Source organism: Salvia splendens, chromosome 19, assembly GCF_004379255.2.
Source record: "Salvia splendens isolate huo1 chromosome 19, SspV2, whole genome shotgun sequence".
Classification (NCBI taxonomy): Eukaryota; Viridiplantae; Streptophyta; class Magnoliopsida; order Lamiales; family Lamiaceae; genus Salvia; species Salvia splendens.
Genome location: NC_056050.1, coordinates 25,320,778 through 25,442,673, shown reverse-complemented (window position 1 = coordinate 25,442,673; position 121,896 = coordinate 25,320,778). Strand labels below are relative to the sequence as shown.

Genomic DNA, 121,896 nt, shown 5'->3' with positions numbered 1-121,896 from the left:
CCTATATGGTCTCACATTGACCGGCTTCGTGTTGGGCAGAAGATGAATCCGATGGTCAAAGACGCGCGGCGGGGGCATGCCGCGTGGCTGCTCAAAAACGGAACGGTGCTCATACAACACCTCCACGATATCCCCTGGGAGGTCCGCGGGGAACTCCTCCTGCGTGCTGGGGTCGGCAGGGCCCACGTCACTGTGGAGAGGTACAATCTCATATAACTCGTGGCCGGCCCCCTGTGCCGTCAACATAGATAAGGAGTGTAAGGAAATCTGCTTAGGACTTGGCACCATGCCACGTAGGAACACCGCCTTTCCCTCTTGGGTAAACTCTAACGTCTTCTTGACAAAATCCGCAGAAACTTTCCCCAATGATTCTAACCACTTCATTCCCAAAATAACGTCCGGCCCATGGTGGGCGAGGACATGAAGATCCACCAAAAATAAGGTACCCTGCAGAGTCAATTTTGTAGAGCGGGCAATGTGGGTACAGAGTAGTGAAGCGCCGTTGCCGACTAGGACCCGGAATGGGCGAATCGGTGTCAACTCCAATTGGAGTCTCTCCGCAATCCGCGGATGGAGGAAGTCGAGAGTCGCTCCTGTGTCAATCAAAACTCGTACTGTAGTATCCCCCAACGTCCCCTGGACCATAAACGGTTTGGAGCTGCCCCGGCCATCCAAGGCGTGAAGGTGCGATAGGTCTGCTGTAATTAATTCCTCCCCGGGTACTTGGTCACCCGCATCTGCCTCTTGCGGGTCGTCCCCCTCGTCATCCATATAACAAAGCAACTTGACCTTACAAACGTGGCCTGCAACCCACCTTTCGGGGCAATGATAACAGAGACCTCGGCGTGCGCGCTCCGATTTTTCAGCATTCGACACCCGAACCGGGTATACCCGTGTCTTGTCCCCTTCTCGAACTAGCGAGTCCTGTTGGTGGGACCCGGCTGCTTGGGTCGCAACAGGGGCCGGAACGGCCCGCTGCTCCTTGCCAGGCCACGGACGGCGCTGGTATGATTGCGGCGGTTGCTGGCGTTCCTTGTGTGTTGCGGCCAAACGCAAGGCTAAAGCCATTGCCTCTGCCAACGACTCCGGGTACTGCAATTCTACTTTTTCTTGCAGAGGTTGTTTTAGTCCTTGAATAAAAATTGGAATCAAGGCTGATTCCGATAAATCAGTAACCCGATTAAGATATCGTTCGAACGTCGCGTGATAGTCAGCAACGGTAGTCGTCTGAACTAGCTTCGCGATCAACCCCGTGTAGTTCCTGAAGCTTTGGGGGTCAAATCGATGCCTGACGTCGGCCAAAAATTCTGGCCCAGTAACAACGCCATTCGTCTCCCGGTAATTAAATATCCACTCTGAAGCGGGCGGGTCGAAAAGCATTACCACATAATGCAAGCGCTCCGCCTCCGGAACTCGCTTGTGATCAAAATAGTACTGCACGCGAGAGATCCAATTTGGCGCGTCTGCCCCATTAAAGTGGGGCGCATCCATCTTTATGCCGGAAGAATAATCCGACCCCTGTCGGTTAAAACGTTCTCGACTTTGGGGCGGATCCCAGCAGGTTACCCCGCGCTCCTCGAACGTCTCATCATCCCAATCCTCGTGGCGTTGCGGTAGGTCCCAATTATCCCGACGGCGACCCGTTCTATTCCCCGCGTCGCCACGGTGCTGACCAGGGCGGCTTCCCCGGCCCGGAAGTAAGCCCTCCCCAAAACGATCCCCACGGCCACCCCGATAAGGGCGACCACGGCCCCGACCCAGATGACCGCTCCGACCATTCCCGCGGTACTCCTCCCACGCGTGGTCGGCGTCGTCCCAATCGGCCTCATGGCCCTCTGCCCGCGGCGGCGGGCGTCGCTCCACGCTATCGATCCGTCGATCCATCTTATCAAATCGTGCGTTCAACTGTGCAAACCCTAACGTGACCGGGTCGACGTGCGGCTGTCTCCCGTCGACGTCGCCAGGAATCCTCTGCCGCGTCGGGCCCAATTGCAGCCCCGACGAGGACTCTGCATGCGGAAATTCCGCCGACATTGATTGCGTAACCAAGTAGATTTTGAGTTTTCGGGATGAAAGCACCAGATGTTACGGACGTTCTCCGTAACGGCTCCGAGATCTTCCTTCTCGATGGGTGACGAGCAATTCCCACGACAACCTCGCGGACTTGCTCGTGAATTTGGCTGGATTTGTGGACGTCTTCCACGCAGCAGCCAAGAGAACGAAATAAATTACTTGCGGCACAAGATTTGTGTAGGGAAAATATTTCATTCATAAAAATAATGTGTTGATGAAATACCCTATTTTATACTAAAAACCCTAGGGCGGTTCGACGTAACCTAATTCATCCGGGAAAGAACCGCAAAGAAAACCCGAACTGGGCTTATAAATCAGGCCCGACTCAACAGTAAGTAAACTAAAGTTTCCAAAAATAGTAAAACATAAAAGGAAGGAAATAATCAAAAAAGAACAAAGTGAATCGGCTAGTTCGTGAACTTGTTCGGCGCCTTGAGCTTGTCTCTCGGCCTCAAGGATCTTTTCGACACAACTAGTTCTTCACTTCGGTTACTCCCGCACTGCGGCGGGCTGCTCGGCTGCGTCGTGCTGCTCGGCTTCGGGAGCGCTGCGTCGTGATGCTCGGCTGTCGTTGCCTCCAGCTCTGCATGCTCCAGCTCGGCATGCTCCAGCTCGGCATGCTCCAGCTCGGCATGCTCCAGCTCGGCATGCTCCAGCTCGGCCTGCCGCTCTGCCGTTGGTGGGGGTCCCGTATCACATACATATTTCATTGTGACACACCACGCCACAAAATAAGAAAGCACACATACATACATATATATTTGATTGTGATTTCCTAGACTTTATTGAACTATTGAAGTACTCTGTAAACATTGTTGTGTTTGATGTCTCGGGCCAACGATAACCGCGACTCCGGGAGCACGTACTAAACATGTTTGTGCTTGAGGATAGCAACAATGAAAACAGTTCTGTCATTTAAAGGATTTGCAAAGGCGGGTGAAGACTGGAGTTTCTTCTTTAAAAGGTCGAACGTTTCATCAGCGGTTTCAGCTCCAAACTTAAGAGTAAACATATTTTGATGAACCGCTCTAAAACATGCCTAGCCATCAACATTGAGAAATGTCCCATTCTTCAGAATATCCACTCTTTCTATGTTGAAACTATTGCTCTTTTCCAATATGGCCATTACCTCCTTTGGGGTGGGAAAATGGTATGGAATGTTGAATGTCTCTAACTTTGCCTAACTTAGTCTTCCCTGCAAAAGTCAAAATAGTCAATGATGAGAAGTCAAGATTTTTGTCCCGTTATATTTCTAACCAATTCATAATATTTCCCCTCCCAAAACTCCAATGTCTTTACATAAAACACACAAATTGGAAAAAAATGAAAAAATTTGAAAAAGAGAGAAAAGAGAACCTAAGAAATTAACGGCTATAATATTCCGCTCAAGAAACAATTCATAATTTATCGAATTATACAAAGGTTGAATGGGAAAACTACATATTAATCGAAGTATCTGTCCCAATTATTTTATTTTATAAGTCTCTATATTAACCGTCCATTTTTACTATTTTTAATACTAATTCATTTTAAACACATTTTACTACTCCAATATTACTCAGTCCATTCCTTAAAATTAGAAATTTCCTATTTTATATAAAAAAAATTCTCTAAAGCAGTGGGGGATTTATTCTCAACTAATAATACTTTACTCACTTTTTCTTTCAATATCTCTCTTTTTTTGACCAATTGTGAATTAAAATTCGTACCGTTTTAAAAGTGTCTTTTCACAAGTGATGCAGGTAGTAATATATAAAAATAAGATTCACATGCCATTAACCTCTTCAATTCAATTTTTCTTCACAAAAGTTAAAGCTCGTGCCCGGTCAAAATGGAGTACATATCATGGGTCGGAGAGAGTACCTTTTTGGCCATGTCGAGGAGGGAAGATCTGATAAGTTCGACCATCGACCCAACGGTATACTCTTTTAGTGGGTCCCAAAATTCAGGCACTCCGGGAATGAGAAGAGCCATAATCCCACCTTCCACCATCTCTACAGCCCTACACTTCAAGAATGAATCCAAATCCTTCTCAAGCTGACTCAAATAAGCATCATAAGCCTCCTCTCTCTCGTCACCACAATGCCATACAGACTCGAGGCCCTCGGCCGCCTTGGGCACCTTCGTCAGCCAGTGGAGCGCCCAAGAAGAGTATGCAAAGTGTACGGATGATGGCGGGAGAAGGCGGCCGTGGAAGTCTCCTGCTATCGTGGCTGCCTTGTAGCTTCTGTCGGGTGGGAGGGAACTGAAGAGGGTATTGAAATCGTTGGAGACGACGTCGTTGAAGTACACATAGAATTCTGGGGTTTTGAGGTCTGAAGATTCGTATTTGTGTTTGATGGCTTCGATGATCGTGTGCATGGCCGGAAAAGAGTTGTTTCCGGTTGAGCACCCGAAATCGGCAATGCTATTAGTTGAAATATCTAATTTTGTGGCGATTTCTTCTTCGATGATTGCCTTTGCAGCTTCCAATATTCCTCGCTTAATTTGTGTATGAGCAAACATCAATTAGTTAGAGATCGCATCATAAAAATATGAATGCAATAACTAATTATGAATTTATGATAGTAATATATGTATAGAATTAAACCTGGTAGGATGAGTTTTTGACATAGCTGAGAGGTCCATCGCCACCATTCATTGAAAAATGTACATTATCTTTGGAAATGGAATCCATCACGTACGAAAATATAAAGAAATGTGAATCATATGCATGTATATATAGAGAGAGTTGGAACTAAATGAGGATCTAAAATGAGAATTACGACCAATTAATAATATTCATTTAATTTATTGTTCTATAATATCAAAGCATGCCAAGTGACAATTTTGAATGAGAATTACGACGAATTAATAATATTCATTTAATTTATTGTTCAATTAATTTATACAGAAAATGGCATAACTGTCTATTAAAGTTTAGATGGTTGTGAGATATCCTAAAATTTTGAATAGCATTCTCATGGACTAATATAGTTTCGTGTATATATGCAATATTGATGTTGCTAATTTGTGATCTTTTTATCGATATTGATATAGTATATTCATTATCAAATTGCACGTTTATTTGTCAAATAAAAAAAGTATTGCACATGTTATTAAATTACAATCGACGACGTCGTACAATACACCCTATAAAAGATAGTACAAAATTAATATTAAGTCCCCACCATTGTCATGTACAACATAGGAGATCAAGCATATGTGTTCGGTTTTGGATATCTTATCTTGATATTTAACTTTTAAATATCAGCCATATACACAATCCACACGTTATTTATTAATGCCTATTTCGAATCTCCCGAAAAAATTGAAGTATTTTTCACTATTTTTATATATTTCTTCATTTCATGAAATAAAAAATCACAACGACGTGCCTGTAATATTCAAAGCCATAAATTTTCGGTCATAAATGTAATCGACTTGTAATTACTACTCAAATCTTGATGTACGCTATAAATTTTAATGCTTTATTGAACTTGATTGTAATAAAAACAGGTTTTTACATTTTTTAATTAATTTATCAATCGGATGATTTAAAATTTTAATAGAAGTCACATGCATTATTACATTTCAAAACATAGACGCTGATGTCCTCTTGAGGATGATGCACAGACCACCCATTTAGGATGCAAATAGACACCGAATAATGGGAAATAGCACAACACTGCTATTATATGGCATTCCAATCGTACCCACATATCACACTCTTGGATCATTAATACCTATTTTCATATCAATTAATGTACGAGCATTTGAAATCATTCCACAAATATAATTTAATAGGATTATTTACAATTACAAACATATGCTCCCTCTGCCCCAGTACAAGTGATGGCTTTCTTTTAGACACGAGATTTAAGAAAATGATATATATTGAGTTAAAGAAGAGACCGGAGAGAGTAAATTATGAGAGAGGAAAAACTAAGAGTAGGTTGGGCCGAGTCTCTTTCTGTAAATTCGAACCCGGCTCGGCCAGACTGTTGACAAAGTGAGGGAGGCTGGGTTGGGCTGGGCAGAAATTTTTTTTTTCATATACTATTTCTTTTAATTTTTTGTATATTTATTATGTTTTTACTTCGTACTAAACATTGTTGTGCTCGAGGATAGCAACAGCCACAATAGTTTTATCATTCAATAAAGTGGTTAGATTTGTTTTTTATTTAAATAAGCATTGTTTTTTATACACATAATCAAGACGAAAAATTGAATTTGTATGACATTATCTATTACAGTACATGAATAGAGTGAGGACATGTTTATACATTTACCTTAAATAAACCTTAAATCCTAAATCTCTAATTTATTGTCATATCAATCATTATTGCAATATGGAGTAAGATGTTAAGTGTCACTGCAATAGAAAATGCTACAGTATAACTTATATAATTGCAAGTAATTTAGTGACAACATGCGAAATGAAGTGAAGCTTCGAAGATGTATTCATGTCAAATGCTTAAAGTTTGAATATATGCTAAAAACAAAAGCTTTTACATACATTTCACCCCACACCTCAAGCATAGATTACAGACAAATTCAAACAATTTTCGTACAAAAAGATTAACAAAACCTCATTAAGAGCTTAGTTCCACTGTTGTATACAAACATACTTCTGTTTCACACACATCACCTATAGCTCTATGTCGTACTCGTTGCCATTCATTACCCGAGTTATGTGCATCCGGATGCAAACACCGGAACCTTATCACGTCTTGTTCTGGGCGTAGATTGATGTTTGAACAGAATGCTGAGGCGGCAAGGCTTTTCCATTAACAAGCATTTGCTCCATGAAATCAACACGGACTGATCTGAACTGGTACGACTGGTGGTAAAAAACAGACGATAATGAATAGTTGGTCGTAGATAGAAAAGAGGCAATCTGGCATTGTTTGTGCCTCTCAGATATATGAATAGTGTCAGCATTCTATGCAACATTGCATTAGTAGTAAATAATTCCAGCATACCTTTCCCTTCCAAGAAAAATCAATATATTGGTAAGAATGTTCCAGAATAGTGACTTGATCTCCTTCTTTAATCTGAAAGAACCAGCAAAAATGTGACAAGGTGAAAACTGTTCTCACCGAGCACAATCTAGCACAGTTTTTCTCAATTAAACAACGCGATTTGGAACATCAAAATATACGAAGGTCGATTCTGCATACAAAAAGGACAGAATCGCAACATACCGCCTCGTTATGTACTCCATAGACGGACAGAACATAGCATTTCTGACTTGGATCACATAGCAGATAGTAACTGTAATTTTTGTAGCAAGATGATGGAAAAGTAAGGTTAGAAGGTCTTTCACAATATAACTAATGTGGAAATGAAAACATTCAAACACAGGGTGTTCGGAGCAGAGAGGAAGCCAACTTACAACGGTGCCACATTTTCATGCTTAATGAAGAATATGACTTTTCCTACGATGCCAACTGCTTTGTTCAGACCTTCTGATAGACAATCTACAGTCTCTTTTTTGTAAGATGGGTTCACTAGGAGAAAAGTAAAAACAGAATATAAATAAAATATTCCTACCGTCAAACCACGGTCCACTAATACAAGGTAGTTCATATTGCTTACAATTTACACTAGCGAGAGATGATGCCATGGATGCTAGTCGTTTGACCTTGGTCTGCCCCTGCACATCAATGCTATGTTAAGTAACTACAACATTCAATCATAAAAAGGATGACCTAATCCAAAGATCTGTTTTTCTCAAAAAAAAAACGAAAGACGATCTAAATTTTCACTTCGCAAAAAAAAAAACAGGGGCCATCTTACTCGAAGCGAACTATCTATTTTGTCAAGAAGGCGAATGATCTTCTGAACTTCCTCCGTAGCATTTAGACCAGGATCCCTCAATGCAGCAGCTTCAAATCCACTCAGAGCTCTCTCATAGTTCTCTAGATATTTGTTCACCTATCAGAATCAGAAGAAAATACTCAGAAGGCTGTTACCACAGGAGTTAACTTTTAAGTGTATTAGGAGGTCTAAGCCTAATAAACAAACAACAAAAAAGGGCATAAAAGTGATAAGTGTTTTGACACAACAAATATAAACTTGCCAGTGACTAAGCAGAAGTAGTGGTGCTAAAAGTGAAAAAATATGCATCATAGAGAAGACTTTACTGGTATATCTGCTCGTAAAACACTTGAAAAGGGAATTAAGCAAGAGTAAGATCCTTACAATGGCACAGTTGAAATAGAGGTCAGGATTCGACTTCATTCTTTCATCCTTTTCCTGACAAATATAAAAAGGTATTAAAATCCTCAAGAGACTACTTCAGAAATTGCAGCATAGAAGCCTTTTATTTAACACAACAACTCACAGCAAGTTGGTACGACTTTAAAGATTGGAGAAGCTTTCCATGGTCCCAAGCTCCGGTGACAAAAAATGACGTGAGACAAGCATTCCCTAGATTATCTGTGTGAATCGAAGAAAAAATGTGAAGATCCAAATTAAAAGAGAAGAGAAAACAAAGTGTTAGTGTTAGTTGGACATATGATATAGCACAACAATTGGGCAGCTTTTACGATATCCGTTTAAACATACACCAAGAGTTCCCATCCTTGACATCAAGAGAGATGGCTTCTTTGGGATGCTTTATGCTGTCATCGACAATCTTAACCTGGTCTTCAGATCCTGGAAGGCATACATACATGTCTAACTATCAGCAATGCTATAGTGAAACCTTAATAAAAGTAGCAACCAGAATCAACTCACAATCTTACCTTGAGCCATTCTTCTTTCAAGCATCGATAATTGACAAAGAAGCCCTTTATGGGGACCCTGAAAGTTCACCCATTTTCACAGAAATTTTAGAGAACTGTACAACACTACAACTTAACTCTTCTCTGTCAAAATTACAGGATCAAACAGAATGACCTTGCTTAATCCAAGTGTAAAACAATTCTTTGCTGAAACTAGATCACCTTTCTTCCATATGCAGTTACCTAAGCTCAACCAAGCATCTGCAAGTGAAGGATTCAGCTTCACCTATTGGAAAATTGTTGTGATTAAAAGAATCAGCACAGATTAAGAAACAAAATCCACAAACGGTAAAAACACTTCAATGGTATCAAATTCCAAGATGCAGTAGGGAAACCGAACAACCCGTCATATTCAACCACAGTTAGCATCCTTTTCTACTCATTACCACTACTCTATAGGCTAAACCCTTTTTTACTAAGATGCATATGAACTACTATGAGATATCCCAAGGCCCTTGATAATAACCATCAATTGAGCAAATTTAGTTGATTCATACCAACGATACGATTGTAGAAATTGTAATAAGAAGGATACAAATACTTAATTATGTATCTTATCAATCACGAAAACTAAATGCGCCAATGTGATAATCTTCATCTAGCTTCTCTTACCAATTTCCAAAAAATCCAGCTGCATCGGAAGTTTTGAAATAACACTTAGAAACTAAGTTACCCACCAAAAGATAACATTTAAGATTCCCAACACAGAAAATAAACAACAAATTTAATTGCTTAGACTACTCACAGCCTTGGAGAGATGATCCTCAGCTTCTTTCTTATACTCAGGGAAAACATCCAACACTTTCCCTCTCAAATACTCAAAAGTGGCTCTATGCCCCGGCATCTTCCGTTTCTCTGCACCAAACAGTCAGTGAATCATTTCAGGTCAGATTTAAACTCGAGGCACTAATGCGTCTGCCCAAAATTAAACCTTGGGGAATTCTATCGAGCACTTGGAGGGAAAGATTGGACTCTGTTGAGAGCTTCGAAGCCTTTTCATCTGGACTTTCCGGAAAATAGGTGTCTCGAATGTTGTAGAGCAAATCGACAGCCCTTGACGCCTCCGCAAACAGATCTTCTGCAGTTTCCTTTGCCTCAATGCTCATATTGATACTTCAATCAACTAATTACTCGTATAATTTTCAGACACAGTGAATTGCTCGTATCGTTGATGAAGAGTTCTTCAGTGAAGAAGAAATTGGGGAAAAACCGTCTGGGTTTTTTAGGTTTCTGTTTTTATTTAATTTTAATTTTAATTTTAATTTAATTTAATTTAATTTAATTTAATTTAATTTAGCAAAACCATCAATCATTTTATTCTATTTCCTATTGTATTACAATAATGAAATGTAATTTATAATAAAATATCATCAGGGATTCGCAAGTATGGACGAACTAAAATAATGATAAATGAGAAGTACATAATTGTAGAGATTGTCAAATAGTGGGATCTCCTCTCCTTTTCAATAAATTTGGAGGCATAAATGGTTTAGACTATAGAGTTTATTCAACGACTATTATTCAACTCTTTTGTGCTATTAAACAATGTATTTAACTCAACCTTACATTACTAACTTTACTCGCTCTCTCTCTCTCTATCTCTCAAAATTGAAGCTAGTTATTAATCTTATGCACAAGTTGGTGCTTAGGTGATAAGAAGGTATGGTATGTAAGCAATTGATCCTTTGATTTCATGACTTATCGAAATAAGATACGTATTTCTTTATGCTTTCTTCTTCACTAGTACTGATGCTCCTATTTCTAGAAATTTGCCAAATCTTTTCTCACTTAATAAGAACACAAACACTTGGATGAATTGCTGTCAATTTACAATATGCAGAAGAGAAAGAACGGGGTTACCTACCCTTATTACTTCGAGTCCTCTCCTTTCTTTGCTTTGCCATAACGGCAATTGTTGGAAGCCGACTCCAAGTATCTTTGTCGAGGTCGGGTTGTGAAGGAAAGTGCCACCATTCACTATCCTTTCGGAATCAGTAGCAAATGCAGTGCTAACTCCTCCTTCACCGTCATCTGTCAAAACTCAACATCACCTCCAAAGCCTTTTACTAAGTAGCGAAATAGTGAGTATCTCTGTCAAAACTGTCTCTCATCTTCCTAATGAGCTGAGAACAGAGCTTCTTCCTATATCAATCACTACAGGGAAGTCCATTTTCCATCTCACCGCAATACAATTCAATGCTTGTGATGGGCGCGTTGGAGTTGGAGGGTGCATGCCAATCACCACTTGCAATGGCGTTAACTGTGAAAGAGCTTCAGTATACTTATGAGAGTATTCATGCCAGAAACAGTAGCTTCTTACACACATGCAATGGTTGAGAAACGAGTAGTACACAAGGTATAAAGGCCTTGTGAGTGATCTGTCGAATCCGTTCGACTCAAGCTGTATCTGCAGCTAGAGTCGAGGAAGGGAGGGGTCTAGCCATGCACTTCTTGTATTCGATGGAGCAAAATCAGCTATTCGATATCGTTGATGCAAAGGTTGCTAGGAAATGTCTGCATTTGAATGGTAAGAGAAGGCCAACAATGAAGGAAGTTGCACCTGACTTGGAAGCAATTCGAGCAAACAAACCATAAACAGAGTTTTCACAACATGAAATGGAAAGCAGTGAGAGTGACAGTGGTTCCAATTCTGACTCTGTTGATGATGTTTGCTTTGATGGCTACTCTTCCATCTCCGAAATAGCTCAACTTGAAGCTTTTGATGATTCTTGACACTAAAACAAATGTTGAAGAAAATTACTAATACATGCTAATTTTTTTTTTTGCCAAGTCTACGTATTTTTTATTCAAAGTAAAAGATGTACACACCAGAGCTGCTATAACTCAAACCTTTCATTGCTATATCTACTCTCTTTCTCTCTATCGCTCTAAATTGGTGCCTTGGTAAACAATTGATACTTTGATTTCATTACTTATTGCAATAATATGTACTTATTTGTGAGTTTCTGTTCCTTGTTCTAAAACAGTTATTACTACTATGATCCAATACTCGATATCTTATGCTCATTTCCGTCCCAATATATATGGCTCATCATTTACTTGTATTTAAAAGGTTGGGTTTTTGTGTTTAAATTAGTATGATCCATTAGATTTAAGCCACCTTTTGGTAAATAAACTTCAGATTCCACTAATTCATTTCACTCGCACTTTATTATATTTTTTCGTTAGTCTTTCATTACATGTATTAATTTATTTATACTTTTAGCAATTGGACCTCACATTTCGCTAATTCATTTCCATCACACTTTATTAGTATAACACTAATACTCCATCCATCCCCCAAATAATACTCCTTCCGTCAGCCATTAAATGTCTCATTTTTCTTTTTTCGTCCGTCCGCTAATAAATATCACATTTCACTTTTACTACTTTTACTATATTTAGCCAGTGGATCTTACATTCTACTAACTCATTTCACTCACATGTTATTATAAACTAATATAAAAATATGACACATGTTCCACTAACAAATGATGTATTTGTGTTTGTGGACATTTAAGAAATAATATTCAACTAATTTTATTTATTAACTTTCTTTTACAAAATCAAACAATTTCTTAAAATTTGCGCCGATCCACGTTTATTCCCGAGCAGATGATGTATTTGTGTTTGTGGAAATTTCTAGTAATTTAAATTTTCAATTGCTTGAAAAGCTATTATAGCCAATAATTATTGGGCTATCAATATTTTGTTGAATTTGAATTTAGATTGAAGCATTGACTAGTAATTTTTAAGTCCTTAGAGCATTAGCAATGGGCGCCGATATCGGCCCTCCCAATGGGCTCTCAAAGGCCTCCGTTGTGGAGCAAGGGCCGATGGCCACTCACCATGGGCTCCTCCCCAAGGCCGCTGGATCGGCTCAGCCGATCTCTCATCTTCTTCTTTTTATTCATTTTTTATCTTCTATATATACCCCATTCCCCACTAATTATTCACATTCATCACATTTCATTTTATCTCACTCACTCTACATTTTACTTATCTCTAGTTACAATGTTTTCAATATTTTTATCAATGTTTTTTTGTTGTTTTTTTCTATATTTTTTTAAATGTAGGATGTTTCTTTTTAATGAAATTTTTTTTATTGAGTTTTCTTTATTTCTTGTTATTTTATACTCCCTCCGTCTCATAGTAGATGTCACACTTGGGAATTGGCACGAGATTTTAGGAGGTGTTGTTTTGTGTGTTAAGTAGAAAGAGAAAATAATATATTTATATTAATGTGAGAGAACTTTTTCCAAAAATGGAAATGTGACATCTTTTGTGGGACAAACTAAAAAAGAAAGTGTGACATCTATTATGGGACGGAGGGAGTCTCATTTTATTTCACACTAAATTAAAAGTGAAAAATATAAAATAGCGATGATTTGAAAAAAAGAGATGAGCTCTGAGATAGGATATAGAATGAGCTCTTATTGCATAGAGATGAGCTTTGGGATGGGGTCTATTGACGTCTGACGTAGCACGAGAAAATTGAGATAGGATGAACTTCTATCTCAATATGTTTTGTCTGAATATGCATAATCTGAATATGTTTTCGAAATTCTATTTTTTGAATTTCTGTATTTCATTTTCATAAATGTCATGCTGGCGTTTTGTAGTTTTGTGGCACTAACCTGACTTATTAATAGATTGGAAGTTCAGCCCTCTATCACACTAGAACACAAGGCGTGCACTAGCCTATTACAGTGACCCAATTGAGTTGGGGCAAAACTTTTAAACACCACATGACATGCAGATAGCCTATTACACTAACTCAATTGAGTTGGGGTAAAATTTTTAGATACAAACTACCAAGATTAAGAAATTATATTAAATAAATTAAATGAGAATAAATAAAATAGGAAAAATGAATAAAATAGAAGAAATAAGAGAGAGTGAAGTTATGACAGAATAAAATAAGAGTGATTAGATATGTTTTTTATTAAAAATATGATTCGACTTAGTTAGTACATTAAAAAGGAGGGGTGTGATAACGGCTAACCACCTTAATTGCTAACTACAACTAATTTGAGACATAGGATTTCAGAGATCTAGTAGTCTGTAAATTGTCATGCATAATTTCGTTTTATTATTATTTAAATTTAAAAAGATGAGAAGAATCACCAAATTTAAGGTTTTAGAAAAACTGTCAATATAATATATAAAAAATATCAATATGGTTCCTTGAATATGTCAACACAATTTAACATTAACATTATATATGCATTATATTGATATATTATGATTGTTATATTGACATTATCTGCTTGTCGAAAAATATGAAAATTATTTAAAAATTTTTTAAAATTTTGACATCAAAACATATGCAATTGAGATTTCGTTAGAATCCTATAAAATTATCTTTAATTTTTTATATGTTGTGTGAAAATGTAATTTACATTGAGATAGTTATAATCATTTAAAGTTTATAAATATTTTTCAAAAGTTAGTTATAACTATTTTTTTATTAATTAACATTAATATCCCACTTTTTACACTGCATTGATACTCGTGGCTAAATGATCTTATGTCTTGATTTAATAATTGAATATCTATCATTTAGTTGTAGTTAGTAATTTAAGGATAAGTTAACAATATGATCCATCATATAAAAAGGAATACGACTCAATTTAGTTGGAAATGAACGAATTAAATATAATAAAAAGGGAATTTGTCGTGACATACTAAATGGGAACTCGAGACATTACCATGTCTTTTCTAATTGACGTACTAAAGTTGTCTTCTCTCTTTACAAATCTTCATTCAAATGTAGGGACCCGTATAACCGTTGATGTCAAATAATTATGAGGGCTTTTCAAAGAGTTGATTGATATAATAGTATACCTAAGTTGAATTTCTTCCTTTATCTCTTAGTTTATGTATGGAAATCCAATTTAAATTCCAGCCCAACTAAACATGCATGATGCTTAAAAACGCTCATTTCTTATCTCACGTCGACTTCTAAAAATTGAAGCTTGTACAAGTTATCAAGCAGAGGTGCAACGTTCTTAAGCCCAACTCGGTGCCTTGGTAGAAGAAGGTATGCAAACAATTGATGATGCTTTATTTTCATTACTAATTGCAATTATACACTCTTATTTGTGTTGTTTCCTTTCCGTCTTCTAACTTAGTATTTTTGATCTTTGTGTTTTATCACTTTTATGTTTAAAGTAGAATAACCCGTTCAAGATGAGCTATTCTTTTGTGTTACAACTCAGAAGGGTGCAAATGCCCCCTTCAAAATATTTTTTTGTACTATTTTCTTCTTATTTTTAGCAAAATTTTCAATTTCCTTCATAAATGTCCTCGCTCAAACTCTAAATTTTTCTTTGTATACATATTTTTGCCCCTTCCGAATTGAATTCTTGGCTCCAATGCTTCCTTGAAACGGCCAACGGCGTTAATACTTGTCGAGATGCATCTTGATCGACACACGTCTCCCGGCCATGATGGAAAACGCCAATATCTCCCAATTATTACACCAACCATGATGGCCGGTTTGAATCTACATTGACTCTAACAAGCTTCACATGCATTGGGTCTGACCATCCTCAACTCGACTTGTTTATTACGACGTTGTTTTGATTCTGTGTAGTTTTTTCAGTTATGTTCTTTCCCAGTACTACGTCCGACAAGTTGTTTTTGACAGTTTAATGAAAAAAATTATAAAACCACAAAAAATATTTTACAAAATTTAGATCTAAAATCGTCCTTTCTATTGACTTTTCTCACCCTATCTTTCTGCCATTCTCTTCAAACTAGTTCTGTCTTTTGAAACCCTAGTTCTCCTTTTGCAAAAGGTTGAAACCCCAACCCCGAAGGCCCCCCACATCCCGGCCCAACAGTATTGTAAGGGGTGTTCAATCAAGTATGCAGTAGCCTGCTAAGGGGGAGGGCCGTAACCCACTATCCTGCCAGAAGCCCACCTCCCAAGGCCTCACACGAGGTGTTGCAACTACACGACAATTGTGGGATTCGATCCTTGGCCATTCTTGCAAATCTACCCCTCTAAAACCAATTGCGCTGCCCATGCAGCCTAGACCCTAATTCTCCTTAAAGCTAGGAATTGTAGCCTTCCTCTCAGCTTGAATTTCTTCTGCATTTATTTCACTTTTGACTATGGTAGTGAACTTTCACCGATGTTAGAGAAGCTCCTCAACCAAACAATATAGTACGCCCCCTCACCAATTCGTTTTCCACCTTCTCACTCAATACACGAATGCAATCACTAACTTCCTCATTCACCCACTCCAATCTATAAACAGCGTGCTTCGCCAACAACATGCTGTGAGCAAAGACCGGTTTTCCCACCACAACCACAGTCTAGAGTATAAAAAGAAGCATTCAAATTTTTTTTTTATTATTTTGTATATAAAAATAAGATAAGTAGCTAACAATTTTTGACGTCTACGTCAAAATCGGGCAAAAACAGACCAAGTTAAATGACACAAATGTATCAGAATTAATGTTCTAAACAAAATTAGTAAAACTAACATATTTTTAGGATAAAAATGGACTTTGTCCAAAATAAATTAGAGAGATGTAAATATGTATGCATCATAAAATACTACTATGGTTGGAACGGTACGGTATACCGCGCCGAAATGACCATACCGCATACCGTATCGTACCGTGCGGTATGACAAAAAATCATACCTTTACCGTACCGCTTTTGTAGGTATACCGCAATTGCGGTATACCGAAAAGTCGGTATAGCAAAATTTAGATATCGTTACCGTACCGCTTTTGTCGGTATACCGTACCGTGATTTCGGTATACCGCAATATGCGGTATACCATGATTTCCGGTATATACTGCAATTGCGGTATATACCGTATTTGCGGTATACCGTGTTATTTGCGGTATATACCGCAAGTTTACGGTATATACTTCAATTGAGGTATGATGCGGTATAACGCGGTATACCGCGGTATATACAAAATGCATACCTTTACCGTACCTAAAACTGTCGGTACGGTATGATACCGTACCGAAAAGTACGGTATACTGAAAATTCGGTATTTTTTCGGTACGGTAAGTGCGGTAATTCGGTATATTTTCCCAGGCCTAAATACTACTACTCCCTCTGTCCGCTATTAGGAACTAGGTTTATGATACGGTCCCAATCCAGCCGATTCCGCCCCCCGGTGTAGCCGAAGGAGCGGCGCCGGAAGCGGAGGAAGTCCAGGAGGTACAACGGCTTCAACAGCCGTCCATCGCGAAGTCGAAGCCGAAAAGGAACGCGCGTCAGCCTGAGAAGTATGGTGACTACGTCCCCAAATAGTATTAGTTAATTAGTTCTTTTTATTTATTATTTTACTATTTTTTGGACATTAGTAATTTTATTTTTATTTATTTTGCAATTAGAGTCGAGCGTAATTATAAGTTCCGTTTTGGGTTTTCTTTGTTGGTTCTTTCCCGAGATGAACTAGGATTAGGAATGGAACCAACCCTAGGGTCCTTATTCTATAAATAGGGCTATGTTCATAAACTTTATTATAAATAAAATATTATTTGCCTACAAAATTGTGAATTATTCTCTCAACCCTAGTTTAACCGCTACCCGACGGAGGAGTTCCGCGCACAGCAAGAAACTAGAACCACCGCCGATCCTATCTCAGGACGCCGGAAAATCTCTTGATCTCCGAGCAGACAGCCGCCGATCACCGTTAAGGAATTAAGTGCTTAACATCTGGTGCTTTCATCCAGTACTCATGAAGCGTTACAACAACAACAACGGAAAGTTTTGGGGGCAGAATCGCTAAGATTCTTACCCAGTTAACAGGTTTGGGGGTCGCCCACCAATCGGAGGCCACCGCGACGGTGGCGGGACCATCGTTCGTCAGGGGACGACAGTGACCTAGAGGGTCGCCCAACGGACGAACACCACCAGGACGATCACGTCAGCACCAAACTTGATCGTGTATTGGAGAAACTTGATAAGTTGGACGTATGGAGGGAGGAAGCCGATCGTAGGTTCGACAACCTCCTTCGCTAACGCGCGACTTGGAGATGCCAACCGGGTTCGACGACGGGGATGACCCACCGTGGGACGACAATAGGAGAAGGAGACCGGTGGAGAGATGGTTTCAGCTTAGAAACCTTACTTTTGGCTTCCGCGATGGGCCGCCGTAGGAGAGGGGCCGAACAGGCCCCGACTGGGATATTCAAGGGGACAAACATCAGAATTTCAACCGCCCCGCTTCGTGTTGGGACCCACCGCATCGTTACCAATCCCACGTTGCGGGCTATGAGAAACCGCAGCGGGTTAAGATGCACCCACCCTAATTCAACGGATCTGACGCAACTAATTGGGTGTCTAGGGTACAGTACTACTTCGACCACATTATGATGCCCGACGCTCAACGCTTGCACTACGCTGTAATGTTGTTTGATCCGCCGGTGGTGGAGTGGGTTTTCAATTATTGCGCAAACAACGATTTCGTCACGTGGCAGGATTTCTTGGAAGATGTACGACATCGTTTTGACAGGCATAGTTTTAAGAATTATTATGGCTTTCTCGCCAAGCTTACGCAGACAGGAACAGTGCTGGAATATCATGATACTTTCGAAAAGTACCTCAATAGGGTGCAAGGGGTCCCGGAATCGGACTTATTCACACTCTTTGTCGCAGGCCTTAAACCAGACATGCAGGAGCGTCTGCAGTTACATCCCCCCTCGTCGCTTGCAGTCGCGATGGCCTTGACGTTAGAGTTAGCAGACATTCAGGTAGATCGTGGCCAGCAATCGACAACGCCTACGAGTTCGCGTCGGCCTTGGTAGAATCGGGAGCCTCGAGGGCCGCCAGGGGTCTCCTCTTCGCAGCCCCCTTCTCAGCTAATACGGGTCTCCCAGGCGCAGAAGTCACAACGGTCCAAGTTGGGTCTCTGCTGGCACTGTCCCGAGAAATGGGTATGGGACATGTGTGTAAACAACGCATTCTCTGTTATGCGGATGATGGGGAGGAGTTTGAGGAGCCTTTGTTGGAGGAGCCCGTCGCGGCTGATGTTTCACACACATTCACGCCATGAATGGGGGTCGTAGATCTCGCCCCCTGCGAGTTTTGGGTTTGGTGCAGGATCAGGAAGTGAGCCTCCTCATCGACACAGGGAGTGACAGGGTTTTATGCACCCTAGGATTGAGGAAAAATTGCATCTCCCATTGTCTACAATTCCCCCTTCCGCGTCTACGTTGGGAATGGTGAGACATTGTTGTGCTCCCATATTTCACGACAAACGAGGCTGGAGGTCCAAGGCACGGTTATCACGATGGATTTGCACATCCTACCGGTACACGGACCAGATATTATATTGGGTATGGACTGGCTCGAGTCGTTAGGAAAAGTTACTGCAGACTTTGCGGGCAAGACTCTGGAATTTATTCAGGGGGATACCCCAATCACTTAGAAGGGAATTTTGCCCCCTCCGCAGCGTATCAGCTTGCAATCTTTGGCGGCATTGCTCCCTGCAAATGAGCTTCTGGAATGTTTTGAAATCATACTGCTAGACTCGGAATCGCCGTCGCCATAGCCGACCCTGGAAGAGTTTCCGCCGGGTCTGCCGCTGGATTTGTTGGCGGTTTTGGATAAGTTTCGGCCGATTTTCAGCTTACCCAGCGGGATGCCACCCGCGCGTGCTTATGATCATCGGGTTCACCTCTTGCCAGGTGCCGAGCCAGTTAATGTCAGGGCATTATTCGACGGAGCGGCGTAGCCCCCCCGGTGTAGCCGAATGAGCGGCGTCGGAAGCGGAGGAAGTCCAGGAGGTACAGCGGCTTCAACAGCCGTCCATCGCGAAGTCGAAGCCGGTAAGGAACGCACGCCAGCCTGAGAAGTATGGTGACTACGTCCCCAAATAGTATTAGTTAATTAGTTCTTTTTATTTATTATTTTACTATTTTTTGGACATTAGTAATTTTATTTTTATTTATTTTGCAATTAGAGTCGAGCGTAATTATAGGCTCCGTTTTGGGTTTTCTTTGTTGGTTCTTTCCCGAGATGAACTAGGTTAGGAGTCAAACCTAACCTAGTTTATCATATTAATCTGTTTGCAATTAGGAGTCATGGTTCTTGGTAAGTAGGTCTCACATTTCATTAACTCATTTTATTACAAAACTAATACTTCATCCGTCCCAAGATAGTTGAGTTATTTCCTCTTTTGGCAAACACTTTCTTCTCACTCAGATTTTACCCTCTCTTTCTCTCTCCTTTATTATTTTCTCTTATACTTGACTCTTTATTTTAACATTTAACACATCAATTTCATAAATCATGTACTAAAAAAGAAATGTCTCAATTATCTTACAATAAAGGAATATATAAAAAATGGACGTCACATTCTACTATCTATTTCCACCACTTTCCTTTATTTTTCACAAAACATGTGTCGAACTCGACCGGGACTCCTAATCCCGGACATGATGAGTATAACAAATCCAAACTAAAGTTAAGAACCAAAACAATGGATTCAACATAGAATTTAAACAAATAGTCTATCGCTTCATCCTACAACATGCTATGAGCAACGATGAAGAACTTGCCACACATTCAATTGTAACTTAAACCAAAAACACCCAAGTTGTAGTGATGCACTACTCGATCAAGTGGTGTGTCACCACATGTCATACAACCGAGTTGCGGGTAGGCAAAATCATCCAAAATACCACTTGATCGAGTGGTTTTGGTGGGCGAGTGAAGTGGGCGTGTCACACTCGGCCGAGTGTGTTTCTGTGACACACTACTCAGTCAAATGGAAGTCTTTGGAATACTTTCATGTTGATGTTACAACCGAGTGTGCTGCTGAAACTCACTATTCGATCGAGTGGTCTGCTCTGGATCATGAGAGAATACTGCACACGGGCCATATGTTTTGTCAACCCACCACATGGTCCATGCAAAATCTGTGTTAAGGAGAAACTCCCCAACAACGATTAATTCCTTCGAGAAGTCGCGTGAACTTTGCCCGACGATCGATCACGAGAAGAATAGGGTTGAACGTGAAACAAAAGATAGCGTAAAAAATATTTTATTCCTTGAGGATGAAATAAAATACACGCCTATTTATATCTAAGGACCCTAGGGTTGATTCGACCTACGATCCGGGAAAGAATCAACTAAGAAAACCCGGAAAGGGGCTTAAAGCCCGCTCAACTTGAAATATTAAATTAAGGAAATAAGTTTAATCAAAATAAAGCAACAAAAATAATAAAACTATTCTAGACACAAAAAAGACTCGATGGCTCTGCTTCACTTCCGACTAGTGGCGAAGTCGGCCAGGTGATCCGGCGGCTGGCGCTGGCGGCGCGGCCGATCCTTCCCGATCGTTCTCTCCGGCGCCTGGACGATCTTCGCTGATGTGTCGACGTCCAACTCTTCCATTGCGTGCTCTGTTCCCGTATCTTCCACCCTTGGCGCGGGATGCACGGGTTGCACCGTATCAACTCCTCCCCCCATAGAGACCTCCTTGTCCTCAAGGAGCAGCGTCGGGAACCTCCTTTTCACCATTTCCACCGGCTCCCACGTAGGCGAAGCCCCACCATCATCGTCCCATTCCAATAGCACCTCCTCTACGGTAGCTCCCTCACTCAACACTACCCGCCGATCCACTACCCTCCTTGGCTGGACCACCGGCTTTCCATGAGCGAACACAGGTGGAAAAGGTGCAGTACCGCTGGACTCACTCTCAACAAACGGTTTCAACAAGCTTACGTGGAATACGTTATGCACCCGGCTCCCTTCCGGCAGCTTCAAACGATATGCCACCTGCCCGATCCGCTCAAGCACTTCAAACGGACCATAGAAACGCCTCGCCAACTTAGTAGACAATGGCCGAGCGACAAAGTGTTGCCTGTATAATTGTAATTTCAACAGCACCTTGTCCCCAACCTCGAACTCCACGTCTCTGCGATGTTTATTCGCAGCCGTACGCATCCTCTGCTGAGCACGCTCCAAGTTCTTCCGTAACAGCACAATGAGCTCCCCCCGTTGTCTTATCATGACCGCAACATCCGGGGGTGTGGCAGCAGACGGAGGTGCCGCGATCAGCGACGGGGGCTCTCTGCCATAGAGGGCGGTGAATGGTGAGGTCCCCAGCCCTTCGTGAAAGAAGCAATTCAAGGCCAATTCCGCCCACGGGAGGAAATTCACCCACTTGGACGGTTTGTCCGCGACAAAGGCCCTTAAGTATTGCTCGAGGCCGCGATTACGCACCTCTGTTTGCCCGTCGGATTGCGGGTGGTAGGCGGTTGAAAAATGGAGCTTCGTGCCACTCAAACGTAGCATCTCCTCCCATATCGCATTCAAGAACACCGGGTCACGGTCCGATACCAAGGTTTTCGGAAAGCCGTGATGCTTAACCACCGTATCTATGAAGATGGATGCCACCTTTAATGCATTATAAGTGCTCGGCAGCGGAGCAAAGTGTGCTTACTTTGTGAGGCGATCTACCGCCACTAAAATAGCCGTGTACCCCCTAGATTGTGGCAGGCCCGTGATGAAATCCATCGACACATCTTCCCAAACGCGGGATGGGATCGGAAGGGGCTGCAATAAGCCCGCCGGCTTCTGTGTAGAATATTTCGTCGTTTGGCATTCATAGCAAGCATTCACGAAGTTCTTCACCTCCTTCCGCATGCCCTTCCAATAAAACCCTGTTGCGAGCCGTTTAAATGTGCGATCCACCCCTGGGTGGCCTGCGGTTGGCGACGCATGATACTCGTGCAACAGCAGCTCCTTCACCGTTGAATCCCGGCTCACATAGATGCGGCGCTTGAAATACAGCAACCCATCCGACATAGATACCCCCGGGTCAGCAGTCCCTAATTTCCACGCTTCCTGGAGCGCGATCAGATCTGCAGAGGACTGCACCTCGCTGCGCAACACCGCCAGCAGGTCGGGAACTGGGCTAGAGATCGCCATTAGTAGGCCCGCCGCATCACCTGGGTCGTCGGTCAGGGCCAAGTCGGCGGGCATCGCATGCGGCCCCGGCGTCTCCTCCACATCTCTTCTTGATAACGCATCAGCCACCCTGTTCGATACCCCCGTCTTATACTCAATTCGGAACTTATACCCCATCAATTTCCGGACATAGAACTGTTGATCCGGTGTCTGGATTATTTGTTGCAATAACTCCTTCAAACTCTTTTGGTCACTCCGAATCACAAATTCTCGACCCAGCAAATATTGACGCCATTTTTGAACCGCCTCGACAATGGCGTATAGCTCCTTATGGTACGTGGATGACACGCGTCGCTTCGGACCCAATTTCTTACTGAAAAAAGCCAAGGGGTGTCCGTCCTGAAGCAGCACCGCCCCTATCCCGAAATCCGACGCATCCGTTTCCAAGTAAAACGTCCTCGCGAAATCTGGGAGGCGAAGGACCGGGGCTGACGACATTGCTGCCTTTAACGCCTCAAAACTCGTCGCCGCTGTGGGGGACCACACAAAGGCGTCCTTCTTCAACAGGTCAGTAAGCGGACCAGCGATGGACACATAATGCTCCACAAAACGTCTGTAGTACCCCGTCAGACCCAAGAAACCCCGCAGTTGTTTGACAGTCGTGGGGACCGGGCACGACATCATCGCATCAATTTTAGTTGAATCCGCCTTTAGGTGACCATCCGCAATGATATGGCCCAAGTACTCGACCGTAGTACACGCGAAGGTGCACTTCGAAAGCTTCACAAAAAATTGATTCGCTCTAAGAATCGATAAAACCTCGTTCAGATGGCGCACATGAGCCGGCAACGTCGGGCTGTAAATCAAGATGTCATCGAAGAAAACGATAACAAACTGTCGCAAGAATGGCCGGAAGAGAGCGTTCATTGCCGCCTGGAATGTAGATGGAGCGTTCGTCAGCCCGAACGGCATAACCAAGAACTCAAAGTGCCCGTCATGGGTACGGAAAGCCGTTTTATATACATCACCTTCGCACATCCGTATCTGGTGATATCCCGATCTCAGATCCAATTTGGAGAAGAATCTCGCCGCCCCCAATTCATCGAATAACTCATCTGTGGTCGGAATCGGAAAGTTATCCGGCACAGTAGCTGCATTTAGTGCTCTGTAATCAAAACGGAACGACCCGTCCTTCTTCCGTATGAGCAAAACTGGCGAGGAGAAAGGGCTCTGGCTCGGGCGAATGATACCCGAATCAAGCATCTCCTTGACTTGGCGTTCGATCTCCGTTTTCTGGAAGTACGGATACCTGCATGGCCGGACGTTTACTGGCTTTGTCTGTGGAAGTAAATGAATCCGGTGATCAAAAATGCGCTTCGGAGGCATCCCCGATGGCACTCCAAACACCCCGATGTGCGACCTTAATATCGCCAAGATCTCCTCCGGGAGGTCCTCCGGGAAAGAGGGCGGGTCTGCTGCTGCCTCGTCATGCGGCTGCTGGTGCGGCAGATGAACCAACTCAAATACTTCTCCGACGCCCTGCAATGTAAGTAAGGTCGCAAACTGTCGCAGCGAAACGTGTTGGGCCATTGGTGGCACCAACTTCAGCCGAATGTGCTCGCCATTCCTCACAAACTCCAACGTATCCGTGTCGAAGTCGTTGGTCACCCGACGAAGGGATTTCAGCCATGCCCTCCCCAAGATAATGTCCGGCCCATGAACCGGCAGGATGTGCAGATCCACTAGAAACACATGCTTCTGAATGACGATTCTCGTTTGTTTGCTAACCCAGGAGCAGAGAAGGGACTCTCCATTGCCCACATACACCCTGAAGGGGCGAACTTTATGTAGGGGCAGGGCGAGATGCTCTGCCACGCGAGGATGGAGGAAATCGTGCGAGCTACATGTGTTCACCAATATCCGAACCTCCATCGACCCTACCGAACCGATCACATCGATCGCGTCCGCCTTCTGCCGACCTTCCAATGCGTAGATATGAGATATGTCCGCTGCGATAATCTGTGAATCCTGAGGGACCTCGTCCTCCTCACTCTCGTCCTCCGAGTCACCATCCGCGCCCATGTAAACCAAGAATCGCCCCCGACAATTGTGGCCCGCTACCCACTTCTCCGGGCACCACCAACATAACCCCAAACGCGATCTTTCTGCCTTCTCCGCCTGGGACAACCGAATGACCGGGAGTTTTGAAAACTCCAAGAACTTCTGCTGGGGGGGTCGTGTAACCTGGGGCTGCTGGTTGGATGGTAATGTCAACTGCTGTGGCTGGCCGGTCTGTCTGGGCTCATAACGGCCCCCAGAACGTCGCTGAGAGCCCCCTGCCGGGGGTGGTCGATCGATACAGCTGTCACACTCCACAGCTAAGGCCATGGCGGCTGCCACCGAGGCTGGGTGTTGAAGACGCACTTGATTCTTCACCGGTTGCGTCAAACCCTCCACATAAATAGGCAGGAGAATGTACTCCGGCACCCCTCTAACCCGATTAAGCATGGTCTCGAACGTTGCGTTATACTCCGCCAAGGAGCCCGTCTGACACAACTTCGCAATTAACCCAATAAAATTCTGAAAACACTGGGGGTCGAACCGCCGCCTCACGTCCTCCAAGAAGTCTGCCCAGTTTGCATTCGGATTATTATCCCGGTAGTTAAATATCCACTCCGATGCCGGGCCCTCAAACATCATGACCACGTAATGCAATCGGTGCTCCTCTGGTGTCCTCATATGGTTAAAGTAGTATTGTACCCTGGAAATCCAATTAACAGCCTCTGACCCATTAAAACGAGGTGGCTTCATCTTCTCATAACGCGGCCTCTCGTATCGCTGCTGATCGTGCCGCATAGGCTCCGAATACTGTCTCAATTCCCGTTCTCCTGACGGAAGGTCCCAAGCCGTGTGTTGCTCGCCGTGGCGGCTCTCTTGGCGATACGCCGGATAATCCCAAGCCGATGGCTGGCTGGATCGAATGGGTGGCCCCCCATACCCCGGCGGTGCCCACGGTGTCATCCCCAAGGGTGCTGACCTTTGCGGCCCCCGGTTCGTCGAAGGCCCCGCGAACCCTAACGGCGGCTGTGTAGATGTGGTCACCGTCGTTGTGTAGACAGGGCGCTGGTCCATGGCACCTCTCCTCCACCCTGCCGTCGCATCATAGGGAGGGTCGGGGTCAGGCCGCGATCTTGGCGGCGCTTGCAGGCTGCCGGCCCTCCGCATCCAGACGGGCCTCCACCCTCGCGATTGAAGCCAGTATGTGTTCAAACGCCAAGGCCTGAGCGTTCAACGGTGCGGCAGCCGACGGCAGTGGCTCCAAACCGGCGATGAACGGTGCTACCGAAACAGGAGCAGAAACTGGAGGAATTCCCTCTGAAATCGACATGCTTCGCTGAGTACGTAATGAAAGTACCACTTGTTAAGGAGAAACTCCCCAACAACGATTAATTCCTTCGAGAAGTCGCGGGAACTTTGCCCGACGATCGATCACGAGAAGAATAGGGTTGAACGTGAAACAAAAGATAGCGTAAAAAATATTTTATTCCTTGAGGATGAAATAAAATACACGCCTATTTATATCTAAGGACCCTAGGGTTGATTCGACCTACGATCCGGGAAAGAATCAACTAAGAAAACCCGGAAAGGAGCTTAAAGCCCGCTCAACTTGAAATATTAAATTAAGGAAATAAGTTTAATCAAAATAAAGCAACAAAAATAATAAAACTATTCTAGACACAAAAAAGACTCGATGGCTCTGCTTCACTTCCGACTAGTGGCGAAGTCGGCCAGGTGATCCGGCGGCCGGCGCTGGCGGCGCGGCCGATCCTTCCCGATCGTTCTCTCCGGCGCCTGGACGATCTTCGCTGATGTGTCGACGTCCAACTCTTCCATTGCGTGCTCTGTTCCCGTATCTTCCACCCTTGGCGCGGGATGCACGGGTTGCACCGTATCAATCTGCAACCTTCTTTTAACTCATTTCATGTATCCAACTTCATCTCAGCTTCATTTCTACCTCAAATCGCAACCTATGAAGGGAATTCACATCTATTATAAGTCTTAAACACATTAAAACTCATGAACCTAAGGAAGGAAATCGAACTACTTGATTTACATCATTTACTTCTTGTGAAAGGGCAAAAATGAAAGCGGGTGATGTTTATAGGGATAAAAGGAGTAATTTACTCGTTTCATTTCCATTAGCATGGTGTGTCCCAAGTTCTGGGGTTTAATGCTTTTCTTTCTCTTGAAATTCTGTTTTTGGTCATTTGCCTGTTAATTTGATTATGAAATAAACTTCACATTATTCATAACACCACGATTTCATATAAATGGCAGTTACCATTATGATTGAACATTCACCTCTTTTTTCAGCAAGCAATGGAGCTAGCATTGGTTATTCTGGTCTTCTACACCCTATGCTTTGCCATAAACCCAACTCTTGCAAGTTCAATGTCGAATCCCGGTTGTCCAGAAAAGTGTGGAGATGTCACCATTCCCTATCCTTTTGGAATTGGTTCCAAGTGCAGTGCAAACTCCTCATTCGTAGTTATATGCAAATATTCGACACGGAACTCCTCGAGAATGGTGCCATACTTGAGCAGCATAAACTTGGAAGTAGTGAATGTTTCTATCTACGGTGTGGTTATAGTGAATCTGCCCGTGTCGCCTATAAACTGCTCTGAAGGAAGGCAAACAAGAGAATCTCTACCAATATCACTCACGGGAAGTCCGTTCACACTCTCAGCTCACTACAATACATTTGTCGTACTAGGCTGCAAGACTGCAGTGGGGTTTCACAGTAACAGAACACAAGTTGGAGGATGTTTGGCTATGTGTGATGATGCTAATGCTACAGACGTGACCAGCTGCAACGGCATAAATTGCTGCCGAACATCAATTCCAAGACGAGTCCAAGTGTTTGAGTTTACTTACCAAAGTATTCAAGCCAGCAATAGCAGTTTCTGTGGGTATGTTTTTCCTGTTGACAAGAAATGGTTGCACAATAAGGATTACAAAAGGTATAAAGGCCTTGTGGGTGATCTCTCAAATCCATTTGATCGCTAGTTTGGATCTGTGCCTTTGGTACTTGAGTGGGAATTTGGTACGGAAAGATCTTTCTCTAGTGGTTATTGCAACTCTCCTTCTAAATATCCTTCCTTTAGTGAAAGTAATTGCAAGGCCAAAAACATTGATCCTTATGAAGACCACACTTACTCGGATTATTCTGGATGCGGATCGCTGGTAGATTATTACCAAGATCAGATCAGATATATATTATTATCGCGTACTTCAGTATGCATCTTCCAAAATGTTCTGCACATGCGCTGGAGGATATGAAGGAAATCCATATATAGTTAATGGATGTAGCAATACAAATAACTATTTTGATTCGTCCCCAAATGAATATTATAACTATCATAGTAGTAATGCTCAAGCTATTAAAACAACATTCACTGTTATTGGCAGTGTGGTTGGTGTGGTGATTTTCCTCATTGCAGCTTGGAAGTTTGGAAAAGCTATTATAGAGACATTTTTGGCTATCAAGGCTAGCCGGAAATACATGTTCTTTAAGAGAAATGGAGGCATTTTGTTGGAGCAACAGTTGGCTGCTGTTGAGAATGAGATTGAGAAAACCAGATTGTTTACTTCCGTTGAGTTGGCAAAGGCTACTGATGACTACAATGAGAATCGAGTACTTGGTCGTGGTGGTGAAGGAGTTGTGTATAAAGGGATGTTAGAAGATGGAAGAATCGTGGCAGTGAAGAAATCGGAGAAGGTGAACCAAGGTGACGTGGTAGACTTCATTAACGAGGTTGTCATTGTATCACAAATAAACCATAGGAATGTGGTCAAGTTGTTGGGGTGTTGTCTGGAAAGTGAAGTTCCTCGTCTTGTCTATGAGTTCATCCCCAATGGCACACTTTTCTCTCACATCCATCATCCGCACGAGGATTTCCCATTATTCTGGGAAATGCGGGTGAGAATTGCCAAGCAAGTGGCCGGAGCTCTCGCCTACTTGCACTCTGCTGCATCTGTTCCTATCTATCACCGTGATATCAAGTCAACCAACATACTCTTGGATGACAAATATCAAGCCAAAATATCAGATTTTGGGACATCAAGATCAATTTCTCTTGATCAAACTCACGTGACTACCCGAGTGGTAGGCACGTTCGGGTACTTGGATCCGGAGTACTTTCAGTCGAGCCATTTCACTGAAAAGAGCGACGTATACAGCTTTGGAGTGGTTCTGGTTGAGCTTCTGACGGGGGAGAAAGCTGTATCGGCTGTGAGAGTTGAGGAAGGGAGGGGTCTGGCCATGCATTTCCTGCATTCGATGGAGCAAGATCAGTTATTTGACATTGTTGATGCGAGGGTGCTCAAAGAGGGCAAAAAGGAGGAAATCGAGGCGATGGCTGAAATAGCTAAAAGATGTCTGCATTTGAATGGGAAGGGCCGGCCAACGATGAAAGAAGTTTCACACCACTTGGAAGGAATCAAAATAGAGATTCCTGAAAACCAGATACAAAGCAGTGGCTGTGATCCTATTGAAGATGTTGACTCTGATGGCCTCTCTTCCATCTCAGAAGCCGTTGAATCTTCATCGTCTGATGAGTCTTGAAGAATAATACTATGACATTTTGAGCAAGCAACCAATGATTTTCTTTATCTTGCAGCTATTTGGATTCTTATGCGTGTGTGTGTGTGTGTGTTTTACTTTTCTCTGTTTGTTTAATACACATTGTACTTATGTGTGTAACATCATATTATGTGTAGTGTTTATCAATAAAAACACTTCCTTATTTCTAAGGAAGTGATTTCCAAAGTTTTTGTTGATTATATATATGCACACAATATCCATGAGCGACGAAATGACCAAAGTCTCTAGTTGTGTTTTCTACAACATTCATAATCTGTTAAACAATAATAATATACTGACTAAAAATGAAATAGTTAGCTGCTAGAGTTCTTTAACTCAACTTCATAAAACTACCAAAAAGGTCCAACAATCCCAAAGTTCTGCGCAATCTACAAAAATGTTGAGGCCAAATGGAGAAGAGGGTCGAGACAGGGTGATATATAGGCCTAGGACATCTTCTGATCTGGGATAAGGAAGCCTTTTAAGTACAGTCTGGCTTGGCAGAAGGTGTGACACTGCGAGGAGAAGCGTGGGAGCGTGAGATGAGAGGCGTTTCAAAAGAATTGACCAAAGCCGTGGAGGTGAGCCAAGCACTAATTGAAGTCATCCAATAAGCCAGAAGGCAACAAAGCGTAAGTTAAAGAACAAGGCGACATCCACATCTTCGACTAAGCATCTAGAAATGGTGGAAAATTGGTTGTGGAATGAAACAAGCTGATAGACCCTTGATCTATCGAACTAGAGCACCAACAATTTGTAGTGAGACGAAGAACAAGATAAACCCTAGTTGAAGTGCTAGGGGGCGATTTCCGCCAGAACCGGAATGAGAATAAATCTTAACTTTATTTCTCAATGCATAAAAGAGTACATAGACCTCTAATTTATAGAATACTAACTAGACTCAATAAAGATAAAGATTGCATAAAAATAACTAACTAAAATAGAAGATATGCTAAATAAATAAAATCAAGAAGATATGTTGGAGATCTTGCGCGAGATATGCTTGACGAGATTCACAAGATTGAGGACCCTATCAACTCTCCCACCCTCGAAAATCGCCTTGCCCTCAAGGCGGAAAGTAAGGAAATGTTGTTGGAGGGCCTTTGGCGGTTCCCAAGGCGGCTGTGATGATGGGTTTGAAATCCAATACACGAGCTGAAAAAGATGCAGCTCAGAGTTTAGGTCCGAAAGGATTCTGCACCAGCATGATAACCAAATATGGATAACACCCTTATATTCTTTTCATCTAGAAGCCACTTCTGCAAACGTACTCCTTAAATCAGTTGAGGTAGAATGAGGCACACATAATGAAGGCCAAACTTGAAGAACTTGACTCCCATCAGCCAAAACATCCCAATACCACTCCTATAATTGTGGCAACACTGCTCTCTACACTTGAAAGATGCTTCACAGATGAATGCAACAACACATAAAAATAGAAATCGCCAACTGATAGTTTTAATCCCTCGTGCAGTGTAACGGGATTTGTAACAAATTCATCAATGAAGTAAAGAGCCTTAAGCTTCTCAGCAACAGTTGGATTCTTGAAGAAATGAGCAAAATCCATCGATCTCACAATCTTGATTTTCATGTGAAACAATTTCTCACTTGTTGACGAGCCCAACAGCTTCTCCAAGGGAACCTCATCTGCACCTTCAGTGATCATCGGGGAGTTGACGATAGTGGGAGTTAATTGAATGGGGTGATCGAGGCGGTTGTTTTGCTCTTCACTGTAACTGGCCATCAGAAAGAGATTAAGTTGTTCGTTCATACACACATTTACATAGGGTTGACAAGGAGTTTGATCCTCTTAGCTGGGGACTTTCACTTCTCCAAAATAGGCCTCCTTGTCCTCATCATCCACATCGAAGCTCTAAACGGTGTGCTATAACTGCCCGATACTGGGAACCACATGTTGGTTATTGATACTCTCGGGCATGGCTTTGTCCCCAACCAAACAAACATCCAATTCGCCTATGAAGTGCTCAGCCTTGGTAGTCTCTGCTAGTGTCTTATGAGTTCCCAAAGTCGCAATAAATGAGACAGTTTCAATGCTACAAAGCTCCATAGTCGCCTCGAGAATTGAAGAAGCAAACGTTGATGCCTTGTGTAGATCATTCTCAGATTATCAGTTGATATATTATATTTATTATACACTACATGAGTATTATCTTCAAAAACATACTGCACGTGTGGTGGTTATGAAGGAAATCCATATATACGTGATGGATGTCCTCGTGATACTTAAGGTTCTCCTTTTTACCATACTAGTAAAAGATCTCTATCCATCATTAAAATAATATACATTGTTATTGGCAGTGTGGTTGGTGGGCTGATTTTGCTCACTGCAGCTTGGAAATTTGGCAAAGCTATTACAGAGACAGTTAAGGCTATCAAGGCTAGCCGAAAACACATGTTTTTTAAGAGAAATGGAGGCATTTTGTTGGAGCAACAGTTGGCTGCTCTTGAGAATGACATTGAGAAAACCAGATTGTTTACTTCCGTTGAGTTGGCAAAGGCTACTAATGACTACAATGAGAATCGAGTACTTGGCCGTGGTGGTGAAGGCGTTGTGTATAAAGGGATGTTGGAGAATGGAAGAATCGTGGCTGTGAAGAAGTCGGAGAGGGTGAACCAAGGTGATGTGGTAGACTTCATTAATGAGGTTGTGATTGTATCACAGATAAACCATAGGAATGTGGTCAAGCTGTTGGGATGTTGTCTGGAAAGTGAAGTTCCACGTCTTGTCTATGAGTTCATCCCCAACGACACTCTATTCTCTCATATCCATCATCTGCACGAGGATTTCCCCTTATTCTGGGAAATGCGGGTGAGAATTGCCAAGCAAGTGGCCGGAGCTCTCGCCTACTTGCACTCTGCTGCATCTGTTCCTATCCATCACCGTGACATCAAGTCAACCAACATACTCTTGGATGACAAATATCAAGCCAAAATATCAGATTTTGGGACATCAAGATCAATTTCTCTTGATCAAACTCACGTGACTACACGAGTGGTAGGAACGTTTGGGTACTTGGATCCGGAGTACTTCCAATCGAGCCAGTTCACAGAAAAGAGCGATGTTTACAGCTTTGGAGTGGTGCTGGTTGAGCTTCTGACGGGGGAGAAAGCTGTATCGGCAGTTAGAGTTGAGGAAGGAAGGGGTCTGGCCATGCATTTCCTGCATTCCATGGAGCAAGGCCAGTTATTCGACATTGTTGATGCAAGAGTGTCACGACCACATCTCCCTAGTCAAAGAAAGTGTAGCTATTTCGCGACTAAACATACTGAACTGTCTTAACTCATCATAAAAGTTACTTAATTCAAGAAAAACATTGTCTGAATGTTATAAAGATAACAAAATACTGAATCAGAGTGAATTCTGGGACATTGTCTTTACTACAACAAGTCTAAGTCTACGCAACGGAAGAGTTCCAAGACAAGTATAATATGTATGAAGACATACTACACCAGCTATCCTTCTACTTATTTAGCCTTCTATCCCAACACCTCCTCTGCCTCGATCGATCAACCTGCACATTAAGGAAAACAATATGCAGGGCTGAGTACTTGATATACTCAGTGGCTTATGCCGAAAACTGTTTTCTTTTAATTGTCAGCCAAGCCGAGTGAACGCGGGGTTTTTCTGAAAACAAGTCCCGGTCACTAAAATCTGTTATTTCTTTCTGAAATAGACTGCAGTCTTTTAAACTTCTGATGATATGCCATATCAGCTGTGTGAATCGGGAATGTGGCCACATTCCACGACCACTGGGCCGGCCAACCTAGCGCTAGCTCACGACCCCTAGACCGGCCAACCTGGCGCTAGCTCACGGTCCGTACGTGTACACTAGTCCGAGTAGGATTTACTGACCTACTAGGACCCGAATTCGATTTAACAGATAGGCAATCACAAAACAAAACATGGCATGACAACTCACTGAAAATATTCATGCTTTTTCACATAAATTCTGAAAGGAAAGAAAGCCCACACATAATGTAGGATAGAAAAGCCCACCTCGTTTGCTTAACTCTTTCAAACGGGTACTGTCTGACTTTGAGATTTACTCGTCGAGCGACGACGTCCCTTTTCAAAAAATAAAGTACTTAAATTAGGCTTTAAATAATTATTCATCTTGCATGAATGCATGCCTAAGCGTGTTCTCCTTATTTTATTTCCTTTCTTCTAGTATTTTAGAAATCTAGATTCTTAAATTAAATCGGTGATTTAATTTCTCCAGAACTGGCCGACTGTTCGGGTTTTAGAATTTCCCACATTATCTTAAGTATTTTTAAAACACTTCTTGTGGCTATTAAAGTCGGCTTAATTATTTATTGGCTTTTATTTCAGTCACGGCTTATAAGTTCTTTTCTTCCGTGGCTTTAGGAATAAATTCCAGAAATAAAATCTTAGGCCCATAGAGATTAAATATTCTGGCCCAGACTATTTTAATTTCCTCAAGCCCATTTCCCTTCTCTTCTTTTTTTTTTAAACTGAGGCCCAAATTTCAGTGGCCCAAAAACCAAATGAGACCACTCTCTAGATCGGCCTCTCTCATTTCTTCTTCTCAACACAACTCCAAATCAACAAGATCGAATCCCTAGCTCAAACCCCTTCTCTGCCCCTTTCTTCTCGGCAAACCGGCGCCACGAGGTCACCGAAGACGGCGTGCTTCACCTCGACGCAGCATCTGGCTGCCAGCTCGGCGAATTTGCGCTGTTGGGACAGAGGGGCGTCGCCGTGGTCATCGCCATCACTGGGGCTCGGCGAATTCGAGCTATCGTCGGAACAGAGGTGGAGGCGTCGGCTCCGTGACCCCCTCTCATCTTTCTCGGCTGCACTGCAGGAACGGCTCATCATCACCACGACCCTGTTCGCGACGCCTCCGTCGCGTCGTGGCCGTCGTCGCCTGTAGGCCGTCGCCGCTGCACCCGGGGCTCTCCGCAGCTGTCTTCGCGGGCTTACTATCGCCAGTAGCCACCGGGGCAGTTTCTTGTCCCTAAAGCTAAGTCTTTCTTACTTAGCTAATTTATGACCTCTTTTAGACGATTTAGCATTAGGCAGGTTATGGTGATTCGATTCTTGTTCTAGAGCATCTACGTTCCTGAGCTTTTGTCCCTAAGTTCTCAAACTTGGCTATCTACTGTGTGTTACATGATGCTAGTATGGTTTGGAGGATTTACCTCTTGTGATTGCTGAGTGAGGCTGCTCTTACTCTTGCTCGATTCCCTCTTCTCTGTCTTGGTTCTTCCTCCCTCCCTTTAGCTTGTTATCCACCGAATGAGAAAGTTGAAGTATAGGGGAGTGGAACGAGGGGGAGAGCATGTATATATGCTTGGTTTGTAACTGAAAGCTGCACATAGCTGAGTGTTGGCTGGCAAAGGGCTCCACAGATTGTGCAGCTGGCTGCTCCCTCTGCAGCTCTGCAGTGCATACTCTGAGTCCCTGATTCCTCTTTTCTAACAGATTCTGATGGCGTTTCATGGTAGTGGCTGTACTCTGCAGGGATTTGCAGGGGTGTACTCGTGCATTTAATGGCATTGTGGGGGCTGATTCCCGGACTATAACAGGTTCGGGTGGGGGAAGCAAGGGCTGCTATCTGCAGCTTTGCAGAGTATTAGCTGGAGGGGAGCTTGCTGGCTGGAGTTTGCCTCTTTCGGGCCAACTCTCACTCACATTTCTGAAAGGTATTGTTTCCCCTTCCCTTTCCTAATACACCTCTTTTAGTTGTCTCTATTCATGCAACTAATTCTCTTTCGTGTGTGCTTTGGCAGGAACCGAGGCTGTTCTTCCTCGTGGTCTCGTCCTCTCGGCTCGTTCAAAAATCTGGGGCCGAGACGGCCCTTGACGAAGGCCGAAGTAGCCCTTAGGGATTTCTAAATGTAAAAGTGTAGCTCGACTTTTATTTTCGTCGTCAAAGATTGTAACTTTAGTTTGAGATTCTGAAAACTGTAATTTGTACCCTTTCTCAAGAAATAAAAATACTATTTCATTCGTTAAATAAAAGCTGGTTTTTATTTCTTAAAAATCCTCGAGAATCTAGGTCTCGGCTACATTCTACCCCCCTTAACAAAAATTTCGTCCCGAAATTTTGTCTCGGTTAGGCAAAAAGCTGTGGGTACTTCTCTTTCATCTGGTCCTCGAGCTCCCACGTCGCCTCCTCGCGACCGTGATGCTTCCATAGGACTTTCACTGTTACAATATTTTTATTTCTCAACTCTTTAACTTTTCTGTCCAGAATTGCTTCTGGCTTTTCTTCATAGCTCAAATCTGGTTCTAACACCATTTCTTCTTGGTGCACTATGTGTTTGGGGTCAAACACGTACTTTCTCAACTGTGATACATGAAACACATTGTGAACATCCCCGAAGCTTGGCGGGAGCGCTAATCTGTACGCTACAGGGCCGACTGTTTCTAGGATCTCGTAGGGTCCGATAAAACGCGGTTTCAACTTGCCCTTGACGCCGAATCTGGTTATCCCTTTCGATGGGGATACTTTCAGAAAGACCTTGTCTCCTGTTTTGAACTGTAAATCCGTTCTGCGAGCATCTGCATAGGATTTCTGTCTATCTTGAGCTTCTTTGATTCTCCTTCGGATTTGTCGGACAATTTCTATCATTTCCTCTACCGAGTCTGGTCCGAGAATCCTTCTCTCACCAACTTCATCCCAGTAAAGTGGTGATCTACACTTTTTCCCATAGAGTGCCTCGTATGGGGCCATATCAATAGTTGCCTGGTAACTGTTGTTGTAGGCGAACTCTATAAGTGGAAGTACTGGCTCCCAGCTTACTCCACGGTCGAGCACTACGGCTCTTAACATATCTTCTAATGTCTGAATCGTCCTTTCGGACTGTCCGTCTGTCTGTGGATGGAATGCTGTGCTGAAATTCAGCTGAGTGCCTAACTCTCGCTGTAGGCTTATCCAAAATCTAGAAGTAAATTTTGAATCTCGATCTGAGGTGATCGTTACTGGTACACCATGTAGGCGCACAATCTCTTGCACATAAATCTATGCCAACTTGTCAGATCCGTATGTGATACGAATTGGTATGACGTGAGCACTTTTGGTGAGTCGATCTATAATCACCCAGATGGCAGTGTTTCCTTGCTGTGATTTTGGCAATCCTGTCACAAAATCCATTGCTATATGCTCCCATTTCCATTCTGGAATCTCGAGAGGCTGTAACTTTCCATAGGGTCGTTGATGTAACGCCTTCACTTGCTGGCAAGCCAGGCATCTTTCTACAAACGATGCTATGCTTTTCTTCATGCCATCCCACCAAAATTGCTTCTTCAAGTCCTGATACATCTTTGTACTCCCAGGATGGGCAGTGTAGGGTGTCTCATGAGCTTCACTCATGACCTCGTTCCTAAGTGCCTCCTCTTTGGGTACGCATAGTCTCCCTTTGAAAGTGAGAGCATTATCCGCCTCTTCGCGGTAACAATCCCCTTTTCCGGTCCTCACTCTGAGACGAACCTTTTCTAGGGCTTCATCATATCTCTGGGCGTCAATGATTCTAGCTCTTAAATCTGGTTCTAAGACCAAGGTGGATATTCTGCTGTCCACTGTCTCCGTGGCTCTCACTATCTCCAGTCGCATCTTGGCGAATTCCCGGATAAGCTCTTCCTCTAGGGTGAGGAAAGTAGCCACTTGAGGCGCAGTCTTTCTGCTCAAGGCATCTGCTACCACATTGGCTTTGCCTGGGTGGTAATTTATACCACAGTCGTAGTCTTTGACTAGTTCCAGCCATCTGCGCTGTCTCATATTCAGGTCCTTCTGCTCGAGGAAGTATTTGAGACTCTTATGATCTGTGAAGATCTCACATCGAACTCCATAGAGGTGATGTCCCCAAATCTTCAAAGCGTGTACCACTTCTGCTAGTTCCAGGTCGTGCGTCGGGTAGTTCAACTCGTGCGGCCTCAACTGGCGTGACGCATATGCTATCACCTTGCCTTTCTGCATCAGCACGCACCCGAGTCCGACCTTCGATGCATCTGTATACACCACATAGTTGACTCCCGCTTCTGGCACAGCTAGAACTGGCGCTGTGGTCAACTTTTCCTTTAGCAACTGGAAGCTTGCTTCACATTCTGGGGTCCCATTGACTTTAACTTCTTTCTTGAGCTGTTGAGTCATCGGCCTCGCTATTTTAGAAAACCCCTCAATGAACCTTCGGTAGCATCATGCCAGTCCTAGGAAACTCCGAATTTCATTAGGCGTCGCTGGTGACTGCCAACGTTGCACGGCTTCAACTTTAGCAGGGTCTACTCGGATCCCTTCTGCTGTCACTAAGTGTCCAAGAAAGTTCACTTTGTTAAGCCAGAACTCACACTTGCTAAACTTAGCATAGAACTTCTCGGCTCTTAACGTCTCTAACGTAGTTCTCAAGCGCTCCTCGTGTTTCTTCTCGTTCTTTGAGTACATGAGCACGTCGTCTTTAAAAGCTAGGACGACCTTGTCCAAATATGGGCGGAACACGCGGTTCATTAGGTTCATGAACACGGCTGGGGCGTTTGTAAGCCCAAAAAGGCATTACAGTAAACTCGTAATGGTCATATCTGGTGCGAAGTGCAGTCTTAGGTATACCGCCTTGTCGAACTCTCAGCTAGTGATAACCCGATCTCAAGCCCATCTTCGAGAATACGCTGGCTCCTCGCAGCTGGTCGAAGAGGTCGTTGATTCTCGGTAGAGGTACTTGTTCTTGAGGGTTAACTTGTTTAGCTCTCGATAGTCGATACACATTCGCAAAGTCCCATCCTTCTTCTTCATGAAGGGTACTGATGCGCCCAAAAACGATACACTGGGTCTGATGAAACCCAGGTCTACTTATTCTTGTAACTGGATCTTAAGTTCTTCTTATTTCTTGAGCGCCATTCTATAAGGTGACTGAGATAATATGACTGATTCAAGTCATTCCTTTAGTAATTCATTTCGTCTGGGTAATGAAGCTATTTCTAATCTTAGATTTCATCGCCAGGTATTGAGTTCTCTAACGCTTGCATCGATCGTAAAGGTAGTCATTGAGCTGCCATAATGATCTCGTAACCTCTCGCTCAGTTGAGGTAGTCTACTTTTACCGCTTTCAAGGTGCTTTTGTGCTTACTGCGACTCTTTCGTCATGATTTAGTACAGACTTGTTCTACTCGCGTCAATCCTTGAATATTGGTTTAGTGCATGTGGAGGTGTTGGCTTCTTTCTCCCAACGCTACTGTCTCCATGCCCTTTTTGGTTCGACTGAGCGATTCATGGTGAAATAATCTAGCATGACTTTCCAAAGTGATCTAGATCTCGTGTCTAGATTAACACAAAACTCTATCGACAGCTCCTTTCTGAGCCGTTTAATTGAGACGTGGCATATCGTAGAATAATTCGTCGCATGTTATTGCCAACGTTTGCCCTTGCTCTATATTATAGGGCTCTAAATCCTGTTCTCTTGTGATAACTTCTTTTAAAAGGGAAAATTCGATTTCTCCCTTCATAGTAGGGACGGTGAGGGTAGCGGTGTTATCACGCGTTCCTCTTCCCGAATGTCTCTCCAGCTTTAGCCTTTTTCCTGGCCACCTCTTAGACGAATCCCTTTTGCTGATGGGATTTGTTCCGTCAAACATAAACTACGAATACACTCGTACTTTCTCCATGGCTTTCATTACATGCCCATGATTGAGTCTTTGTTCTTGTGGCTTACTTATCTTACTCGGAGTAAGCATTTTGATCGTTCAAACTACCATATAGGTCTTTTACGTCTTCGGACATCATTTAATCCACGAATATTCCTTGATATTTCTCTACTCAAGGCTAGTTGCTTCTCTATACAACAAAATATTCGATCTTCCACCTGCTGGTCACAAGCGGTACGTAGATTCGAAGTATTTAACGCTTTGCTGTCGGTTATGCGACGCTTCTGGTTGGTGCATCATTCCCTGCACGTGTCTCCATGGGGACGTATTTATTATGCGTATCTGAAAGAAACTGAGACCATGCCTTTTTCTGCTAGCCTCGTATCAATAACTCGATGATTAATCTAATAGTCTTAACTTGGATTATTATTCACACAAGAGAGTATGACTGAAAATTTGAAGGGCTACTGAATACCCAACTGGACTAGAATAACATCTCTTGTTCAACTTATATGAATTTTCGTCGATAATCGACCTTGAAGGTAAGTATTGAGTTCATTCAAAGAACTACGTAGTTCAACTGGTTCCAGGCAAACTCATAGAAGCTGAGGCTCACCCCTGGTGGGAGCTAGAAATAATCATGAGATAGGTCATGAAAACTGGATGGAAATGAATTAATTGTAAATTCCCATAGTAAGCTGCAAAATAGGACAATACAGTTGTCCAATTAAACTGAAAGGATCTGGGCATCAAGGACAGTGGTTCAAACATGTCATCGCCTAAGATGATCAACCACGAAAATTTATAAACGTAGGCGATTGCAATGAAGGAACATTGATCATGTTTCAAAGGCATCTTGATATGGAATAACAAAATCACATCAATGATTTCATAGGTTCATTAAGGCAATGCACTGAAATGAACTATTCAGAAAAAATCAGCTAGGGCAAGCTTGTTAGGGAAAGGTGCAATATGCTTGCCTTAACTTCGAGCTGCAGAAAAATTCCGAGACTAGGAATAATACATGTACTGGAATCGAGGTCGAAAAATTTCACCTTTGTAGGATTTCAAAATAGGGAGGTAAAAAGTTCCAGCACCACATGAAATTCCCTGAGGAAAATGTTTAACTGTCTTGATCACTCTGGGGATCACAACGTAAGCATCGTAAGAATGAAATTTCATTGCATTGGTCCACGAAATCGAGATATAAATCTCCAATATTGTGGCTCAAAGGAGGCAACAACAAATAACGATGCTTGGAACATAAGGGTATCCCAAATTTGGGAACTGAAACTGAGTCACCGCTTTCCTGAAGAGAATGAAAGTGGCGTACTACTTGCAGAACGTGAGTCAATCAAAGGTCTTAATAGCCGACAGGACATCGTTGTCCCGGAGGTTCAAAGAATGTCTGAGGAGTACGCTCATTCCGAAGATCATGGATATGAACAACTGTAGAATTTAGGGTTTACGACTGGAGCTTAAACAGTCAAAACTTTACTCTTTATGTACGATGAGTCAAAAGGGCTGCAGTCCATAAGCTGGAAATGAGTCAAACCTCGCACAGAAAAAGGAACACTGACGTGGTACTTGCGAGTCAAAACTAGAGTCTGAATAGACGAGGGTATCGTCCTTGGAAGGACTCTTAGAAGGGATTTCATTGGGAATCCAAGTAAGTACTATTGATTATAATCATCGGTTCTAGTTATGTGACACTCCCTTGTTTTTCTTGTGGAGCTCGCCCATGATAAACGCGTTCTGGGAAACCATACATTCCAAGATGGGGTTCCTCGTGCTGTTAAACTGATAACCGCAGCTGGAGGTCATACTTTCATATCGTTCTCGATAACTTAGAACGCTGATTCTGGTAAAACATTACATTCTCCATCGTGCTTCGTAGCACGCTATAAGTATCGCTTCTGGATCACGTAGCCACTTGGGCTTGTTACGCCACATTAGATCACTTTACTAGATCGCGGGTACGATCTCTTTCCGTGTAGGGATGTATCTCCCGAACAGGCTTGAAAGTAAACTATTTTCGTTAAAACTTGGTCTTTGTAAAGACATTGGGAACTTCTTGGTTCATCGTCTAGTATACATATGTATACTATCTGTGTGCTTAAAAGAATGGACTTCTTTTAATTGCTGTCTATAAGTAGTACAATAGTACTTTTTGGCTCGTCTTTCCTTTCTCATAATTCCTTGGAATTTGAAGCTTGCCCAAACTGATGGGTTTTAGTTGGTCTCGTCGCCCTGGAGGGCGGTAACAAATTCTCGTTCTGCTAGTACTTGATTCTGCATGTCTCACCTAAGGTACTTTTCTAAAGCACTCTAGGTTCACATACATAGTCCCCATGACATCTATACATTCATGTCAAGCTCTTTAAACATAAATCACAGATACATTAAGCATATCTCATGCAAAGTATCAGCTAGCACGTTGCGTCTTGCAAACTTTTCAAATAAACATTTTCGTTCCCATTTAGGGCTATTATTTTTTATTTTTTTTTTTTCTCTGAAAACTTAGAAAATTTCATTTTCCTTCTCAAAATGGAAAAATATTTTCTTTCTTTAAAATTCTCTTTTCTGGACGAGCGGGCGTCGACCCCTGTTTCTGGTGCAGTTGATCGTGTCGAGCTGAGGTGTTGGGATCTTGTACTGATCATTCTGTTCACTTCCTAGCCTAGTGCTACTGTTCTGGACTGAGGCTTAGAAGGAAGGTTCTTGGGTCAGAGCGAAAGAAAAGTGCTCTGATACCACTCTGTCACGACCACATCTCCCTAGTCAAAGAAAGTGTAGCTATTTCGCGACTAAACATACTGAACTGTCTTAACTCATCATAAAAGTTACTTAATTCAAGAAAAACATTGTCTGAATGTTATAAAGATAACAAAATACTGAATCAGAGTGAATTCTGGGACATTGTCTTTACTACAACAAGTCTAAGTCTACGCAACGGAAGAGTTCCAAGACAGGTATAATATGTATGAAGACATACTACACCAGCTATCCTTCTACTTATTTAGCCTTCTATCCCAACACCTCCTCTGCCTCGATCGATCAACCTGCACATTAAGGAAAACAATATGCAGGGCTGAGTACTTGATATACTCAGTGGCTTATGCCGAAAACTGTTTTCTTTTAATTGTCAGCCAAGCCGAGTGAACGCGGGGTTTTTCTGAAAACAAGTCCCGGTCACTAAAATCTGTTATTTCTTTCTGAAATAGACTGCAGTCTTTTAAACTTCTGATGATATGCCATATCAGCTGTGTGAATCGGGAATGTGGCCACATTCCACGACCACTGGGCCGGCCAACCTGGCGCTAGCTCACGACCCCTAGACCGGCCAACCTGGCGCTAGCTCACGGTCCGTACGTGTACACTAGTCCGAGTAGGATTTACTGACCTACTAGGACCCGAATTCGATTTAACAGATAGGCAATCACAAAACAAAACATGGCATGACAACTCACTGAAAATATTCATGCTTTTTCACATAAATTCTGAAAGGAAAGAAAGCCCACACATAATGTAGGATAGAAAAGCCCACCTCGTTTGCTTAACTCTTTCAAACGGGTACTGTCTGACTTTGAGATTTACTCGTCGAGCGACGACGTCCCTTTTCAAAAAAATAAAGTACTTAAATTAGGCTTTAAATAATTATTCATCTTGCATGAATGCATGCCTAAGCGTGTTCTCCTTATTTTATTTCCTTTCTTCTAGTATTTTAGAAATCTAGATTCTTAAATTAAATCGGTGATTTAATTTCTCCAGAACTGGCCGACTGTTCGGGTTTTAGAATTTCCCGCATTATCTTAAGTATTTTTAAAACACTTCTTGTGGCTATTAAAGTCGGCTTAATTATTTATTGGCTTTTATTTCAGTCACGGCTTATAAGTTCTTTTCTTCCGTGGCTTTAGGAATAAATTCCAGAAATAAAATCTTAGGCCCATAGAGATTAAATATTCTGGCCCAGACTATTTTAATTTCCTCAAGCCCATTTCCCTTCTCTTCTTTTTTTTTTAAACTGAGGCCCAAATTTCAGTGGCCCAAAAACCAAATGAGACCACTCTCTAGATCGGCCTCTCTCATTTCTTCTTCTCAACACAACTCCAAATCAACAAGATCGAATCCCTAGCTCAAACCCCTTCTCTGCCCCTTTCTTCTCGGCAAACCGGCGCCACGAGGTCACCGAAGACGGCGTGCTTCACCTCGACGCAGCATCTGGCTGCCAGCTCGGCGAATTTGCGCTGTTGGGACAGAGGGGCGTCGCCGTGGTCATCGCCATCACTGGGGCTCGGCGAATTCGAGCTATCGTCGGAACAGAGGTGGAGGCGTCGGCTCCGTGACCCCCTCTCATCTTTCTCGGCTGCACTGCAGGAACGGCTCATCATCACCACGACCCTGTTCGCGACGCCTCCGTCGCGTCGTGGCCGTCGTCGCCTGTAGGCCGTCGCCGCTGCACCCGGGGCTCTCCGCAGCTGTCTTCGCGGGCTTACTATCGCCAGTAGCCACCGGGGCAGTTTCTTGTCCCTAAAGCTAAGTCTTTCTTACTTAGCTAATTTATGACCTCTTTTAGACGATTTAGCATTAGGCAGGTTATGGTGATTCGATTCTTGTTCTAGAGCATCTACGTTCCTGAGCTTTTGTCCCTAAGTTCTCAAACTTGGCTATCTACTGTGTGTTACATGATGCTAGTATGGTTTGGAGGATTTACCTCTTGTGATTGCTGAGTGAGGCTGCTCTTACTCTTGCTCGATTCCCTCTTCTCTGTCTTGGTTCTTCCTCCCTCCCTTTAGCTTGTTATCCACTGAATGAGAAAGTTGAAGTATAGGGGAGTGGAACGAGGGGGAGAGCATGTATATATGCTTGGTTTGTAACTGAAAGCTGCACATAGCTGAGTGTTGGCTGGCAAAGGGCTCCACAGATTGTGCAGCTGGCTGCTCCCTCTGCAGCTCTGCAGTGCATACTCTGAGTCCCTGATTCCTCTTTTCTAACAGATTCTGATGGCGTTTCATGGTAGTGGCTGTACTCTGCAGGGATTTGCAGGGGTGTACTCGTGCATTTAATGGCATTGTGGGGGCTGATTCCCGGACTATAACAGGTTCGGGTGGGGGAAGCAAGGGCTGCTATCTGCAGCTTTGCAGAGTATTAGCTGGAGGGGAGCCTGCTGGCTGGAGTTTGCCTCTTTCGGGCCAACTCTCACTCACATTTCTGAAAGGTATTGTTTCCCCTTCCCTTTCCTAATACACCTCTTTTAGTTGTCTCTATTCATGCAACTAATTCTCTTTCGTGTGTGCTTTGGCAGGAACCGAGGCTGTTCTTCCTCGTGGTCTCGTCCTCTCGGCTCGTTCAAAAATCTGGGGCCGAGACGGCCCTTGACGAAGGCCGAAGTAGCCCTTAGGGATTTCTAAATGTAAAAGTGTAGCTCGACTTTTATTTTCGTCGTCAAAGATTGTAACTTTAGTTTGAGATTCTGAAAACTGTAATTTGTACCCTTTCTCAAGAAATAAAAATACTATTTCATTCGTTAAATAAAAGCTGGTTTTTATTTCTTAAAAATCCTCGAGAATCTAGGTCTCGGCTATTACAAAGAGTGCTCAAAGAGGGCAAAAAGGAGGAAATCGAGGCAATGGCTGAAATCGCTAAAAGATGTCTGATGAGTCTTGAAGAATATTACTATGACTTGTTGAAGCAAGCAACCTATAATTTTCTTTATCTTTCAGTTATTTGGATTCTTGTGTGTGTGTTCTACTATTTTGTGTTTTTCATTTTTGTAACTTTGAAAACCTTGGAGTGGTCAGTTTGTTTAATGCACAGTTTAACTTATGTATGTGCAGTGTTTATCAATAAAGACAATAATTTTTATAGCCATATTTTAATATTTTATAAGGAAGTGATTTCCAAAGTTTGTGTTGATTATATGCAGACAATAACGATACGAACAACATTCATAATCTGTTAAACATTATACGCACAAAAAATTAAATACTAGTTAGTTACTAGATTTTCTTGAACTCAAGTTCATAAAACTACCAAAAAAGGGAGCATGTGATATGTTTTGTAGAATTCTGTACTGTATTTTATTTCCAGATCATATTCCATAAATGTGTAATGAAATCTGGAGGAATGGAAGAAAAATAAACACTTGATAATTCCTAAAACTAAAATGAATCCTAATTTACAAAATTATCGGGTATTGGCGGGTGTATCAGGTATACCCGGTCGGGTATCGGTATACCCGATACCCACAATCCTAAGATTTATACTACCCGCACCCGCCCCGTTTTCCGCTTTTATCGGGTATCGGGTCGGGACTGGAATTATCCGCTACCCACTACTCGTTCCGACAGGCCTATAATGTATAACCAATATTTCTATAGGTGAATGTATACTTGAAGAAATAGGCATATTGCAAGAAGCGAACCAACTAGTACTTTTTAAAAAGTGCTCGTAAGTCATAAGTCAGAACCAACTAGTTTTATTCTAGTATTAAAGATTAGTGGATGCCTAAAGTTTAAAAAGGTATTGTATATAATAATTGGTCTAATCATACCCAATTATTCAATGATCAAGTGTAACTGTGTAATACAGCTTAAAGTTAGAGAGATAAATAGAGAGATTATAAATAAAAGGTTGAATTTCTCAAGTAGAAAGCTGACCTTTGTTTTTTTGGCACTAAACAGAATGTACGTTCAGGCCTTATATCGAGCATGTAGTGTGCGGCATAGCTGTTAAACCATCTCCAATAATATACAAAAACCTAAAATAAGATTGGTAATTAGCTTCAATAATATTCCGAAACCATTCTCTTTATTAGTTTTTGAGTAAAAAATAACTATATTTATATCAAAATAAAAAACTTTTTATTACCAAACGAATTTCAATCAAGAATGCGTAATGACATACAGAAAGAGAAAGCAAGACTTTACCAAGTCTTTCCAGTTGACTTCAGTCTCTCTTTCCAAAGTGTTCGATCATATAAAAATGGAGGGACCCGTGTAACGCGTTGATTTGATTTCAGTTTACCTCCATTATTCGATAGGTGAATCTAAACATCCATAGCATTTCTATTAAAAATTATTCTCGCATCAGAACTGCGCTTAAATTGTAGTACTATCAAATCCGTTTCTTTGCTAAATGGGAAATTATTCGAATATTCAAATTTTGACAAAATATAAATTCGAATAAAAAATTTAAAATTGCTGTAACTAAAACCAAAATAATCATAAATACTAAAACTAATTATTATATAGAGTAAAGGTCAAAATTGTTCCTGAACATATGCCCATTATATTTATGATGATAAATAACAATTTTTAAATAACAAAATTATTTATGATTTTATTTAAAAAAATAATTTTGATTATTAAATAATTAAAAATTATTTAAGTTGGTCAAAATTGTGTTTATCATAAAAAATCATAAATTATTTATTACAACTTAAACAATTTATAAATAATTAAATTATTTATGATTTTATTTAAAAATAATAATTTTGATGATTAAATAATTAAAAATCGTTTAAGTTGGTCAAAATTGTGTTTATCATAAAAAATCATAAATTATTTATTACAACTTAAACAATTTTTAAATAATCAAATTATTTATGATTTTATTTAAAAAAAATTTGTGATGATTAAATAATTACAAATTGTTTAAGTTGGTCAAAATTGTGATTAAAATCGTTGACCGTTAAATATTAACGGAATTGTTAACGAATGACCAATTGTGATCCGATTTGAAATGTCCAGGACCAAAAAATTCAAAAGATAATGTTTATGACCAAAATGATAAAATGAGCATATGTTCAGGACCAATTTTGGCATTTACTCTATTATATATTGGGCTATTAGTCATTCATATAAAAAATTATGGTCAAATTACATATTTTCCCATAAATTTAAAATTTGGGTTGTCAATATCTTGTAACATTGATTGGATTTGGGATTTTCCACAAATTATTTTATCGTCGAAATTGGATCATTCTTGGATTTTACCGATACTAACGTGTCTTACAATATTACTTTGTAATAAAACTTTAAAATACATAAATAAATAATTCAGAAAAATCCGAAATTCAAAGAAAGTCTTTGGAAAGATAAGATGACTCTTACGTCAATTGCCCACTAAATTGAGTCCTTGTAAATTTTGAGTTTAATGAAAAAGTATTTGTCTTTTGTGTGCTATTTTTCGGAGTCTTCTCTTTTTTAGTTAAAGTAATCGCAAGAGATACCTTAACTCATTCTTTCCTTAATAAAATACTACTCTCTCTCTCTCTAGAAATCGAAGCTTGTAAAAGAGGAGCAAGGACAAAGCTAGTGCTTAAGCGCAACTTGGTAGAAGAAGGTACAAAAACAATTGATCCTTTAATTTCATTACCATTTGCAATTATACTTATTTGTGTTGTTTCCCTTCCTTGTTCTAACTTATAGTGATTATGCCCCTTGTGTTTTAAGTTTAAATTAGAATGACACGTTCAATTTGAGTATTTTTTTGTGTTTAAAGAAGATTTCTGTTTGGAAATGAGTTATAGATGTTTAATTCAGAGTACTTTATATAATACTCCTTCCGTTCCACGTTATTTGAGTCATTTCTTTTCGACACAAAATTTTAAAAGTTGTGTTTAGTGAGTTAAACACAGTAAAATAAAGCAGATGAGAGAATAAAATAATAGAGAGAAGAGAGTAAAGTAAAATAAAGAAGAAAGTAGTAAAATAAAGTAGATAAGAGAATAGACAGTAAAGTAAAAGAAAGAAGAAAGTAAGTGTGATTAGATGTTTTGCTTTTACGCCAAAATGAGAAATGACTCAAGTAACTTAGGACATACCAAAATAGAATACGACTCAAGTAACTTGGGACAAGAGGGAGTACCAAATTATGCACAATAAGTTCAATTTATGCCCCTATATGTTGGAATCGTGCTTGGTCAAATGTTTTTTGACTAATAATAAATGGTGCAAGACATTTAATTTTGTGAAATTAAATGCAATAGGGTCGATTTACGTTCCGAGTAGATGACCATAGTATATTCATTTTCTCAAATTCGATTCCCGGTGAGTGAGAAATAATATATTAAAGTTGGTCACAATAAAACTAGAAATGAGCTATGTGAAAAAAAACTAAGGGATTAATTAACTAAGTGTTAATTATCCCACATCGGGGATGATAAACTTCTTTGATGAAGTATTTAATCAGATGAATTATTATGTGTAATAATTATCGTGGAATAAGACGGGTGAAAATGCCCACACGCGCGCACACGCGCGCGCCGCCCGCCCGCGAGCCGCGCACCGTGACCCGTGTCCCGTGCGCCGGGTGTCGGGTGTCGGGTGTTGGGTGCCTTGGATCTTGGCAATTGGTCTTTGGGTGGTCTTTGGGCTGTTCTTTGGAGCTGGTCGTTGAGCGTGGTTCGAGCCCCGCTTGTTCTTTTTAGACCACCCCAAACTCCACGCTATCCCCGACGGGTCCTGGTCCACGTCATGGTCCCGCTGGACCACGACGCATGACGGGAGACAAAACTTTCCCGCTAGACCCCGACGCACAACGGGAGACAAAATGTCCCCGCTGGACCCCGACGCACAACGGGAGACAAAAGTCCCCACTGGACCCCGGCGCACAACGGGAGTCAAAAGGTCCCCGCTGGACCCCGACGTATAAGGGGAGACGAAAGGTCCCCGATGGACCCCGACGGTCCATGGTGTATCCCGTCGTGTAGCATGTCCAGGTGCGTCGTGACTCTTCAGCTCCCACAGGCTAGTGCACCAGTCAGTAACCCCCGGCGGTTACAGTCAAGCCTTCATGACACACATGATGACTGTTGACTCCATCAATGCTCCTGCGGGTGGACTTGGCCTATAAATAGGCAGTCACTCCACGCATTGCATATGGTTTTGGAACACACAACACAAGCATGTCATTTGCATAGCTATCTCCCTCTTTCTGCATTGTCTTCCCGTCGAAGCTCTGCCCTCGCCATCATCTAGTTCGTCGGAGCTTGTTCCGTCTGCGGTGCTGCAACGAACAAGACGAAGCCGTTTTATCTTTGGGGACGACACGCCAAACCGAGAGCACTACCGGGGCGTATCTCGTCTTGCGGAAAGAGGACTCCTCGACTCGGCTTACATCTTTACGGTTTATTGTTTCGAATTCTTCTTTGTATTTCAATTCAGTTTATTTCCGTTTAATTTCTCCATTCTTCATTGGGTTGTATTGCCCGGTTAGTGTATCTTGTATCGCACTTAATTAACTTTCAAACCGACACTATAGTTATTAGTACTACTACAGCTTCGTTTATAATCCATGTGTCTTATTCAAAGTGGAGCAATTTTTTTTCGAAGCACGAGATTTTGTATAATGTTGTTTTGTGGATTAAGTAAAAGAGAGAGTGATGTTTCTATTATTTGAAATCTCACTTGGATTAGGATTGATATCCTGGAAAAGATGTTTTGAGCAAATTGCACGATTATAATTGCTTATATATAATAAAAATTCTACAATCTACTCTTACTCAAAGCGAAGAAGTAATTATATAGTATTGTGTTTGTTTGTGCAATTATACGATGTTTCTCAAACATTTAAATGTATAAGAAACAAACTAAGTCCAATTCTTTTGCTGGTCGTGGACATGTCATCACAAAAGGTGAAGCAGTAATTTCTTTGTAGAAATAAAACAATATTTCACAATCTAGATAAGTCTTGACTACCAAATCATAAAAGGTTGTAGTGTCAGTCTGCAAGTTCCTTTACCTTAGATTGTAGTGTCATGTTCGTATAGGAAATGGTGATTACATCACCAAAGGTCATTAGTTGAACCATGCACAAGAGAATAATAAAGTTACACCTGCTATTTCTGTAATTGTTTTAACACTGTGTGGTAGAAATGAGATACAAGTCTTGCCAGACGAAAATTACAATGGAAATAAAAACAAGGAAAATTACACTTAAATAGCTGAAACAATTACACGAAAAAAAAAATCGTGAAAAATGGTAAGCCGAGTCGAGGAGTCCTCTTTCCGCAAGACGAGATACGCCCCGGTAGTGCTCACGGTTTGGCGTGTCGTCCCCAAAGATAAAACGGCTTCGTCTCTGAAGTTGCAGCACCGCTAGCAACAGAGCTCCGGCGAACAGGAGTAAGGCGGGGGCAGAGCTTCGACGGGGAAGATTATGCAGAGAGCGAGAGAGCGTGTATGCAAGATGCTTGTGTATTCTATATCTAGAATGCAATGGATGCATGCCTATTTATAGGCCAAGTCCACCTGCGGGGCATTGATGGAGTCAACAGCCATTATGTGTGCCATGATGACTTGACTGTAACCGCCGGGCCAAGTCCACCTGCGGGGCATTGATGAAGTCAACAACCATTATGTTTGCCATGATGGCTTGACTGTAACCGCCGGGGGTTATTGACTGGTGCACTAGCCAGTGGGAGCTGAAGAGACACGACGCACCTGGACATGCTACACGACGGGATACACCATGGACCGTCGGAGTCCATCGGGGACCTCTTGTCTCCCGTTATGCGTCGGGATCCAACGGGGACCTTTTGACTCCCGTTGTAAGTCGGGGTGCAGCCGGGACCTTTTTTCTCTCGTCATGCGTCGGGGTCCAGCGGGAACCTTTTGTCTCCCATCATGCGTCGGGTTCCAGCGAGACCATGACGTGGACCATGACCCGTCAGGGATAGCGTGGAGTTTGGGGTGATCTAAAAAGAACAAGTGGGGCACAAACCACGCTCAACGACCAGCTCCAAAGAACAGCCCAAAGATCACCCAAAGACCAATTGTCAAGATCCAAGGCACCAGGCACCCGGTACCCGGTGCACGGATCACGGTGCACGGTGTGCGGATCGCGGGCGGCGGCGGCTCGCGCGTATGAGCGAGCGTGGGTTCTGTCACCCGTCTTATTCCACGATAATTCTTACACATGATAATTCATCTGATTAAATACTTCATCAAAGAAGTTTATCATCCTCGATGTGGGATAATTAACACCTAGTTAATTAATCCCTTAGTCTTTTCACATTGCTCATTTCTAGCTTTATTGTGACCCACTTTAATATATTATTTCTCACTCACCGGGAATCGGATTTGAGAAAATGAATATACTACGGTCATCTACTCGGAACGTAGATCAATGCTATTGCATTTAATTTCACAAAATTAAATGTCTTGTAACATTTATTATTAGTCATAAATAATTTGACTAAGCACGATTCCAACAATCCCCCACATGAGTGGAAATTGCCAAATGCATATGTATGCAGATACAAGCTCAACCCTCAAGAGGTATGTAAGCATAAGGATAGGTAGTTTTTAGCTTTGAACCATCCATAGTCAACACCATCGGATACACAGGTGGACTAGTAGCGCGATGCTTTGAACTATTCCTCCACGGCGTGCACCGAGACAATGATGTTAACACTTAAACACCTCAACCTCATCCGTTCTCACGTTTTGTGTCCATCATAAGTGTATTGTTTGAAGCGGCCCCACTTCACACTTACATAGGTGATTCCTCGTTAAGTATCTTGCCATACTTTGTCTCCTTGAGAACTTCATCTCAACGAGATCCTTTAGGGATCATTAAAAGTCATACACTTAACCTCACCACTAGGCAAGTTTTTCAACACTCTATTGCTCTCTAGGGAAGAGATATAGATAAATGTTTCACACGAACTCTCGTAGCTTAGTTTTCCCATTGAACCAAGTTCTTGGGATCTCCAGTCATCATGGTTGGGTTACCACTATGACAATCCTTTAGTTTGTGGATTTCAAACTCATTCCCTCTAGCAATTTATTCATTTGATCACGATTTAACCCTTTGGTTAGCGGATCCGCTAGATTATCCAATGACTTCACGTAGTCAATTGTAATCACCCCTATTGTGATCAAATGTCTCACGGTATTATGTCGTCGACGAATGTGTCGAGACTTACCATTGTACAAGCCATTGTTTGCCCTCCCAATAGCGGCTTGGCTATCACAGTGAATTAACACTGGAGGCACGGGCTTTGACCAACATGGAATATCTTCAATAAAGTTTTTAAGCCATTCGGCTTCTTCCGCGGCTTTATCTAAATCTATGAATTCAGATTCTATGGTGGATCGGGCTATACATGTCTGTTTCGTGGATTTCCACAAGACAGCACCACTCCCGATAGTAAAGACATATCCACTTGTTGAAAGTGAGTCTTTGTTATCGGATATCCAATTTGCATCACAGTACCCTTCAAGTACCGGGGGTATCTCGAAAAGTGTAGCTCATGATTTTGAGTATACTTGAGATATCTCAAAACTCTTACAAGAGCTTTCCAATGCTCTTTGTTTGGATTGCTCGTATAACGACTCAACTTGTTAACGGCGCAAGCAATATCAGGTCGAGTGCAATTAGTAAGATATATAATGCATCCAATGACCCGTGCATAATCTTCTTGTGCAACGGGCGCACCCCGGTTCTTGCTCAAGTGAACATTGAGCTCTATAGGCGTCTTAGCCGGGATGTCATCATAGGCGTTGAACCTCTTTAATACTTTCTCAACATAATGAGATTGTGTTAATGTGATTCCTTCGGATGTTCTTAGTTTCATTCCGAGAATTACATCGGCTAGACCCATATCCTTCATATCGAAGTTTCTCGTCAACATGGCTTTCGTGTAGTTAATCACTTGGGTGTTACTACCCATGATTAACATATCATCAACGTAGAGACACACTATAACGTATCTGTTATCAGTGTTATTAATATAGACACATTTGTCACATTCGCTGATTTTAAATCCATTTGATAACATCACGTTATCAAATTTTAAGTGCTACTGCAATGGCGCTTGTTTCAATCCATAGAGGGATTTAACCAGTTTGCATACCTTTTTCTGTTGTCCAAGTACTACAAAACCTTCAGGTTGTTCCATATAGATTTCATCTTCAAGGTCACCATTTAGAAACGCAGTCTTAACATCCATTTGATGAATCTCAAGATTGTGCACAACAGCAATCGCGAGAAGCACTCGAATTGATGTAATCCTCGTTACAGGTGAGTAGGTATCGAAGAAATCGTACCCTTCCTTTTGTTTAAAGCCTTTGACTACCAGTCGAGCTTTATACTTATCCACTGTTCCATCGGCCTTAAACTTTCTTTTATGGACCCATTTGCATCCTAAAGGTTTAGCGCCTTCAGGTAGATCAACCAGCACCCACGTGTGGTTTAGCAAAATTGACTCAATTTCGCTTTGAACAGCTTCTTTCCAATGCAACCCGTCTGGGCCAGCAAAGGCTACTTTTATCGATGTTGGTTCTTCATCCAACATGAATGCAATATAGTCAGGACCAAATGTCTTTGGTGTTCTGACCCTGCTACCACGTCTTAGTACCGCATCGTTTGGATCATGCCTTGTTCGCTTGCGCGATTCAGGCTCTTCATCCACTGATTTAGAATTAGTTGGTTCATCCTCAATTCTCGTCTCAGAATTGGGTCCAATATTTTCCTTGTCTTTGCGAGGAAATATATTTTCAAGAAATACAGCATTTCTTGACTCGATTGTTGTTCCCACGGTCACAGCCGGTATTTCAGAGTTGTAGACAACGAATCGATATGCACTACTATTAAGTGCATACCCAATAAAGATACAATCAACTGTTTTAGGACCGATTGTAACTTTTTTGGGTGGAGGAACCATTACCTTAGCCAAACACCCCACACTTTGAGGTATTTGTAGGATGGCGTACAACTACACTAAGCTTGAAAAGTCTGTCGGTTACAAAACCTTTTCCGAGTGACTTTCCAAACTTGTACAAAGAAAACTTATCAGATTCAAATACAAGTTTAAACCACTTATTCACTAGTATTGATCCTGACACTAGGTTCTTAGAGATGTCTGGGACGTGCAGCACATCCTTCAAAGTGATGGTGACGTCGGACGTCATCATGAGAATCACGTATCCAATGCCGATGACTTGAGACGAGGCTTGTTCCCCATATTGATCTTTCTCCCTTCAACAGCGGTGTAGGAGGCAAACTTGCTCTTATCGGCACAAACGTGGGCAGTAGCTCCAGTGTCGATATACCAGTCACCTTTGTTATCAACAAGGTTGACTTCTTCCGTGACCACAGCAACAAGGTCACTTTCATCCCAGTCCTTGAACTCTTTTTCAACAACGTGGGCAGCCGGCTTCTTTTTCGGCTTGCGGCAATCCTTGTAAAAGTGGTCAGGTTTGCCACAGTTGTAGTAGTTGCCTTCAACCTTCCTCGCAGGCTGCTTCTTCTTGCCCTTGTCCTTTGCAATTGGACAGGAGCGTTTGTTGGAGAGACCGCCCCGCTCCAACAGATTGGCCTTTGCAACAGGTGGGCCATCGCCCTTAGCCAAACCATCGCATTTGAGCACGTCTAACTCGATGCGCAACTTCACGATCAAGTCTTCAAGATTCATCTCATTTCGCTTGTGCTTAAGGTAGCTCTTGAGTCCTTCCAGCCGGGTGGAAGTTTTTCAATGACCGTGTCCGCCGTGAAAGCTTCAGGCAGGGCCATTCCCTCGGCGGCGAGGTCGTGGATGATGAGCTGGAACTCTTGCACTTGGTCCATGATTGGTCGGGAATCGACCATTTTGTAGTCCAAGTACTTAGCTATTACAATTTTTTTAGTACCCGCATCATCACTACGATACTTCTTATCTAGCATTTCCCACACTTGTTTTGATGTGGGAATAGTACAATACACGTTGTAGAGACTATCATCTAGAGCACTTAAAATAAAGTTTTTACAAAGATAGTCTCCTTTGCGCCAAGCGTCATACTCGACGTACATCTCAACGCGTGCCTCGTCTTCACTTGGCGGGGTTGGCTCGTTCTCCTTAAGGAAGTTCATGACACCCAACGTTGTTAGGTAGAACAATATTTTCTGTTGCCATCTCTTGAAGTCCGTTCCAGTGAACTTCGACGGCTTCTCGGCGGGTGGCATCATCCTTGGTGCTATTGGTACCGAGCTTGTCCCATGGAAGGGACCAAATCCGTTGCCCCGTAGGAGCTAACAATTGGTTGGGGCACAGTACCCCCCACAGTTGCGTGGAGCATGGAGACCCCCGCATTTGTGCCGACCCGAAAGGATCCAGCTCCCGTGCCGACCCCGATGGATCCAGCACCCGTGCTGACCCCGAAGGATCTGACACCCGTGCTGTCCCCGAAGGAGCTAGCACCCGTGTTGACCCAAAGGATCCAACACCCGTGCTGTGCCCAAAGGCCCCGACACTTGACCCAATGAAGGATCCAATGGAACTACTGAAAGTGGAACCGACCGACCCACTCGAGGTGAATCCAGAAACCGTCCCAAATAGGTTGTCAAACACCCAAGGGGCTGTTGATGAAGAGGTTGAGAAGTCAGGAGTCGGAATCATCGTTATGTCCGACGACGTGTTGACGGGAGCGACGGGGGACACAGTGGATGGAACGTCGGCAGCGGCTGTAGACGGGTCAGTCGGCATCTCCAAGCAAAGGTGTTGATTTCAGTTCAGTTGGTGTGTAAACTCCTTTAGTGGCAAGAATATCTCGTCTTGCGATTGTTGTAGAAATGAGATACAAGTCTTGCTGGGCAAAAATTACAATGGAAATAAAAACAAGAAAAATTACACTTAAACAACTGAAACAATTACACGAAAAAAAATTGTGGAAAGAGGTAAACCGAGTCGAGGAGTCCTCTTTCCACCTCTTTCCACAAGACGAGATACGTCCCAGTAGTGCTCACGGTTTGGCGTGTCGTCCCCAAAGATAAAACGGTTTCGTCTCTGAAGTAGCAGCACCGCTAGCAACAGAGCTCCGGCGAACGGGAGTAAGGCGGGGGCAGAGCTTCGACGGGGAAGATTATGCAGAGAGGGAGGGAGCGTGTATGCAAGATGCTTGTGTATTCTATATCTAGAATGCAATGGATGCATGCCTTTTTATAGGCCAAGTCCACCTGCGGGGCATTGATGGAGTCAACAACCATTATGTGTGTCATGATAGCTTGACTGTAACCGCTGGGCCAAGTCCACCTGCGGGGCATTGATGGAGTCAACAGACATTATGTGTGCCATGATGGCTTGACTGTAACCGCCAGGGGTTATTGACTGGTGCACTAGCCAGTGGGAGCTGAAGAGACACGACGCACCTGGACATGCTACACGACGGGATACACCATGGACCGTCGGGGTCCATCGGGGACCTCTTGTCTCCTGTTATGCGTCGGGGTCCAGCGGGGACCTTTTGTCTCCCGTCATGCGTCGGGGTCCAGCGGGAACCTTTTGTCTCCCGTCATGCGTCGGGGTCCAGCGGGACCATGACGTGGACCAGGATCCGTCGGAGATAGCGTGGAGTTTGGGGTGGTATAAAAAGAACAAGCGGGGCACGAACCACGCTCAACGACCAGCTCCAAAGAACAGCCCAAAGACCAATTGTCAAGATCCAAGACCAATTGCCAAGATCCAAGGCACCAGGCACCCGGTGCACGGGTCACGGGCGGCAGCTGCGGCGGCGCGCGCGTGTGTTCGCGTGAGGGCTCTGTCACCCGTCTTATTCCACGATAATTATTACACATGATAATTCATCTGATTAAATACTTCATCAAAGAAGTTTATCATCCCGATGTGGGATAATTAACATCTAGTTAATTAATCCCTTAGTCTTTTCATATTGCTCATTTCTAACTTTATTGTGACCCACTTTAATATATTATTTCTCACTCACCGGGAATCGGATTTGAGAAAATGAATATACTACGGTCATCTACTCGGAACGTAGATCGACGCTATTGCATTTAATTTCACAAAATTAAATGTCTTGTAACATTTATTATTAGTCAAAAATCATTTGACTAAGCACAATTCCAACCCTATGATTGAACATTCACCTCTTTTTCCAGCAAGCAATGGAGCTAGCATTGGTTATCCTGGTCTTCTACACCCTATGCTTTGCCATAACCCCAACTCTTGCAAGTTCCATGTCGAAGCCCGGTTGTCCAGAAATGTGTGGAAATGTCACCATTCCATATCCTTTTGGAATTGGTTCCAAGTGCAGTGCAAACTCCTCATTCACAGTCATTTGCAAAAATTCGACACGGAACTCCTCAAGAACGGTGCCATACTTGAGCAGCATAAACTTGGAAGTAGTGGATGTTTATATCTACGGTGTGGTTATAGTGAATCTGCCCGTGTCGCCTATAAACTGCTCTGAAGGAAGGCAAACAAGAGAATCTCTACCAATATCACTCCCTGGAAGTCCGTTCACACTCTCAGCTTACTACAACATATTTGTCGTACTAGGCTGCAAGACTGCAGTGTGGTTTCACAGTAATGGAACACGAGTTGGAGGATGCTTGGCTATGTGTGATGATGCTAATGCTACAGACGTGGCCAGCTGCAACGGCATAAATTGCTGCCAAACATCAATTCCAAGACGAGTCCAAGAGTTTGAGTTTACTTACCAAAGTATTCAAGCCAGCAATAGCAGTTTCTGTGGGTATGTTTTTCCTGTTGACAAGAAATGGTTGCAAAATGAGGATTACAAAAGGTATAAAGGGCTTGTGGATGATCTGTCGAATCCATTTGATCATGAGTTTGGATTTGTGCCGTTGGTACTTGAGTGGGAATTTGGTAATCAGAATGGTGTTTGCTTATCTCCTTCTGATTTATGCTCATCTCCTTCTTATTTTATCTATGGAAGAAGTTGGAGTCCATACTACTATTCAGACCACAGTTCATATTACAGTCCTAATTTCAAATTAGTGTTCGATCATTATAAGAATGAGATCAGATCTTTCTTATATTATCAGGAATTAGAGTACGCATCTTCAATAAAATACTGCACATGTGGAGGACAAGGAGGAAATCCATATATTGTTGATGGATGCGGAAATCCATATATTGATGATGGAAGACATGAAGGAAATCCATCCTCCCCAAATAAAATCTCTAACCACTCTCAACTCATCATTAAAATAGCCTCCATTGTTATCGGCAGCATGGTTGGTGTGCTGATTTTGGTCACTGCAACTTGGAAATATGGCAAAGCTATTTCTGAGACTGTTAAGGCTAATGAGGCTAGCCGAAACCACATGTTTTTTAAGAGAAATGGAGGCATTTTGCTGGAGCAACAATTGGCTGCTGTTGAGAATGACATTGAGAAAACCAGATTGTTTACTTCCGTTGAGTTGGCAAAGGCTACTGATGACTACAACGAGAATCGAGTACTTGGCCGTGGTGGTGAAGGTGTTGTGTATAAAGGGATGTTGGAGGATGGAAGAATCGTAGCAGTGAAGAAGTCAGATAGGGTGAACCAAGGTGATGTAGTAGACTTCATTAATGAGGTAGTTATTGTATCACAGATAAACCATAGGAATGTGGTCAAGCTGTTGGGATGTTGTCTGGAAAGTGAAGTTCCTCGTCTTGTCTACGAGTTCATCCCCAATGGCACTCTATTCTCTCACATCCATCATCCGCACGAGGATTTCCCCTTATTCTGGAAAATGCGGGTGGGAATTGCCAAGCAAGTGGCTGGAGCACTCGCCTACTTGCACTCTGCTGCATCTGTTCCTATCTATCACCGTGACATCAAGTCAACCAACATACTCTTGGATGAGAAGTATCGTGCCAAAATATCAGATTTTGGGACGTCAAGATCTATTTCTCTTGATCAAACTCACGTGACTACCCGAGTGGTAGGAACGTTTGGGTACTTGGATCCGGAGTACTTCCAATCGAGCCAGTTCACAGAAAAGAGCGATGTTTACAGCTTTGGAGTGGTGCTGGTTGAGCTTCTGACAGGGGAGAAAGCTGTATCGGCTGTTAGAGTTGAAGAAGGAAGGGGTCTGGCCATGCATTTCCTGCTTTCCATGGAGCAAGATCAGTTATTCGACATTGTTGATGCAAGAGTTCTAAATGAAGGCAAAAAGGAGGAAATTGAGGCGATGGCCGAAATCGCTAAAAGATGTCTACATTTGAATGGGAAGGGCAGGCCAACGATGAAGGAAGTTGCACACCACTTGGAAGGAATCAAAGTAGAGATTCCTGAAAACCAGATACAGAGTAGTGGCTGTGATCCTATTGAAGATGTTGATTCTGAAGGCTTCTCTTCCATCTCAGAAATCATTGAATGTCCGTCGTCTGATGAGTCATGAAGAATACTACAATGGAATGTTGAAGTAGCAACTCCATCCTGATCAGTAAGCAATCTATAATTTTCTTTATCTTCAGCTATTCGGATTCTGTGAGTATGTGTAGTGTATGTTCAATACAATTTAACTTATGTGTGTAACATAATATGTGCAATGTTTATCATTAAAGACGATCAATTTTATTGCCTAGACCTAGACTTGATATTTCTAAGGAAGTGATTTCCAAAACTTGTGTTGATTACTAAGTCGCTTTTAGTCTTTTCTACAACAAGCCTAATTTGGTAAACAATTACATATCTAATTATATATGTACCAAAAAATAACCACTTTAGCAGCTACACTTCTTCAACTTAACTAAGTATGTGAATTAACTTATCTTCATATTCCTTAAATTTCTTTCAATTTTATATCCACGGCTAATCGTTAACCTGAATATGTTTTTGAAATTCTGTTTTCTAAATGTGTAGTGTTCCGAGGAAATCCAACTTTAGAGTTGCGTTGTATAATTAGAACTATTGATAGTATAAAATGTGTGAAGTCACATAAATAACACTTAATACAAGATGCATAGCAACGGCCAGAAATCTGTGCTGTGTGTTGGTCTAGTAGTTTATGTCCGACACTAAAGATCTCAGATCAGAGTCCAATATTGGTGCGATTTTCAAATTTAATATTGCAGTCACAAATAAATGGCAAAACAGAGTTGCAATCAATCCAAAAAAATGATACGCATTCTATCCAGGAAAAGTATAGAATAAGCTAAGCATATCAAACTATTATAGACGGAGGTTGTAAAATTAAAATAGTAGTAATAGTAATTTTTTTTAAGTCTGCGCCATAATTGAAAACGCCTAATTCAACTTTCAAATTACTCCAATCGTTCCATGCTAATAGAGTCGTATTCCTTTTTTAGACGTTCCAACTTAATAGACTCATTTTTATATTTGGTAAAAAGCAATACATATTTTTTCTCTCATACTTTATCATCTGTTATTATATTCACTCTTCTTCTCTCTTATTTTATTTTCTACATTTTATATATTCCTATTAAATATCTATTTTTTTAATAGTAAATAAGAAATGTAAGGTAGTACAATTTAAACATTACTTTAATGTAGGCTTTAAAATAAAATAAAAATTGAGGTTTATAATAATATTTTTGAAATTTCAGTATGTAACAAACTTTATCGAAAACTAGTGCAAGCATCGACTTTATGTTTTTTTAATCCAAATTTACAAATACCAGAGAATTGCAAAGTTAGTTTTAGTATTTTGCAGCTTATATACTCCATTTACTAATATATAGTCCTTAGACTTTAAAAATATTGCATGTCACTCAATTTTTTGACATAATATCGATCAAAAGACTTTTATACTTATTTCTTTATCCTTTTTGTATTTTTTTTCTCTAGTATTGAATTTAGATTAAATGAGTCAACATGACTTCACATTACTCGTTCTTTCACTATGAAATTTAATTTAGATTAGATGAGTCAACATGACTTCACATTACTCGTTCTTTCTCTATCATCCCTTCTTTCCTCTCGTCAACTCTATCCTGTTTTGAGCTACTTAAAGTCTCATTCAATAATGATAGAATAGCTTGCGCACTTGAGAGCATCCACAACCGTGCTCTTGCCAGCGGCACGGTTGTGGGCCCGGGCGGTACTATTCATGCCTGCTCTCTGGCAAGAGCACAACACCCACAACTGTGCTCTTCCGCAAGGACGAGCACAATTAATATAAAATTCAATTACACAAAAACATTTCCATAATATTAAAATTCATTTAAAACCCACAATAAATATTACAAATGACAAATAAAATTAAACATTGCATAATTAAAATCCTAAAAATTAAAAATTACATAATTAAAATCCTAAAAATTAAAAATTACATAATTAAAATCCTAAAAATTAAAAATGACACTACTCGTTGCCGAATTTCGCCCACATGTGGTTGATTAGGTCTTCTTGTAGTTGATTGTGGATTCGAGTATCGCGCATTGTGTGTCTTGTCTCGATCCTCTGGCCAACCGTCGTATGCTCGCCTCGGCGTAGGGGAGACCTCGCTGTTGAGCTTCCGGCTTCGTCCTCGTCGTAGAAGCTAGCCGCCCTCGGCCCTTCGTCGGCTATAATCATGTTGTGTAATATAATACACGTGAACATGATGTCGGCGATATTATTCACGTACCACAGCCGAGCCGGGGCCTTCACAATGTTGAATCGAGCTTGAAGGACCCCGAAGGCTCTTTCGACATCTTTCCGCGCTGACTCTTGACGCTGCGCAAAAAGAACCCGTCTCGGGTCGTGCGGGTTGTGGAGCGTCTTCACGAACGTCGACCACCTTGGGTAGATACCATCGGCGAGATAGTAACCCATGCGGTATATATTTCCGTTGATGGCACCGATATGCAAATACTCGTCGAACATGTCGGCCGTTTGCCCAGTAGCGAGTTGTCGGATGGCACACGTACACTTCTGCAACGCCGTGATACTTTGCCGGCCGGCTGCATCTACACCTGTTTGAAAGTATTCAACACGTGCGGACAATGTGTTGACAATTCGCATGAACAAGCGCTTTGACATGCGAAAACGGCGCCTGAAGTAATCTGCCGGAAACCGCGGCTGGTCGGCAAAGTAGTCGGCAACGAGCCTTTCGTGGGCTCCCTCCCGGTCACGATGGATGTACCGTCGATTTGATCTGGTTCGTTGAGGAGGAGGAGCAGGGGTATTCGCCGCGACATATGCTTCGTAAGCGGCACGATGTTGTTCGTAGTATTCTTGTTCTTCGCGTTCCGCTTCCGCCATAATATGGGTGAAATCCATTTGAGATTTTGAGTGGGTGATGAATGTGTTGATAGTTTGTATGAGAATTATGAATGAGAGATGAATGAGAGATGATTTGATGTGATAAATGGATGATGAATGTGTGTATTTATAGATGATTTTGGGGAAAAAAAAATCAAAAAAATTCAGAAAAAATGGGAAAAAAACCGCCATATTTTTGGGATTTGGAAATTTTTTTTTTTTTATTTTTTAGCATTATTTATAATTAAATACCGATTTTTAAAAAAAAAATAAAAAAAAGTTTAAACACAACGGCTATGCCGTTGACGAATGGGAGCGCGCCACGTGTGCGTCCGCTGGCACGGACGTGCTCGATACATCGAGCAGCGCCGTGCCAGCGGCGCGGCTGCAGCGGCGGCGGTCCTGCGCCTTGCCAACGGCGCGGACGGCGGTGGCGTCTTTCGCCACCGCTGCGGATGCTCTGAAAATCAGACGCCACCGCTGCGGATGCTCTGAAAATCAAAATAAATAGTCAACCATTCTTTGATTACTGCTTTGAATATCTACATTCACAAAAATTCATCATTCCTCCTATCAGAAGTGAGTCCAATTGTAACAAAAACTGCAGCTAAAAGGTATGTTTTTTTCTACAGAATCATCTTACTATAGTACAATTATTGTTGAAATGTTGAGCATGAATGGGCTTAGGATTGGGGCTTGATTGTTGCCTATTTAAATAGTTGTTTCTCCTTGTATTTTGTACTGGTATTCAACAATCATATAGTGAAAATCTCTGAGCTCAATCACCATTATTCCTCTCATAAGACTTGGAAGAAAACATGTATTTACTGGGAACTATTTGGTCAAATTACATAGACTAAGGGTACATTGCATATTATCATTGCATGAGGTTGATGTATGGATTTTGCATTTCTGTTGAATTGGGGAGCCTGAATGGGCTTAGGATTAGGGCTTGGTTGTTGTCTATTTAGATAGTTGTTTCTCATTGTGTTTTGTATTCGAAAACCATATCTTGGCATAGCCTATGCGCGTAGATTTGTAGAGACGAACTCGTGTTCTTTATTGTGTTTCGTGATGTGCGTAATTTCCGAATAATAAGAAGAAGAATTACTGTAGTTGAAACTGGACTTTTATTGAAACTCTGCAGGCTACAGGCAAAGAATGAGGTTTCCCTTTATTACAGTATCTGTCTTTTCCTGGCTAAGCCTCACCATAACTGCCTTATCTTTGTCGAAGCCTGGTTGTCCCGAAAAGTGTGGGAATGTAATCATCCCATATCCTTTTGGGGTTGGTTCCAATTGCAGTGCAAAATGCGTTGATGATACTCTCAACTGCGAAAAATCCCAAAAAGAGTATCCCTATGCAATTATCTGCCAAAATTCATCCACTCCATTCTTGAGCATCATCAAAATGGAAGTGGTGAAGATTTCGCTGTATGGAACGTTGATTGTAAAGCTGCCCGTGTCACCTATGAATTGCTCGGATATGCAGACAACTGTCCCTGTGCCTATTTCACTTCGGGGCAGCCCTTTTACAATCCCAGCACACTACAATTCATTTGTTGTGTTAGGCTGCGAGAATTCAGTCTGGCTGCGTTCTGATACGATGCAGACAGTTGGAGGATGCACAGCTATCTGTGATGCAAATTCCACGGACACAAGCTGCAGTGGTGTTAACTGCTGCCAGACGACAATGCCAGAACGACCACAAGAGTTTCAGTATACTTATCGAAGCATTGAAGCAAGCAATAAAAGTAGATATTGTGGCTATGCTTTTCCTGCTGACAAGAAATGGATACAGAGTGCTTACACGTTGCATAGTGGCCTAAATCAAGATCCGTTGAATCCATATGATGCGGGGTTCAGATTTGCACAACTGGTGATTGATTGGGAACACGTTGGCTTTGAAGACTTCCATGACAATACTATTTGCAAAGTGCTGCCTCAAGGTCGCACTGATCAATACATTGATGATTACTATACACCGCGTTATGATGCTACTGGAAACAACTATGTATCATCGACTAGGTACTGCTCTTGCCGTGATGGTTTTGAAGGGAATCCGTATTTAGGCCGTGAAGAAGGATGCATTGATGTAAATGAATGCAGCAACTCAACATTGAACATATGTGGTGGTAATGGGACTTGCATCAATACAATCGGAGGCTTCACTTGTCGGAAAAGATCTGTCACCAAAATAGTGATTATCAGTGTTGGCAGCGCGGCTGGAGGGCTGGCTTTGTTACTCGGGGTGTTTTTTGCCACTAGAACTATGAGGAAAAGAATGAAGGATAAACACAAACTCAAGTGTTTAGCCTTACTGTTGGAACAGCAGTTGTCGTCCGTGGATAATGGCCTTGAGAAAACTAGGTTGTTCAGTTCGAAAGAGCTATCAAGAGCTACTGATTTTTATAACGAGAATCGGATACTTGGCCGTGGAGGTCAAGGCACTGTCTACAAAGGAATGCTGACTAGTGGAAGGATTGTAGCAGTCAAGAAGTCGAAGAAGGTGGAAGAAGTAGATCTTGAGGCCTTCATCAACGAGGTTGTCATTCTCTCACAGATCAATCACAGGAATGTGGTCAAATTATTGGGATGTTGTGTTGAGACTGAAGTTCCTCTTCTCGTCTACGAGTTCATCCAAAATGGTACTCTCCACCAACACATCCATGATCCTAATGAGGAATTCCCATTATCATGGGAGTTGAGAGTGAGGATTGCAAGAGAAATAGCTGGAGCACTTGCTTACTTGCACTCTTCTTCATCTGCACCTATCTATCACCGTGATATCAAATCATCGAACATACTTTTAGATGACAAATACCGCGCCAAAGTCTCGGATTTTGGGATATCAAGATCAATTTCTGTTGATCAAACTCACCTGACCACGCGTGTGCAAGGAACCTTTGGCTATTTGGATCCGGAGTATTTCCAGTCGAGTCAGTTCACAGAAAAGAGCGATGTCTATAGCTTTGGTGTGGTTGTGGTTGAGCTTTTAACCGGTGAGAAAGCAGTGTCAGCAATCAGAGCTGCAGAGGGGAGGGGTTTGGCTGCACACTTCTTGCATTCCATGGAGGAAAATCAGCTGTTTAATATTCTCGATGCAAGGGTGATCAAAGAGGGCACACAGGAAGAGATTCTTGCTATAGCTGAACTTTCTCGAAGATGTCTGCATCCGAACGGTAAGAGAAGGCCAACGATGAAGGAAGTTGCAGTCGAGTTGGAAGGCATACGATTGCTCGACGAAGGAAACTTTCAACAAGAAGAAGGTGAAGAACACAATATTGTTGAAGTTGACGAGTCTGATGAATTCTCCTTCACCTCGGAAAGCAGAGGTGGTGATACACTCACTCAATAGTTAGAAAACTCATCTGTATGAATATAACTATATACATGAGTGCTAGATTACTACCATTTCTGTAACAGGTCAGAATAAAATTCAAACAAAATTCCATAGTTGGATTGGGGAACCCGAATGGACTTATGATAAGGGCTTGGTTGTTGTCTATTTGAATAGTTGTTTCTAATTTGTATTCGAAAATCATATATAGTGAAAAATTATGCCTTGAAATTGCCTCCACTCGTAGTTTTGTTGAGATGAACTCGTGTTCTTTATTGTTTTTGTGATGTGTGTTGTTTTCATTGTAATTCTGCAGGCTAAAAGCATAGAATGAGGTTTCCCTTTATTACACTCTCTGTCTTTCCCAAACTGCCATATCTTTGTCGAAGCCTGGTTGCCCCGAAAAATGTGGGAATGCTGACTAATGGAAGGATTGTAGCAATCAAGAAGTATAAGAAGGTGGAAGAAGTAGATCTTGAAGCCTTCATCAATGAGGTTGTTATTCTCTCGCTGATAAATCATAGGAATGTGGTTAAATAATTGGGATGTAGTCTTTAGACTGAAGTTCCTCTCCTCGTTTACGAGTTCATCCAAAACGGCACTCTCTACCAGCACATCCATGATCCTAATGATGAATTCCCATTAGCATGGGAGTTAAGAGTGAGGATTGCAAGAGAAGTAGCTGGAGCACTCGCTTACTTGCATTCTTCTTAGTGTGCACCTATCTATCACCGCGATATCAAGTCTTCGAACATACTTTTGGATGACAAATACCGCGCCAAAGTCTCTGATTTCGGGATATCAAGATCAATTTCTGTTGATCAAATTCACCTGACCACGCGTGTGCTAGGGACCTTTGGCTATTTGGATCCGGAGTATTTCCAGTCTAGTCAGTTCACAGAAAAGAGAGACATGTACAGCTTTTGGCGTGATTGTTGGTTGCGGTTGAGCTTTTGACCAGAGAGAAAGCATTGTGAGCTGATGAGGAGAGGGGTTTAGCTGCACATTTTTTTTTGTTAAAAAGGAAATGACCCAACTTAGTTAATACATACTACGAAAAAGAAATACGACTCAATTTAGTTGAGATGGGATGAATTAAGTACAATCAAGAATTCAGCCAGGGGCTCTGCCCCTTGGACCCCGCTACTCGGGGGCGCTGCCCTGAATTCCCGTCTAATCATAATGAATTCGAATAAGTGTGCACTCCGCACTTCCAACTTATTTGATGTCTCATTATGACAATATTGATCAATCAAGTTAATCCAATTACACTAAAATAACCAACACATGATTATATATAAATGATTATGATTGAACATTCACCTCTTTTTCCTGGTCTTCTACACCCTATGCTTTGCCATAACCCCAACTCTTGCAAGTTCCATGTCGAAGCCCGGTTGTCCAGAAATGTGTGGAAATGTCACCATTCCATATCCTTTTGGAATTGGTTCCAAGTGCAGTGCAAACTCCTCATTCACAGTCATTTGCAAAAATTCGACACGGAACTCCTCAAGAACGGTGCCATACTTGAGCAGCATAAACTTGGAAGTAGTGAATGTTTCTATCTACGGTGAGGTTATAGTGAATCTGCCCGTGTCTCCTATAAACTGCTCTGAAGGGAAAACTGTCCCTGTGCCTATTTCACTTCGTGGCAGACCTTTTACGATCTTAGTTAAATTGATAAAGAGTCATTTAAGCCTTACTGCATCAGAAGCTCATTTATTACCCCTTTTTTTCTGTGGTGGAAAATTAGACAGCCAAGTTATTGAAGACTTGAAACACTTGACAGTTGACTTAGACTTTGGAAGATAGCCAGCATGCTATTTACTAGGAAACAACACAACTTCCTTCATCACTCCATCATCCTTGTTTAGAAAACTAAACTGATCAAATCATATACACCGTTCTATTCGATTACTTAGCTCTTGAAACATGTTAATATGTAAAGGTACGTTGCATATTATTGGTGGGAATTAAATTTATATGCTTCCTTTTCAGACTATGAGGTTGATGCAGGGATTTAATTAGATATAGCTAGATTTTATATAAATTGAAGATTCTTGAATATAGTTATATTCTGCTTCATGGTTTTTTGTTACTGACTTTTCATGCCCAATTATATAAAGTAGAATTTTACTGACTTCTCATCTTCTTCCTTCTTCCTCTAATCGATTCATGGATTGATGAACCAAATTAGCTATTCACAACCAACAAATCTCCACCTTGAATACTAATTGGTAGCACCCTTCTCTCTGCTCGCACAGACCAACTAGTTTTAGGCACAATTCAAACTTCTCCCTCAGCAATGCCTTTGTGAGCATGTCAGTCGGATTTTCAGATGTATCAACCTTGAAAATTCTCAAATTCCCTTTTTCCCACACAAAGTGCAACCTCACATCTATGTGCTTGCTCCTTTCGTGAAAGACTAGGTGCTTTGCCAGGCTAATAGCACCATTGTTGTCACAGCCTATAGAAACTCAACATTCCAACTGTTTTACTCCCTCCGTTCCATAGTAGTAGAGTCATTTTATTTTGCTCAATCGTTTTGAAAAAATAACTATAAATAGTTAAAGTGGAGAAAAAGTAAAGTAAGAGAGAGAATATTGTAGATAAGACTCTTCTCTACATTATTCTCTCTCTTACTTACTCCCTCTTCACTTTAACTATTTATTATCATTTTTTCAAAACGAGTGCAGAAAATGAAACGACTCTATTTACCGATATTTTTCTTTCCTTTTTTCCGTGGTGAAAAATTAGACATTCAAAGTCTTTGAAAGAGTTGACAGTTGACTTGGAAAACTTTTAAAGATAGCCAGCATGTTATTTACTAGGAATTAACACAACTTCCTTTGTCTCTCCATCATCCCACTTAGAAAACTAAGCTGATCAAATAATATACACAACACTATTCGATTACCTAGCTCTAGAAACTTTCTGATTCAGTAAAGGTACGTTGTAAATGGGAACTAAATTTATGTGCTTCCTTTTCAGAATATGAGGTTGATGCATGAATTTTAATTAGATATAGCTAGATTCAATATAAATTGAAGATTCTTAATATAGTTATATTCTGCTTCATGTTTTTACCTTGTTGACTTTACATGCCCAATTATATGAAGTAGCATGTAAAATATTTGTATTATATGAACTCTTGAACTCTATAGCACATGTTTTGACTGTTATCTTGATGTTAAATATTTTCACTCTATGAACTATTAAATTTTATAGCATATGTTTAGACTGACATTCTGTTGTTGAAGGAAGAATGAAGTCCTTCATATTAGTCCATCTGTTAATCCTGCTGAGCTATAGCATAACTTTGAGTCTGGCCATATCTCTGTCGAAGCCTAATTGTCCAGAAAAGTGTGGAAATGTCACCATTCCCTTTCCATTTGGGATTGGTTCCAACTGTAGTGCAAATTCATCATTCGTTGTTATTTGCCAAAATTCCACAACACCATTCTTGAGCAGCATCAGCATGGAAGCAGTTAAGATTTCCACCAGAGGTACAGTAGTAGTAAAGCAGCCGGTGTTGTCGCCTATGAATTGCTCTACTGATCTGAGTACAGGCCATCTCTTGACATCCCTCAACGGAAGTCCGTTTACAATCTCAGCACTCTACAACACGTTAGCTGTGTTAGGCTGCAAGAATTCGGTCTGGTTGCAGGCTAATGAAACGACTACTATAGGAGGATGTACATCAATGTGTGCTGCTAACTCCAAAGAAACTAGCTGCAACGGCGTTAACTGCTGCCAAACAACACTTCCTCCACGACTCAAGGAGCTCGAGTACAAGTACAGAACAACTCAAGTTATAAGTGATGATAGCTCTTGTGGATTTGTTCTTCCTGTTGAGAAGATATGGTTAACAAATCATTACAAAAGTTTCAAAGCATTAAACCAAGGATTGGGATTCGCTCCTCTGGTACTTGAGTGGGAATTCGGTGAACTGAAAGGTTATACTAACCCAATTTGCACATATTCAGATGATTATTGTCTCTCATATCCTGATGATTTTGGACGCAGACATACAAAAAATGCTTCTTCCTATTGTAGGAACAAACATTATAACGATATTTGTAGCATATATCCTTCTCGTTATGGCTGCCAATCGTACTCTGATCGTTCTACATATTTATTTGATTCATATTATGAGGAATCATCGTTAATTTATTATGATGGAGCTGGTTATGCATCTTCAACCAAATACTGCCTTTGCCCTGATGGGTATGAAGGTAACCCATATCTACCAGAGAAATGCATTGATGTAAATGAATGCGGGAATGCAACGCATAATCCCTGTAAACCATATTTTTGTACCAATGTATTTGGGGATTTTACATGTATTGATCACACTACCAAATATAAAGCTCATCTGAGAACAGCTTTTATCAGCGTCGGCAGTAGTCTCGGCGCTCTGATACTACTCCTTGTAGCGTGGAGGTCGACCAAAGCCATCAGAAAAAGAATCAAGGCGAACCGGAGACACAAGTTTTTCAAGCGAAACGGGGGGCTGTTGCTGGAACAACAGCTTTCAGCAACTGATAATGGCCTTGACAAGACCAGGCTGTATAGTTCTAAAGAGTTGACATTGGCAACTGACCACTACAATGAGAACCGCGTACTCGGTCGTGGTGGGCAAGGCACTGTCTACAAAGGAATGTTGAAGGATGGTAAGATTGTGGCAGTCAAGAAATCGCAGAAGTTAGAGGAAGGTGACCCTGAAGTCTTCATAAATGAAGTGGTTATACTGTCACAAGTCAACCACAGGAATGTGGTTAAGCTACTAGGATGTTGTCTCGAGACTGAAGTTCCTCTTCTCGTCTACGAGTTCATCCCAAATGGAACCCTTTTCCAACAAATTCACGAGCCAAGTGAAGAATTCCCGTTGACATGGGAAATGAGAATGAGAATTGCAAGAGAAGTAGCAGGTTCACTTGCTTACTTGCACTCTTCAGCATCTGCGCCTATCTATCACCGCGATATCAAGTCAACAAACATACTCTTGGATGACAAATACCGCGCCAAGATCTCAGATTTTGGGACATCAAGGTCAGTAGCTCTTGACCAGACTCACTGCACCACCCGAGTTCTAGGAACCTTCGGCTACTTGGATCCAGAGTACTTCCAGTCAAACCAATTCACAGAGAAGAGCGACGTCTACAGCTTTGGTGTGGTTATGGTTGAGCTTCTGACCGGTGAGAAAGCAATATCATCCATCAGAGCTGAAGCAGGGAGGAGTTTAGCCACACATTTCTTGCACTCGATGGAGGAAAACGTATTATTTGAAATACTTGATGCAAGGGTCCTCAGAGAAGGCAAGAGGGATGAAGTCATGGCTGTAGCTCAGCTTGCTAGAAGATGTCTGCATTTGAATGGGAAGAGAAGGCCAACAATGAAGGAAGTTTCAGTGGAGTTGGAAGCTATCAAAAAGGTCGAAGAATGCTCGTATGTCGAAGATAGAGATGGTGGCAGCACAGGGTTTCATTCTCTTTCTATAGAGGTTGCTGATTCTATCAGCTTCACTTCCATCCCCCCGTTTCCGCCAGAAGCTGAGTATCCATTGCTTGGTGAGTAAATAGATGGTCTACTTTCTTTATTTGCTTTGCTTGCAATAAGTTTCTTATAACATCATTTTCTGTTGTCATTCAAGAGTTTGTATTGATCTTAGATTGTTGCTAAACATTATGTTATGTATTCAGTATGTGTGCTACAATGCTTTGATTGTTTGTTGATGACATGTGTAGATAATAAGTGTTTGGTAAGTTTATCCCACAAGTGCATTTCTAGGGTGGCCTGATAGTATACAGAAATACATTGCTTCAAATTCCACAAAATATTCAATTAAGTGAAAATTAATTATGACAAATTTTGGGATTCATATGATAAAATCTGTACATGTTATGAAGTAAGCAATAGTGTGCTATTTCCATACAAGATTTTCGCACGTGTGACAGTTTGGATCCCGAGTATTTCCAGTCAAGTTAGTTCACAGAAAAGAGCGAGTCTCATCGTCTATAGCTTTTGCGCGGTTATGGTTGAGATCTTAACTAGAGAGAGTATGCTGTTGCATTACATGGAGAAAAAAACATGTGTTTGATATTATCAATGCAAGCATCTATCGCTAGAAGATGAACGCAAAGGCCAACAATTAACGAAGAATGACACTGTGAAGATGAAGACAGAGCACCAAGTTGTTGAGGTTGATGACTTCTCCTCCATCTCAACATACCACACTCAATAATTTTCAATCACTAAACAATTTTTTACTTTGTTGTTCTGCACAATGCATTCTTAGCTACTAAACAAAATTATTTCCCACTTAGTTGATGGATGTAGCTATCCAGATTGAATAAGCCAGGTATGTTAAAGAATATGCACTTGATGTTTTTAGAAACACGAGTTTTGCTCATTTACAGGTAATGAAACATGTACATATGCTTTATTTGCAATTATTAGTGTATTTCTCTAGCTATATATCAATCTTAGTTAATATATTCTTTCTTCTGGTTCATGTCTGTACAGGATAATTTGTAGCTCTTTTTCTCTTATTCCGTTCGGTTAATTCATCCTAAAACATCAAAATTCCTTTTTGCTGTACTAAATTTGTATGCTTCCTGTTGGCAATCGAAACTCGTATTAGAAAAACAAGAACAATAGAATGTAAGCCAGAAAAGAAAACAAACTCTATTGAGATTGATGATTCGATCAGAGAGATTGATGGAAGGCATACATTTGCTCGAGGAAGGAAACTTTCAACCACACAAAGGCGAAGAACGCAATATTGTTGAAGTTGATGAGTCTGATGAATTATCCTTCACCTCATGAAGCAGAGGTGGTGATACAATCACAAAGTAGTTATAAGCAGATGAAGAAAACTCATCTCTATGAATATAACTATATACAAGACTACTGCATTACTACCATTTCTGTAACATGTCAGAATAAAAATAGTGTTACTGATGTTTTCTTGTATTCAAACAAATTTTCCGATTTAAATTATTGAGTCACTCTTTATTTTGCCAATGTCATTTGAAGGTTTCTATGTATCCACTTGTCACTCATGATTAAATGTTAAATTGATCAAGAGTTATTTAAGCCTTACTACATCTGAAGCTCATTATGCTGTTGGAATTTCATTTTAAACCCAGATTTTCAATCCAAAATAATAGCCGAGTTAATCAAACCAAACCCGTTTTTGGTAAGATATGCTCACTGACTAGTCACTCCTAACTCCAAGGTATGTGAACTGCTTATCTTCATAATTCTTATAATTTTACTTTAGATCAATAGCCACTGTTTATAGCAACTGAAACTGACATTTTGTGCAAACTGACATCTTACTTCCTAGGATGTATAGATATTTTTCTTCAAGTGTTTTGTCCTTACTGGATTTATAGATACTTTTCTTTCTTATTTTCTGTGGTGAAAAATTAGCAGCCTTAAAGAAGACTTAAACATGTTGATATTAGTCTTGGAAGACTTTTAAAGATAAGCCAGTTAAAGAACACAACTTCATTCATCACTCCATCATCCCATTTAGAAAACTAAGCTTATCAAATCATATACGCAACGCTATTCAGTAAAGGTACGTCGCATATTATTGATGGGAACTAAATTTATATGCTTCCTTCTTGAGAATATGAGGTTCATGCATGGATTTTAGTTTAAGCTAGATTCTTGAATATAGTAATATTTTGCTTCATATTATTTCTTACTGATTTTCATCCCCAATTCTATAAAGTAGCATGTTAAATATTTGTGTTTATGAACTCTTGAAGTTTAGAGCAAATGTTTAAACTGAAATTGAAATTTTGTTGTTGAAGGAAGAATGAAGTCACTCATATTAGGCCATGTCATCATCTTGCTGAGCTATAGCATAACTTTGAGTCTGGCGATATCTCTGTCGATGCCTAATTGTCAAGAAAAGTGTGGAAATGTCACCATTCCCTTTCCATTTGGGATTGGTTCGGACTGTAGTGCGAATTCCTAATTCACTGTTAATTGTCAGAATTCCACAACACCATTCTTGAGCAGCATCAACATGGAACTACTTAATATCTCTATCAGAGGTACAGTAGTAGTAAAGCAGCCAGTGTCTCTGCCTATCAATTGCTCTACTGATCTGAGTCCCGGTCATCTCCTCGTATCCCTCAAAGGAAGTCCTTTTACTATCTCAGCAAGCTACAACACGTTGGCAGTGTCAGGCTGCAATAATTCGATCTTGTTGCAAATTAATGAGACGAATATTAGAGAAGGATGTACATCCTTTTGTGCTGCCAACTCCGCGGAAACTAGCTGTGATGGGATTAACTTCTGCCAAACAACACTCCCACCACGGCTCAAGGAGCTCGAGTACAAGTACAGAACAACTCAAGCTAGCAATAATGGTAGCTCTTGTGGATTTATCCAGCCAGTTGAGAAGACATGGTTAACAAATGATTACGAAAGGTTCAAAGCATTGGATCGAGGATCGGGATTCACTCCTCTGGTACTTGAGTGGGAAATTGGTGAGCTGAAAGGCTATACAGACAGAATTTGCACATATTCTGATGATTATTGCCTCACAGTTCCTGATGATGTTGGCCGTAGATATGTGGAATTTGCAGACATCTTGATGATGAATGCAGCGTATATCCTTCTCGTTCATACTGCAAATCATCATTCGATAATTATCTGTTTACATACTATTACGAGGAACTGCATTTAGTTTATTATGACGGATATTTTAATGAGAATGATTATGCATCGTCAACCAAATACTGCTCTTGCCCTCGCAGGTATGAAGGTAACCTTTATCTACCAGAGCAATGCATTGATATAAACGAATGCAATAATGCAACACACAATCCCTGTGCAACATTATCTTGCAACAATGTAAGAGGGTATTTTGAATGTATTGATGAAAAGGCAATATATAACGCTCGTCTGAGAACAACGTTCATCATCATTGGCAGTAGTCTTGGCGCTCTGATTCTACTCCTCGTAGCCTGGTGGTCGACAAAGGCCATCAGAAAAAGAATCAAGGCCAACCGGAGACACAAGTTTTACAAGCGAAATGGGGGGCTTCTGATGGAACAACAGCTATCTGCTACTGATAATAGCCACACCAATAGGTTGTATACTTCCAAAGAGTTGATACTGGCTACTGACCACTTTAACGAAAACCGCATAGTTGGACGTGGTGGCCAAGGCACGGTCTACAAAGGAATGTTGAAGAATGGTAAGATTGTGGCAGTGAAGAAATCGCAAAAGGTAGAGGAAGTTGACCTTCAAGTCTTCATCAATGAAGTGGTTATACTGTCACAAATCAACCACAGGAATGTGGTTAAGCTACTAGGATTTTGTCTGGAGACTGAAGTTCCCCTTCTCGTCTACGAGTTCATCCCAAATGAAACCCTTTTTCATCACATTCATGAGCCGAGTGAGGATTTCCCGTTGACATGGGAAATTAGATTGAGAATCGCTAGAGAAGTAGCGGGTGCACTTGCTTACTTGCACTCTTCAGCATATTCACCTATCTATCACCGTGATATCAAGTCAACAAACATACTATTGGATGACAAATACCGCGCTAAGGTGGCGGATTTCGGGACATCAAGGTCAGTAGCTCCTGATAAGACTCACTGCACCACCTTGGTTGTAGGCACCTTCGGCTACTTGGATCCAGAGTATTTACAGACAAATCAATTCACAGAGAAGAGCGATGTATATAGTTTTGGTGTGGTTATGGTTGAGCTTTTAACTGGACAGAAAGCCTTGACATCAATTAGAGCTAGCGAATGAAGGGGTTTAGTCACACATTTCTTGCACTCAATGGAGGAACACGTGTTGTTCGAAATTCTTGATGCAAGGGTCCTCAGAGAAGGCAAGAGGGATGAAATTGCGGCTGTAGCTCAACTTGCTAGAAGATATCTACATTTGAATGGAAAGAGAAGGCCAACAATGAAAGAAGTTTCAGCGGAGTTGGAAGCTATCAAAAAGGTGGAAGAATGCTCGTATGCTGAAGATAGAGATGGTGGCAGCAGAGAGTTTCATTCTCTTTCTATAGAGGCTGATGATTCTACCAGCTTCACTTCTACCACGCCGTTGAGTATCCATTGCTTGGTTAGTGAACCAGATAGATGAAGGACTAGTTTCTTTCACATGCTTTGCTTGCAATATGTTTTTTATAGCATCATTTTCTTTTTTGTCATTCAAGAGTTTGTATTGATCTTAGATTGTTGCTAAAAGTTATGTTATGTATTCAGTATTTGGTTTAGGTGAAATGCATTTGCTTTAAATTCCACAAATATTCACATTAAGTGATATCAATTATGACAAATTTTGAGATTCATATGATAAAATCTGTACATGTTATGAAGTAAGCAATAGTGTGCTATTTCCATACATGATTTTAGCATATCAAGATCAGTAGCTGCTGGTCAGGCTTGACCGTTTGGATCCCGAGTATTTCTAATCAAGTTAGTTCACAGAAAAGTGTGACGTCTAATCGTCTATAGCTTTGGCGTTGTTATGGTTGAGATTTTAACTAGAGAGAAAGTGTTGTTGCATTCCATGGAGAAAAATCATTTGTTTGTTATTGTTGATTCAATGGTGATCAAAGGGAAGAGACTCTTGCTGTAGCAGAACATTCTAGAAGATGAAGGCAAAGAGCACAAAGTTATTCAGGTTGATGACTTCTCCTCCATCTCAACATACCACACTCAATAATATTCAATCACTAAACAATTTTTTACTTACAAAATGCTCTCGACTGCAGATCTAGATCCAGTTCAATATCCAATATTGACCATTGTCATTCATAAGTAGATCTAAACTAGATCTATTATAAAAAAATAGTTCCACACGTTTTTCAGCATGAAAAATTGTCTTCACCGTCCACGTCAGGATATTCTTTTTCCAATTTTTTAACTAAAAAGGGTGGTCATATGACAGGCATGTCCCATAAAAAAATACTCACATTTTTGTCAAAGTAGGATAGCCCATCACCAATTACCATGAAAGAATAAATAGATAAATAATCTTATCTCAATATAAAGTAATAGTAGTTCTGCAAAAAGCATTCTTAGCTACTAAACATAATCATTTACCACTAAGTTGATGGATGTAGCTATCTAAATCATATCCAGATTGAATAAACCAGGTATGATCAAGAATATGCACTTGATGTTTTTATAAACACGAGAAATATCATACATTTTTGCTCATTTACAGTTAAAGATACATGTATATATATATATATATAGGGTTTTGATCTATGCAAAACTAGATTTAAATACAGAAACGCAGAACAATATCATAATTAGGGCACCTTTAGGTCATAATTAGGTAATTTTTAGGTCATGCTAACAAAGCATGACCTAAAACGATCTTAGCATGACATTAAACCCAAATATTATAATATGACCTAAAATTGCTTAATTATGACCTTCCGTGTTTTTGGTTAATTATTGACCATTAGATCATCTAATCCTAGGGCCAAGATTTGGTCTGCATTTCTGGATTTAAACAGATACTTATTTTGATCATCTCCCTATATATATATATATATATATATATATATATATAGGATTTTGATCCAAACAAGAATCCATTTAAACAAAGAAATACAGGCCAATTTTCAGCCGTAGGATTAGGCGAGATGATCTTGAGATTAAAAGATCTAATGGCCCATTTAATTCCCTAAATATTATTATTTTATTCACTAAATATTCATTAAGGTTAATAAAGTCATTAGCTATTTCTCTATTGTTATGCCATCTCCTATAATCTTGCCTACATTTATTTCGGCCAACAAATCACACGCATGAGTTAACAGTTTATTTTCCTCAACTTCTTCTTCTTCCTATCTTCATCTTCTTCAACCGATCTACCATCAAACTTCCATCATACTTTTTTCCATGAAGATTTATTATTTGTGATTTAATATTCGTCGATGTCGTGTTCCAGATTAATCCGTTCCATTCTCAATTTTATATATCATCGTCGTTAGCAGATTCCAACTCCAATCGTGTTCCAGATTAATCAGTTCCATTTCCAATTCTGTATCATCGTCATTAAGTTGTTGGCATACAAAACAGTAGTTTTATGGCATGACTTGAATATTGGATTATTATGACCCAATATACCCACATATTTTCATGACTCAAAACGTCGTTTAGCATGACCCAAAAGCATAACTATTGTTTTTAGTTATTGTGTTTGCATTCTTCTGTCTTGCTAGCTTTTTTAATATGTTTAAAACATGATTACAATCGCGTATTTGGTTTTTTAATATGTTCAGAACACGAGAATATTCTTCGGTCGTACTTCCAATAAGTTTGTTTCATGCGAACATTTCGATCAAATTGTATGAGGCATGCTGGTACTGAGTAGTTTTACGTCATGCCTCGAATGTTGGTATATTATGACACAAATTAACCTAACAATTCTATAACTCAAATATTGATTTATTGTGACCCAATGTATCGAGTAATATTCATCGCATGGGCTATCGTCTACAAAAAACAAGAGGAAAGCATTCAAAAGTCATTGACCCTCTCTTTCACCCATGTAGACTTCAAGGTGTCTAAGCAAATAAACCCTGTTGTCATCAACATTGTCTGTCGTTGTCCAACTCATTTTCAACCTCTGAATAGGTGCGTTGATCACTGATTTGCATTGATTGTGACAACCAATCATTGTTAAATACTTACAAAAGAACGTCCTCTGCAAAACATGGGTTGCAAATATTAGTACGACCAAACAATACATTAACAATAACCAAAAACATCAACTATGCTATTGGGTCATACTAATAATATATTTTAGTCATGGAAACATATGGTTAAATTGGGTCATAATAAGCTGGAACTAGGTTATACGACCAAAGTATACGCTACCAATAACCAAAAACATTAGATATATTTTTGGGTCATACTAAACGGGGATTTCAGTCATAGAAACATTTGGTTAAATTGGGGCATAATAAGCTGGCACTGGGTCATACGACCGACGAATACACTAATAATAACCAAAATCGTCAACTACGATTTTTGGGTCATACTAAACGAAAACTTGAGCCATTGAAGAGGTTTGACCTTTTGCTTATGGAACAAAAAACCACAATTAAATACCAAAGTTCCAAAATCGAAACAAAACTACATGCATTCAAATCCCAGAAAATGAAATCGACATACATTTCGGTGCTTTAGGGATCCGCAAAATCTTCTTCTTCACGTTCGTTCTCTGATACACTACGTGCCGAACAACCAATTAAAGTGACAATTTTGCCTGATTTAGTCAAATTTAAGTCAAGCGTTGAACAAAATCTTACTAACTTTTTCCGTCATGACTAGCAGATCCACATGCTCGAGTGTCCACCATTGTTGAAGTAGGCTTTTGGTTCACCGTCTTCCAAAATCGTGGAGGATTCGATTTTCTGGTGGAGACAACGATTTTGTGGAGGAGACGACGGTTTTGAGGTGGAGACGCTTTGATTTGGAGAAGGGTTTTTGTTGATTTGGAGAAGGGTTTTTGTTGATTTGGTGGTAGAAGTAGGTTTTGGTTCCCCTTCTCCGTCGATTTTCTGGAGTAGGAATAGGGTTTTTGAGGAGGCGACATTTTTGTGGAGGAGAAGACGAATCTGTGGAGGAGACGACGATTTTGAGGGTCCGAGACGATTTTTTGTTGAATGATTTTTTGTTGATTTGGTGGTAGAAGAAGAAGATTTGAGGGAGATTGGAGAGTTTTTGTTGAAAGAGAGTGAAATAGAATGGAACGTGTGCAGTAATTACTCCCAATCCCAATTAATCAGGGCCTAAAAATGGAACGACAGTTATTAATATTTTTGTTTCCTAAATTACCCCTAACATGACATAGATCGGCCTTATTATGACCCATATAAAACGAGGAGTCACTCCAGATCTTAGCCATTAATCTCCAGATCTGACGGTCTAGATATGGTCTGTATTTCTATACTTAAGGACTGATTTTGGTAGAGGAAGACCCTATATATATATATATATATATATATATATATATATATATATATATATATATATATGCTTCATTTGTATTAGTAGTGTACCTCTCTAGCTATGTACTATCAAACTTTGTGTAAATAATCTTTCTTCTGTTATTTTTATGGTGTAAAATAAGACAGTCAAAGTTCAACCCATTGATGAAAACCAAAGCAATAGATTAAATCCATTAATACCTCAAAACTGCACCTGGTTGAACTAACTTTGTGTGCTTCCTTTTGAGATATGTGACTATTATCCATCTTGATTTTTCATATGTTCATCTTGCTTGCCATTGGATATGATTTCCTTGTAGTGTCATCAATATTCATGTATTTAGTCCCTTTTGTAGTTCATCTCCAATCATTGTAGCATGTTAAGGTATTTATAGACTCTTGAATTATTGAACTTTATAGCAGCTGTTTTGACTGTCATTTTTTTCTACAAGAAAAAGGAAAGCATAATGAAGTCACCCATAACAGTCCTTGTATTATCCCTGTTAAGCTTTGCCTTAAGTTTAACTATGTCGTCGCCAGTACCTTTGTCGATGCCTAATTGTGATCAAAAGTGTGGAAATGTCATCATTCCCTTTCCGTTTGGGATTGGTTCCAACTGTAGTGCAAATTCCTCCTTCACTGTCATCTGCCGGAATTCCACAACACCATTCTTGAGTAGCATCAGCATGGAAGTTCTTAATATTTCCATCAGAGGTACAGTCATAGTAAAGCAGCCGGCGGCGTCAACTATGAATTGCTCTACTAGTCTGACCACAGCTCGTCTTCCAATATCTCTCAAAGGAAGTCCGTTTACAATCTCAGCACGCTACAACTCGTTGGTTGTGTCAAGCTGCAAGAATTCAGTCTGGTTGCAAGCTAATGAGACGACTATTCTAGGAGGATGTACATCCATGTGTGATGCCAACACCACAGAAACTAACTGCAACGGCGTTAACTGCTGCCAAGCAACACTTCCACCGCAACTCAAGGAGCTCGAGTACAAGTACAAAACAACTCAAGCTAGCAATGATGATAATAGCTCTTGCGGATATGTTCTCCTAGTCGAGAAGACATGGTTAACAAATCATTACGAAAGCTTCAAAGCATTAGAGCAAGGACTGGGATTTGCTCCTTTGGTACTTGAGTGGGAATTCGGTGAACTGAAAGGTTGTACTAACAGAACTTGCACATATTCTAATGATTATTGCCTCTCATATCCTGATGAATTTGGCCGCAGATATGTAGATGTTACTACCGATTGTTTGCGCATACATCTTGATGATGAATGCAACACATATCCGGCTCGTTATGGATGTGAATCATCATCTCTTTCTAATCAAATTTCATATAATAATGAATATGAAAATTTCCATTCATCCTATTATGATGGATATGGTTATGCATCTTCAACCAAATACTGTTCTTGCCCTAACGGATATGAAGGTAACCCGTATCTACCAGAGAAATGCATTGATATAAACGACTGCGATGATGCTTATTCTTGTCAAGAACCATATTCTTGTCACAATGTTAAAGGGGGTTTTCAATGTATTGATGAAAATGCCAAATATAAAGCTCGACTGAGAACAGCGTTCATCAGTGTTGGCTGTAGTCTCGGTGCTCTGATTCTACTCCTTGTAGCTATGGGGGTGAAAAAAGTCATCAGAAAAAGAATCAAGGCCAACCAGAGACACAAATTTTTCAAGCGAAACGGGGGGCTATTGCTGGAACAACAGCTTTCTGCAACTGATAATGGGCTTGACAAGACCAGATTGTATAGCTCCAAAGAGTTGGCACTGGCTACTGATCACTATAACCAGAACCGCATACTTGGCCGTGGTGGCCAAGGCACGGTCTACAAAGGAATGTTGAAGGATGGTAAGATTGTGGCAGTCAAGAAATCACAAAAGTTAGAGGAATGTGACATTCAAGTCTTCATAAATGAAGTGGTTATTCTATCACAAGTGAACCACAGGAATGTGGTTAAGTTACTAGGATGCTGTCTCGAGACTGAAGTTCCTCTTCTCGTCTACGAGTTCATTCCAAATGGAACTCTCTTCCAACTCATTCATGAGCCAAGTGAAGAGTTCCCCTTGACATGGGAAATGAGAGTGAGAATTGCAAGAGAAGTAGCGGGTTCGCTTTCTTACTTACACTCTTCAGCATCTGTGCCTATCTATCACCGCGATATCAAGTCCACAAACATACTATTGGATGAAAAATACCGCTCTAAGGTCTCAGATTTTGGCACGTCAAGGTCAATAGCTCTTGATCAGACACACTGCACCACCCGAGTTCTAGGCACCTTTGGCTACTTGGATCCGGAGTATTTCCAGTCGAGTCAGTTCACAGAAAAGAGCGACGTCTATAGTTTTGGCGTGGTTATGGTTGAGCTTTTAACCGGAGAGAAAGCTGTGACAGCAATTAGAGCTGAGGAGGGAAGGGGTTTAGCCACACATTTCTTGCACTCAATGGATGAAAACATGTTGTTCGAAATTCTTGACGCAAGGGTCCTCAGAGAAGGCAAGAGGGATGAAATCATGGTTGTAGCTCAACTTGCTAGAAGATGTCTGAATTTGAACGGGAAGAGAAGGCCAACAATGAAGGAAGTTTCAATGGAATTGGAAGGATTAAAAAAGGTGGAAGAATGCTCAAATGTTAAAGATAGAGATGGTGGCAGCAGAGAGTTTCATCCTCTTTCTATTGAGCTTCCTGAGTCTATCAGCTTCTCTTCCATCACTCCGTTTTCGCCAGAAGCTGAGTATCCATTTCTTGGTTAGTGAACCCTGTATAGATGAAGGACTACTTTCTTCATCGGCTTTGCTTGGACAATTGTTTTTCTAACATCATTTTTGTTTTGTCATTCAAGAATTTGTATTGATCTTAGATTGTTGAAAATTTATGTTATGTATTCGGTTTGTATGTGTTACATGTTCGTTGAAAAAATTATGTTATAGATTCGGTGTGGATATGTTACATGCTTCGATTGTTCGTAAGTGACATGAGTACAAAATAACTATTAGTTGAGTTAAGACAAGTGCATCAGTAAGTAATAGTATCATAGGATGGCCTAATGCAGAAAATATATTGCTTCAAATTACAACAAAATATTCATATTATGAGAAAACAAATTCTGCAAGTTAAAAACCAGACTCACCTACCTCCTGACCACGCGTATGTTAGTTCAAATAAAAGAGCGACGTCTATAGCTTTGGCTTCCATGTTGTTATGGTTGCATTTTCACCAGATCTAAATTAAAGTACTTTCTGAGTAAAATACAGTTTTACACGTTTTTCAGCATGAAAAATTGTCTTTGCCATATGATATGCATGTCCCTAAAACAAATACATTTGTGTGAAAGTAGGACAGCCCAATATCACCAATTACCAGGAAAGCACACAAAAAAGTAAAAAGAGAGAAATATATAATCTTATCTCAAGATATATTAAAAGTATTTCCTACACAAGCATTATTAGCTACTCAACAAGATTATTCCCACTTAGTTAATGGATGTATATATGTATCTCAATCATTCTCACTTAGAACTTATCCAGATTGCCATAAAAGCACAAGAAGAATAAGCCAGGTAACTGAAAACCTTCTTGTGGATACTTGATGCATTTTTGCTCATTTAGTTGATATATGTACTTGGTTTCGATATAGATAGATATGTAACTATTATCCTATTCTATATAAATTCGAGATTCTTGAATATCGTTACATGTGCTTCATTTTTCCTTCCTGATTTTTCATATGTTCATCTTGATATGCTTAGTCCTTTTACTTTAGATCATCTTCAATCATAAAAGGTTATAGCTTTACATCTCCTATTTTGGCTAACATCTTTGTTCTACTAGAAATAGGAGGGAAGAATGAAGTCATCCATAATAGTCCATGTGTTGTCTTTGCTTTGCTGTGGCGTAACTTTGACTATGTCGTCTGTATCTATGTCGAGGACTAAGTGTGATCCGAAGTGTGGAAATGACACCATTCCCTTTCCATTTGGGATTGGTTCCAAGTGTAGTGAGAATTCCTCCTTCACTATTATCTGCCGGAATTCCAAAACACCATTCTTGAGTAGCATCAGCATGGAAGTACTTAACATTTCCATCAAAGGTACAGTCATAGTAAAGCAGCCAGTGTCGTCGCATATGAATTTCTCTACTGATCTGACTACAGGCCATCTCTTAACATCCCTCAAAGGAAGTCCGTTTACAATCTCAGCACGCTACAACACATTGGCTGTATCAGGCTGCAAGAATTCGATCTGGTTGCAGGCTGACGAGACGACGACTGTAGGAGAATGTAAATCCTTGTGTGCTTCCAACGCTGTTGAAACTAGCTGCAACGGTGTTAACTGATGCCAAACAACACATCCACCACGACTCAAGGAGCTCGAGTACAAGTACAAAACAACTCAAGCTAGCAATAATGACAGTAGCTCTTGTGGATATGTTGTCCTAGTCGAGAAGGCATGTTTAACAAATCATTACAAAAGCTTCAAAACATTAGGACGTGTTGGTAACCCGTATCTACCGGAGCAATGCATTGATATAGACGAATGCACGAGGAATTCAACAGAGAATCTATGTGGACCATATTCTTGTAACAATGTAAGAGGGGATTATGAATGTATTGATGAAAAGACCAAATATAGAGCTCGGCTGAGAAAAGCGTTCATCGGCAGTTGTCTCGGTGCTGTGATTCTACTCCTCATAGTGTGGATGTGTTACATGCTTTGACTATTTTAGAGAATAAGTATTCAGCTTGTCTTCCATAACTCCATTTTCACCCGAGTACCCATTGTTTGGTGAGTAAATTTTCACCGGAGTAAAAATTATGTTATGTATACAGTGTGGATGTGTTGCATGCTTTGACTATTTTAGAGAATAAGTATTCAGCTTCTCTTCCATCACTCCATTTTCACCCGAGTATCTATTGCTTGGTGAGTGAATTTTCACCCTTGTATCCATTGCTTGATGAGTGAATTTTCACCCGAATAAAAATTATGTTATGTATACAGTGTGACGGGTGAGTATCCATTGCTTGTGAGTGAGAGAATTTTCACCCGAGTATCCGAGTAAAAATTATGTTATGTATACAGTGTGGCGGGTGAGTATCCATTGCTTGGTGAGTGAGTGAATTTTCACCCGAGTATCCATTGCTTGGTGAGTGAATTATGCTATGTATAGAGTGTGGCGGGTGAGTACTTGGTGAGTGAATTTTCACACGAGTATCCATTGCTTGGTTAGAGAATAATGTTATGTATACAGTGTGGCGAGTGAGTACTTGGTGAGTGAATTTTCACCCGAGTATCAATTGCTTGGTGAGTGAATTATGTTATGCATACAGTGTGGCGGGTGAGTACATTTTCATCCGAGTAAAAATTATGTTATTTGCTCACGATTGAATTATGTTAGGTATACAGTGTGGCGGGTGTGTACATTTTCACCCGAGTAAATATTATGTTATTTGCTCACGATTGAATTACACTATGTATACAGTGTGGCGGGACGATTGACTTAAGTTATGTATACAATGTGGTGGGTGAGTACATTTTCACCCGAGTAAAAATTATGTTATTTTCTCATGATTGAATTATGTTTTGCTCACGATTTCACCCAAGTATCGTTGCTTCGTTGCTTGGTGAGTGAACCATAAGGTAACAATTTCACCCGAGTATCGCTGCTTATACAGTGTGGCGGGTGAGTACTTGGTGAGTGAATTTTCACCCGAGTATCCATTGCTTGGTAAGTGAATTATGTTATGTATACAATGTGGCGGGTGAGTACATTTTCACCCTAGTAAAAATTATGGGTGAGTACTTGGTGAGTGAATTTTTACCCGAGTATTCATTGCTTGGTGAGTGAATTAGGTTATGTATACAGTGTGGCGGGTGAGTACATTTTCACCCGAGTAAAAATTATGTTATTTGCTCACGATTGAATTATGTTATGTTTACAGTGTGGCGGGTGAGTACATGTATACAGTGTGACGGGTGAGTACATTTTCATGTTATTTGCTCACGATTGAATTATGTTATGTTTACAGTGTGGCGGGTGAGTACATGTATGCAGTGTGTTCATTGCTTGGTGAGTGAATTATGTTATGAATAAAGTGTGGCGAGTGAGTACATTTTCACCCGAGCGGGTGAGTACATTTTCACTTTGAAAAAAGCGGGTGGCGGGTGAGTTACATTTTCACTTTGAAAAAAGTAAGGATGCCACTGCGTATTTATCATAAGGAGGTCACTGCGTATTAGAAATGGGTCACTCACCCCTTAAAGGGAGAGAGTTATCCATACTTATAAAGAGGAGCTAGGATCGTCAACAAGTCGACGTTGGATAAGATTCAAGAGTTTTACGGTAATCTTAGATTGTTCTAAAAGTTTTTTTTTTTGTATTCAGCGTGGATGTTGTTATATGGTGCATGAAAAATCGTCTTCGGCGTCTATGAGAGAATTTTCTTTTCCTAGAAAAATCGAGAATACTTTTTTGTCAAAGTAGGACAGCCGACAAACTCCCCATCACCAATTACTAGGAAAGAACAAAAAACAACTAAAATGAATAGTAATGTTATATCAAGACAAATTACAAGTAGTTCTGCACTAGCGTTCTTGGCTACTAAACAATATTGATTCCCTATTAGTAGATGGATGTTCATATCTCAATCATTTTCAATTAGAGCTTACCCAGATTGGCACAACTGCACAAGAATTAGCCAGGTTTGTGAAAACATTCTTTTTTATAATTAAGACTTGCACTTGATGTTTTCAATTATATGATCATGTGCCATAGCTTTAATTTACTACAATCTCTCTCTCTCTCTCTCTCTCTCTCTCTCTGCTTGTGCAAATCTATTTTTCTGTTATTTTTGGGGTGAAATTTAAGATATCTAATGTTCTTAAAAGACTTGATACTATTAACAGTTGACTTCAACATTGGACTGCTGAACTAAATTTGTTTGTTTCCTTTTGAGGATATGAGGTTTGACCTTTCATATATTTTAATCTTGCTAAGCATTTGATCAATATTCATATATTTCTAGTCCCTTTTTTAGATCAATAGCATGTTGAGTATTTTTATGAACTATTCTTGACTGACATTTTTGTTCAACAAGAAATAGGAAGGAAGAATGAAGTCATTCATAATAGTCCATGTGTTATCTTTGCTAAGTTGTGGCATAACTTTGAGTCTGGCGATACTCTGTCGATGCCTAATTGTCAAGAAAAGTGTGGAAATGTCACCATTCCCTTTCCATTTGGGATTGGTTCCAACTGTAGTGCAAATTCATTATTCGTTGTTATTTGTCAGAATTCCACAACACCATTGTTGAGCAGCATCAACATGGAACTACTTAATATCTCTATCAGAGGTACAGTAGTAGTAAAGCAGCCGGTGTCGCCGCCTATGAATTGCTCTACTGATCTGAGTCCCGGTCATCTCCTCGTATCCCTCAAAGCAAGTCCTTTTACTATCTCAGCAAGCTACAACACGTTGGCGGTGTCAGGCTGCAATAATTCAATCTTGTTGCAAGTTAATGGGACGACTATTAGAGGAGGGTGTACATCCTTGTGTGCTGCCAATTCCGAAGAAACTAGCTGTGATGGCATCAACTGCTGCCAAACAACACTCCCACCGCGACTCAAGGAGCTCGAGTACAAGTACAGTACAGGTCAATCTATATGTCCAGCCAGTTGAGAAGACATGGTTAACAAATGATTACGAAAGGTTCAAAGCGTTGGAACGAGGATCGGGATTTACTCCTTTGGTACTTGAGTGGGAATTTGGTGAACTGAAAGGCTATACTAACAGAATTTGCACATATTCTGATGATTATTGCCTCACAGTTCCTGATGATGTTGGCCGTAGGTACGCGGAATCAGGTGCTCACGCTTGTTGGCGCAGACATCTTGATGATGAATGCCGCGTGTATCCTTCTCGTTCATACTGCAAATCGTCGTCTGATAGTTATCTGTTTTCATACTACTACGAGGAACTGCATTCGGTTTATTATGACGGATATTTTAATGGATATGATTATGCATCGTCGACCAAATACTGCTCCTGCCCTCGCGGGTATGAAGGTAACCCGTATCTACCAGAGCAATGCAATGATATAAACGAATGCGATAATGCAACACACAATCCCTGTGCAACATTATCTTGCAACAATGTAAGAGGGTATTTTGAATGTATTGATGAAAAGGCAATATATAACGCTCGTCTGAGAACAACGTTCATCATCATTGGCAGTAGTCTCGGCGCTCTGATTCTACTCCTCGTAGCCTGGTGGTCGACAAAGGCCATCAGGAAAAGAATCAAGGCCAACCGGAGACACAAGTTTTTCAAGCGAAATGGGGGGCTTCTGCTGGAACAACAGCTTTCTGCCACTGATAACGGCCTTAACAACGTTAGGCTGTATAGCTCCAAAGAGTTGACATTGGCTACTGATCACTTTAACGAGGACCGCATACTTGGCCGTGGCGGACAAGGCACGGTCTTCAAAGGAATGCTGAAGGATGGTAATATTGTTGCAGTCAAGAAATCACAGAAGGTGGAGGAAGGAGACCTTCAAGTCTTCATTAATGAAATGGTTATACTGCCGCAAGTGAACCACAGGAATGTAGTTAAGCTACTAGGATGTTGTCTGGAGACTGAAGTTCCTCTTCTCGTCTACAAGTTCATCCCAAATGGGACCCTTTTCCAACACATTCATGAGCCGAGTGAGGAATTCCCGTTGACATGGGAAATGAGAATGACAATCGCAAGAGAAGTAGCGGGTGCACTTGCTTACTTGCACTCTTCAGCATATTCGCCTATCTATCACCGTGATATCAAGTCAACAAACATACTATTGGATGACAAATACCGCGCTAAGGTGTCGGATTTTGGGACATCAAGGTCAATAGCACGTGATCAGACTCACTTCACCACCCGCGTTGTAGGCACCTTCGGCTACTTGGATCCAGAGTATTTACAGACACATCAATTCACGGATAAGAGCGATGTCTACAGTTTTGGTGTGGTTATGGTTGAGCTTTTGACCGGTGAGAAAGCAATATCATCCATCAGAGCTGAAGCAGGAAGGAGCTTAGCCACACATTTCTTGCTTTCAATGGAGGGAAACACGTTGTTCGAAATTCTTGACGCAAGGGTCCTCAGAGAAGGCAAGAGGGATGAAATCATGGTTGTAGCTCAACTTGCTAGAAGATGTCTGCATTTGAATGGGAAGAGAAGGCCAACAATGAAGGAAGTTTCAATGGAATTGGAAGGATTAAAAAAGGTGGTAGAATGCTCACATGTTAAAGATAGAGATGGTGGCAGCAGAGAGCTTCATTCTCTTTCTCTAGAGGTTGCTGAGTCTATCAGCTTCTCTTCCATCACCCCGTTTTCGCCCAAGTATCCATTGCTTGGTGAGTGAACAATATGCAAAACTATAGTTGAAGGACTCTTTATTCAACAGCTTTGCTTTGAATAAGTTTTCATAACATCACTTTCTGTTTTAACATTTAAAGAGTGTGTAGTTATGTTTTGTAATCAGTATGTATTTGCCAAATGCTTTAATTGTTTGTTTCTGATCATGGGTAATTAACAATACATTGTTTCAAAACTTAGCAAAATGCACATTAAGCAACAACAAAAGGGCAAATATTGGGATTTATATGACAACAAGCAACAATCTGCAAGTTACAAACAAGATACAGGAAGCAGTGGGGCATCTGCATCCTCTTACAGTGCAACTGGTATTCACATACGAGAAACGGCGTAAAGCACTACTAGAAACAAAAGAATACACACCCTACATACTGCCCAGCCTACATACACATCAACAGTTTTGATTTTGATACAAGATTTTTTCCAAGATTTATACAGTCACATGATTATAGAGATTGCTTCATCATATGTCCATGTCATCAAATATTTCTCCGTCTTCCACTAGACTCGGCTCATCAAGATGAAAGCCTTCACTAACCAAGGAGCTGCCAAGGATACTGGTTGATTACCCTGGGTGGGCTATATAACATAATAGTTCTGAGTGATGGATGGATGAATGAACCTTAAATTACCTTAAACAGCTGAAACGAAAGCTAACAACGCGCTTGAGCTTTCTATTGTAGAAGAAGAAATGGTATGACCATCTAGAAAGTACAAGGGTGAAAGATGGAAAAAAGTTACACATCGACTAAAGAAAAAGGAGCTGTTATTTTAGATGTAGTAGGGCCTACATGGCTCCTTTCTCCAGGAATGGATCTGCATCAGAATCGGGGTTGTAGCTGTAGATTTCACATTCTGACACTTTTAAGACCTGAAACAACAATAACGTAGATGAGTTGCTCAACTTTGAAGCTCTTATCCTTGGCAAGTTGTATTATATCCAACTACTTTAGGTTTTTCCTTGGTACAGTTGAGGATACCTCATCTAAAGCCTTGTGTAAGGTCGCAAGCAAGGAATCTCCTTCGAACTCCTCAGACCACTCCTACATAGATTGTGGACTCAAAACTGAGCACACACGTGGAATTACAAGAGAAGCAAAGAAAACCCCAAAAAGTGAGGAGCTTTGAATCCATGACTTGCAAAGGAGGAATCCACAGATAAACTGATCAATTAACCATTTAATCGAGAGTTCCATGTGGACATACAATCCTTCAAACGAAATAGACAAACTGAATTTGCTAACATATAAATTGCCCAGCTAAATCATCAAGACGGAGGGATGGTCTTGAGAGTCTCAAACTACAATTTCAACATAGTAAGTCTAAGATTTATCCAGCAGTTGATATACTTTTGGATGGTGTTTTAAACTATCTAACAATCTCAGGAACGTGCTTCTCAGTCTCACGATAATATTAGATGTTACAATGGGGTGGTTCTCTTGCCAGATGTATACAAAGTAACAACCAAGAGCTAGCTATCACAGACGAAATAATACTCTCAGCAGATTTGACCAAAATTCAGTTTTTGATAGGTGATATTGGACGCACAGAATTATAGGCAAACCATACAACATTATAAATGCATGTTTGTTTTGAGATAAACACTTTTTTGAGGTTGTGAACACATCACTACAATGTGCAATTATTCGATTTGTGGAGATACCTTTGAAGCTTCGAGCATGTAAACATTAAATATCTGCTTAAAACTGTCCCAGCTTTCTTCAGTGAAAAATTCGTGAACTCTGGCTGCACTGTTGGACCAAAATTTTTGCAGATTGTAGCATAAAAAATAAATAACAAAATACATATTTTGAAGCGGAACCAGATCAGACTTGGATGATGCAAACAAAGAGGCAATCGAGTAACATATAACTGACAATTAGTGTTGGGAAATGGAGAGACTTGAACTCTCAGCTCCTTATGAGCAACAGTAATTTAAACTGTCTGTCAAACCTTCTGACAACACTCCCAAAGCCGTTAAGAAGGATTATATAGCGGGATGCCACGTCGCAAAGAAAGCTGACAGTGGCATTACCCATAACCCTCCTTGTTGAGTACACAGCAATAACAAAAACATTATCAAGCGTAAGATACAGAGTTACCTGAAAGCGAAGTCAGGATACATGCGATGAAGAATAAGAAGAAGATAAATCAATGTCTTCCGGCTGCCAGGTTCACAAGGTGTGAGTCAAATACATAGAATATATAAAGACCAACAGGCTTTTGAGATTGATTTGCCAACCTAGAGCTACTAAGAAGATATTCATCAGGTGAAGAAGAGTCGGTATCCAAAGACTTTCCAAGATGATCAAGAATCTGGATTTGAAAAGTAACGGGTGTTATTATTAAGACCAGTCGGTTTCAGAATGTGTGAGATAAGACATACGATTCAGGTTGAATTGGCTACTGAATAACGAGTAAAGTTTGCAAGATATGAAATAAAGACACAAAGCCATCATTGCAGAGATCAAACGTACCAGATAGTAAAAGATAATTTGTGAGAACTAGAATAAATCAGACATTACCAAGAAGAAAATAGGCAAAGATCCGTGAAGGAAAAATTTAACAACCAAAACTATATTCAACTACATAAATTGCACTCGCCTCATTCTCCAAGCTGAGAGAGAGCTTCTTATCTGTTCCGGTATGTTTGCCTAGAAATAAAACATCCAAGAAATCTCACATTATCTTTACCACCAACAAAACTTAGTGTTTACTCTCATATTGGTTATCACTTATCACACTTACAAGAGTAAGCTTCCAAGCATCCTTCAATTGTACGTTGTCCAAGAGTTACATGACTCAAGAAATCATTAATTCTAAGGGGGAAAAAAATCAAACTGATTAGCTGACAAATTCACGGATGGAACCAACTTTGTGTGTCACAAACAAGCTGCAGAGAAACATGGGAAAAATATTTCAACACAAAATGTAAAAGCATACTTGTCAAGAGGAGTGTATTCCATGTACTTCATGATGTATTTCTATCAAAATCCAGGCTTCAATCACAATCTCAATGTCTGCACACAGATAATATAGCAAAAATCCAGTTGATTATCCTAAAAAATAAGCAAAGTGACATTTGAATCGCTACAGTATCAATTTAAACTTCTCAGTAACATCGAATACCAAAGTAATTTAGCAACTAATGTGTCTGATTGAGTATCCAATAGATCAACTCTTATCATTTCTCGTGTTAGGAAGCAAATCACAGTTTATGCATTTTCCCCTAAACTATATTACGCCGCGGAAATGTATATAGCTCGAGTCAAATTCTCAGCCAAAAGCAACACAAGCATATGAAACAGCTCCCAACCGAACAAATTCAACGGACTCAAATGAGATTGAAGGAAGATCGCCTAAAACAAGTTCTAAATTAAGCAGATCTACAAATATATACAGATCAAATATCAGCTAAAGCTGGATCCAACAAATTAAACAGAAGGAAGCAGAAACACACCTGATTCGACGAAAACTCCAGAAATTGAAGATATGACTTGCGGCTTTAAGAGAAACTTGTGTGAATTTGCAGATGCAACCGATATCTCTTGGCGGAGGAATCGAAAGTTGGAATATGTCGGAATTCCTAATATGATTGGATGGAAATGTATTTGAAAAAAAATGTCTGTAATTTTGAGTTTTGGTCTTTTGGATGAGGTTTGTTGTTTTGGTAGTTGGATTAATATTGTTATGATTTGTCGTCTTGCTAGTCAATATTACATAAATTAATACTACTAGCTATTAAAAGTATATTGTCATGAAATATAATTTCTCTTTTTTAATGCTTTACATGTTTTCTTTTTTTTTCTTCACGTATTTTCTACTACATTGATGCATTTTTTTGGCATAGATTTAATAAATTGATGTTTAAAATTGATGAAGGGGGAATAAAATAGTATGAAAAAAAATCAAGTAAAAAATAAAATAAAAATCTAATTTGAGTAGCACGAGGGAGTATTGAGCTACATTTTCTATTTTCGAAAATACATATGTCACGCAGTTGAAAATTGTTACAAAAATTGTGTCTGAAACATAAATAGTAGTATTACATAAACAATGAAACATTCTTTGCAAACATCATGGCAGTATGTAATCTTTCCCTAGAAATCTCTCTATATCGATCCATAAAAGCAAAATCTGTACACTCCACAGCCTGGGAAGAAAGGCAAGCTCTCTCTCTTCATCGGGGCGCCTCGATAATCATGTATAAACTGTATATGTTTCTCATCGGTGTATAGACTCAGTTAGGTGCATCAGTTCCAGCTTTTTCTTGGCGGCCTGAAACAGTTGTGTAAAGGAATAGGTGAGAACAACAAACTCCCCACAGTTATGTAGTACTACTATTCTTTAAAGAGAGTGGGTGTTTATACTTCCGGCTCTTCTGATGTTGGCGCCAGTAACAGGCAAGTGCTCCGAATGCACAGCTAGCAACAGCGATGGCCAATGCAGCTCCGAGAGGAACAACGAGGGCGTTCACTGAGGTCAAAGCTGTCAAATCCTCGGCTGTCAACCCAGCTGACCGCCTCTCTGCAAGAAGTTCCTTTTCCTTGTATAAAGTTACAAGTTCCTTCCCGTAATAGTCCTTCAAAAACGTGTACACCTTGTCATGATCCCACTCGATTTCATTGCTTTCTTTTCCAGTCGTACTCGCATAGCAAGAAGGGCAGAGCTGTCTTGGAGGCCATATGATTTTTGGAAATTCAGGATCATTGGTTCCAAGAGAGGGCTCTTCCTTCATGAGTCGCTCGTTAACTTTGTTGTGTGCGCTCCATAGCCAGAGGGCGAAATCACGGGATTTCTTGAAAGGGCTAGAAACACTACAGATTTGATACTTTCGGTTAGTTGACATTTTGAAAAAATAAAATTGATAGTAAGGTAATCACATTAGATTACCTTGAACACATGCTGTAAAAATGTTGCCTACACTCCTCACAGACGAAGAAATTATGTACGAAATCACAAATGGTAGAGAATGCCAACTCGCTTTCTCCATCATCAGCTCTTACAGAGAGTGAATGCAATAGAACCCACAAACCACAACTGCAACAAAAACAATGAATTGGTATATTATCATACGTTCGATATTGTATCAAAAGTGGGATAGAGATTTTAACTTTTTTGAACAAATATGGCCCAATAAATTAAAGAATGTAGTTAACATCCAGTTGCTCGATGTATTGCAGCTTATAAATCTCTCTTCCGGTCATATTTAGCAGATGAAATGATAGATTTGTCACCATCTCCGGTCATCAAATAATGTAGAAATACCGGTACCACTATTGGGATCTTAAATACATGGATATACAATTAGCTGTATACACAATAGAAATAGATGACAATTGTGCATACCTAAAACCTCTGGTCTTATTCGTGCTTCCCCGACAAAACATCTACAGAGAATAAATTGCCACATTCAGAAAATTACTAAATGATGATATCACATAAAAAGATGGCAAGGAATTTTATGTTTTATAGAGAACTAAACAGAGTTCTGTACTAATATCTCATAATATGGCATCCTTCATATGTATAGGATCATCGCTTTAAAGCATGGGTGAAAATGTTAGAAATCTATAGTCAGCTTTAAGGCCAGATAACTACCACAATAGCTAATGAAAAACAAATTATTAAGTTTAAACAAAACCTACCCAGTACCCACGAGGTACACCTTTTCCACAAATGTCATAATGCCTGGGTTCTCCCGCCCCAAAACCACTCTCCGTTTCTTTCTTGTCGACTGAAATGTTATCAAAATCAACAAGTATTTCGGCAGTTCCCTTCCGGCATCTAACAAGAATATCCAAAACCAAGTTAAAAACAGAAGCACATCATCAACAAAAGCATATGAAAACAAACGAATAGATGCTGACCTTCTAGATGGGTGATGGACCACCAAAAGTTGCAGGAACTTCACAAGCGACAATTGAGTCTCTGATTTGATCATCTAATAGATCATTTTTGTTCAATACTAGCAGTAAAAAGCAAAAATAAAATGATAAAATAATAAATGCACGCCATATATGCTCACTTTATGGTCTAATATGATGTCAAAAGCAGTGGATGTTGCCTCCTCAATATCATAAATAGCTTGTGCAATCTTTCCAAAGAAACATAAGAGTAAGTCAAAAACAAACAAAAAGTTGGAGAATAATTTTTATCAGTTTAGTTAAGCAATTAGTAGGGGTTGTAAAAGCACCTGTCCAATATCGGAAGAATTTTTCAGAAGTTGATCGTTCTCAAATTTCTGGTCATCCAAGAGATATGAGCTGTAAATGTAAAAATAAAGATCCAAACATATATTAGGCTCAAATACATCACTTATTGTCAAGTACAGGAAAGTTCATACAAGTCTTATAGCAGTGAAAAAAGAATCAGATTCTGGATTGTTTAACTACCCAACCAATTTAGGCTCCAAAGGTTCAGACACCAGTACTCACATTAAAAAATTCATGGGTACAACTCGATTCGACGAAGTTACTTGCCAACATGAAGATAGGTTTTGTACCTGCTCAATTGCTTATTAATCCAATTTAGCAGGCGCTCAGCTGTTCGCCCGTCATCAATAGAGAGAATTCCACCTTTTCCTTGGTTTGGGTCAAAACTTCCATGTACAAACTTAGAAGGTGGCCCCCACAGAAGTGTAGGGTAGTGCCCAACAGAGAACTTATCACAAAGATTAGTATTTATCTGTACTGCCAAGCAAGTAAGTTGGAGACACAATCAAGAACATATTATGACAAATATCTGCTCAACGTGAATGTTATCAACCAAACAAAATCACAAGTTAAACCTATCTTTATCCCTCATCTGTTTCAAAAACATTAGCAGCCTTAAATTCACAAAAACATAGAGAAGCATCGCATTAGAACCTTTAGGGCACAATCTACTCTGGTCATCAATATGATTCCTGGATGGGCAGCATCTGCTCCATTAAAAATCTTTGCAACCTTCTCATACTGGGGCTGCACAAATTCTAAATGTCACCAACCACTATTGGCATTCGAAAGAACAAGAAGTTCAAAACCCAACATACCTTGTAATTTCTACAAGCTGGGCACCTGCAAAATAGATAGGTAGTAAGTACATTATGAGTGTAAACGTATGCAACTCTTCTTCCCAATGTATGTGATTTAAATAAACATCTACATAAACTTGTACCGTACACACCATGCAGCAGATACATGTGTTCAGAGAAACAAAATAAACACACCATCCTTCTTTATTATACGCAGTAGGAATTTCTGATTTCATGAATTCAAATTTTGGTAACCATTATTCTCAGTAAAGCAGAGCTTCACAAATGGAAGAACAAGAACGGCAGCCATATGTTTTTTCCTTTCTTATAAACTTAACATATTGATGAATATTACAACTTACAAGCTCCATCAGACAAATACAGCAAAAACTAGACTTCCATACTAAACTTTTAAATGCCTCTTTCACAACTTGAAAACAGGCTTTCCAAGAAACTAGGAGAATATTAGTACATTAAATGAGGCATAAATTCCGCTTTCCATACTACTCCTAAAATACTTTCTGAGAACTGCCAGTACTATTTTCTTAATTCAGTAGCAGGTTGGAAATAGAGTTTTCAGAATAACTGTAACTTAATTATCATAGGAAGCATTAGATCACCTGGAAGCAATATAAAAGAGACACAACTCCGTAATCCATACAAAAATAGCATTCTATCAACTTCCCACGAAGCTTACTTGCTACCGATAACTGAGCAAAACCCAACTTCCTAAAACAGTTTCGTATGCATAGCTATTACTCCCTCATCAAAAAATAGACTAGTTTTACCATTTTGGACCGTCCCCCAAAATTAGACCAAGTCTAAATACGGAAAGTTTTAAACCAATTACACACCACTTATAATGTGGACTTCCACTATCTTTTCTCCTCTCTCTTACCTTTTTCCATCTCTCTCTTACTTTACTAATTGCACGTTAAAACCCGTGTCATTTACAAGTTAGTCTATTTTTTAGGACGGAGGGAGTATAGTGTAAAGCAGAGGAAAGCAAATCGAATCTTTTCAGATATGTTAAGCATATGATGGCTGAATTTCTAGCTATATCCATGGATCCGGTATTCCCTGGTTTCTTAATTGTATTTATAATCATTAATTCATGTGATCCAACCTTGTCATTGACTATTTAGCTGGAAAACTAACATTTTCATCTCCACATAAACCTTCAAAACTCTTTCAGTACAGTGTAATGCCACTTCAAAAACAAATTTATTTCCCTCCACAAATCACATCTCGCGATCATCCGCTTTAACAGTCAACTCCAATATACACCAACAGAAATTGACACACTTCAAAAATAATATTGCGAAAATTAAATAGATGAAAAGGAAGACCGAGTAGAAAATAAAACGAATTGAGCAAACGAACCAGTGAGCGAAAAATTCCACAATAGCATGAGTAGCGGGGGTTTCACTGAGCACGGAATCGAAGTTCGTGGCATTCAATTCCACAGCGTAATCAGGTTTTTCAGATTTACCGCCGTTGATAGATCGCAGCAGGGAACGAGATCCAGCTGCAAACGGCGCTGAAATCGATACCGCCGCCGCCGGCAAAGCTCCGTCGGTATATAAAAACAGCGTTTGGATTAACAGAGTGATAATGGCTACTGAAGACATGGAATATACGCCGACGTCTATAGATACAAAAAAATGTGTGTTTATATATTTCGCAGAGATTTGAGCGATTGGAGGCGCTACGGTGCCGTTTCGATGTCGGCGATCGCCGCTTTGGCGATGGCACGGCGACGGCGAAAGGTTGAAAATTTTGAGACCTCAAACTTCAGAGAGACATTTCATCACTCCATTGGTACACCTTATCAAGCTTTTTGTGGCACCCTGCGCTTTAATAGTTGTACGTCCAATTAAATGTATTGAAATTATTATTTCAAGTTATTAATAATGGGATACTTAGCGAACTTTTTTTATTTAATAGTGTTAATAAAGATCCGTACGCGTGCGACCAATATTTATTACTCCTTTTTAAGGGCTAATTGACAAAAGAATTTATAAAGCTTAATCAAATTCGTTAATTTGATTACTTTTAAACTTAGTTAATTTTGATATTTGTCTTAAAACACATTCATTCTTAATATCACGAACTTTGGTATAATTCTATTATTTCTAAACAAAATATTCCACTTACATTTTTTTTTATTGGATCTCATTTTCGTATCATTTCTACTTTACCAATTGTATAGTACTATTCGTATTATTATAAAAGTATCTATTTTATGAAATGAATAGAGTATATTAATTTATTTTTATGAAATGAGTAGAGAATATTGATTTGATTGAACTAATAAGATATGATATGATAGTGAGAGTGATACAACATCTATCAGCACATAACCTGAAATGGTGCTTCGCCCCATTCCAAATTCGGCCTAACACAAGACTAGCCTAAGCTCCGTGCCGCGGCGTCGCTCCGGCGGAAAGTACGCCATCCCCGCTTCCGCAGCCGCGGCGTATCCGCGAAGAGAGCTTTGCAAACACCTCCTCCCTTTGGGGGCGGTTCGCGTAGAGTATCCACAGGGCGAGGCTGAGCATCACGCCGACCGAGATCAGCCCTAGCCCGGCGTTCACGACACGGAGGTAGCGGTCGAGAGGGGGGCAGTAGCTCGAGGTGATGTTGCGGAAGGTGTCCCGCACAAAGTTGCAGTTTTGGAGATTCAGCAGCAGCGGAGCATAGTGCTCAAGGGCGTAGCTCACGTTCACTGCGGTCAATAGCTCCGTGTACATGGCCGGAGTCAGCCTCCCGACGCTGGTGCAGAGGCCGAACGAGGATACGTTGCACGTATAAGTCTGCCACACCTACAAACATAGAAAAGCGGTATATAATTAAACGACTTGAAGTAGGGGAACCATTATTGATCCTCTTTATAATTAAAAGGTTATAAATGTTGAAAACCGACGAAAAATCTCGAAAATTGTGACTCGGGATATTAATTACCGTGGAAGCATTTTCCATGGAGAGTTCCCCGTCCGAACATATCCGTTCCTGCAGCTGGGCGTCGTAGGGGTAGCAGAGAGGCGGTATGACCGGGCCGGATTGGTTGTAGTAACTCGAACCAGCTTGGGGAGGAGGGTTCGAGTTGGCAACCGAGCCCACGAAGCCATTGACCATATTTGAGATATCATTGATAACTTGTTTGCTCTTGTAAAGTGTTTGATTCGTAGTCCTCTGGTCGACGCAAGGCAAGATGTTGCTGAGAGCCGTTTCTGCGTGAGGATTCTCGACCCACTCTCCCATGGCCAAACACGTGTCAGCAATCGCGCTGAAGAGTATAGAAGCATATTTAGGGCAACGGTCACTATGCAACGAAGAAAGGAATACGAGCTAGGTGTTCGTTCTTACTTGTCGAGAATAATGAAAACACCACAAAGGATGAATGTAACAGCAACAAGTAGCCATCCACTGATAATGAATCTGCAAAAATATAGTTGTAACGAAACGATCATCAACTGCAGAATGAAGACGAAGATGAAGAAGAACAAGACACGAGGCTCACATGTGTATCACATGCTGATGGCCGAAGATAGACAACGCTGCAGCACAAGAATTTGGAAATTAGCAAGATTATAAAGGCAAGAATCGCACAAAATGTTCGGTTCCACCAATACATACCGAGACCTAAAAGTGATACAACGAGCATCACTGCAGCAATGGTGATCAGTGCAGACTTCCTACGAAAGCAAAAGGCGAATCAGTATCAAAGTATGCAAATGCAGCAAAATATGTAACTATTGTGGCGGAAAACATACACTTTGCTGAAGACTATGCGTATTTTGCTTGAGTTTTCGTTAGTCTTCAGCTCCAATGTGTCTGCTGCAGAGTTCAGTTTTACATTTAACTGATCAATGTCATTCCCGATGTCTGATGGAAGAAAAATCTGGGCCACGTTGACAGTTTTCGCTAGTGATAAGTATTCTGTGACGTTTCTAAGCGTCTCTACTGTGAACTCTGATTGATTCACGACGTAATTCAGAGTATCCATTGCTTCCCCATGAAAGTCGACTTGCCCCACCGAAAGCAGAATGCACCCAATGCTGGTGAGAGAGAATGTAGATCGAGTGAGCAAAGGAACCAACCATTTTATCCAAGTTGTTAGAGAAAAACATCGATAGCTAATGGATATCGAAAGCTGATCAATAAATGAAGGAGCGAGTTGAGCCTATTACGCTGCAGCAGAGGTAAAGAGAATGAGAAGCAAAAGGCATATCCAGAGAGACCAGCTTGCTTCATTTCCGGTGATTTTTATCTTCCATCCGCACGAGTAGTGCACCAGAAGAGCCACACCGAAAGAAACGAACCATAAAATGGCAAGACTAAAAGCTGCAGCACCTGTAAATCCAATGGACTAAAGAAGCAATGATTAAAAACACGGTACACTAAAACTCACATCCTCAAATATACTCATCAAACGAACTTAAAACATGTGCAAGATTAATTAGATAACAAGAAACAAGTTAAACCAAACAAAAACCATCACATTTGCTGCAATTATTCAATTTGTGATACAAAAAACGCATATCAGTTCGACACTATTAGAGTGACAGATACTTTAGGCTCGACGTTTGCAGCAATGATCGTCTCAAGTTTATCAAGATCACATCTAACCATACTTCAAGATCATGTGGAATTCATTAACATACACCAAGTTCAAGCAAAGATTGCCATTACACGAATCTCACCATATCATCAACATCAACATCAACATAAAATCCAAGCAACACAAAACTCAGCAAATAGTCAGAGAAGAACTCACAGTCCAGTAATGTTTGTTGGCAATATCCCATCCACCTCTATATCTATGAAACCTAGCAAGAATGTCGGGCCGCTTCGTCCTGTTCGCCGCCAGCACAAGCGTGCTCACATCACTGGCCGGCCCCGGAGCTTCTCCATTAGAGCTCAACATCTGATCCTTCCATGACCCCATATTTTCTTCCCCTACACACACAACCAGCACTTGGATTCGATTCATACTAAACAAAGATCAAATCTTTAAATATGGCTAAAACCAGAAACCAACAAGATCATCTAGTAGCATCATAATCAACAGTTAAATTACATAATCAAGTAGTGAGAAATCTGTTACATTATCCCCTTTTCAAGATACCTGACTACCCAAAAAGGGAACAATCAACAAGAATAACAGAAACAATCCTATCAAAAATCCAATATTTTTCAACTAAAACAGAAGGGCAATTTAATCAAATCACCAAGAACAAGAAATGAAGCAAAGAATCAAGAATCCCAGCTGCAAAAACACTGAAATTCTCAAAGGGGGTGCATCAAAAACCAACCTAAGATGGACTTGAAAGGATCTCTGGGGTGGCAAAGCACGAAGCTTGAGTTCAAGAAGATGGAGACAGCAAGGAGAGAAACAACAAAACAGAGGGAAGCCCTCTTCCCCATAGCAAATCTCACTGCAAGAAATGCAGATGAAGCCACTGCAGATCATATCATTCGTGTAGTCACTTATTCTCTCTCATAACAAACAAATGAAGAGGCCAATTTCTCTGAATTTCTTCTTCTCTTTTTCCTTTTTTTCCCTCTTGTTTAGCTGTTTCTTGTTTAATAGCAAATGAGGAAATCTTAGTCTGATTTTCTGAGATCTCTCACTCTCTCTCTCTCTCTCAGAAAGAGCTTTATATATATATAGTACAAATGAATGAATGAATGACTGCACACTCCAGTTGCTTTTGGATGCATGTCATCTTCAGTTTTTTATTATTATTAAAAGCGTTATTTCCTCGAAAATTTGGTATCTTTACTTAGAGCATCTCCAATGGTCGGCGTCACCACCGGAGCGCCGATTTTTCGCCCACGCCGGTTTGACGCCGAACCATTGGAACCGGCGTGGGCGAAATCGGCGTCAAAATCGGCGTCGCCATGCCGATTCCCGCGCTGACGCCGGTTCCCACGCCGATCCTCACGGGCGCCATTGTGGCTCCCGGATCGGCGCCAAACCGGCGTCGGATTTAAATATTTTTTTTTTTTTTTTCGCAAAACACAATATATACGCGCGTTGAACCTCATTTTCATTCGCACCACTTGTTTTAACGAGTACTCTCTCTCTACCTTACTTTCTGTACAAGATCAATAACGAGCAATGGAGAACAACTACGAAGGTACTCCAGTTAATCCCGGGGGATGGTCTCAGACTCCCCCGGCTCCCGGTGTAGGGTCTCAGACGCCCCCGACTCCCGGGGCAGGGTCCCATACTTCCCCGGCTCCTGGGGGAGGTGGTTGGCCTCCAATGAGCGGGTACTACAACGTGTACCCGTGGCAGCAGATGATTCCGGGGTGGGCACCCGGCATGCAGCCCCCTATGCAGATGATGCCAGGGTGGGCACCCGGCATGCAGCCACCGGCGCAGCAGATGATGCCACCGGCGCAACATATGATTCCACAGTCGCAGGCGACGCACGGGGGGGACAACGCCTATCGGCCGACTTTTGATTTTTCCACCGGTTCTTCGCACACATCGACCCCAACGGATGCACAGTATTCGGAGACCTTCTCCTTAGCGGACTTGGGTTTTGATATTAACGACGTTTCTGAAACTCTCATTCAAAGCCAGGGAGTAGGGCGGGGTAAGAAGAAGGGCAAGGCGAAGAAGGTCGGCGAGTCGTCGCAGCCCCGCGCCGAAATCCGGGGCCGGAGGAAGTGGACGGACGCGGAGAACGTTGCGGTTGCCAAGGCGTGGGTGAGTGTTTGCGACGATCCTCTCGTTTCAAACAACCAGAGGATCGTCAACTTGTGGGCGAAGATAGCTGCAGCCTACAGGGCATTTTGCCCTGAAGGGAGACCGTGCACCGGGGAGGAGGTCCGGAAGTGCTGGGACCGAATCAGGGCTGGCGTCTCTCGATTTTCGGGTTTGTACGCCAACGCCCTCCGCATGCAGACCAGTGGCCAAACAGAGGAAGACTGCAGGAGGATTGCGGAAAGAGCCTACCCCGATCCGGATAAGAAGTACTATGAGTTCACCTACTGGAACTGCTACGTTGTGCTCAACGAGTCGGAGAAATTCCGGGCAGGCGTCGACGCTGGCTGGCAGAAGAGGCAGAGACTGAACTATACCGGAGATTATAGCGGCAGCAGCGGTGGTTCGTCAGACCTCCCCGAGACGGCCCAGGAGGTCCCGACTCCTCGGTCGTTCGGTCGCCGACCTCGCCCGGTTGGGCAAAGGCGGGCGCAGCAGGTTGCGAGGGGGGGCACACCGAGTTCCCAGGATGTCCATTCGGCATCCCCCCTCGGCAGGTCTACCGAGGAGCTCAAATTCTTCGCGCGCCAACAAACGCGCGCTCAAATGGTGAAGACCTTAGCCGACTTCCAAGCGGCGGTGGACCCCGAGGTGAAGGATTTTCTTCGCGTATTGCTCCAGAGCCAGCGTGAAGAACTGGAGGCGATGAGGAGGGACACCGGCGGGAATAGCCGCGGCGTAGGTGGCGACGGAGGCGGCGGCGACGGCAGTGAAGAAGCGTTGGGCGACGACGGAGACGAGGACGGCGGCGATGAGTGATTTTGTTTTACTTTTTTAAATTAATGTACTTTTTACTTTTTGTAATTTTTTTAAATTGTTGTACTTTTTTTTAAAAGTAATGTACTTTTTAAATTTTAATATTATTATTCGAATTTTCCGTATTTGTCTCGTAAATTAAATTATGTATGTTGATACAATTGTAAATTAAATTATATAATTGTTATTAGTGATGTGGATAGGTAGTGTGAAGGCTATTTGATGGCTATTTGATGTCCAGTTGATGTGGCAAGCTGATGTGGCAGGAGAATTGTAGTGCTGATGATGTGGCAGTGTGAAGGCTATTTGACGGCTATTTGACGTCCGCCAGCATTGGAGATGCTCTTATTTCTCTTTACTTTCCCATTGAAATAGGAAACTATACTGTTTTAGGTCACTGAAGTCTGAAACCATTCATTCCACTTGAGGAATAAAATAAAGGTTTTTAATTTTATGTTTAAATACACAAACTTTTACCACTCCATGGACTAAATTTTTATTTTAAATATATAGATTTTTTCAATTTTTTTATTTTCTTATATATAATTGTTAATTGTCTCTAATTTAATGATAAGCTAAGAGCTTGAAATATTTATCTAGATTACATAATTGACGTACTCAAACAACAGTATTTGTATATATTTACGAGGTACTGAGAGTATAAAAGTTGGATGTATGTATTCTATTAATCGATTTGATCTTGAAGAGCTGCTTTTGCTAGAATTTGAGTAGTTTTTCACTTTAGCTAATCTCGATAATACTATTATGTTGTTTCAATTTAATTTTCCTTATAATTTGAGTAGATATAAATTAAATGGAAGTATATAATGGTGCAATTCCCCCAATCCCCCTAGTAAAAAGCATAAATACCTACTCTTGATCATTTTTTGCGATGTCACAATATTTAGTAGGATAAAAATCTCTCTCTTTTACTAGCACATCGAATTTATTAGGTCTTATCTAGCCATGTTAACTAGTATGAACTAGTTTTGATGATTTAATAGTTGTTACCTTTATAGCATAATAAATAAATTCCATTGGTTGCTTTTACTATTTCTCACTTTTTCAAGGTCCCCCACTAAGAGATAAGAACTCTTCTTTAATCACATTAATTTTGGGGGAAAAGATAAGCATGTTTTAGTGGTTCTTATAAAGGAGTATCACAATGCTAAATTATATAATTATTATATTAAGTTTTCATTCAATTAATTAGCAAGAGTAATGAATCAAGTGAGATTAGGTGCACAATAACGATCAAAGATGATTTGTTGATATTTTTAACGGTTTTGATGGGATCTGATCGTAATTAATGAGTCTTAATTACAGTTGTTAATGTTGTATTAAACTCTACATATTAAAAAAATATGAAATGGTGAGATACAACACTCAATAATTTTATTCTACATTTATTTGCTAGGGATCAATATTTTAAATTTCTAAATAGTTACAAGCCTAACCCTTATGTTGCTGTCATGTTATTCATGTGCCATGTTTGTAGAAGAAGAAAAAAAATTGTATGATCATAAAATATAATTATAGTAGAAAAAAATTTCTAAATAGTTACAAGCCTAACCCTTATATGAGTGTAGTGGTTACCTCTCATTGAGCCACATTTACTTTAGCTAATATAATTATATAATGCCAATTATCAATTTATCATCTATAGCATATCGTGTCATATATGCATTGTCACATGTGATTAGGTAACGAACTTGTTTGTTTTTTTTTTTAATCTACATAAGTGTATTTAGGTGGTATTAAGATTCTTGAATATAATAATAATGAGATGTAACAGTGAAATAAGTTAAAGTTTGGATCATATAAGGAGTAATTGACAGCATTTTGATTTGTAATATTATACTCTATTAATTTCTCATAAATCTAGTTGTAATTTTTTCCTCTCGTTCACTTTATTACTATCTCTCTTACTTTATTTTTCACTTTATTTGATTTACTAAATACTATTTATTTGTTTAATTAAATATGCTAAAAAATCGCATCATCTATAATGGTATGGGGAGGAGTAAAATATTCATAAATTTTATTTGGCATGATATAATCCATTTGTTATACTATTTGTTAGTAGCCAAAAACAGAGAATAATAGGGTCCTACTAAGATAATAACATCATTAGTAGTACTTAATACTTTCCCATGATGCAACTAGCAAATAAATTTTAAGAATAATTATTAAATTAATAAATTACTTATATCCTTCAAAAATACTATGTAACACCATCAAAATGGGCCTAGACGGAATTCGCTATTTCAGTTAGAAAATCGGTGAATAGAGTTTCCAACGAATATATTGATCTTCCAAATAATAATAATGATTGATAGAATAAAACTAAAAATTTTAGTCCTTTTTTACACCAAAAAAAAATAGCAGTATCTCTTTCTATATATAGATATTGCCCCATACTATATTCTAAATATGTTGATATTTTTCAAACCAATTCATGAATATAGCCTAAATGATTTAAATCGTCGGCAATAATGTTCACACTTGATTTCTTGGCTTCCATGTCGCATATCAATTTTACGAAAAAAAAATTACACATGATAATTGAGAATAAGTCCAAAATTTATAATTATTCCGATTGAATTACAAAAACACGAACCAAAATTTGACCAGATTTCATAATTTTCCCACCAATTTATAGTACTTTTGAGATATTATATCACATAATTTATCAGTTTTTCCAATCAAATATAGGAGTATTGATCAACCATACCACTTTAAATTAAAGACTATTTTCTTGGGCTGTCAAAATTAGAGCCGTAAATGTCGACCTTTTATTCATCAAACTAAATAATGTAAAATAAAATGAATATATATTCTTACTTTCAATCAACTTTCGTGTAGATGTACCAATCAAACAAATAGTAGAGAAATGTTGATAATGAAATGACGAATAAAGATAATACGAAAAAGAAATAGTTATGGTCGATGTCATATTAGTTTATGGTGTCATCATCACCGTATCGTATGGTGGCATTATATTCACTCAATTTGGACTTTATCATTTTATAAAATAAAAAATAAATCGGACTTTATCACATTACAGTAAAAGCCAAAATCTATGTGGGGGGGGGGCTATTTTATGATGAAATCATACTATATTATTGCTCCCAAAAGATCCCTTCTTGAATTGCTCAATTATTCTTGAATACAGCCTTATTATATTTCCCTTTCCCATCAAGATTCATGACTTCCACAAAATAAGTTAGTATTACTATATCTTAAATTTCAAAAATTTCAAATTTCTATTAATTAAATCTATAAATTATTGTAGTATGTACAATAGTTCCCATCAAGATTCAACTTGCACAAAATAAGTTTAGTACCATATCTTAAATTTCACAATTCTTAAAATTTCTATTAATTAAATTCATAAATTATTGTAGTTGTACATGTTAATTGTATAATTCTTAAAATTCTTATTAATTAAACCTATAAATTATTAGTATGTACAACTATACAAGTGACTAAAGACGTCTATAATAGGACTCAAACAATCACCTAAAAATCAGCTACAGCGTCTTTAATAAGACAATCTCAAAATCAGCCACAACTCATTTTACAATTATTTTATAGTAGTATTTTAATTTTTTATTTTTCAATTTAGAAAATAAATAATATAGATTAAAATACCGATCTGATTTAAAAAACACTACTACAATTATAGAAGAAGAATGAAAATATGTAGAATTTGGCAGACTGAAACGGTGCGCCATAGCGCCGGAAATCCCACCACCCGCAAGACGGTTTCTGCTCGGTGCTCCACCTTTCCCTGATTGCAATAGAGCTCCAAAAATTGCCGCACTCAACTGGCTAGTTTTGGGCTCTATTTTTGACGCCCTAAGGCCATTCGCAACGATGTCTCGTCTCTTAACCGTCTCATCTCTTAACTATTCATGGGCCCCACTTTACTTTTTACTCCATCTCTTAACTAAGAGACAACATCTGCAACCATTCATCTCTTATCCGTCTCTTAACCATCTCATTCCTTAACTATTCATTCAATTTCATTTTTTTATTTTTATTTCCAACAAATTCAATTAATAAAAACACACTTCATTAAATAAAATAAAATTACAACTTAAAATTCTAAAAAAAATAAAAACCTCATTAATAAAATCCTAAAAAAATTAAAAATGCATAATTTAAATAAAAAAACATATTTTTTATGGTGGATTAGTTTGTGGGAATGATTTGATATTTATAGAAGTGATTGGAGGTTTAAAAAAATTTTAAAAATTAAAAATTTGCAAAAAAAGCCTATAAACGGGTAGTATATTTTTTGGGATTTTTTTTTTAATTTTTGAATTTTTCCTGAGTTTTAAAAAAAACAAAAAAAACATTTTTTGGATAAAAACGGCGCCCACTCATGGGCCGGCGAGTGGGCGTCACGGACGAACCGGAGCTCGCCACGTTGCCAACGCGTGTGGCGAGACGTCTCGCGAGCTGTCCCTCAGGGACGGGCGTCTCTCCGAGACGGGATGGAGACGGAAGGCTGCAACGCCGTCTCTTATCAGTCTCGTCTCTCCGGGACGAGATAAGAGACGGCTAAGGGATGCATTGCGGATGGCCTTATAATAAAAATAAATAAATAAATAAATTAAAATTATGGATTGAAGCCGCTTTCAATGCCTTTGTGTCATCTAGCGCACTTTTTTTCACTTTACTTTCCCTTTAATTTCGGCATTGTCACTTTTTATATTTGTTTCCAATGAAAAATGTATGTTTATTAATGATTAAGCAAAGTAAATATATCAAAAGCATAATGTTCGTTGCTTCCATATCACCTAAGGCATATATTAGAGGTTTATATGATTGACTAACACACACCTTTTTCTTGATAAAATCCAATATTTGGATAACGGAGGTAGGACTAAAGGTAGGACTAGCGGTTAGGGCGTGGGGATGTTCGTCCGCAATAGCGGACTAAAGGTAGGACGAAAGGTGAGACTAACCGAAGTAGTACGAGCGCTAGTCTACGCCCAAAATCATTAGTCCTACCTTTAGTTCTACCTTTAGTCCGCTATTGCGCGGACAGAGCACTGGCTAACCGATTTTTTTTATACTCAATATTTTACAGCTCATTGCATTTCATTTTTTAATATTTGATAAACACCAACAATTAAAATGAATTAATCGTATTTTTCAATTTAGTTTATTGGTTAGAGCGTCGGTTAGTCCTAGTGCTAGGCTATTATTGTGCAGTAAATCCTAGTGATGTGGCAGTACAGTAGTTAGTCCTAGTGACATGGCATAAGGTGTTTTTGGTTAGTTCTAGTGATAGGCTATTGATTAGTCCGCTTACTATGGATGCTCTTATAAGTGTTTTAGTGTTTTTAAAGTTGAAAATGTAGGCATTAGATTAGTAGATGAAAACAAATATTGACTCATAATTATTGATCCCTATAGATTACGCAAGCATTTATTGAACATGCCTAATAAGTTGGATTGCTTCTACGTTTTCAATTTTGTCAAATTAAGTTGTTAGCATTAAAGTTGGTCGGCTACATTTTATTCAACTTTTACACGGATTTAGAAGAGCTTTTTTTTGTATGTTCACTAATTGAATTTTTTTAATATATTTTTTAATCAGAATAATAATAGTTTCTTATTTATTTTGTGGTAACTCAAATATTGGAAATACTAATTTGAAGAGAAAATATCTTATCAACAAGTTGTGTTTTATTGTAGCACAAAGTGGTGTTGCATGACAAAACCTCATCCTTTTCCCATTTCTTTTTCTCTCTTTCTTTTAATCTTCCTTTTTCTTTATTCTTTTCCTTTTTTTCTTCAACCGTGAAGAAGATATGTCTAACTTATTTGGCGAAAGTTTGAGGGAAATTTTGGGCTCGTGAAAGGCGTGAACTTTAGGGTTGGAAGAGAATTGACGGATGAATTTTGCAATATCGAGTAATTTATAATGTTAAATAAAAACAATTTTTTTACATGGTTACCTTATTTTAATTATAACTTTTTATTTTTAATTATGTAGTTTTTATAATTATAATAAAAGTGTTATTTTCAATTTAAACTTTAACTATATATTTTTATTTGAAGTGTGTATTTTTGAATTATAATAATTTATTACTAATTTTATAAATTTCACAATTTAAATAGTATATAAAATTGTAGACTAAGAGTACTTATGAATCAAATAGGTAGATGATGTGACCAACGTGTGGTTGAATATTTAATTTTGCGTTGGTGTTTATGTTGTAAAATCATCTTTAATCATCTTTAACAATACTAAATATGGACGTAGGGATGTATTCATTTCCTTTTCCTATATTTCATCCTATTTCCTTCTTAATATCAGCCATTAGATTAGAGAAATGGACGGTCAAGATCAACATTGGGTAATTAATCCCGTGTTGCATTATTGGTCCTATTTTGTGCATTATGAGGGTACAATAGTAATCTAATAATGGCTGTAACATTAATAATGAATTGTAAACCGCTACGAATAATGCACCACATAGTAACGAGTAATGCATATAATTGACTATGTAATGCACAATCTGTGAACTGCAATGCATACGAACAAGATGTGCTGTGTTATGATGTTTGACACACGTTTCTTGTTTCCCATAAGGGTTTAATAAGCTTAGGGGCTAGGGTATAGTACGTACGCATTAATAACAAATTATAAAACGATACGAATAATTCACCAAATTGTCACGAGTAATGGATGTTATTAACTATATAATGCACAATATGTTAACTGCAATGCATACGAATAAGATGTACCATGTTATGATGTTTGGCACACGTTTCTTGTTTCCCCTAAGGGTTTAATAAGCTTAGGGGCTAGGGTATAGTACGTAGACACGTATGTAATCTTCACATGGTAACGAGTAATGGATATAATTGACTATATAATGCACAATTTGTGAACTGCAATGCATACGAACAAGATGTGTTGTGTTATGAAGTTTGACACACGTTTCTTGTTTCCCCTAAGGGTTTAATAAGCTTAGGGGCTAGGGTATAGTACGTAGACACGTATGTAATCTTCACATGGTAACGAGTAATGGATATAATTGACTATATAATGCACAATTTGTGAACTGCAATGCATACGAACTAGATGTGTTGTGTTATGAAGTTTGACACACGTTTCTTGTTTCCCCTAAGGGTTTAATAAGCTTAGGGGCTAGGGTATAGTATGTACGCATTAATAACAAATTATAAAACGATACGAATAATTCACCAAATTGTCACGAGTAATGGATGTTATTAACTATATAATGCACAATATGTTAACTGCAATGCATATGAATAAGATGTACCATGTTATGATGTTTGACACACGTTTCTTGTTTCCCCTAAGGGTTTAATAAGCTTAGGGGCTAGGGTATAGTACGTAGACATTACTAAATGCACGTATGTAATCTTCACTGCGTTGATTAACCCATATACACAATACCTCTAATAATGCATAATATACTCAGATAATGACAATTAACAGCTACATAATGCACTACCTAAACCAAATAATGCACATACGTATATTCCAATAACAACAATTTGTTAGTAATGTCTACGTACTATACCCTAGCCCCTAAACTTATTAAACTCTTAGGGGAAACAAGAAACGTGTGTCAAACATCATAACATGGTACATCTTATTCGTATGCATTGCAGTTCACATATTGTGCATTATATAGTTAATAACATCCATTACTCGTGACAATTTGGTGAATTATTCGTATCATTTTATAATTTGTTATTAATGCGTACGTACTATACCCTAGCCCCTAAGCTTATTAAACCCTTAGGGGAAACAAGAAACGTGTGTCAAACATCATAACACAGCACATCTTGTTCGTATGCATTGCAGTTCACAAATTGTGCATTATATAGTCAATTATATCCATTACTCGTTACCATGTGGTGCAGTATTCGTAGCGGTTTACAATTCATTATTAATGTGTACGTACTAAACCCTAGCTCCTAAACTATTAAACCCTTAGGAGAAATAAGGACCGTGTGCCAAATAACGAAACATTGTAGTTCACATATTGTGCATTATATAGTCAATTATATCCATTACTCGTTACCATGTGGTGCATTATTCGCAGATACCAAAATGTGGCAGTTCCTTTTCCGTCAAATGTCAATAATAACACTGTAATGCATACAACCACCTTCTATAATGCAACACGGAACCAGATTTATAGAATCAATCTAATCCGTTGATGCCTTAGATCTAACGCGTAATATTAAGAAGGAAAAAGGATCTAAGAGGTGAAAAGGAGAATAAGGCTCCCCGATGGATGTATATTGTATCTACTGCAAAAAAAATTGTATGACATACTAAAAATAATGTAAATTTTAAATTTAGTGTAATAATTGAAATAAAATTACTTCTTCAAGTAGAATTTTGACTCCGCTCCTATGTCCCCTATATAAGATACTGATTAGTAACATGAATACAAAATAATAGTCTACCTACAAAGTTTTCTTTACGTTGTGGATAGCATACCAAGTCATTTTTTTTTGTCATTGTAACATTAAATTTTTAAGATCATGTCACATTGAATTGAATCCGAAACTATTGACCTCGAATATGAAGTAATTAGTAATCTAAACGTAGGTCGACACACATAATAAGTCAATCCTTTTTTAGTATACTATCTTTGAATTCTTTTTTACAACATACTCCTATTAAATCCCACATCTTTGATTTTATTGGGGTTTGGCGGTGGAGGGTTCTTAAACCCCAATACCAACCCGAAAATTTTCTTGAAAAAAATAAATGTGTGATATTGCAGTGGGCTTGTGTCTGTGTAGTCCAATAATATTCTATTAACTGTGTAGTCCATAATATTTTAGAAAAAAATGTGTTTTTTAAATTACAATTTTTAATTAATTAACTATCTAACTAAAACTCCATGCAATTAAATTTTATTCTATGCAATTAAAAGTTTTATACATTTCTTAAAATTTTAATTAAATTTATTGTGATTTTTATATTTTTATGTCATTACATCTCTATCAATTAAATAATAATCATTTAAAATCAACCATTATAATATAGAGCAATGCTCAATTCATTTAAAAGATAACCATAAATTATTATTTAAAAAACAAATTTAATCAAACTTTAATTGTTTAAAAAATTGAGAGAAATTAAAAATTGTGATTTAATTAGCTATTTTTATAAGTTATAGGATTGCTTAAAAGTGAACTAAAAAGTTGTAAATGAAATGACAACTTTTCCATTTCTTTAACATTAGTTTAAAGTGTGAAACTTCTTTTTCATATGCGTGACTACAACATTTTGGCTATAAACAAATAAACAAAAATATGGACCGAGGAAGTAAATATATTAGGACAAAACATATACCAAAAGATTTGGCTCGAATCTTTTAACTTCTCGTAAACAATAGTAAAAAACAATGAAACCAGTAGTAACAAGTATTTTAATTTTTAATCACAAAGTAAAACAAAACAATGAAACCAACAACAAATTGATCGAAAAAGGAGCACCTCGGTAAATCAAGAATCCCAGAATAACAATTTGCTCAATAAATTTGAAACTTTACAACAAAAATTCAAGAACTTTATCAATATAAAATAAAATAATCTGGATCATGTAAATTGCATCATGCCTTGTTATAAATACCAGAAAAATCCCTCCTTTTTCAGAGTTTAACGACAAAAGTTAAATAAATAAGCTTCCTACCAAAATTTCATCCAAAGAAATAGGAGCGTAAATAACAAATCCCCAAATCAATAACCCTAATTTATAACCCTTTCCTCAAATCACTGTAGCAAAAGTAATCCAGCTCAATCTCATTCCCTTTCTTCGTCTTGATCGTGACGCCGTCAACTCCGGCGATAATCACAGACGTTGCTAATCCGATAAACATTCCGTGATCGACGATTCCAGGGAGCCTCAACACCGCATCGCTTGCCCTATTCAAATCCCCAATTTCCTTCTCGAAATACAAATCGATAATGTAATTGTTGTTGTCAGTCACATAGGGCTTTTTCCCGCCGCCCTCCGCCGCCGCCTTCCGCAGCTGCGCTACACAGCCGGCGTGTGCGAATAGCGCCTCCAGCCTCTTCAGCGAATGGCTCCAGCAAAACTGCACGACCTCAACCGGCATTGCGAGCCTGCTTCCGCCGACGTGTTTCACAAATTTCGATTCGTCAACAATCACGATGAATTTCTTCGCGACCGATTCCACCATTTTCTCCCTCAATAGGCTCCCTCCGCGCCCCTTCACCAAATTGAGCGACGGATCGACCTCATCCGCGCCGTCGATCGCCAAATCGACGACGGGGTGGGAGCCGAGATCCGAGAGGGGGATGCCGAGCGAGACCGCCTGCTCGTGCGTCTGCGTCGACGTCGGCACGCCGACGATGTTTTTCAGCTTCCCCTGGCGGAGGAGCTGCGCGATTCGGTCGACGGCGTGCTTGGCCGTGGATCCGGTGCCGAGCCCCACCACCATGCCGGATTTCACGTGCTCGACAGCCTTGTAAGCGGCGATCTTCTTCAAATCGTCCTGCGTGAGGGCGACGGCCTGCAGCGACGGCGGCGCGGCGGGGCCAACTAGCTTCGGCTGCTCCACCACGGCGCGGGCGATCCGTTGAGCAATGGCCATGGCGGCAAATTGGGATTGAGAAATTGAAGTTTCGATTAATTTGAGGAGAGGGGGAATTTTGGATTTGTGTGGTGGAGGGAGAAGATATGGTGTTTGTGGAAATGTTTGTGTGAGGAGAGGGATTAGGGTTGGGGTATGATTTATAGGGGGGAAAGGGGGGGCGGCGGCGATTGGGGGAATGCGGAGGAGAGGGGAAAACAAGTGGAGGCGTGATTTTGGATAGGGGTGTGGAGATCTCGAATCTATTAGGATATGACAATTATCGGCGCAATCTATTTATTTTTTTAAATATTATTATGATGTCTCTAGTTTCAAAAATAAAATTATACTAATATCTTTAAAATATTTTACTAGGGTAAAGAATAAGAATTTTATGATGTCTCTAGTTTCAAGAAGAAAATTATATTATCCCTAAAATATTTTACTCTAATAAGATTTTATTACGATGTCTCTAGTTTCAAAAACAAAATTATAATATATCTAAAATACTTTATAAGGCTAAAGAAAAAGATAACCTTATATTGAAGTGTACAATATGTAAAGACAAATTCTCTTATGCGCCCGCTCACTGTGCACATTGGTCGTAGTCTGACTCGAACCTGATTTGAGCTCGATTCGAACCCATCTCGTATATCAAACAAGATTGTTATATGAGTAATTTTAAGTATATATAAAAATTATTGTTATTGCAAACAAAGTGATTATGTTAATACTATTTCCTTATTTGGACGGTTCCCAATAAATGTTCCAGTTTATATTATACTAAATCGTTTTACTTACAATTATTATAAAACTAATATATTCACTAACTTTTTCCACACACTTTCATTCACAAAACCAAACAATTTTTTAAAACTCACCCCAGTCAAATATGAGCCATTTAATTAGAATAGTAGCGAGTACATGTTAGGACTAGTTAAGGATTTAATCTAAAAACATGTTTGAAATGTGATAAATCAGGTAATTTCACTTCAACATACGATGATACAAATGCTACTTTTCAAACGGTGAAACTTCATTCTTGGGGGAAGTAGTGAAGAAGGGGAAGGATTCCAATTAATTAGCAAAATGTTTATGATATTCAAAAACTAAATTATATTTTGCATACTAATTAGTGGATTGACATCCGAATTTTGGAGGTGAATGAGAACCATCCAATAAGCATCAAAAAAACAAGATTTGATACTTCGATGGGCCACTTGTGTTTCCTTGTTCTAACTTAGTTTTATGCCTCGTATTAATACTAACGTATGCTTAGTCAAGACATCAATTTGTGGGGTGTTTGTTAAAAGGGGTCCCAAAAAAACCAAACACTACACATTTTTTGTCATTAAATGTGTTGCATCTACTATTTAATTACAAAATTTGACGTATTTTTAATTAATTGATCGACAAAGGATGTCGCCTCGTCTCACCGACAAACGTGTATGCTTGTGGTTTACTTTATTGACCAGAAATATATGGGGATCATTGTTTTAATTTTATTTTATTTTTATTGTACAAAGAATTTTGGATTTTTGAACAATTCGAATCCAATTTTTCCCCATAAAGTTTAGGAATTTTGGATTGAATTTGGCAAAAGTTTAATCGAATGCTCACTCCTCAATCCTCATGGAATGTTAAGTATATTTACTAAATATACTAAAGATAGAAAGTGAATAACTGAGTAGATAAAACATTTAACTGCGGATGAATAAAATATTTAATTATTTATTCTTCTATGGATTTTTTCAGTATAAGATCCTTTTTTCCTCAGCCTAATGCATGAACATGAAAAAGATGGCCAATTTGACTACTCAATTTTGACCAAGATGCTAATGAGGCTAAACCCACGTGTGCCAAATCTAATTCCAATTGCTTTGGTCCTAATCTTTAATATTATGGACTTTCAATATCAAACGTCAAATAAAATAATTATGTCAATTTTGAAGTCCAAACAACTTATTTTTCAACCTAGTATCTTGATATATTGGCTGTAGAATATTAATTTGTAACATTTGTTGGTTGGGTCACAAACTTATATAGAGCATTCGATTCAATCAGACCATTAGATCAGTTGATTTATTGTTTTCATATATTTTTATATATTTTTTTTGTTTGAGAAAGGGTTCAAAGGGGGTTTTTGAGTAAGGGTTGTGGTTAATTATAGTGTAAAATAGAAATGTAAATATTCTTTTAATCATAGGTAATGGTGGTTGTGGCTAAAGAGATTAAAGCCAAGTATGTGAAAGAGTAAACATTTTCATTATTTAGAAGTTGTAAAATAGGTCATTTATAATGCTCCAATCTATTAGTTGAAGTAGATACTAATTGGGTCGCTTTTAAAGCCCACTTAGTCTACTTACCGAATGAGTGTGGGTTACAATAATTCCAAATTTATAGAAAGAAATTCATCCTAAGCCTACCTGCTTTAGCCATGGGCTTGGCCACTTGTCTATAAAATTGTCCGGCTCAAGGTGGACTTGGCAAACTGAGCCGACCCAATCTATTTGACAACGGCCCCATTTGTCCCATTAAAAATGAACGTTTCTTAAAATAGAAACAACTCCATATCTACTTTTTCATCTCTTTTTATTAACTCATAAAACAATACTACATGAAATCCTGTGTCGATTCCCAAATGTTTCATATTTAATGAGATGGAGGAGTATTTTAATACAGGAGTACTATTTTTTCTTTTTTGAGATACTAAAACACTCTATTTTCAAGCTTAAAATCTTTTCAATTGTGACCAATCCTTGATATATTAATACTACTATTAAGTAAATGATTTCATATGTTGCTTGTCCGCGTGGTATTCTTTGCAACTTAAATGACTTGCAATGCTCTTAGACATAACCTTGCTTTCAAGCTTTCCCTTGCAACCAAAATCTCAAATAATTAAAATTTTAAAATAGTAATCCTTCCTTTATAACTAAGCATCTCAACATCAAATACACTCTCCATTTCTCTTATTCTCAACATTTCTCAAGAGCTCCTTTCACACACTCTCCATGCATCTTTACTCATTTACTCATGGTTCGATTTAGACGAGAGATATATCAATTAAAGAATATATTTATTTATTTATTTTTAGAATAAAGAACATGGTTTTGCACATCTATACAACGATTAGTCATAAAATAAAATAAAAAATTGTCACAAAATTCTAACTAAATTTAACCCAAACGAATCCCAGACAAAACAACTACCAAATTGTACATCACCACAGCCGTAGAAGTTGGCACACTCAAAGCGAGAAGTACAAGCACCCCAAGCGCAACACCGGGCCTCGTGTCCATCAACCAAGCCTGCAGTCGGCCCACCGCGTCACAGACGATCGCATCATAGCCCACGTACACCCGCCTCTCCCACTCTATCCATTTCCCCGGCAGCTCGCAATCGGCCTCGTTCATCTTCATCTCGTGGATCCTCTTCCGCAACACGATCATGTTCTCGTCCACCCCTTTCCCGCGGCCACTGGCTTCCCTCCTCATCGCACGGACCATTAGGCCCCTAGGCCTTTTAATCGAGTTCGAGCTGATCAGGCTCGAGCTCGATCTGGTCTTGGAGAACTGATCGAAAGTTTGGAGGAATGAAGTCGAGGACATGTTTAAATTGGTAGTGTGGAATTTGATTTTGATGGAATTTATTGATTGATTGAATGATTTGTGCAAAATGTGAGTGTATTTATAGTTTGAGTTTGAATAATCATTGAGGAAATAGTCGTTGATGGGCATGTGACAAGAATTATAATAATATAAATATCTTAAGTGAAAACGTGTGTTGCTGTTTCTGACAACAGACTCTGGCAGAAACAAAAACGCGTTTTTGCAAAGAGTGATTCTGCGCTTTTGCGTGAAATGCAGGAAAGAATCTACCAATCTAATAATTTATCCTTTGTTAGTTAGTTTTTAAAAATTGCTGCTTGAAATAGTCTTTATTTTCCACTTAAAAAAACATAGAGTATTTTACCGAATTGGTACAATGAATCTGCACTATAATCCATCTAATTTCCTAATTAGATCGATGGTTCATAATACTACTGTAGATGCAGAAAAAATATTGATAGAAGTTCCTAACGAACCTATTTACTTCATATATATACATTAAATTAGCATTAATATTATTTGTTAACATTGTCTTCTTTCTTTTATTCATACCCATTCTTAAAGGTAAAGTTCTTTATTTAATTTTCTCATTCTTTATGGAACTTCTGTCTTTCTTAATTAATTATTCAACCTCCAGCAATTTATTTTATAATAACATTAATTTAGTAAATTCTGAATATCAGTTTCAAACAAAATTGCGATAAATTCATCAATAGAAAAAAAAAGAAGTTGATGTGTACGTAAAATTAATCCAATATTAACACTCCTACTTTTTCTTTGACTTTAAAAAATATATTGTTATATATTCATGTAAATATTAGTAATTACTATCATATTTTTTAAACACACGACGTCAAATTTATAATAAATAGAACATCAATATTAATTTATTAATACATGAACATGATGCCAACTTATTATGCTTGATACTTCTAGCTAGTCTATATTAGTATAATTTTTCCGGACGGTTTATCTAATTTTGTTAATTAATTTATTTTTTGCATGTAATTCAGTTTTGTGGAAGTTGGAGACGGTTTGGATATTGAATTCTAATATTTGACTAAATTTATTTTGGTCGGCAAATTGATTAGATCTTGCCTGCATCTAGATCCTAGCTTCCAACTGCTACCAAATCATACATTATTTAATATAATTGGTTATGTTATATTTTGTGAATATATCCAATAAACTTATAAAAAATAGGATGAAGTACGTATTTTAGTAAACAATTAGACGGTACAATTAAATAAAAAATGGAATTTGTGCTTTATTACATGTCACAACAGAGATGGTGACTCGTTATCTGAATCTTTGAAAATTTCTCACCTCTTTTTATTCCTTTTTATAATAATATTCAGATATAAGCTGACAAAAATTGTCCTCTTAAAAATAATAAGTAGTTAGTAGATAATTATACTACACTATTTTTGGGTGACAATTGAGTTGCATCTTTTTGCTATACAAAATTATTTATAATGTCAACCCTACTAGATGTATAATAAAATAAGTTGACAATTATTCCGTAAATGGACCAAATTAAATGAACACTATTGTTTCATGCAATGTTTCTTTGTGTTGACATTCAATTAACTAAAAAAACCAATATATTACTACTAGTATTGATTTAAGGTGGGGTATGTGTTGATACTTGATAGAGCGAAAGGAGAATCTACCCATCACTACTTGATAAAAATGCATATTTATTCAAATTAAAATAATGGAATAGCTAATAGATGTCCATTTAATCAACCATTTTGTACGAAATAGTCTCAAAACTTTAATTGAACATTTCACTAAATAAAATTGAATGCTTGAATAGGTCATACTAACATTTACATTAAAATGCTATGTAAATAGGACAATACAATAGCCAGAGATGTTGATGAACTAATCAACAATAGAACAATCACTACCAAAACTAAACTAGGCCTATTATTCATCATTAACATTTGCACAATCCCTACAAAATCATACACATCGGTTTCATAATTCTCATACCATTCCTTCCCTCTCTCCAAATGATTCTCTCTCTCCTTCATCTCCATTTCTTGAATCCTCATCTTCAAAACAATCATATTTTCATCCACTAGTCTATAGTCTCGCCGATTCTGCCTCTTACCATCGTTTCCCATTGCAAGAATCGAAGTTGGAGCTCTCCCCCGTCCATTTCCAAGTCCTTTTGGAAAGGTCGAAATAGAACGTGGGAGTGGTGAGATTTGAATCCGAAAGAAAGTTGATACAACTGAAGTCATCTGATTAGACATTCTTGATTTTTTTTTCAAGGTAGCTAGATGTATAAATGAAATAAAATGTGATAGTATAAGTATAATTGTTGATGAAATTTAGTGTGGTGGAGCTTGTTTATATAGTAGAAGCAATCTTGGATATGAAGGAGAGGATAGGATAAAACGTGTGATTGTAATGGGATTGAAGAGGAAAGTTTGATGTAAACAAGTATTTTCTTGGAATATAGTATAATCATAATACTATTGAGCAATTAATGAAGGTGGATAGGCGGCCGTCCACGGATTTATGTTGTCACATGCTATATTGAATTTTTTCTAATTTTGCCACTTTGATGTTTTCTTTATATATGTTAAATTATAAAGAGATTAAAAGTTTGGAATCTGGAAAAATAATCAAAGAAAATAATCTAAAAGTGATTCATATTGCATTAGTACAATTTTGATCAGGTGAGATGTATTTAAATACTTTAATTGAACTAGTACAATTATTCACACTACTTTTGCAATAAAAGATCTCGTATTACTATTTAGATTTCAAACTTCTAAAATATAGAACGATAAAAAGTGCTCAATATTATATTTTATTTTTATGACATGACTTATTTAATATTACTAGTATGTAAATATATTACAAATGCATTTTCCATATTTATACAAAAACACTTTTAATTTTAATCATGGAGTCTCAGTAATAGTACTACTATATTTTATCTGGATTATACCCATCAATATTGATCAATTAATTTGTTTTTAAAAATCAGAATTTGTCAAACGTGTTATAAAGTTCGTCAACATAAAAGGAAATATATATAAAGATGTATTCATATATATTAAAATGATTTAGTTGCAAAGTAGCAATAAAACACTATAAAATATTAAATTGTTCTAGTTGCAAAGTATAGAAAGTGAACAAGTCCAAAAGAAACAACTAATTAATTTAATAAAAGGATTTGTCATTTTAATTAAGATTAGTATTACAGTATTTTAACGAGAATATTAGTACTCCCTCCGTTCCACAAGAATATCTTTTCTTTTTAGTCCGTTCAACAAGAATATGCACTTTCTAATTTTGAAAAATCTTTTCACTCTAATGAGGTGAACTCATTTTACACTAACATTACTTTAATTACTTTTCCTCACAACCTCTTTCTTACTTAATCAATTTTATATTAAAACTCGGGCTGACCCAAAGTGCATATTTTTTAAGGTCGGAGGTGTAGTATTAATTTGTCGCGGACTATGCCCTAACTTTGACTTTCTAACTCCCAAATTCCCAAACATCAAAATTCTGATTAAATTGAACTGAACTAACAAAGATTTCTACAAATTTCTGCAACAAATCTGCAGTAATGGCATTTCATTTCCGAAGTTTGAAGAGGTAATTTCATATACTCCTGTATCTGTACGATCATCAATCCCGTTTTATTGCTTTTTGTGTGAAAAGATGGATTGGATAAATTGCTTGGATAATTTAGGCTTTAACCAAGGTTTAAGCAATCCAACTATGGGAGTTTTATAGCAATTGAAAAAAATGGGTTGGGCTAAATATTTGGTTAACCCGTTTCGGTCGTTTGGGCTCGTTTGTGGACTGAGGATTAAGAAGTTGCATTTACCTTTTTATCCTCAAAATTGTGTGAACTGTCTTCTTCATTTCCCAAATGAAGAAAATCGAATTTAGCCCTAAATGAATCCCGCCACTCCAATTAATCTTCCCGCCTCAGACGTAACTCCATTATATAAGGAGTGGTCTTCACCCTAAATCAGACGACCGCCATCCACACACCTAGTCATTTGGAAGATTATACCGAATGCTTACAAGCTGGTTCGTATGCAGCAATTAAATCGCCTCCTTACTCTCCAAGTTTGGATGTGGAAATTGCAGATTGGAGGGGCACGGTAGCCATTTTGCTCCTTAATCCAGATGGAGGCGGTGACTAGGGTTTATAATCCATAAGAAAGTGACGGACTATTTTTAGCCTTTTTTCCAACCCCAACAGGGAACAAAGCCGGGTCGAAAAGATTAAACCCGGATCATTAGGAAAACAGCACAAATGTATCAAACGCTGGATTGTGGTGGGCCCCTCATACCTTAACCTGGGTTTAGGCAGCAATAAAACGGGTCCTTTTTGATGAAATTTCTTCGCATTAGCATTC

The 121,896-nt window shown here is 39.7% G+C and overlaps 13 protein-coding genes, 3 long non-coding RNA genes and 4 pseudogenes across 21 annotated transcripts in view; 11 read left to right on the top strand and 9 right to left on the bottom strand.

Annotated features, from left to right (window-relative positions):
• Positions 1–3,112: 3,112 nt before the first annotated feature.
• Positions 3,113–4,750, bottom strand: LOC121779228 (annotated as a pseudogene).
• Positions 4,751–6,492: 1,742 nt separating this feature from the next.
• Positions 6,493–10,068, bottom strand: LOC121780258 (tetratricopeptide repeat protein 5-like). The gene is made up of 13 exons (XM_042177802.1): positions 9,775–10,068; positions 9,589–9,698; positions 8,959–9,069; positions 8,805–8,862; positions 8,626–8,715; positions 8,402–8,496; positions 8,260–8,313; positions 7,855–7,992; positions 7,654–7,711; positions 7,451–7,565; positions 7,260–7,329; positions 7,038–7,109; positions 6,493–6,895 (listed from the first exon to the last, which is right to left on the bottom strand). Exons 1-13 carry the CDS (start codon positions 9,947–9,949, stop codon positions 6,779–6,781), a joined length of 1,263 nt encoding a protein of 420 aa, XP_042033736.1. The 5' UTR covers positions 9,950–10,068; the 3' UTR covers positions 6,493–6,778.
• Positions 10,069–14,758: 4,690 nt separating this feature from the next.
• Positions 14,759–28,185, top strand: LOC121779432 (annotated as a pseudogene).
• LOC121779227 lies at positions 22,270–25,965 on the bottom strand. Its single transcript, XM_042176547.1, has one exon. The coding sequence runs from the start codon at positions 25,963–25,965 to the stop codon at positions 22,270–22,272; it is 3,696 nt and encodes a 1,231-aa protein (XP_042032481.1).
• LOC121779226 (wall-associated receptor kinase-like 1) lies at positions 28,180–34,587 on the top strand. Its single transcript, XM_042176546.1, has 3 exons — positions 28,180–29,358; positions 31,703–32,612; positions 34,549–34,587. Exons 1-3 carry the CDS (start codon positions 28,304–28,306, stop codon positions 34,585–34,587), a joined length of 2,004 nt encoding a protein of 667 aa, XP_042032480.1. The 5' UTR covers positions 28,180–28,303.
• A 409-nt stretch (positions 34,588–34,996) lies between these two features.
• On the top strand, positions 34,997–35,385 carry LOC121779435. The gene is made up of 2 exons (XR_006045812.1): positions 34,997–35,071; positions 35,159–35,385. It is a non-coding gene; the product is annotated as an uncharacterized LOC121779435 (long non-coding RNA).
• A 7,714-nt stretch (positions 35,386–43,099) lies between these two features.
• Positions 43,100–44,534, top strand: LOC121779433. The gene is made up of 2 exons (XR_006045811.1): positions 43,100–44,220; positions 44,308–44,534. It is a non-coding gene; the product is annotated as an uncharacterized LOC121779433 (long non-coding RNA).
• Positions 44,535–47,257: 2,723 nt separating this feature from the next.
• Positions 47,258–65,536, top strand: LOC121779225. The gene is made up of 4 exons (XM_042176545.1): positions 47,258–47,348; positions 56,886–59,131; positions 59,215–59,231; positions 63,093–65,536. The coding sequence occupies exons 2-4, from the start codon at positions 56,892–56,894 to the stop codon at positions 65,300–65,302; spliced, it is 4,467 nt and encodes a 1,488-aa protein (XP_042032479.1). The 5' UTR covers positions 47,258–47,348; positions 56,886–56,891; the 3' UTR covers positions 65,303–65,536.
• LOC121779800 (wall-associated receptor kinase-like 1) lies at positions 56,894–71,019 on the top strand. 4 transcript variants are annotated; one of them, XM_042177233.1, is made up of 3 exons: positions 56,894–56,915; positions 66,620–66,854; positions 68,545–71,019. In XM_042177233.1, exons 2-3 carry the CDS (start codon positions 66,668–66,670, stop codon positions 70,860–70,862), a joined length of 2,505 nt encoding a protein of 834 aa, XP_042033167.1. In that variant the 5' UTR covers positions 56,894–56,915; positions 66,620–66,667; the 3' UTR covers positions 70,863–71,019. The 4 variants fall into 4 exon arrangements, with proteins under 4 accessions (XP_042033167.1, XP_042033168.1, XP_042033169.1 ...); XM_042177234.1 differs by lacking the exons at positions 56,894–56,915; positions 66,620–66,854 and adding an exon at positions 66,938–67,232; XM_042177235.1 differs by lacking the exons at positions 56,894–56,915; positions 66,620–66,854 and adding an exon at positions 67,077–67,232 and having other exon boundaries at positions 68,549–71,019.
• A 172-nt stretch (positions 71,020–71,191) lies between these two features.
• On the top strand, positions 71,192–75,545 carry LOC121779801 (annotated as a pseudogene).
• Positions 75,546–77,715: 2,170 nt separating this feature from the next.
• On the bottom strand, positions 77,716–78,624 carry LOC121779301. Its single transcript, XR_006045769.1, has 2 exons — positions 78,466–78,624; positions 77,716–77,995 (listed from the first exon to the last, which is right to left on the bottom strand). It is a non-coding gene; the product is annotated as an uncharacterized LOC121779301 (long non-coding RNA).
• An 866-nt stretch (positions 78,625–79,490) lies between these two features.
• On the top strand, positions 79,491–82,077 carry LOC121778583 (wall-associated receptor kinase-like 1). Its single transcript, XM_042175951.1, has one exon. It carries the CDS (start codon positions 79,751–79,753, stop codon positions 82,061–82,063), a length of 2,313 nt encoding a protein of 770 aa, XP_042031885.1. The 5' UTR covers positions 79,491–79,750; the 3' UTR covers positions 82,064–82,077.
• A 682-nt stretch (positions 82,078–82,759) lies between these two features.
• On the top strand, positions 82,760–84,237 carry LOC121779457 (annotated as a pseudogene).
• Positions 84,238–85,895: 1,658 nt separating this feature from the next.
• Positions 85,896–88,863, top strand: LOC121779455 (putative wall-associated receptor kinase-like 11). 3 transcript variants are annotated; one of them, XM_042176784.1, is made up of 2 exons: positions 85,896–86,007; positions 86,403–88,863. In XM_042176784.1, exon 2 carries the CDS (start codon positions 86,823–86,825, stop codon positions 88,704–88,706), a length of 1,884 nt encoding a protein of 627 aa, XP_042032718.1. In that variant the 5' UTR covers positions 85,896–86,007; positions 86,403–86,822; the 3' UTR covers positions 88,707–88,863. The 3 variants fall into 3 exon arrangements, with proteins under 3 accessions (XP_042032718.1, XP_042032719.1, XP_042032717.1); XM_042176785.1 differs by having other exon boundaries at positions 85,951–86,007; positions 86,597–88,863; XM_042176783.1 differs by having other exon boundaries at positions 85,974–86,007; positions 86,212–88,863.
• A 48-nt stretch (positions 88,864–88,911) lies between these two features.
• LOC121780465 (repressor of RNA polymerase III transcription MAF1 homolog) lies at positions 88,912–92,389 on the bottom strand. The gene is made up of 11 exons (XM_042178100.1): positions 92,181–92,389; positions 91,664–91,740; positions 91,469–91,539; positions 91,325–91,374; positions 90,963–91,036; positions 90,823–90,885; positions 90,384–90,471; positions 89,701–89,763; positions 89,512–89,591; positions 89,353–89,424; positions 88,912–89,265 (listed from the first exon to the last, which is right to left on the bottom strand). Exons 2-11 carry the CDS (start codon positions 91,693–91,695, stop codon positions 89,184–89,186), a joined length of 675 nt encoding a protein of 224 aa, XP_042034034.1. The 5' UTR covers positions 91,696–91,740; positions 92,181–92,389; the 3' UTR covers positions 88,912–89,183.
• Positions 92,390–92,656: 267 nt separating this feature from the next.
• Positions 92,657–97,574, bottom strand: LOC121778160 (sulfhydryl oxidase 2-like). The gene is made up of 12 exons (XM_042175463.1): positions 97,119–97,574; positions 95,754–95,778; positions 95,590–95,682; positions 95,226–95,407; positions 94,917–94,986; positions 94,749–94,817; positions 94,591–94,664; positions 94,369–94,507; positions 94,070–94,110; positions 93,614–93,760; positions 93,091–93,537; positions 92,657–92,998 (listed from the first exon to the last, which is right to left on the bottom strand). The coding sequence occupies exons 1-12, from the start codon at positions 97,364–97,366 to the stop codon at positions 92,974–92,976; spliced, it is 1,560 nt and encodes a 519-aa protein (XP_042031397.1). The 5' UTR covers positions 97,367–97,574; the 3' UTR covers positions 92,657–92,973.
• A 429-nt stretch (positions 97,575–98,003) lies between these two features.
• On the bottom strand, positions 98,004–101,387 carry LOC121779840. The gene is made up of 9 exons (XM_042177290.1): positions 101,054–101,387; positions 100,516–100,697; positions 99,929–100,107; positions 99,512–99,796; positions 99,375–99,433; positions 99,259–99,295; positions 99,105–99,176; positions 98,700–99,024; positions 98,004–98,560 (listed from the first exon to the last, which is right to left on the bottom strand). Exons 1-9 carry the CDS (start codon positions 101,163–101,165, stop codon positions 98,150–98,152), a joined length of 1,662 nt encoding a protein of 553 aa, XP_042033224.1. The 5' UTR covers positions 101,166–101,387; the 3' UTR covers positions 98,004–98,149.
• An 11,403-nt stretch (positions 101,388–112,790) lies between these two features.
• Positions 112,791–114,085, bottom strand: LOC121780306 (probable ribose-5-phosphate isomerase 1). The gene has a single exon (XM_042177866.1). It carries the CDS (start codon positions 113,904–113,906, stop codon positions 113,043–113,045), a length of 864 nt encoding a protein of 287 aa, XP_042033800.1. The 5' UTR covers positions 113,907–114,085; the 3' UTR covers positions 112,791–113,042.
• A 2,866-nt stretch (positions 114,086–116,951) lies between these two features.
• Positions 116,952–117,593, bottom strand: LOC121779446. Its single transcript, XM_042176769.1, has one exon. The coding sequence runs from the start codon at positions 117,494–117,496 to the stop codon at positions 117,065–117,067; it is 432 nt and encodes a 143-aa protein (XP_042032703.1). The 5' UTR covers positions 117,497–117,593; the 3' UTR covers positions 116,952–117,064.
• Positions 117,594–121,186: 3,593 nt separating this feature from the next.
• LOC121779224 overlaps positions 121,187–121,896 on the top strand; it is a 2,119-nt gene continuing 1,409 nt past the window's right edge. Inside the window, exon 1 of the mRNA XM_042176544.1 lies at positions 121,187–121,229. Within this exon, the coding sequence (XP_042032478.1) occupies positions 121,187–121,229 (43 nt within the window). The remainder of the gene's footprint in view (positions 121,230–121,896) is intronic.

Bases quoted from the DNA above. Each gene is read 5' to 3' on its own strand.
- LOC121780465 (XM_042178100.1), bottom strand. From the start codon at position 91,695: ATGAAGTACATGGAATACACTCCTCTTGACAA. The intron at 90,886-90,962 runs GTTGGCAAATCA...TGAACCTGGCAG, and splicing joins TATCTTCTTAGTAGCTCTAG to CCGGAAGACATTGATTTATC. The intron at 89,266-89,352 runs GTAATTTAAGGT...TATCCTTGGCAG, and splicing joins TTTCGTTTCAGCTGTTTAAG to CTCCTTGGTTAGTGAAGGCT.
- LOC121779455 (XM_042176784.1), top strand. From the start codon at position 86,823: ATGGGACGACTATTAGAGGAGGGTGTACATCCTTGTGTGCTGCCAATT.
- LOC121780306 (XM_042177866.1), bottom strand. From the start codon at position 113,906: ATGGCCATTGCTCAACGGATCGCCCGCGCCGTGGTGGAGCAGCCGAAG.
- LOC121779840 (XM_042177290.1), bottom strand. From the start codon at position 101,165: ATGGGGAAGAGGGCTTCCCTCTGTTTTGTTGTTTCTCTCCTTGCTGTC. The intron at 99,296-99,374 runs GTATGTATTGGT...CTTGTGCTGCAG, and splicing joins TGTATCACTTTTAGGTCTCG to CGTTGTCTATCTTCGGCCAT. The intron at 98,561-98,699 runs GTAATTAATATC...CTATGTTTGTAG, and splicing joins CCATGGAAAATGCTTCCACG to GTGTGGCAGACTTATACGTG.
- LOC121779446 (XM_042176769.1), bottom strand. From the start codon at position 117,496: ATGTCCTCGACTTCATTCCTCCAAACTTTCGATCAGTTCTCCAAGACC.
- LOC121779800 (XM_042177233.1), top strand. From the start codon at position 66,668: ATGTCGAAGCCCGGTTGTCCAGAAATGTGTGGAAATGTCACCATTCCA. The intron at 66,855-68,544 runs GTGAGGTTATAG...CTGTTGTTGAAG, and splicing joins AGTGAATGTTTCTATCTACG to GAAGAATGAAGTCCTTCATA.
- LOC121778160 (XM_042175463.1), bottom strand. From the start codon at position 97,366: ATGTCTTCAGTAGCCATTATCACTCTGTTAATCCAAACGCTGTTTTTA. The intron at 95,408-95,589 runs GTTCTAATGCGA...TTGGCAGTACAG, and splicing joins GAGTAGATTGTGCCCTAAAG to ATAAATACTAATCTTTGTGA. The intron at 93,761-94,069 runs GTATGCACAATT...TTTTTGTTGCAG, and splicing joins AATAAGACCAGAGGTTTTAG to TTGTGGTTTGTGGGTTCTAT.
- LOC121779226 (XM_042176546.1), top strand. From the start codon at position 28,304: ATGTTCTTTAAGAGAAATGGAGGCATTTTGTTGGAGCAACAGTTGGCT. The intron at 29,359-31,702 runs GTCTTGAAGAAT...TGTTATTGGCAG, and splicing joins GAATCTTCATCGTCTGATGA to TGTGGTTGGTGGGCTGATTT. The intron at 32,613-34,548 runs GTGTCACGACCA...ACATGATGCTAG, and splicing joins TCGACATTGTTGATGCAAGA to TATGGTTTGGAGGATTTACC.
- LOC121778583 (XM_042175951.1), top strand. From the start codon at position 79,751: ATGAAGTCACCCATAACAGTCCTTGTATTATCCCTGTTAAGCTTTGCC.
- LOC121780258 (XM_042177802.1), bottom strand. From the start codon at position 9,949: ATGAGCATTGAGGCAAAGGAAACTGCAGAAGATCTGTTTGCGGAGGCG. The intron at 9,699-9,774 runs GTTTAATTTTGG...TGTTTGGTGCAG, and splicing joins GCTCGATAGAATTCCCCAAG to AGAAACGGAAGATGCCGGGG. The intron at 7,712-7,854 runs GTAAGATGGCCC...ATTGATGTGCAG, and splicing joins AAATAGATAGTTCGCTTCGA to GGGCAGACCAAGGTCAAACG.
- LOC121779227 (XM_042176547.1), bottom strand. From the start codon at position 25,965: ATGCGGAGGGCCGGCAGCCTGCAAGCGCCGCCAAGATCGCGGCCTGAC.
- LOC121779225 (XM_042176545.1), top strand. From the start codon at position 56,892: ATGGAGCTAGCATTGGTTATCCTGGTCTTCTACACCCTATGCTTTGCC.